The 144,179-nt window shown below is 43.1% G+C and overlaps 9 protein-coding genes across 17 annotated transcripts in view; 2 read left to right on the top strand and 7 right to left on the bottom strand.

The window, feature by feature from the left end:
* Positions 1–17,118, bottom strand: part of caskin1 (CASK interacting protein 1) — a 111,845-nt gene extending 94,727 nt beyond the window's left edge. For all 8 annotated transcript variants that reach the window (XM_070980533.1, XM_070980534.1, XM_070980538.1 and 5 more), the window contains exon 1: positions 16,201–17,118. In XM_070980533.1, the coding sequence (XP_070836634.1) occupies positions 16,201–16,294 (94 nt within the window). In that variant the 5' untranslated portion in view covers positions 16,295–17,118. The remainder of the gene's footprint in view (positions 1–16,200) is intronic.
* A 2,419-nt stretch (positions 17,119–19,537) lies between these two features.
* Positions 19,538–27,861, top strand: LOC139343124 (phosphoribosyl pyrophosphate synthase-associated protein 2). Its single transcript, XM_070980593.1, has 11 exons — positions 19,538–19,674; positions 21,103–21,263; positions 22,898–22,950; positions 24,093–24,159; positions 24,284–24,456; positions 24,552–24,667; positions 25,078–25,133; positions 25,392–25,540; positions 25,754–25,824; positions 26,115–26,261; positions 26,370–27,861. Exons 2-11 carry the CDS (start codon positions 21,181–21,183, stop codon positions 26,526–26,528), a joined length of 1,074 nt encoding a protein of 357 aa, XP_070836694.1. The 5' UTR covers positions 19,538–19,674; positions 21,103–21,180; the 3' UTR covers positions 26,529–27,861.
* A 259-nt stretch (positions 27,862–28,120) lies between these two features.
* On the bottom strand, positions 28,121–57,971 carry LOC139343118 (neurabin-2-like). The gene is made up of 15 exons (XM_070980542.1): positions 57,741–57,971; positions 50,641–51,045; positions 49,093–49,298; positions 48,671–49,015; positions 47,818–48,549; positions 40,376–40,508; positions 39,769–39,889; positions 38,198–38,302; positions 37,681–37,816; positions 35,605–35,748; positions 35,440–35,493; positions 35,116–35,247; positions 34,792–34,889; positions 34,609–34,705; positions 28,121–33,963 (listed from the first exon to the last, which is right to left on the bottom strand). The coding sequence occupies exons 2-15, from the start codon at positions 50,957–50,959 to the stop codon at positions 33,910–33,912; spliced, it is 2,676 nt and encodes an 891-aa protein (XP_070836643.1). The 5' UTR covers positions 50,960–51,045; positions 57,741–57,971; the 3' UTR covers positions 28,121–33,909.
* Positions 57,972–61,186: 3,215 nt separating this feature from the next.
* Positions 61,187–80,241, bottom strand: carhsp1 (calcium regulated heat stable protein 1). The gene is made up of 5 exons (XM_070980599.1): positions 80,087–80,241; positions 65,414–65,568; positions 64,665–64,773; positions 63,643–63,765; positions 61,187–62,013 (listed from the first exon to the last, which is right to left on the bottom strand). The coding sequence occupies exons 2-5, from the start codon at positions 65,505–65,507 to the stop codon at positions 61,851–61,853; spliced, it is 489 nt and encodes a 162-aa protein (XP_070836700.1). The 5' UTR covers positions 65,508–65,568; positions 80,087–80,241; the 3' UTR covers positions 61,187–61,850.
* Positions 80,242–83,430: 3,189 nt separating this feature from the next.
* naa60 (N-alpha-acetyltransferase 60, NatF catalytic subunit) lies at positions 83,431–91,335 on the bottom strand. The gene is made up of 7 exons (XM_070981704.1): positions 91,078–91,335; positions 89,291–89,406; positions 88,628–88,757; positions 87,585–87,681; positions 86,787–87,021; positions 86,416–86,581; positions 83,431–86,332 (listed from the first exon to the last, which is right to left on the bottom strand). The coding sequence occupies exons 2-6, from the start codon at positions 89,398–89,400 to the stop codon at positions 86,425–86,427; spliced, it is 729 nt and encodes a 242-aa protein (XP_070837805.1). The 5' UTR covers positions 89,401–89,406; positions 91,078–91,335; the 3' UTR covers positions 83,431–86,332; positions 86,416–86,424.
* A 4,236-nt stretch (positions 91,336–95,571) lies between these two features.
* On the top strand, positions 95,572–99,245 carry dnase1 (deoxyribonuclease I). Its single transcript, XM_070981702.1, has 8 exons — positions 95,572–95,709; positions 96,346–96,434; positions 96,596–96,676; positions 97,077–97,192; positions 97,611–97,723; positions 97,869–98,026; positions 98,126–98,219; positions 99,198–99,245. Exons 1-8 carry the CDS (start codon positions 95,572–95,574, stop codon positions 99,243–99,245), a joined length of 837 nt encoding a protein of 278 aa, XP_070837803.1.
* A 670-nt stretch (positions 99,246–99,915) lies between these two features.
* On the bottom strand, positions 99,916–103,822 carry LOC139343498 (enoyl-CoA delta isomerase 1, mitochondrial-like). The gene is made up of 7 exons (XM_070981194.1): positions 103,780–103,822; positions 102,971–103,094; positions 102,722–102,851; positions 102,462–102,608; positions 102,255–102,376; positions 101,991–102,169; positions 99,916–101,254 (listed from the first exon to the last, which is right to left on the bottom strand). Exons 1-7 carry the CDS (start codon positions 103,820–103,822, stop codon positions 101,088–101,090), a joined length of 912 nt encoding a protein of 303 aa, XP_070837295.1. The 3' UTR covers positions 99,916–101,087.
* Positions 103,823–103,924: 102 nt separating this feature from the next.
* Positions 103,925–130,337, bottom strand: LOC139343126 (enoyl-CoA delta isomerase 1, mitochondrial-like). 2 transcript variants are annotated; one of them, XM_070980595.1, is made up of 7 exons: positions 125,314–125,438; positions 124,465–124,590; positions 124,218–124,345; positions 123,958–124,104; positions 123,751–123,872; positions 123,487–123,665; positions 103,925–106,062 (listed from the first exon to the last, which is right to left on the bottom strand). In XM_070980595.1, the coding sequence occupies exons 1-7, from the start codon at positions 125,354–125,356 to the stop codon at positions 105,896–105,898; spliced, it is 912 nt and encodes a 303-aa protein (XP_070836696.1). In that variant the 5' UTR covers positions 125,357–125,438; the 3' UTR covers positions 103,925–105,895. The 2 variants fall into 2 exon arrangements, with proteins under 2 accessions (XP_070836696.1, XP_070836697.1); XM_070980596.1 differs by lacking the exon at positions 125,314–125,438 and adding an exon at positions 129,977–130,337 and having other exon boundaries at positions 105,063–106,062.
* A 12,928-nt stretch (positions 130,338–143,265) lies between these two features.
* Positions 143,266–144,179, bottom strand: part of LOC139343127 (enoyl-CoA delta isomerase 1, mitochondrial-like) — a 4,059-nt gene continuing 3,145 nt past the window's right edge. Inside the window, exon 7 of the mRNA XM_070980597.1 lies at positions 143,266–144,179. This exon is cut by the window's right edge and continues 448 nt beyond it. The gene's annotated coding sequence lies outside the window, so the exon portion shown is untranslated.

Genomic DNA, 144,179 nt, shown 5'->3' with positions numbered 1-144,179 from the left:
TGTATTAACGTGCCTTTTTCATTCTCCAGACACGCATGTTACTGTACAGCCAGGTGTAAATGGAGTCAGTAGAGAGGAGAGAACACATCCTTTTATTAAGCCTAGCATAGGTCCAGCTCCAAACATGCTACATCCTACATTTCCCATAATGTATCTGGATTAAAATTAGTTTGAAACAGGGTTTCTGTGCATGCAAATTCAGCCAAAGACAGAAATAATACATGAATGAGGAAGTACAACTGCACTGAACTGTACTCAAGCCACTTTCCCATTTGCTACCCACCCAGCACCATCCCCCTCTGTTGGCACTTGGCCGTGCAACCATAGCAGCGCGCAGAGGGGGCCCAGGGTTCCCCCACTAGGGTGACGGGGGTGGGGGTGAAGAGAGAGGGAGAGGAGAAAGAAGTGGAACAGAGATGTACACATAGATAAAAGTCTCAAGATCAAGAGTGATTAGGAAAAAGCGTGTGAAAGGGAATTTCTCTTCTCCAATCCCATGAGGCTTAAGCAAGAGATTTTAGATGAATGAGAGATGAGAGGAGGGGAGTTAGGTGAGGAGGAAGGAGGGAAGGAAAGGAGACAGGAGGAACAGCAGGATGAGAGTCACACTGGAAAAGGCAAATGAGGCGAGCAGAGGGAAGGAGGGCAGAATGGGGGAGGCATACAGAGAGATCGGGGGGTGGTGAAAAGCATGGATGATGGATGCAGAGATGAAAGGGATGGACGGGAGAGAGGGAGAGAGGGACATATGAGGGTATGAATGAAAGAATGGGATGAGAGGAAAGCTGAGAAGGGATGAGAGGGGACGGTGGAATGAGAGTGGAGGAAAGAGACAAAAAGAGGGATGAGAGACGCTGAGAGGGAAAGGAAAGAGGGCAAACAGAGATGGAGGGATGAGGAGAGTGGAAAGAGAGAAAGAAAAGAAGAATGTATAATAGCCAGTGGGCCAGTAGGTCCGCTGTGCTAATCCGTATTGTCAGATTAAAATGTAATCCCATGATACAACACACACACAAACACACACACACACAGCGCAGGGCTGAAGCGTCTGACTGGACCCTGCGGTACTGAGTAGGAATAACCGTCAGTGATCCAGAAATTTCCTGGCCCGCCCTGGGTTCTTGTTGCCATGGCGATGGCTCCAGGAAGGGAGAGCGAGAAAGAGAAAAGAGAGAAGGTGAGAGCAGGAAAGTGAGGAAAGATAAGATAGGATGAGAGGGGGAGGGAAGGAAAAAAAGGGAAAGAAAAGTGAGACCAGAACCAAGCAGGGCTACAGCGGGTTTGACACCAGTCACACACACACACACTCACCACACACACAAGCATGCAGAGCCAAACCCACATGTTCTGCATGTGCTGAACAGCTGCATACAACCAGACCGTCAGCCAGAACATACAAACAACGGAGCTCGTTGGCTCAGGGATGCCACTACTTCTCCTCCATTGGCCGACGTGCTGCAAAACAACTGTCTGATTGGCCAAAAATAACGCACACCTACTGTAGCAGAAGGATCAAAGGAGGTGAGTTAATTAGGTGGACTTGGACTTTTTGGGAACCCCGGCCCTCATTTCTTTGGACTTGACTCAGGTGACATCAACTGTGATCTAAGACTAACAGGACTACAGTAAGAGCCTGCTGCCATGCTAGCAGTTCTGTGAGGCATGCTAGCATGGCAAATGTTAGCATACTTGCATTTGCTAATAAGTACTAAATCCAAAGTACTGTTGGATTGGATGAAGGATGAAGAGAATGTTATTAGTTTAGCATGTACTCAGTCATAACCCATAGTGAAGGTCAGGAGATCACCACAATAATTAAATTATCTCCACTGGGCCATGAAATCTGCAGCAAAATTCACAGCAATCCAACCGAAGGTTCTCAAGATATTTCATTCTCAACCAAAAATATGAAACTCATGCTGGTGCTGCAGGTAAAGTCAGGCGAGTAGGATTTATCCTTTGAGTAACATGAATGGCTGTATGTAAATTTGTGGCAATCCATCCAACAGTTGTTGAGCTATTTCATCCTGGACCAAAGTGGTGGACCGACCAGCCGTCACATGCCATCCCTGGAGACAAGGCTAAAAACATGTATGGACAATAGATGTTCTGACATGCACTTAGAGCGAGTTAAACATGCAAATATGTGTAAAACATACTGTACAGGGAGCTATTTGCAGCCTAAGAAGCATGAGCTACGCAGACTAACACATACTCATGACCCGTAAACATGCTCCTTTCTGGGACAAAAATATAGGACAGATGTTGGACCATCACCTGGATTAAAGCTGTACTATGTCAGTATCTTGTCATCCCACCTTCATGATCTGTTTCGATTGAAAACAATACAAAGCAAAAATGAAAAGTAAAAACTGAGAAAGGGGCAGCTGTTGCTTTGGTGGAATCTTCTAGAATCCCTTCTTTCCTGTTGTCAGCTCAGGCCGTCCAGATCCTGGCCCAGTTCAACATGAGTAATCACCCTCACCGGCTCCCTGACAGCAGCACACTGCCGGCCAGACTTATTCACTGGGCGAGCACAGATGAATTGGGGGGGGGGGGGGGTGTAGCAGGAGAAGGAAGGAAACAGAGATGTAAGGAGAAAAAAGATGGAGGTAGGCAGTGCAAATGAAAAGCCCTCCAGGAATTTATGATCTGGGCAACCACACTATCAAATGCAAATGCAACCGGTCCCTGCAGCAGATGTGACTACATGCACTTTTCAAGTAGATTTTGTCATTTTGGCCTGTCACTGCTTTTTTTTCTTTTTTTTAAAGCATGATATGACCCATAAGAATTCAACACAGAGCAGAATATCACATCTGTCTCAGTCCTCTCACAGTCTAACCACACAAGGAATGAAAATAATAATTAGAGCCACCGCAAGCTCAGAATTCTAATTTCTCCAATACTTTGGAGAAATTAGTGCCATTTCTATCTATCTCTGGTGTATCTGGTGCTTAGTGCTAATTAGCAAATGTTACAATAATAACACACTAAATTAGCTGTGCAAGCAGCTCAGTGACGCTGTACTTAGCCAGACGCTAACGTCAACATGCTAAAATTCTCCCAGTGACAATGCTAACATGCTAATGTCCAGCATGTGTAACGTTTGTCACGCTATGTATGGTTAAACCATGATGAGTCTTTCTAGCAGTCTAACATCCACAATATTGAAAGGAAAAAGCCAGGTGATCAAACACGTCTGTTCACACAGAACAACAACAAAAAAAAGACATTAACAGTAAATAATATACATCCTTTTATAGAGAGATGAGTAGAGCGAGATAGTGCTGCACAGACTGTTGAAAATTAAATGGACACAGTGGAAGAAATCAATCCCACAACTTTATGATGTTAATAAGCAGAATAAGCTAAGTGTGTGTGTGTGTGTGTGTGTGTGTGTGTGTGTGTGTGTGTGTGTGTGTGTGTCTAATGGATCACATGTCTGAGCATGAGGTCTGTGGTCACAAACAAGCAGAGATGTTTCAGCTCAGACACAAAAGTGTGTCACACTAAAAACACCAAGGGCATGATTCCCTCAGAAGACAGCTTCCATCATTTTATCCGCCATCGAGCTGATGTGCTCCTTTCGCTTTCTTCGTCCTCACTTTTTTCTTCTCACTGGGGAGGATGGAGGCTTCACACTCACTCAATATGCTGGAGTTTTTCCAGCTGCTCTGAGGATTGGGTTCAGATGGTCTGAAATCCTTCCAGTCACAAGTTCACTGATCATCTCTAACCGTCAGTTTTACGCATATTTTAGAAGAGTTCAAGCTTCCTGGAAAATAAATCTGACCCAGATATCTGCCTCCAAATCAGTGGGAGAGGGTTACAGTCAAAGAGACTACACAGACTGAAAGGCTGGATTATTTACGAGTTAGGTGAAGGAGAGGCCTTCATCGCCAGCTTCACATCCTGCTTCAAACATCGCTTATATATATACATATATAGTACCAACGGTAGATCTGAAAACACAACCTCTGTCTGCTGAACAGTCTTCTTCAATAAGGCTGCCATAGGTTTTGGAAGCTTTACAGTAAAAAAAAAAAAAAAGTGAAGTGTTTCTCTTCAATTTTTCTGGAAAATCTGGTCAAATTTGTGCAACATTTGGATGGAAAGCTGCCTTTCTTCAGTCTCTTGTGACATCTGCATCACTTCTTCTGTCCAACCTGCAGTCCAAACCGCAAAGATATTCAGCTTATTGTCAGCACTTGAGATCCCACGCTGGCTCCAAACCTGAGAATACTGCAAACTGAGCTTAATGGACCACCTGTCCAAGGAACTGGTACTGCTGGTCAAGTGCTTTTTCCTCCGTGCCAACTCGTTTTTTTTTTTCATGTATTTTCATTTCATCTTTATACTTTAGCAGGAAAAACAGCACAGCAATGAAAAACAATAGCAGCTGTGGGCCTGAGTCAGTTTCCAAAGTGTTCAGCAGGTTTCCTGTTAAAGTTAGACAAAAAACATTCTCCATATACAAGTGCTGAGTGACAAACTTATTTTGAAAAGTGGATAGTTAATAAAAAGCACATAAAAAAGTAAACTCAACGATTAACATCATTTTTCTAGCTAATTTTCCTAGCTAATCTATCAGCAGCAGCCGAAGCCACTATAAATGTTGCTGCAGTGACTCCACTCCAAACAGGCTTTGTTAGTGAGATCCTGCAGTGCTAATGCAGGGTGAGGGGAGTTCTACAATAACTATCAGTGCGTGAGGACGTAGGTGCTCAGTTTCCCCGTTTAAAAGGGCCTGAAGGAGGTTAATATGAGAGAGAGTGATTTCACAGCGCTGGCTTTTATGAGACGGAAAGCATCCAAGCGAAGCAGGCAGGGAGACAGTGAGGTACAGAAAATGACAACGGAGAGAAAAAAGAACTACGCCTGGGTCAAAACAGTGTTTAATGGCCTTCGCTAAGTGGGTGCTGCGAAAGCTGGATTGGATCTGGGTGAATTTCAACATGCATGAGAACTTTTGCACACGCGCATGCGCACAAACAGCACAGACTGTAAGCGCATGTATCAGAGGTCAGGTACATTATATGGAATCTTTCGCAAATGTGCAGCTGTGTGGGCAGAGATCCACCACCAAACATCTGTTCAACCACTGGATCGCACATGTACGGCAATGTATGGACACACACACACGCACGCACACACACACACACACACACACACACACACAAACAGAAGGCCAGACTCAACATCTGTCCTGCTGGACAGTCCCTTCTGGTCTCTGATTGCTGTGTCCGGGATGAGGATGCACACACACACACACACACACACACACACACACACACACACACACACACACACACACACACACGCTTTGAAAGAAGCAGTCGTGCAGATATTTTGTTAAACCAGATGGTGACGTTACTGCATACAGTCGCATTAATGGACGGCTACCTTTTAATAGAGGTCATCTCTCTGGCCTGAAACAGCCTGAAGCCGATATTTGCCTTTTAAAGGGGCAGTGTTAAGGGCTTTGCAAAATCAAAAACACAGGAGCAAATTTGGGTCTGATTTGATTTCCTTAAAGGTCAATTAACTAGTTAAAAATCTTAAAACTGCATCTAGCCCTCGTCCATCTATGAATAAGCAAATGCACTCTACTAGATACAAGACGTGTGGTGACTCCATCCTCACATCACACTTTGGTCTGAGTTGCATATCGGCCCACGGTCGGCTTCCACACTCGCCGTGATGCCACAAATGCCGCTCGTATGTACACATGTGGAAGTGAGATCTGATGTGAGCACAGAGGCCCTTTTACAGGATTGCTCTTTTTTCCCAAATTAAGCTCCAAAGGAAATCGCGTGCCAACTTTAAACCCCCCAAATACTCTCACACATATCAGAGATCTGAGGGTGTGTCAATGCACCACACATTTTCCCAAGCTGCGAGCCTGCACCCAAACTGTGTCACAGCCCTGTTTTTAGTGGCCACTCGCACAGCGAGAGCACCAGCATTCATTCACAAAGTCCCAAGGCGATGCTAAATGTATTCACTGTGGGTGTAGGGTGGAACATTTCTAGAAGGTTCTCATGCAGAGTACAGTGAAACCTTGTCCGGACCAAGTTAGCTTAAGTTTTAGGTTGAGTCTGCAGTTGAGTCTGCAAAATTGCACAATTCCCTGCCTTTATTAGCAGCTCAAACATTCACTTAAGGCAGTGAGAATACGCTCAATGTTATGAATTCAGGGCGTGAGTGGAAAAATCCAGCCAGGCAATGTAGAAGCACAGGCGCACTCTGCAGCAGCTCTTTAGGCGACACACACACACACACACACACACGCACACACACACACACACACACACACACCCCTTTGCAGGCTAACACACACCTACACACACAGGCACTGTATTAGTTACATAACAATTCTCAAATGACATGGCTTAGCTGTCTCTTCCATATCTTTGAGATTCAAGTCTCACGTCTGCAGAGGATTTTGCAGGCATATGATGCTGAATGTGTGTGTGGCTGTGTGAATGTGTGTGTGGCTGTGTGAATGTGTGTGTGGGAGTGTGTGAGCATGACAACTTTTGTCCCCTGTCTACAATGCCTGACTTCCATCTTAACAATGCTGACACACATACACACACACTGATAATATAAATTCCAAAAGAGCCCGTACTGTACCTCTCTGTGCCAGTCCTATGGTATGTGTGTGTGTGTGTGTGTGTGTGTGTGCGTGTGTATAAGCCAGTACAGTAGGTGGTTAATGCCACCTCTATAATCGGTGCTGATTGAGTACGGGAGGTCCCACCTCTGTTGCCTCTCTCATTTTGTGGGTGGTCTTTCTACCCAGACTAAACCACTTACTCCCCTTCCCCTCTCATCCTGTTAATCTGATAGATTAATCTAATAGAATAGAATAGAATAGAATAGAATAGAACACCTGGTCTTCATCATCCACAGTCATATCACACTTCATATGACATATGGCACTTGTTTAATGTCTGTCACACCTTGGTGCTGCTCCTCTCTCCTTATTATCACCTCCACGTCCTTATCTGCTTTTCCTTTCCCTTGCTCTCTTCTCTCTTTAGCGACCCACTTCTCTTCTACTTCCCACTTCCTCTGCTTTCCACCAACCGCTTTCCATTCCTGTCCTGTGCTTTCCTTTTCTTTCTTTTCCTTCTGTTCTTTTTCTATTCTTTCCCATTCTTCCCTCTCCTTTCTTTTCTTGTCCTTTCACTTTCCTATCTCTCATGTCCTTTCCTGTTCCTTTCTCTTCTTTGTCCCCCATGCTATCTTGTCCCTCCCCTTCACTTCACTTCCCTTCATTTACTTTACTTTTATAAGTTATTTTCTTTTATTCCCTTCCCTTCCCTTCCCTTCCCTTCCCTTCCCTTCCCTTCCCTTCCCTTCCCTTCCCTTCCCTTCCCTTCCCCTCCCTTTCCTTTCCTTTCCTTTCCTTTCCTTTCCTTTCCTTTCCTTTCCTTTCCTTTCCTTTCCTTTCCTCTCTCCTCACCTCTCCTGTGATCTCTTATTCTGCCTGAACTTGCCACTGACCCATTAAACTATGTGGATGTTATTTTTGGTGCAGCGCATTTTGCAGATGAGTAAGTGTGTGTGAGAGAGAGGAACAGACACACAGGCCTGATATGTGCATAACAGTCGGCAATAAAAGTGAGGTGGAAATGACGCTTCTCAGCTCTGTTTCATCACCTTGCTCCCTTGTTATTTCATCATTTTCAGCCTATCATCACCCCTCCTCCCTCTGACCTCCCCACATCTCCTCCTCTCCTGACTACGAGATATCTCGTAGAGAAAGCAGTTGCCAATCAGCTGTGCGACTTTCTAAACAATAATAGTTTATTCGAGGATTTCCAGTCAGGATTTAGAGTGCATCATAGCACAGAGACAGCACTGGTTAAAGTTACAAATGACCTTCTAATTGCATCTGATAAAGGATTTGTCTCTGTACTAGTCTTACTGGATCTTAGTGCTGCATTTGACACCATTGACCATGGCATCCTATTGCAGACACTGGAACATTTCATTGGCATTAAGGGAACTGCGCTAAGCTGGTTTAAATCCTACTTGTCAGATCGCTCTCAGTTTGTACGCGTTAATGACGACTCCTCTGTGCTCACTAAAGTCAGCTATGGAGTTCCGCAGGGTTCTGTGCTTGGACCAATTCTATTCACCTTATATATGCTTCCTTTAGGTAAGATTATCAGGAAGCACTCAATAAATTTTCATTGCTATGCAGATGATACCCAGCTATATTTATCAATGAAACCGGAAGAAACCAGTCAGTTAACTAGACTACAAGCATGTCTTCATGACATAAAGACCTGGATGACCTGCAATTTTCTGATGCTAAACTCGGACAAAACTGAAGTTATAGTAGTAGGCCCTAAACATCTTAGAAGGTCACTTTCTGATGACATAGCAGTTATGGATGGCATTGCGCTGGCCTCCAGCACCACTGTAAAGAATCTGGGAGTTATCTTTGACCAAGACATGTCCTTTCACTCCCATGTAAAACAAATTTCAAGGACTGCCTTTTTTCACCTACGTAATATCGCAAAAATCAGGCATATTTTGTCTCAAAATGATGCAGAAAAACTAGTCCATGCATTCGTAACTTCCAGGCTGGATTATTGCAATTCTTTACTATCAGGCTGCCCAAATTCGCTGCTGAATATTCTCCAGTTGCTCCAGAACGCTGCAGCACGTGTTCTGACAAAAACCAGGAAGCGAGATCATATTTCTCCAATACTCGCCACTTTGCACTGGCTCCCTGTAAAGTTTAGAATAGAGTTTAAAATTCTCCTCCTTACTTACAAAGCCATAAGTGGCCAGGCACCTTCTTATCTTAAAGAGCTCATAGTACCTTATTGCCCTACTCGAACACTGCGTTCCCAGAATGCAGGTCTACTTATGGTTCCTAAAGTCTCAAAAAGCAGAACAGGAGTCAGAGCATTTAGCTATCAAGCTCCTCTCCTGTGGAACCATCTTCCAGTCTTTGTCCGGGAGGCAGACACTGTCTCTACATTTAAGAGTAGGCTTAAAACTTTCCTTTTTGATAAAGCTTATAGTTAGGGCTGGCTCAGGCTTGTCCTGGACCAGCCCCTAGTTATGCTGCTATAGGATTAGACTGTTGGGGGACATCCAAAGATACACCGAGCTCCTCCGTCCTTCTGTCCCTCTCCATCCGCACGCTCTCATGTCCTACCACGGCGTGTTACTAACTTAGCTCCTTCCCCGGAGTCTCTGTGCTTTGTTGTCTTGCAGGTTCCCATGGACAGTGGCTGAATCTGGATTGTGGATTTCAGCTGCGTCTCCTGCCTTGGCCCTGCCTGACATCCACTGCAACTGCTACTGCTGTTATTACATCCACTGTCACTGTTACTGTGACTGCATGTCTGTCTCTCTGTCTCTGTCTCTCTCTCTCTCTCTCTCTCTCTCTGACTGCTTTTCTTTCTGTCTGTCTGTCTGTCTGTCTGTCTGTCTGTCTGTCTGTCTGTCTGTCTGTCTGTCTGTCTCACTCTCCCTCTCTTGCTCTTCCTCTCTCACCCAACCGGTCGAGGCAGATGGCCGCCCACCCAGAGTCTGGTTCTGCTCGAGGTTTCTGCCTGTTAAAAGGAAGTTTTTCCTCGCCACTGTCGCCAAGTGCTTGCTCATGGGGGAATTGTTGGGAATTGTTGGTTTCTTTGTAGATAAAAGAGCTTGGTCTGTACCAGCTCTATATGGAAAGTGTCCTGAGACAACTTCTGTTGTGATTTGGCGCTATACAAATAAAATTGAATTGAATTGAATTGAATTGAATTGAATTGAATATCGCTCCCTATTTCTTCTTCTACTCTCTTTCTCTTGGAACACCATTCCCTCTACCTCAAAGCAAAAATGATCCTCCACCTCTTTGGCTCTCTACCCCCATCTGTTCTGTAATTCAATCATGGAGGCAGTCAGCAGAGAGGTGAGCGATGATATTTTGGAGGAAAACGCAGGGAAGTCAGCCAACCAGTCCTCCACTCTCTCAATATTATTATTCCTAATTGCATTTTCAAGATAAAACTCAGAACCAGAAAAACCGTGTCTGCACTTTCTTTGTTTCTGTGCAAGTCTTAATATCTTAATATATTTAATATGAGCTGCTGTAGGTGCACTTGAGCGACTTACACTTAGAAATGAAGCACTTCATCAGCTTTCACTAATGCAAAGCAAGCAGTCGTGCCGTCCTAAATGCAGTTTATCTGAAGACAGGAGCAGATTTATTCTGAACATGGGCCAGTTTCTCTGCTCTGACAAGTGGCCGTGCTGCTGTCATTACGCTTAACAGAGAAAACACACCACGCTGGAATAAAGGCCCACACTGTGCATGACGGCTTCAAGGCCCTCTGAGATGATGTGACAGCCGCCAACACCTTGTCTCGTCTGAAGGATACGAGATACCTGAGTTTGGTTTATTATTATGCTCTGTGTTGGGGGTATTATGTGTAAGGTTACATAAGACACAGCACTTCTCATCAAAAGAGCAAAAGTGTTTTATATCTAAATGTATTCCAAAGCCATTTATTAGAACTGTAGCAGCTGCAGGCGTGCAAATTACTATGGCAACTAACGTTTTGGAAAACTTGATTTATTTCAATACACTACATTCACAGTAATAAGAGTATTTCAAAGAGCGGAATGGCAACTCCTTCATGAGGTTTTCAAAGGGAATAAAATAAAATGAACTATGATCCAGACTGGTACGTGGATTGGTAACATTAGTCGAATATCCGACAAGTGAATTACGCTGATACTGGCACCCAATACTGATACTGGACTGGATTGGTCCAAACCTGTGAAAATCAGCACAGGAACTCCTTGCAGACTACATGTAGCATTGTACATTCATCATAAATGGGTGATCTTGGAGGAGGTTTAAATAGTTTAACATTACTAGACTCTGTGTTAAAGTAGACCTTAATCAAATGAAAAGTAATACTGCTAATTATATTAATATTCTGATAATAATATTGGCATCAAATCAAAGAAATATTGAAATTAAAATTACCAATTGTATACAACCAGTTATAGAATTCCAGCGTATCCAGTCATTATAATCTATGATGGTTTATACTGGATTATTGATCATGTTTTGAAGTAATTTTTTTTTGGCATTCCCAATAAGAAAAGTATGCTTACAGCTTATTCTGAATGTATTTTGTATTCTGTCTGCACATTTACTCAAGTACTGTATTTAAGTTTACAGTACATGTATTTGAGTATTTCCATTTGATGCTGTTTTATTTTTTAAAAATTTTGGATTAATATGATGTGATTTCCTGTTCTATGTAATTTATAACAGTACAGCAGCGCAAAGAGCTACCATTCTGGCCACTATGGCCCATATAATTCAATACAGTGTGCTATATAAGTGCACCAGTTAAAGAAAAATGCAAAACACCAGCGTCTTCACAGTGTGTGTCTCTCACTGGAGCATATAGTCACAGACAGAGACAGAGTACAGTTATCCAATATGAAGACTGACAAAATGTGAAGCTTCCTCTCTGCCTGCCTGCCTGCTCCTTTGTGAATGTGCACTGGTGTGGATGCAATCATCTGCTCTACTCCTCTGCCAGCCTCGCACATCAACACAGAAAGAAGGGGGGAGAGAGGGAGAGAGACGGGGGGGTGGGGGGTGGTATCTCCAATGGTCTGTGAGCATTAGCATCTCTCCAGGCTTCAAAGAAAGAAAGGGAAGGAGGCAGATAGCGATGGAAACATGTGTCAGTCATTCACGGCAGTAAACAGAGAGAGGGGAGGCGGGCGTTGTGGCAGAGGTTGAATCCTAATCATTTCACTGATGCAACAGACACAGGCAAATGCCAATCCTCAGCACACACACACACACACACACACACACACACACACACACACACACACACACACACACACACACACACACACACACACACAGCCTTTAGTGACACACAATAAACAACCATCAATACAGATTACACCACCTGCTTTGACACACAAACACTGAAACAGCCCATTAGCAAACACAGACTTCAGGTCACACTCAAGGTCTGCTCCATGCACACACACACACACACACACACACACACACACACACACACACACACACACACACACACACACACACACAGACACACACACACTCATGACCTCGTCTAGTGCCATGTGCAGAGCGGACATTGACAGCAAACTGATGATGACTCCCCAGATGGTGCCAGATGTGTGTGTGTGTGTGTGTGTGTGTGTGTGTGTGTGTGTGTGTGTGTGTGTGTGTGTGTGTGTGTGTGTGTGTGTGTGTGTGTGTGTGTGTGTGTGTGTGATGCAGGTGACTGTGCAGACTGTATGTCTGGCCTGAGTGGGAGTAAATGAGTTGCAGCAGGGCAAAGTCTTTGCCAGACCCATTACACACACGTACACGCACACACACACACACGCACACCAAACCACCTCTTTACCTTCTCCTTCACGCATGTATGTACCTCTCCACACACACAATTCAACTGCACATCCACTCATTACCACCACACACACATTTCTCTCCTTACAGAGCACACACACACAGCTGTCCTGTGAGCTTTGTGTTTCATGCTAGATGACAAACAGGTCTGTGTTAACATCAGCCTAGCGTTACACTTCCTTGCTGTTTGTCTAGGACTCTCAGCTCTGCTCTGTCATTACTGCCTTGCTGCTTCTATCTGCACTGCTTGTTTTTTTTGCTGGCAACCCCCCCTCAAAAAAAAATGTAGCTTTTCACATCCACAAATGAAATATCACAAAGCACGGCAAACACTTTGTCTAGCACGTAGCACTTTCTGCGGCATGGTTAGCTGTCAATTATGCAAATGATACAATTGGCTGTGATGTGGGAGAGGCAGGGCTTTGCAGCAGACTGACAGGATTTGAAAGGGAGAGGGAGAGAGAGATGCTACAACAGAGGCGAGCGGGGACAGACCCCGATGCTGCATTGAAACACCCTCCGTCAGGCTCAATGGCGCTTCAAACCACGCTTTAAGTACAAGTTTATAGAAGGGCAAACGTCAAGATGGAACCATAAAATGCTGTAGTCTGCCAGCGACGTGACGATGATGACAGGTGATAAAGTGTTTACTGAGCAGCGATGGCAGCCTGGGTCATTATTAGATGTCAGATGAATGATTGACCGTCCAAAGCGCACACTGCTCGGTTAAATAGGAGGAACAGCTGACAATGCATTACAGTCAGCCTGCCATTGACACGTTTGTGAAGTTACCTTAGAGCTGAAATCACAACCTTTGACATGGTGTCACTCTCACGCCACAGCAAAGGTGGCAGATTTGGATTTTCTGACATTTGCTTCATTCATTTATCAGTTTCATTTCTCCGAACTTTGTCTCCTTTTTCCCAATAATTATGACCCTGTGTTGTCACTTTTGGACGTTGTAGCTGTCGCATCAAATTGCATCATATAGGGTGTTCATGTCAAGCCCTTTTGCAAGGATGGATGAAGTACTCAGGTCCATTACAAGGAAAATTCTCCATTTAAAATTCCCCTTGTGTTAAAGAACAGAGGCTTTAAGCAGCTATAAAGTACAAAGGCAACTTTTCTCATTCTGCAGAACAATGGTTGATCACATTATTGATCGTTAACACCGCCGCATCAGTATGTAGGCGGCATTTGATGGTTGTAGCCAGTCGAGGGTGGGGCTAGTTTTAACAACTTTCTAAAGGACCCCCTCCAAAAGGTCACACGATGAATCTGAGGGGGTTTGAGTTCATTAATGGAGCAGAAAAAAAGAAGTTCCCTTGTCTTTTAAGTTGATGCACTGTGGCAACAACACCAATGAAGTCTTAAAATTTGCCATCAAGTTGAATCAACACATCTTCACACAGATGACTGTGCTGCAGGGGTCTGAACTCTAATGCATCCAAATGAATTACAATCATTTATGTTATTTTGTACCAGTGTGTGTACCGCTCTTCAGTCGAGCCCAAAGGTTTTGTTTTGACTCGACTGTTTCTAATTAGACACAGTAATGATTCCTCCAGGGATTCGCTCATTGCAGCAGCAGTATATCACATGGTATGCAACAATAGCAATGCATAGATTAATATAAACAGAGGACGCCTTCTTAGTGCCAATAAGCTGCATGTATTGTCAGGATAGAGTCTGCAGAATGTTTTGCTTTAGTTGCCATGTGCATGTACTGCAATCCACTGGCTCTAACTGCCCAACAAAACGTGTTTGAGGGTTACCTGTTCTCCGTATCTGATGTACTAAACAATAGTCTGAGAGGGGCTTCCAGCTGGAGTGCACTTCACTGTAGCCCCAAGCTTATTTTGTGATGTGCTCTTGTACATTATGTACTTCACTGAGTTCAACACACACTATTTTGGGCACTACCTGAACATGCTGGACCCTACCAACTCTTTTTCTTAGTCAAGGGATGTCTGTATTTTGCACCAGACCGTCTGCACACTGCCTTTAATCCAAGGGGTTTCCTGTATGCGCTCTGCTCCGCCGTGGGCTGCCGGCATGGAGTGCACCCCACTGGTTCCTACAAACTGCTCTGAGGCCATGTGCTATACTTCACTGAGACCTGCAGAGTGAGCTTTGCCATCTATGCCTAGCAGCGCACAAGTTAGCTTGTTACAACACGAGCCCAAATCCAAGGTGAAGTTTTCTAATGCGCTTGAATCTTTCTCCCACATTATGCCAGCTTAAATAGCCAATTTAACCTATAAATGCATTAACGCACACGCCAGGGCAATAGCTTAGGCATAAGATACATCAAATCCATTTTCTCCAACAGATGTTAAATGATTTATTCATTCTTCTTCTCCACTCCTATTGTGGAAAAACAGAATTACAGGAGAAGAATAGAGCATTTCGCCTGCACCAGGACACGCATATTGAACTTACATTAAATGTTTTATGGGTACATGAAAGATTCAATTAACAGCCCATAACAGGTGCCACAGAGGTCTAATTAGCCAGAATCACTGAAAACAACTGTGTGTGTGTGTGTGTGTGTGTGTGTGTGTGCTTTGTTAAAGGATTGTTAAAATGAGTAATTCAAACAGGAGAATTTTAAAGGAATAGGAATAAGAATAATGGTCTGATATTGCTCTGTAATTAAAACTGAAATCATGAAGTCAACACACACAAAAAGGCCATAATTGAGGACCATTATTTGTCATCGACACCGGCTCCATTTATTCAAATGCGGCCCACCTGCTGCTTGGAGCCTTTCCAGTGTCACCAGGTCAGATGCTGCAAACCTGACTGAATTACTCACCGTGTCTGAGCTTAAATAGTCAAAATCCTATCTGTACAAATTGGACTTTCTGAAGTCGCACCCCTATAGCATCTAACCCTGCCTGTAGATAACTATATCGGCCAGTTATTTATCACTGGAAGTATCAGCATGGCAGCTTGCAGCCTCTCCACAGTGATCTATCTGCAGCGCTCTCTGGCTTCTCTGTGTATTGCCCACACATTAGAGTGGGCTGCAGAAGCGAAACATGGTTGGATGTTGTAGAGCTACATGGCCTGCAGAAAATAAACAATTAGAAGAGTCACGCAGAATGGAATAGAACAGAAGTCCGCGTTTACTCCTCACTCCACACACACACACACACACACAAGGTTTAACCACCCATGTATCTGAAGCCCTGCATGTGTTTGCCATTGAGGGTGATGTTGAAACTTAACCATCACAAGGCCACTGGTATCATCTCTCACTTGTGAGGCAGGGTCACACAGATTGTCCTAAAACACCCCTCTCTCTCTCTCTCTCTCTCTCTCTCTCTCTCTCTCCCCCTGCTGCAGTGCACTCAGGCAGGGGTCTCTAGATGGGCTGTCAGTCTCCAATCACACCACTAATCTTCTCTGATACACCCTGATGCAAAAAAAAACCCTCCTCTCTATCTCTCCTCCTCTCTCCATCTCGCTCACACACACATACACACACACACACACACACACACACACACACACACACACACACACACACACACACACACACACACACACACACACACACACAGACATCACCAGGCCTAATAGTAGCAAACAGCCAGCAATGGTATGTGAGAAATAGCTGTCTAACTATTGGTCGCACAAAACCATCAATGGGTAGGTTTTCAATGGAATACAGAGCTGTGTTATTATTTTTTAGATACTGTTTGCAATACAACTGAATAGAATAGAATAGAATAGAATAGAATAGAATGTCTTACTTGCTTTGCCCGGCCGGGGCCTTTGCAGCAGCTTCTGCACGGTGAGCAGGTCCTCGGTCTTCACCGCCTGCAGCAGTTCCTGGTCCTTCCCCATCTTCCGCGCTGAGCCGCTCTACTCCCGCAGCATCCTCCGACACAGCGGCGCTTCAGCCCAGCCTCACCACGCCGAGGGTGCGTCTCTCCGCGGCCACGAACAGCCTCCCTCCTCCAGCCCCCCCACCCCCCCGGTCCCTGACAAGATGAGACCCCCTAAAGCTCTGGCATATGATGGGGTGAGAGAGGCAGAGGGAGAGAGGGAGAGGTAGACTTGGAGGGATGGAGGGATGCTCTCGGGTTCCCCTCCCCGTTAAGTGCAGCGCCACTGAACGGGGACGGGACCGGGGGCTATTGGGCCGTTTTAGAATCCAGTAACAGCGCGCTGGCGTCGCGTGCGTGGTATTTTGACGGTGGAGATGAATGGTCTCGTTTCCACGGTTTGCTCGCTCTCCTCATCTATGATGCGGCTGGAGGATCGCTGTTCCTTGCAGCTGCGCTCCACAACAACAATTGACCGAACGGAAGATCCTCGCTGAGGGAAGGAGATGTCAAACGGACTGATATAGCGAGTCGCCTCGCGGGCTCACTCGTAGAGACTGCGCGTAAATTATTGTGCGTTTAGAAGTCGGGTGCGCGCGGCGTCCGTTTCTCCCGCGGTAGTGCCGCTCTCGTGCTCTGCGTCGTAAACACAATCCAGGGCTGCTGCTGCTGCTGCTGCTGCTGCAGCCATCGCTCCGCGTGCGCTCAGGCTCTGTATTTGGTAATGATTTTCTCCGCGTGGGGGCAGGGGTAGTGAGGGGGCCACGTACACGCGCCCGCGCGCTCTACAGCTGGCCCAGCTCGTACCGCTAAATGGCTCGTGCTGCAACTTGGGGGCGGACCAGGAGCGCGGTGCTCTCCCGCCTCCCTTTTCATCTCTCTCTGGCTCTGTTTCTATGGCCCTCTCTCTTTGCTCTACAGAGAAGCTGCAGAGATTTATTCAGCTGCCAAGGAAGGCACAGACAAAGTGAATAAACAATGTGTTTATCTCTTTGCTTCTTTTTGGTTTCATATAGTTTTATTAGTCTATATTAGCGATACTTGCATCATAGCTTTCCTCCCAAATGATGTAAGTTAGATGTAACCCATTACAGTCTTATCCGAGACAAGCGTCACATTTTTATACAGCATACCTGCCCCAGTGTAAAAGGCCTCCTGAGCAGGGGTGTAGCCAGGAATTCTAGCTCCCACCCCTCTATTTTCCCTATGGCAAAGCAATGGGCAGTAATACTACATCATGTTACACCAATATTACAATGCTAACACGTTGTTGTTGAGCAAGTATAGACTTTACCATGTTCATCATCAAAGTTTAGCATGCTAACGTTTGCTAATTAACGCTGAGTACAGGTGGGGCTGATGGGAATGTCAATAGTGAAATTGTGTGTGGGGGGGGGGAATTCATTCTGAAGGGCACATAAATGTGTGTCCCAAATTTCATTGCAATATTTGAAAGAAGTCGTCGACCCAGAAACCAACATTGCCATACCTAATCCATGAAGTTAGAATGGCTAAAAGACGTTCAAATGAGCCTTCCTAAATTGGTTTCAGTCTGCAACCTCACCACTAGATGCCACTGAAGGATTCAGTCTCTATCCAAACCTGCATAGCCTGCATAACCGTATAAATACAACCTACATTAAATGCACATATGCTGTGGTCATGAAGACGGTCAGAGAGAGAGAAGAGCACATATCAGTGAATTTGACCCTGACTTCTAATTGCAACATCTAACTTGTCTTCTTTCTCTGTCCAACCTCCTCCAGATTTGAAACTCCTCTCTTCATTGTGTGTGTGTGTGTGTGTGTGTGTGTGTGTGTGTGTGTGTGTGAGAGAGAGAGAGAGAGAGAGAGAGAGAGAGAGAGAGAGAGTGTGAGTGTGTGTGGGCAGTGTGCAGTGCTTGGATGCTGCTCTCTGCCTCCTCCACATATCCAGTGAGTTATGTAAGAACACTGAAGAGTAGCCCATATGGTAGTGAGAGAGTATTTATAAATCTGTCTCTGTTAATGCAAAAGCATCTCACTACCCTGGAGCTGTGTGAACACTAACGCTCAGTGTATGAATGCTTGATTTTAAAGAGTTTACCTGCATCACCTCTCCTCCTGTTTCTACGTGTCTTTCTTTGGGCTTTGTTAGACAGACACAGTTGGTTTGAGACAGGAGTCAATATATGTCCCAGGGAGGAAACTGCAAATTAATGAGCCACTTAGCTGTATCTATTACACTCAAAGAGAGTCCTGCTCTCTTTGTCTTTCAGTCTGTGCATATGAGAAGTGCTCACGTGTCTTTTTAATGGATGGTAGTAGTAGTGGTGGTGATATAAGAAAACAAATTTGTGATATTTCAGTAAACAATTTGCCCATTAAATGCAATATTTTCATCACAAAATGAGATTTATCTACAGCACCTCTTTGCATTTCCAACCAGAAGGATCTCTTTCTGCAGTGACTCATCCTGACTGCATGTTTGTATATAATTGACAAGGGATTACAATAGCTGTTCTTCTTTGGTATATAGTGTGTGTGTGGGGGGGGGGGGGGGGGGGGGGGGGGGGGGGGTATTGGATTTTTTTTTTTTTTTTTTTTGTAACACATGAAAGCATATTTATTTGAAACTTGAAGTAGTGATGTAGGGGCGTTGTGTGAAGCATGTAGAAAAACACACTGCCCTCAAGTGGCCTGTCAGGAGGGATACATGTCTCCGGATGGCTTTCAGTGTGAAGTCATGTTGTTCAATCATAAAGTCACTTGACCAGTTATGTACAAAGACACGTGTCTTTTTCTGACCATTGACTGAACCAGTGGCTCAAATATGCGTCTACGATTGCCGATACCGAGTTGTAGGTAAATAGCTTATTACAGTCAGGACATCAGCATGAAAACACAAGAAGACAAGGAAAAGAAAAAAGTAATAAACCTAATAAACATTTTGTTGCATAACACTGCTTCCAATATTTTGGTACCTTTTCATCTTAGAAACGCAAGGTTGAGTTCATTGTTTTCGGAAATAGCATACCTTAGCGTAATTGTTCGTTTTGTTGTTAATTTGAAATTAGATTTAGTGACTGAATTCGGTCAAACTATGCATACACAAAACATAGAAAAAATAGCGTTTGCCTTTTAAAACTGAGTGACGATCTTGGACCTCACTGAATCACTACTGACGATCATGAATTACTTCTAAATCTATTGTTTACGGATTTGCAATGAGCACATGAATGCATCTTGAAAGCAGCCCGTTCCCATTTCCTGGCTCGTGGTTCGTCGAGCTTGTACGTCCATCAAAACTGTCCATCGCAGAAGCAGACGGAGTGAGGGGAAACAGGTTGAAAAGGGCTGGAGGCTTGAACAATCAAATACTGTTGGTTGCAGATTGTAACCGGACCTAACACACAAGCTGGTGAGGAGTTTTGTTGTGTTTTGTTTAATTCAGCAGTCGTTATCCTATTTTGACTTGATTTCCGATGCATGAAAAATCAATTCGCGCATTCAAGAGCTATGCCACGGCAAGATAATTCCTTGCGAGCTATCGCGTTAGTACTTGCGTTAACGTTAGCTAACGCTATCTCACGATGTTACAGGCAGGTATTTAATATCAGCAGATATTGATTCAACCGAACTCTAAATGCTTTTATATAATAGTCATTTCAAACAGTATTTGAGCACACAGTTTAACTTCTTAACACACACTCTCTCGAGTAATATACAGTATCGTAAACGGCAGAATCCTGTGTTATCCTGCTAGCTTAGCAACATGAAGAAGCTAATGTCGTGACTGTGTTGACAGTAGGGACAAATGATATGTAACGTTACTTCCCATTAAACGCACCAGGTATCCCATTAAACGTAATTGAACCCCTAAAAGAAAGTCGAAATGCTCAAACAATATAGCATCACTTATTTTAAGCCGCACATTTTCTGGTTGCACATGGTTGCATATGGCATCTGGTTGCAGCCCAGCCTTTGTGTTTGCTCTGTATTACTGTTTCACAAACATCCTCAAGTGTGTGTGCAGACAGACTTACTAAAAGCTTTTCCTCCTGTAGACCCTCCAGACCGTAGGCTACATATAGTATGCTGCCAGACACACAAGACACAAACACAGCCTTATAAAGGAAGAAAGACTGTGCAATCAGTCAATGTGTAGAGCAGCACAGAGAGAAGCAGCAGGTGTAAAAAGTAAAGTGTGTGAAAGATAAAAAAAAGTTGGATGCTGCAAGGACAGATGGCCCTTCACGGTTAAATTTTACTATGGTGGGTTTGAGTGGGAGTACACAGTATTTATCATTCACCTCGCAATAGGAAATGTGTCCTAGGTATTGCATGTCCTGCACATTTGCTCCCACTGACAGACTCAGCTGAATTTTCTGAGTTTTCTTAAAAGATGATCCCCTCTTCTCCAGGATTTAGTAGTGGCGCACAATGCATAAGTTTGGAAATAGAGAACCCCATAGCTTGTACATTTTTGTTTTAATGTACGCCTCATTAAAAAGGAGAAGATGTGGCTGCAGTAGCGTGCGTAATGCTGTCATTCAGTCTAAAATGAGAATTCCTCCTTGCTGTTTGCAGGAAGTTCATAGATAACTGTCACATTTTGTCACAGGGCTCTTTTCTCCTGATCGAATTCTCAGATGGAGCTTGTTTTAAAGCGCTTTGCCACAGTTCGTGTGTCACTGTAACTTCAGCACCACTTTAAACAGAGTTTCTCATACAGTAGATCACCATCAGAATGCCAATTTATAATGTAAAGTTCTCATTCTCTGCTTGAGTAACAAGAGTTGCCACATTGATTTTAAAGGAAGAAATTGCTGCCCTCTGTCCAATGCAGGAAGGTCTCAGCGCAGCGTGGGTGCCCAGGGATCCACTGCCTGAGTGTGGGGAGAGCAGCGGCCGAGACCCCAGAGACATGAACCACACCAAGGGCGGCCTGGTCATCTTCACCGCCAACTCGCACCCCTCCAGCCGTGAGCTGGGCAAGAGGATTGCAGAGTGAGTACAGGAGGCATGGATGACGTGTTACACACACACACACACACACACACACACACACACATATAATTGAGCACAGGAATCCAGGCAGAACTGGTTATTTTGGAGCAAACAACCCGCGGGTCCTTGAGGAACAGGTCTGCCACCTTCGTTGTCTTTTGCAATTGTTGACTTATGCTTCCTGACAGCTTAGTGTGGACGTCCATCTGAATTGCTGGTTGTGCATGTGTCAACCCATGTGTTTACACAATGGTTAACTCGAGCTCGCACTAAGAAATGTGGCGAAGCTTCACAAAAGACAGTAAGGAGTTATCTCATTCACAGTGATAAAGTATTTCCTGCAGCTTTGGTCTTATCTTGGTGATGCAGAACCCCCCCCCCCCACCATCATACTCATACTGCTCCAGTACTTGTGTCTACAACTCCTGTAAAAAAAAGAAAACATTCATTGTGTGCATGCCAGAACAGAGGATGTTGATTTCTCTTTATTTTATCCAGAAAGAACTAAAATATATTTTCACCCACCCACTCAAACGCAGAAACGTTTGACCTACCCCAACCGGGTGACTCAGAAGATCATTACCATAAAACATAAAAAGAAAAAGATGAAAATATAAACAATGCAAACATGTTACAGAAATATACAAAATAAGTGTGTTAAATAACAATAGTAATGTAACAAAGTGATATTAATACTTACTTTACATGCTAATGCTCAGATTATTAGATCGAGTTCAGGGAGCTGAAGTATCTGTGGAGCCTCTCAAGGTATATTTTTTCTAAATATAGAAAAGTCATCAATTCCTTGAGACAAAGAGAGGCAGAAGAAGGATTTGGACTCTCTGGAAGGAGAAGAATACGTCTTTGAGCAATAAGTGACCCAGTGGCAGTTTGACACTGAGGTGAAATAAGGTTTTCATCCTTGAACAGTCCTGTCGTAGAATCTGCCTGCAGCTGAAAGAATATGAGTTCAGTCATATTTCCTCACTGAACTTACTTTCCTCACAAGTTATGTGTTAAAACATTCAGAAACTGCAGAGTGTACTTGAAATGCGTACCATGCACTCCTGGACTCCACAGGGATGTTTGAGTCTGTGCATGTTTAGGAAACAAGTGGAGTGTTTACATTTCATACTGTGTGTGTGTGTGTGTGTGTGTGTGTGTGTGTGTGTGTGTGTGTGTGTGTGTGTGTGTGTGTGTGTGTGTGTGTGTGTGTGTGTGTGTGTGTGTGAGAGAGAGAGGAGCAGGGAGTAAAACACAGCATGCTAACAGTTTACAGCAAAACATTTACAGCCTGCAGAGTAAGCAGGTGCGATGGCCTGAGGAGAAGCAGTGTAGCAAAAAAATGGATGTCTTATTTATATTTTTCCCTTTTTAAATGTGTGTTTTTTCTTGTTTTTGAGAAAAAAAATGTCCTTTTTAGCATTCATTCTCTCTGCATGAACATAACTAACTGTAACTCTCCTGTCAGGCCAATCGATGTCTTTGAAATGCCTTTGAAAAACTAACCTAAAGCTCTGTGTGTGTGTCTCTCTCTCTCTCTCTCTCTCTCTCTCTCTCTCTCTCTCTCTCTCTCTCTCTCTCTCTCTCTCTCTGTCTGTCTCTCTCTCTCTCTCTCTCTCTCTCTCTCTCAGGCGGTTAGGGGTGGAGCTCGGCAAGGTGCAGGTGTACCAGGAAGCTAATAGAGGTAAGACACAAGCACCTACGAACAGCGTCAAAAGAAATCACATCTCTAAAAAGGTTCAAAATCAAAAGTTTGAAATCATCCAGTGGAGAGGCTTTCAAGTTTAAAGTCCTGTTATAATCCATTCCATTTATATGGTGGTTTATACAGTCAGAAAAAAGACGAGTAAACAACAAAAACATTGTGAAGCACTTTGGGTAAAAGTGCTTTATAAATGTAGGCATTTATCATAACTCTTGGTCATTACAGTACAGGTCTATGTAATTAATCCCTTTCTAATGATTATGACACTAATAATTAGAATTTGTCCAAAAAAAACTCCCGATGCCATCTTGAATCAGTGTCATGCATGTCATCAATGCCTGTCACCAATGCCTGTCACAGTCAATTAGCAGTTGAATGAAAGTGTAGCTGCACTATGGGCTTCTAGACTGATGTTGGCAGAGGGCTATGAAGACACATAGAGAAGAGCTCACAGATAAATGATTACACTGCTGTCTCACCGTGCATGTCCCCAGGTTCATTGTTAAATTGTGTGAAAGTGTGGAGCTGTAATTGTTTCTTTCTGAAAAATGCTTCACCACTGCTGTGGTATTTGTGCAACAAGGTGTCTCATTAGCTCATGAGTTTTACTTGCTTGCATGTGTGGGACACAAACTACCCACATCCAAGTTTTTCAAACTGGCTGTTATCTCTTCCACCATGTGTGTTCAGTGGGCTTGATTTTGTTGCAGTATATCTGGTCAACACAGTTTGTCTGCCAGCAGTTCTCAGGAAGACTTGACAAACAGTTGCTGCTTTATCACACGATGCTGATGCAAGGTAGACAAAACAAAGAGCAAATATTCAGCGTGGTGGATGAAACATCTCAAGCAGTTTTCATTACAGGCAAGATCTGTGGTGTACTTTGAAAGAAAAACTGTCTGGAAAGTAGAAATCAGTCTAAAAACGTCCATATTTTGTAGGCATAATCATGTTACTTTGGTTGGGGGTGGGGGTGCACAAAGACTCCAGATAGCTCTCTAATGCTCTAATGAAGCTGACAGGCTTTTGCAGGCTTTCCTATGAGGTACGTGTGTGTGTGTGTGTGTGTGTGAACGTGTGTTTGTGTGCATGCTTTATTGCTGGCCTGTTTGTTTCCACAGAAACGCGGGTACAGATCCAAGAGTCAGTGCGAGGCAAAGATGTCTTCGTCATCCAGACGGTGTCCAAGTAAGAACGATCACACACAAAGCTGAAAATGATGAAACCTGACCTGAAACGTCCCACGTTTGATCATCACCGCCCCCCCTCCTCTTCCTCTTCGCCTTTTCTCTCCCTCCCTCGGCTGTATCAGAGATGTGAACACCACCATAATGGAGATGCTGATCATGGTGTACGCGTGCAGGACGTCCTGTGCCCGAAGCATCACGGGCGTGCTCCCCTACTTCCCCTACAGCAAGCAGTGCAAGATGAGGAAGAGGGGCTCCATCGTCTCCAAGCTCATCGCCTCTATGATGTGTAAAGCTGGTAAGTACAAAACAGAGCGAGGCAGAGTGAATCAGTAAAATGAGAACATGGTCTCCACAACTGTCGTAACTGTCAAACTGACCGTGTTTGTGCAGGTCTCACGCACCTGATCACCATGGACCTCCATCAGAAAGAGATTCAAGGATTCTTCAACATCCCAGTGGACAATCTGAGAGCCTCCCCCTTCCTGCTGCAGTACATACAAGAAGAGGTAGAAACTCATGACTTGCATATTACAGGACCTCCATGTTTACGACAGTACATCACCTTTGTCCCTTCTTTTAAACTGACTGTTCACCAAGCCCCACCCCCTTAGTTACTGTTGGTTTCTTATTTCAGATAGAAATATTGGGCTGTTGTTTAGTTTTAATTTAACACTTCTTGGGCTTACATGCTACAAGACAAACGGAAAGCTAAGTGAGGTGAAGAGTTTGCTTCCCCAAATCTAATGAAGAGAGGATAGACTCTCCTAAAGCTAACTGAATGTGTGAAATCCAAAGCTCGACAGGCCTGTCATTCCCAGTCACAGCTGCTAAGTTATATTTAATCATTGCGGGGGAGGGTCGATTATACGCAGATCTCACTATTTAATGTGTGTCTTTATTTTCCATGAACCTTCAGATCCCTGACTACAGAAATGCTGTGATTGTGGCCAAATCTCCAGCCTCTGCCAAAAGGTACTCTCTCCTCACTCGCTGTTTCTGAAGTCACCTTCAGCTGAGCTGAGCTGCAGAGCTGTCTCTCATTACATTGTATAGTGTTAAACATGTTAATCATGAACCTCTGCTACTCTCACTCTCACCACTCCCCCCCGGGGGAGTGAAGGGACAATTTCATTTATGTATCAGCATGCATTGCTGTGTGCCACAGCCTGATGCTACCACCAGGTGGAGCTAAAGTGTTTAGTATCTGAATTTTCCTGTCTGGGTGTGCAGGGCTCAGTCATTTGCTGAGCGGCTGCGTCTGGGCATAGCAGTGATCCACGGTGAAGCTCAGGACGCAGAGTCGGACCAGGTAGATGGACGACACTCCCCACCCACCGTCAAGACCACCGGAGCCATTCACCCCAGCATGGAGATACCATGTAAAGCAAGCACACACACGTAACACCGTTAAATCCTGTAACAGATTATACTGCATATCAGTCGATATACAGATACTCACACACAGATTTTTGCTCTGTCACTGCAAATAACACATGACCACAGAGAAGTGTTGACTCTCAATAATGTGCACTGTGCAGCAGTTCTCACAGTTTCTCTCTGTGTGGCCTTTTGCTTCTGTTGTCGTTTCTCAGTGTTGATTCCTAAAGAGAAGCCTCCCATCACTGTGGTTGGAGACGTCGGAGGACGCATCGCCATCATAGTGGTGAGAACATGCCTGCCTTTAACTTCAACAAAAAAATAATCGCTAGTCCATTCCCCTTGGAAAGTACAACGCTCTGCATCTACTTTAGTCATCCTGACAGCTGTCATGATGCATTGACGTTTCAACTGCTACGTGCATGTTGCATTCAGGGACCACTCTGAAGGACGTTATTTTCTTTTAGCGCTGAAAAAAGTCATTGTGGGTCATGTACAGCCTGGACCGCGTAGAGGGCGCTAAGCCACTGGTACAAGCTGACTGCTGACGGCTGATTAGGTCTCTGTGTCCCGTAGGATGACATCATCGATGACGTCGACAGCTTCGTGGCAGCAGCGGAGACGCTGAAGGAAAGAGGAGCTTACAAGATCTTCGTCATGGCAACACACGGCATCCTCTCCAGCGATGCCCCCAGGTTCATAGAGGAGTCGGCCATTGATGAGGTGAGTGCGTCCTTTGATATCTTTTCTTCTGACGTCATGCTTGACTCCCGTCTTCCTCTGGTCACGGTCCTCCCACTCACCCCCCCCCCCCCCCCTTCTCTCCCCCAGGTGGTGGTGACCAACACAATCCCCCACGAGCTCCAGAAGCTCCAGTGTCCAAAGATCAAAACGGTCGACATCAGCATGATCCTGTCAGAGGCCATCCGCCGCATCCACAACGGAGAGTCCATGTCCTACCTGTTCCGCAACATAGGAGTGGATGACTGAACAACCTGTCACACACACACACACACACACACACACACACACACACACACACACACACACACTGGAACACACGTACCATTTGCCTTTTCAGATCTTGTCAGAAACGTAGGGCTGAATGTCTAACACTGAAATTGCTACAGACACAAAAGAATCCATTTCCTACATGTACCCTAACACACAAATAGAGATGCTAACCCTTTGAGTGCAGCTTAACATAGACGATGACTGAACACACCCTAGTCTTGTACCGTAGCTGTGACTGAACACACACACTGATCGGTGTCCTGAATGGGCTGCTGCTCAGCTCTCCAATGGCTGCCCCCCCCCCCACCTCAGTTTTTTTATGTACTACTCTCATCTCTTTCTGAGTCCCTTCTTTTGTCACATCCCCGTCTTGTCTGCATTTACCTCCATAGAAATTCATGTCGATGTTATATCATAGCGCTGAATGTCTCTAGCAGTACAATCTCCTTGACTAATAGCATCAGAAAGAGAGTCAGTGCCTTCTACAGGACATACAACACACAGGCCTTCACTAGTCCGATACACAGCTGTGTCTCAGCTAACAGAGCTAATCCATTATGGCCCTTGTAATTAATCCAGGAGTAGCCAGCTAACAAACTTGTGCAGAGTAGCAGAGTGCATGTTTAACCCTCTGTCAGATTTATTTATGTAGTGTGTGAATGTGCTGCTAATGTAGTTAGCTTAGACTCCTAGCAGCTAGCCATATGTCTGCGTGCTTGCCAGAGCACTTCATCTGGTGTCAAATCTACTAATTGCTAAACTGAACTGGAATTAATACAGGAAATATTTTCTCAGTCTGGTTAATTGGATGTTAGAAGCATTGTACGGCAGTGCACTTGTGAAATATGTTCTCATGAGTCATCCATATAGCATTGTGTGCCATCATGTCAGTGCCTGCTCATATTTTGTATCAGTTCGTGCTGCAAATGAGCAGTTCTCTTCCAGCCGGAGAGCTCTGGGTAGAAAGCAACTCACCAATAAACATTTTCCTCGAGCAGCCAGTTCCACGTTTGGCACTCCAGTTTTACTCTCTGGTAAGAAGTGGAAGGTTGTTCTCGGTCATTTGGTAAATGGGTAAACGAGCTCTTGATCCTGAGGTCATTATGAAAGTGACTGATTCAACACTTTCTACCTGAGTTACACAAAAAAAAGAGGTCCAAACTGCAGCTAAAGCTGGGAAAATAAATCGAAACTTTTTCTCATGAGCGAAACTTGACTGAAGCAGGTCTTTGTCACTTTACCAGATGTGTTCCAAAAATGTTTTGTATTTATTTTCAGCACTTAATAAATATGACTTAAGACGGTAACAAATGCTTTGTTTTGTGGCGTATTTTTACATTAATGTCTGTACTCAGATCTTCTTCCACTGCATGTAGCTGTCGTTAAACAGAGAGTGGATCCGAGATACACATCTTACTTGAAGACAGCAGGTTGAGATCAGTGTTCTGCACCTCTTCCTCCTCCAGTGCTCTCTAAATATAGGGACAGATAGCTCGGCTGGGGTAGTAAACACACTCACACACACAGGAAGAGAACAGTAAAGTGCAGTTAAATCAAGTTTCCCCTAATTTTTCTTCAACATGTTTCATGTTTCTTTATTAATGCTGACAGACAGGTATTGGTTCAGACAAACATGGTGGCATCAACTAAAGAACAGAACCAGGCAGAGAAGGAAATCTGTTTCAGACCCGAGACACACTCAAAGGTCAGCTCACACACCATCAGATTGTCCTGCTCACACTGTTTGGCCGTTCAGCTGGCATACCACATGACACCTCTCTCTAATTTCACCAGTGTACTTGAAGAGGTCAAGCCAGAGGTTAATATCATAAGAAAAAGATTGCTCCAAAATGCGATGGAATTAGGGTACTGAAGTCCAGTATATAATAGAACAAAGCAGATGGAAACAAAAAATTTAAAAACTACATTTCTTGAGTGCCTCTGTTTGCCTCTTTAAACCTTTTGCCATTTTTTTTCCTTTTTTCTCCAGTTTCTCAAAAGTTGTTCTGTTAACACAAGCTCATACTTGATGTACGCAACAGACATCTGCTCTGGCTGTTCAGTGTTTAAAGATCCGTTACCAGTGGTTGCAGCGCAGAATTTGAAGGTTGTCCAGTTAGTTTTAAGCCAACCATTAAAATGGTTATCACATCAACAAGGCCGAAAGCCAAGGTCAGGCAGGTCAGACCGGCCTGAGACACTCACCCTGAGCACACTGCTGGGATCTGTCCCAGTCTTCAGTCTGCATCCACCAAAACATCAGCAAGTAACCAGCATAGTCATGTCCTTGAGGTCTGACAAGCCTATTGAATACATTGCACTTTTGAATGCAAAGCTGGTTTTAAACTACTCTCACTATCAGTGCTCTTAACCCTAAAGCAAGGCACTAAACCCTGTCACCTGCTGCAGCAGAGCTGCTCAGAGGCCACCAGTGGGAATGGTTTTGTCGGTCAGCTCCCAGAATGTGAAGTGGGGGGAAAGAGTTTTGGTTTGATTACTATTTAAAACATGAGGCGCGATGACAAAACAATGCGAAAGTGTCACGGAGAAAGGCATCAGTCTGTCTATAATCTGGAACAAGAGTTAAATGCTGTCATGCTACAATCTGTCAGTCTCGTCTGTGCTGTACTCACTGGCAAACGCTCTTTAAACACTGGTAATGCGCTTATTTTGTTTTATTTTAATGTGATGGGCGGTGACAGTCAGCTACAGCTAACACACATCTGAAGGCTTTAAAGGCAAAAGCAGCATGTTAACTAATACGAACATGTCATAACAAGGCAAAGTGATCACTTCGTGCGTTTAGACTTTAAACCCAAAGTGACCGGGACTTGATCTGGTGATAAAACAGCATTTGTACAGCTCACACTGGTTTGACGTAAGAGATGAAACCGTAATAAAAATACTTAAGAAATAAAAATACTCAAGTGAGTTGCTTATGGCTGATTTTCATTCCTTTAGAAATCTTGAGGACCCTTGTTCCTGTCCAATAGGACTACAATGTAAATATACTGCAAGTTCTGAACAACCTACTTGGTGTCTTTAAAAAACATATCTTACATGAAAACATCAACCTTATACTGTGAGTTTGGTGCCGCTCCCCCTTGTCCAATTCAAACTTCTGCTGCTTGAATAGCATAACACATTTCACCATACATCCAGGGCAGAGAGAAAGATAAGAGCAGAAAACAAACAAATGTCCTTTTTCAGTTGTCTAAAAGTTCTCATATTCCTTTTTGTGACTAAATAATGCTGAGCAGCAGCCAAACTTTACTCCCATGAGTCACTGAAACTCTAATACAAATGATTCCCTGTAGGTCAGAGGTCAAAGTCAGGAGCTGGTACAAATTCAGATGCCTCAGCTCAAACACACATTAGCCAGGGTGTGTGAAGTATACGGGGACACGAACACTCAGTGCAAAACAAGTTGACAGCCAATACCTTATTTTAACAGTGTGTCTGTGACTGACTGATCCAGAAACAGCTGCTCCGTCACACTGTGCGTCACCGTGACGTGCTTCCATGAGCAATTAGCAATGCGTGCTACATTCATGACAAGCCACATATTTGTGATTTGTGTAAGTCGTGTTTGCAAGATGAAAAAAAAAGTTCAGTAATATTCTTTAATATTAAGATGACCAAGCGTCTCCACATTCGTGGCTCTATTAGTGCTGTTTTTAGACAGTTCCTGGAGTTAAATGCTAATGGTAACATGCTAACATGCTCACAATGACAATGCCAACATGCTGATTGTTAGCAGGTACAATGCTGACCGTGTTCACAGTTTTTGGTTTAGCTTGTTAGCATGCTAACATTTGCTAATTGGCACAAAATCCCAAATTGTTGTAACGCTAGAGGGAAAGTCATCGGATCGTCAGTTATTAGGATCCATCCTCTGGGAAGCATGAATGTTTGCAGAAAATGTGAGCCGATACTTCCAATAGTTAAATCTGATCTGAGCTGCTAGCGTGGCTAAAAAACATCAAACGTCCTTTAATTCATTGCTTAATGTTCTTTAGGTTTTGTGAATTTTTGATGATCAGCGTCTCCAACCTTGACTCCACACGGACCTTTTCACTCCATGACCATACAGCGCTGAGTGACTTTGGCAAAAACATTACAGTCAAACATGGTGGCCTGATAGTTGCCTTGTTTTCGGACTCAGTGTTTCCAGTTAATGCAACCCAATCAGAGCTTGCCAGCAAGCTGTATAATCTTGACAATCACACACATGAACTCATGATAATCACCACGATGAACAACAACATCAGAGCAGCAAAACACACAACTAGCCCCTTAAAAACTTTGTAGAACATACATGTGTGTGAACGCTGTCCTGCTGAGCACCATTTTGCCATCCACATGCACAAACATCAACCCTTCATCAGCCACTGGACAGCAGTCAAATCTGAACAGTTCAATACAGAATCATATTGTATAAACAGAGACTGTTACTGTAACCACAGTGTCACAAGTTCAAGGTTCAATAACAGACAATTTGCCCATTCTCTTTGACAAATGTCTGCATTTGTTATTTCCACGGGCAAATTAAGACAATTCTGCAAAACTCTTCAGGGACTATCTGCAGTAACTGACTGAGTTCTAATCTCTGGTCGAACACATTTTCAAGATTTGATCCAAAGTGTTTCAAGTGCTCTTCATAACTTTCTTTCTGCTGATTATTGCAATTGCAACTTATCTGATTTATCTGGCCAAGGATGAAACTTTGGAAAATTAAACATGAACCTCATTCCTGAAGATGATCTGACCTATATTGACAACTTTTGTATTCAACCCATGTTTGGACTACGTCAGGCATGTATCACTAACTTAAGTTCATTTTCTAAGCTCATAATACTGACACTGGGACCTTCTACTCTTCCCCTACTGCAACATGTGGAGTGTGTTTACATGCACACAGTTTTCTGAATAACACTGGAGCTCATATCCATGCAAAGGTCTCATTTCACAAACATTTCTCTGGGGCCAAACTGTCCTGGTATGTTAGCAAAGCTTCATTAGCAGATTAGAACAGACAAATATTCACCAAAATATCAATAAAAATAGAACTGGGACGGTCATACAGTACATGAGAATTGCATTTTATACTTTTGGGAAGTCGGTAGGCTAAATTAGCATGGTAGCTACAGCAGAATCAGAAAGGCTAGCCAGTTAACCTACAAAACTAGCTGTTAGAGCTAGCAGGCTGATATGGAGGCAAAGAAAGGCCAGAATAATGTGAATTAAAATAAAACTGACAGGGTCGTTTTGAAATTTAACCACTACTGAATATTTAATGTACTTTCTGTGGTTTGTACAATTTCAAAGCTTCCAGAAAACACAGAAAATCAGCTCAGCAGACCTGAGGCCTCACAGGTTGGTTCCTACTGGTCACTTGATTAACTGAAGTATTTTGAATTTAGAAACCAGAAAAAAGACGGAAGTTCAAACCACATAGAGTAAGACAGCGATATTTCAATTTCAGTATTACGTATTCAGTAGTAGTTAAATGATTCTGGCTGTTCTTTGCTTTTTTTCGTATCTGGTATTATAATCTCAGAAATGATTCAGAAATGTAAAAAATATGATTGAGATAATTTGGGAACTCTGTTACCATTTAAAAGTTTATCCCCCAGAGAACATTTACAGTTTCTTTCACAACTGTAAAATGACCAAGATGTGTACCTCTTGATTGACCATATGTAAACATCCTTAATAGAAGTACTTGTTTTGGTTACCCATTTATCAAAAAAAGCCTAATTTCTAATATACTGTTAACAGCTTTTTGAAACTTTTTTTAATTGTTGGCACCTCAACTAGTGAGATGATTTCTAGAGCAGTTCTGCCTCTGAGAAGTGTTTGAGGGACTGACGCTACAAAGTGCACCTACATGTCAGCTGCTTCCCAGCACAGGATTTAACTGAATATCCTCAGTTTCCCGTGCAGCCTGAGCTCATGACACTATGCAGGGAGTGCAAGTGAACACGAAACAGCCTCAGAATGTATTCAAATGAGCATAAACTGTTTCTGTGACCCTGTGACTCTGAGACTTCTGAAAACACTGTGCCAACTGAAGAATATCAGACTTGACCATCCTGAATGACAGGATAGTGGGTGTGCATGTAAACCCACAGATACTGTAGTAAACACCAACAAATATACACCATTAGAAGCTCTATAAGCACATAATAGACTATTCACACCCTGTTCGCCATTGATGCTGACAGAAAAGAGATGAAACAGACTGAATTTGGAATACGGAACTATTTCACCCTCCACAGCAAGATGTCGCTGTTCACTGATTACACTGCCTTACTCCCGGATATCAGACCCACTTCATTTCTTAAGCCATTTAAACACTTTTAAATACATGTATGGAATATATACAAACAGTATACCACCACAGTTCAGACCTCGCTTCTGCCTGATTCCTTCCATCGCTTGCTGAGAGTTAGGCTAGAAAAGAGAAACCAAAGGCTGGGGTGGGCATTCTGTTCTGTTTTTTCACAGTTCTTGTCTGATGGGAAATTTGTCGGCCATCTTGTTTTACAGTTTTTATACCTAACTATCAGCAGGTGGTGGCTATTTCCTTTTCAAAGTTTTTTTTGTTTTGTTTTTCTTGTGTGTCACTACCAAGGTTCCACTTCAGAATATGTGTCGAGTCCTCAGGTGAAAAATGAGCTGTCCGTTCCTCCTGGTAGTTTTTGATTGGAATGATCAATGCCACACGACAGGAAACACGTTAGTCCTCTTCGTAAGACTCCAGTCCACTCCCAAACAAAGAAAACAATGAATGGTTCAACAACCACCTGGGTCAAAAGTAGTATAACGACAATCAAATGACGTTTGCCCCCTCTTGTTGGCTCTGTTTTGTTCAGCATTCATGCCCTCTGTCACTCCATAAAGCACTTTGTGACAAGCCGGTTTAATAAGAGCGCCTTTTTAAAATAAAGTGGATTAAATAAAGATTCCTGGTGTTGTTGAAGAGAGGAGAAGCCAATGCAGATCACCCACAAATAAGAGTGCAGGTTGTTGAATGTGGTTTCCGTGTTGATTGCCAAGCCATTTGCCAGGAAGACACACAAGGAGGATTCTGGGTATTACAGAAGGTGCATTCTGGGATTGGTTACAGATGAGTTCTAAGCTGTTGGCAGATGTCAGATGAGAGGTTACTTCTTTCCTTTTTGTATGTCACCCTCCTCCTCCTCTTCTCTTTTACAATTGTCATCCCTGTTATTCTTTTTACTACCTCTCCGTGCAGTAAATGGTTGATTGGAATAAAATACAGCCCAGGTCAGAATGAAGGCAGAGCTCCTCCTCTTCCAGTCACAAACAGGAGGTAGGAAGTAGCAGCAATCTACGAGGGTTTGGGGGTCTTCAGGGCATCCACTTTGGTCTCCAGGTCTGTGATCTGAGGACACAACAACACAAACTGTCATCACAATGATCCATACAATAACCATCAGCAGTTAAACACCACCGCACTGCCATTCTTGAGCTTCTCAGATTCTTTTTAGGTTTTTTAAAAAGCAGTCTCTTGTTTCTGGGAAGACCTCTGTAAGATTACCACAAACAGTCTCTATCACATTATGTTTTTCATCACGACCACACATCTACCTGCACTGTAATTAAAAATGCAGAGCTCCAGGCAACACTTTGGCCAGACTCATTAAAAAAGAAGATGACGCACGCTGTCGTTGCCCCAGTTACACAGTGTTTTGAATGTAGACACTGGGGGAGGACTGGCAGGAACACATGGTCCTCATGGAGCTGTTAGCAGAGAGTTCTACTTGACCTATGATTTTTCATGGGACTGCATGAACCTTTCAATGAGTCAGTCTCAGAAACGCCTGTGAATCTGCACTGAACGGAGGGTTTGCAATGTGTAAAAATATGTGCAATGGATGAAAATAAGAGGACCGAAAGTGGGCCAAGGGTGGAGCCTTGGGGAACACCGCAGGTCAGCGATGCCTCTCCAGAGGAACAGCTGACAGAGCAAGACAGAACCCATCACCTGAGAGCAGTTCAGTTCAGTTCAGGTGAATCTTTCACGAACCTTTTCCTGCAGATTGTCCGCCTCCTCTTTGTGTGTCGCCTCACTCTCTTCATGTGCTCGACGCTGAGCCGTCTCCTTCTTCAGGTACTCGATCTCCCTACAAAGCACACATGCACATTACATAAGGTTTGTGTGTCTTTTGCTCCTTCTCTCAAACCTTTAAATGTTTCCCTCCTTTCTTACTTCTGCTGGTACTCTTTAATCAGTCTCTTGGCTTTGCTGTATTTCCTCTCTAGTGTTTGGTACTGAGCCTGGGTTTCCTTCAGGTGTTCATCCACTGCCTGGAAACACACACACACACACACACACACACACACACACACACACACAGACACAGACACACACACACACACACACACACACACACACACACACACACACACACACACACCCACAGATTATAAACTCATTAGACGATTGAGCTGTTTATTGATGAGGAGAAACACTTTGTCCAAGTCATGACTGATAGCTGCCTTCTTCCTTAATGTTTATTCTCTCATAAATTACCTTGCACAAGGACTGTGCCTCCATCCAATAGCCTTCCAGTTTCTCCATCCTCTCTTTACTGTCCCGGATGTTTTGCTCCAACTGAGCACACTCCATCCGCCAACGTAACTTATCCTGCTCCGCATGAGCCAGCTGGAGGTAAGGAGTGGGAGTGTGGCAGGAGGAGGTGGTATGTGGGAGGGAGAGCCAGCGTTAAGTCATCATTCAGCCAGCAAAGGAACTGATGTTATGCTAGTGTATATTCTCCACTGCAGTATAACCAGGATATTACAGTGTATTTTATTTCTGTGTGTCAAGAAGAGACTGTAAGTGAAGGGGTCTCACCTTCCTCTTCAACAGCTGGATCTCTGCCTGGGTTACTGCATGTTTGATCTGGAGCTACAGACAGAGAGAGATGGACAGAGTATGAAAACAACAATGAAATAACACAAAAAGAATACACAAAAACACAATTCTGTTTGGGATTCAAGCAGTCAAAATAACACATACCTCTTTGAATTTGTGGGCCAGCTTCTCAGGGTCCAGCTCCATAGGAGACAACATGTCCTGGTTCTCGGCCAGGTCGAAAACCTCAATGGAGTTTGGAAACACTGGACTCATCTCCTCCTCCTCATCTGTTGCATACTCACCTGTCTGCAAGTAAACAATGGGGAAAAACGGAGCCAGCAGCCCATTAGCTTAGCTTGGCCTAGCCTAAAGACTGGAAACAGCTGGCCTTGCACAGTCCAAAGGTTAACAAAGGCCACCTACCAGCACCTCTAAAGATCATTAATTTCCATATTTTTGTTTAATCTGTACAAAAACTGGAATCTAGATGACAAGCTGTGGTTTTAAGGGGGGTTATAGCCGCTTAGTGAACTTTAGAGGTGCTTGTAGGTGGATTTTGTTATGTTTGGTCACTTTCCTGTCTTTGAACTAAGCTAAGCTAACCAGCTGCTACTGTTGTTTCATATTTACTGAACAGACAAGAGAGCAGTATCGAGAAAGGAAATGAGCAATTCCTGAGACAATCCATTTAAAATGCTACTTGTAGATCACAGTGATAAAGAGTTTGCTTCTTTCTCTCCTCACAAGTTGCTGTATAATTCCATTTGGAGCAATGTGTGTCATATAAAATGGTGGAAAAGGCAACCAGCCTGGAGCAGAGCACATCAGGATGAAATTAGAAATTAAGTGAATTAAGGAACAATAAGTGTCATGGTTCAGACTCAAGCCTCTGAAATCAAATGCAGCCCTGGCCTGTAACTGTTTTCTACTAAAAGGATTCACACAATCAATAACCTGCTGATCATTTGTCTTCTGCTCCTCTTCCGCTGTACAAAGTAAGTTAGCTTCACATTAACCGACAACCACCATGTATTTCCAGGGTGAGAGCAACATTACTGCTGTCAAAAATGCATTAAACAAAATGTAGCATTGCTATAGCATATATCTTTGTGTTGTTTTAAACATCTCAGCTTCACGATATCTCACCATGGACACACTCTTGACATCTTCAATGGTAGCTGAAGCCCTGGTGATGAGGACTGATGGCAGCTTTCAGTCATCAGTTTAATCGCACAAACTGCCTAATTTACTGTTTAGTTATGCAGTAATTACAGGGAGAATTTACATTCAGCCCTTTGCCACAGTGTTATGGAGAATGGAGCGTGGCACTGGAATAATTCAATATGTCTTGAATAGCTGATTGTGATTTGTTTTTATTGACACAAAGTTTTTAAACACTTCAGTTATTGCTGGAGTCTGTTACCTTCTCTGACCACAAGGTGGAGAAACTGGACTGGATTTGAATCTACAGGCCACGTGGTGGCACACAGACCGACATTTTGTCACACACACACACACACACACACACACACACACACACACACACACACACACACACACACACACACACACACACACACACACACACACACACACACACACACACAGTCTATTTCCAGGACATTACACTGACTTTCATTCATTTCCTGCAGATTTACCGTAACCATAACCACTACTTGCCTAACCCTAACCCTTACCTTAACCTTAACCTCAAACTAACCTCACCTTAACCTTAACCCCAGTCTTTCTTCAGCCTGAAATTTGATGATTTACATTATGGGGAGCTGCATATTGCTGCCAAAAGGACGGCAACATGGGTCCCCTCAATGTGACTGAGTGTCCAGGTTTATGTCTCCACAAGTAATACACGTGCAACACACACATGCATGCACGCACCACCATGTAAGACTCCTTTTCTTTCTTCATCTGTTCATCTTAATCTTGTTATCTCTCTCTTTTGATTTCCGGCAACTAACAAAGCCTCGTAAGCTGACAGTGCAACATTAACTGAAGATGTTCTGAGTTAATAAATGTGGATTCAGAACACCAGCTTCAGCACGCACACTGGGGTACCTGGGGAGGCAGTGTGAGCGATCAGATCACTGTATTTGTTAAACTTTGGTCTTCCTGTACTCTGTAGCCTGCGTGTGCTGAATGCAAATGTTTCCACATTTTGAGATGTTCCAAAAGACAAGGCTGTAGCTTCCTATATATGTGTGTGTCAGTCAAAGCACGTACCTCTTCATCATCATCCATGTACTGTTTGTATCTCTGCTCCATCATCTCTCTCTGCCACCTCTCCTGCTCCAGAGTCTGCTGGATCAGCTGAGCCACTTCACTCTGCTCTCCTGGTTTCTCCCGACCAATCACAAACCTGGAAAGCATTCAAATTCTGTCAGCTGAATTAATGACCTCAGAAACATGCAATCAGACCTCTGAGGAATTCAAGCACACGCCAACTGCAAACCTGAAAATGTCCCACATGCACATACGAAAACATTCAAATGCACGAAACAAATTCAAGTTCACACTCTAACAACTGCAAACACCCTGTAAAATCCACCCATCACAAACCTGAGAATTGTATGCCATGCCAACCATAAACCTGAAATACATGTCATTTGTATCACAAATGTGCCAAAAAATACTGACTATGTTCTGAGTGTGTGTTTGCAGGTCAGAGAGATTATGTATGTGTGTGTGTGTGTGTGTATGTGTGTGTGTGTGTGTGTGTGTGTGTGTGTGTCTGTCAGACCTGACGGTGCCGCTGGTGTTACGGAGAACAGAGGCAGCGAGGCTCTGAGTGACGCCAACCAGGCTGGTTCCATCAACCTCCACGATCAGATCATTCACCTGGATCCTGCGGGCACGCACACACGCACACACACACACGCACACACACACACACACACACACACACACACACACACACACACACACACACACACACACACACAAACAGAACTTACTGCATGTGTGAAAACAGACAGAGACAGAGGACAATGGCCACCCCATGGCCTTTATTTCATCCTCACTGCACATCATTTCAGTGTTTTTTCCTCATTCTCCCCTGCTCTGTTATATTATTGCTCATTTCATTTCTTACTCTATTATATCATCTTTGCATTATTTATAGACAAATCCAGTGGATGATTTGTGTGTTGCACTCTCCAGCACAGCCGCCATCACTGCTGAGGCAGAGCGAATTTTACCACACATTAAACCGACAATAAAAGCAGAGATGTTTGGGCTGTTTGCCCCCTCCAACAGATGAAAGCAGTCTGTGTCAATGTAGATGTTTTTCAGTCTCTAAATACTAATCTGAAATGGCTGTGACACAGGCTTTGGGAAAAAATAAGAATAACGTACCCCCGCTTCTGTCAGTGCAGTGTGGAGTAAGCTAATTAAACATAGCAGAATTATGATTTAACTCATCAGACTCCATGTTTCCCTGCTTTCCTTCGTCCTTTGTCAGCAAGCTGCTGTTAATGCAAATGAAATGTGTGGAAACAATAATAACAGATTTAGGATTTAGCAGAGGCTCGTGGCTAGTAGGTTCCATTTTTCCCAAAGTCTCAGTTTGTTGATGGAGCAGCTGATGACAGCACAGGATGATCAAAATGCGACTTAACGTCTGTTAAAACCAGACTAAATGCTGTTGAAAATGTAATGTTTTGTTACTTTAAGGGGATCTGATGACTATTTTTCCAACATTTAACTGGTTCAACAGGATCTACTGGAGAGTTTTCATGGCCGAAGTGAAAGTGAAAGCCTTTGTATACACTATAGTGCTACGCGTGGGTTTGTAAGTGTGATTTCGCTGCAGTTATGGTATCTGGTGCAACACTTCTGCCTACAACTGGAGTCCATGAACTACATGGACTACATGTAGTACTGGACTACATTTTTCTGTGTATTTTTCATTCAACTGCATTTCACTGCGTTGTCCTGCGATGCATAATAATAATATCCCCCCCCCAAAAAAATTGGATTTATCCACAGTTGAAAATAGTCCACTATAAATCCACTATTTGTTCCTGTTGGAGCAACATTTGGTAAAAACCACAGTGGCCAGCTGTCTCAGGTTAAAACATGTGCATTGCTACATACTACATAGTTATATCACTGTAGTTGCATAGGAACAGATCTGAGAGCTGCTGACACAGTGGGGAAATACTGACGGTCTGACTTCAACATTGGTGGTTTTGGTCTTTCACAAGATTTGTTGAAAAGGAACAGATAACAGAGAATGAGCGTCTCTACTTAGAATCATGGGTGAGACACACTGATAAAGACAGACGCATAAAGGGCATGTGGACAGGGTACCTGCCGTCTCTCTGCGCAGCTCCACCCTCGGTCACCGTCTTAACAAAGATCCCCAGTTTCTCCAGACCCATATCAGCTCCTGCTCCCATCCCGATGATACTGATACCCAGACCATCACTGTCTGAGACACACACACACACACAGACAGAGACATAATGTAAGTATTATCAAAATAATGACGTTTCTTACTGAACTGTATCTTTATAGATATGGTGGCCGAAATTAAAAACACGTTACAGCCATAAAGTTACACCAACTTATCCGAAGTATGAGGTGACAAAGCAATAGAACATATTTATCCGTCTTCAATGCTTTTATGTCAGTATTACAGCTATAATACTGTGCTGAGAGCAGCCGTCATGGATGGTTGCTGGTTCCAATCCATTACCTCTAGAATTACTAGGTGCTAATTAGGCTAATCTGCGCTAAATTTAATCCCATAAGGGGATAATGGAGATGCTAGCAGACAGCGTATGTCCACCACCCTGCCAGTTATGTGCACGTGTGTGAGTGTGTGTAGTTACATAAGAGGATTGACTGAGTGACTCTCAATGATTGTAAAGGTGTGCGTGTGTGTGTGTGTGCGCGCACGTGCGTGTGTTTGTACCTTTCTCCAGCTCCACAGGAAATAGATCCAGCTTCTCAACTCTTTTCTCCAGCTCGTACTCGGCTGAGGCTGCCATGGGGTCAACGTCATCATTGCGGCGATCGTAGTCTTCATTAGAGTAGGTGGTGAAGACCTACACAAAGGGGAAAGGTCAAAGGTCAAAATATAACCATACATTTAACAACTACTTTAAAAAGGTATAAAAGCATTTCAAGCATCCTAAAAGGTTGGTAAAAGGTCGCTTGAAAAGCATTTAGCAAAAAGGGATTTTTGTGTTCATGCAGTAACGGCCATATTTACAGTCTATTTTTATAGAATGAGGTGGACAAAATATCAGAAACACAAGCACAATGCGATAGAATTTAAATTCTCACTTTCAACAACAACAGCATGAGAACATTCATTAAGGGAGGATTTATTTGGATTAGTTTCAGCTAAGTGTATCTAACAAACTGGCAGCTGAGGGTATGTAAATCTCACATGGGGAAATATCTGTGAGTTTATTTATACTGTTAATGAAACATTTTTTTTGTGTGCGTATGTACATCATCCACAACAAATTTCTATTTGGACGCTTTGTGTCCACGTTTGAAATGACATGCCCCTGTTATAATTAACGATAATAATCCATCTGATTCTAACCACTACACCTTTGAAAGAGTGGAATTGGACTTTAAAGTCTTCGCCCAGCCTATCTGCACCTGTGCTCACTCTGATTCCACCACCCTTAACACTAATGTAGGGAATACAGGAAACACACATAGATATCATTTTACAGAAATCTGCATCATTTTCCTTTCATATAGGAAAAAACCCCTCCCCCTCTTTAAAAGGTCAGCAGCATCTGTCTCCCCGGTGACCATACCCATTATCACGTGGTGTCGTTTCCGTGGCAACCACAAGCATGTGCCCAGCTTGAGTTTGGCACTGGCACTGACCCGCTCTCTCTCTGTGCCTGTCTGGCAGATATGCTAATTAGTGTGTGAGAGACAACATACAGAGAGACAAGCCAGAGGCTTTTATGTGTGGGAGGTGCTGGTTACAGTATTATTTACATTCCCCTGAATGTACAAGACTGAGGCACACACACACACACACACACACACACACACACACACACACACACACACACACACACACACACACACACACACACACACACACACTCTGACACAAACAGGGTCAGAGGGCGTGATTGTTAAACTGTTTCCTGTCGTCACATTTCCTTCCTGTTGAGTAACTTTAAAGCAGCGTGTGCCCATGAAGCTTCAGAGCGTTCCCTGTACACGTGACAAACACACAGTCTGTATTGCCACATAAGTACACAACAATACACAAAGAAACAACAGCAAACTGGTGGAACAACAACATGTCATGTGCAACACGCCTACTGACAAGAACCGCCTCACTAAAACCTGTGCAGCAATAATGTGTTTGACATGAACAACAGGAGCAGCAACAATATAAATGATCCCAAAATTAACCAACAGCCTAGCAAACACACACACATACACACACAAAAATATCTCAAAACCTCAGCATTTAACCAGCATGTGAGCTCTTAAAATGTACGACTTCAACTGAGCTGCAGTTGAGGGATTTAAAGTGACCTATTGGAAAAAAAAAAGAACAACGATCAAAATCAAATCAGCAGAGGCTGAGACACAGTGACTTTTAGCCCTTTAGCTCTCTCTCAAAAAACTCTAAATCCTACAAATCCCACAATGCAGTCTGATAGAATCTTTCCTTTTCCCCTCCCGCTGGTGAATGCCTATGTCTTTCAAACTGCACAGCTTCAGTCTGTAACACAGACTTCTTGTTATAAAGTCAGTCTGAGATAACCCTGATCCTTCTCAGACGTGACAAAGCTCCTGCAGGGCCACATCTGTCAAATCTTAAACCACCATTTTCACAGCCAAAGTAGCATTCAACATGACATTTTCTTTGGAAAATGAAGGGAGTGCCTCTTTAAGCTTTTATTAGGTATGTTATCAGCATATATCGCATTATATAATGTATAACATAGAAATCCAAGATATTGCCATATATTAATCTTGAGTCTCAATAGACTAAGTTATTATTTTGAAGGTGTATATAGTATTTGGCACCTTTAATATATCATTACAATAATAATATGCTTTTTAGTTTGGTAGTGTGGGTCAGCTCATGGGATGCTCTGGAGCAAATGCTCTCTTGAATGACAGCCTCCACATAATCTTACCAATCGCAAGCCACCTGCTACTACACTGGATGAAAGCCAAGCCACAGAGAAGTCCCGCAGGAAGCAGGGTAGACCTTCAACACAACGCTGCGCGCTCTCTCTGCCTTTGTGCTGCTTTGTTTGATGCCGTGGGTCGCGTCTTAACCGAAGGCCGCTTTAAATTACACCCACTAAACATGGCAAAGAAAAGTCAGTTGAGATTCAGTCACATCACTTGTTGAAATTCGGGAGATGTGCGTAATGGGGAAGACCAAAAAACACATGAAATAAACACTACGAAGCTAAAACAGGAGCAAAAAAACACACTGATCTCATCACTCACTGCTAATCCATGTTGGCTGAGGAGTGTGCTACGCCACTGTAGTTCTGAACTGCATACACACACACACACACACACACACACACACACACACACATACACACAAACACATATATGCAAGATACATATATATAATGAATAATAACACATTTAACGATAGCTCAATGTTTTGGTTGTTGTCGACTGTTGCTTTTACACTTTGGTTTTACGCTAGGCTAGGCTAAGCTAAGCTAACCAGCTGCTGGCTCCATCTAAATATTTACCAAAGAGACGTGACAGTGGCGTGGACAGAAGAAAGTCAATAACCCTGTTTCCCAAAATGCCAACATTGAATAATGTGTAGAGCTTAAACGAACACTTGATGAATCAAATTAGTCAGTCGACACAAATATAACTGGAAACTATTTTGTTAATCAATCAAGTGTTTAGTTCCAGTTTCTCAAATATGAGGGCTTGCTGCTTCTGATTCTCAAACTGTAATAGCCTGAACAACGTTGCGTCTTGGACTTCTGGTTGGATGAAACAAGCTATTTGATGACATCACCTTGAACTTTCGGAAATTGTGCTGGGTGTGTATCATGATTTCCTGACACTTCAGAGAGCTGCTCGTGCTGGAGATGAAGAGAGGCTGAAAGCCCTCCAAACCTCTCTCCAAACATGGCGTTTATGCTTTCAATCAGGATCAGGAGCATCCCTTCACTTGACTTTTGGCTCAGATCAGATGTCTTCTCTGATAAGAATCACAAAGTGGAGCTTTGTTTGGCAATCAGTTTTCCCAACCTTTGTGTGTGTCTATGTGTGTGTGTGTGTGTGTACACATGTGCATTTTCAAGGAAAACAAACACACCCTGCCACATTCCAGCTGACTTACAGAGGTAGCTGTGTATACGACTGCACAGACTGTCAGTAAAAGTGAAACAGCAACCTGACTGCTCCAACAGCTTTCCTACACGCTGGGATTAATCATCTACTATCCATTACCATGACACTTTGCTCATGCTCTAGCACAATAGGCCATCATCCAGAACTTTGAAACAAGTTTCTCAACAGTGTATAATTGCACGGCATGTCTGTTGGAAGATCAAATGTGGAGGTAACTTTACAAAATGACATGGTGTGGAGGTAGGTGGAGTTTTACAAGAAGAGGTCTGAACTCTCCTGGCTCACTTTTACTTGATGAAGTAACTCATGATGAGAGAATTACCAACCAGTTTTGAAAATGAACAACACCGAACATGTCCGGGCAGTGAGTCTCTTGGCTGCCTTTATTCCCTGCAGCATAGCACCTCTCTGAACGTGTGAGAAAAGTTACTGGGTCAAATCCCAGCAAAGCAGGACAGCCATTATGTCGCCTTCTGTTGTAGGGCTTCATTCACACCACATGCTGTTAAACATTATGGAGGCCAGGGTGGAAATCTGTCCTCCATAAAATATGAATTTGCAGTCATGTGCAGAGTAACTACAGTCTATAGTCCGATTCTGCTGGTTTTGACTAAACTGAGGAGTCACTGGTGTTCCTGTACTGCACTCACAGAAAATACCTGAATAAGTACTTCAAGGTCCGTGTATTTCATGTCCCTGCTGTACCAACAAGGGTACAAGTGGTGTGTCTGGCAGTGGGAGCAGACAGGATGCTGATGCCCACAGTCAGGAACCACTCAGGAATATCGTGGTTCAAGCTGCTACCCCTTTGTCCCCTTTGGTTGAAGTGTCCTTCTGAACCACATAAATAACATGTACTCTGCTCTGCGTATTACTAGCTGCATCCTTGCCACTGCTGTTATTCTTAAAAATGTAATTGTGAGAATATCTGCCAAGGTATCGTTCAAAAGGATGTAATATTCAGTAACTGTCCATGCGTTCATTTCTTTTAGTGACTTCAAAGAGCTGATTTAAAAATTCTGCACCAGTTGTTGTATAAATAATTTACTTACTATATAGTTAGTTTATAATGTACATTACACTAACTGCTTTGTTGTCAATTCATTCATTAATAAGTTAGTATGGCATTCGTAGTGTGATATTCAGAATTAGCGCTCTGAATTATGCTAGCATTACTTTTCATGCTAATGTTGCTTTTTATGCTAACATTACTTGTGTGAGGTGGGTTTGAGCTTTAACTCATGCTACGTGATGTGTTTTTTGGGGGAGGAGGGACATAATCAGATCATGTCTCAATTCCTTCAAGAACTACGCTAACCCAGTTGACGTCTGTGCTGATGACTAACTTCATGTATTCTGGGTTAGCGCCATCACCGCTACTGGCCTCCAGCTCTCGTGTTAACTAGCTAGAGCGAGCAGGCAAGTGGCTTGTAGACCAGAAATGTTCAAAAAAGTAAGGATGAGAGTCACATATAAAGTACCTGTAAACAAGATTTTTTCTGGAACAAGTTGTTTAATTTCTAAATCCTGAGAATTTCCATATATTTGATACAGTTTTCTACCTCCACACTTGTACACATCCCCATTTGTCTCGAAGAAGGAAACCTGTCTATAATTTTCTTGCTTAAATTATGAAAACTGACTTTCTCACATCACATTTCATAAGCTGGAACTCAGTGTAGTCTTATGCTGATTGTGTTTAGGTAAAAGCGCAGCTGTGAAATGAATCTTTTTAGCTGTTGTACATTGTGAACAGTGGCAGAACCCTCTAAAGAGATGAGAGGTGCCTTTGTGGAGCTAGTTCCAAAGCAGTAACCAGCAAACAGCTGAGTCATTATGACTGAAATGTCCAGCAGCCAATTCTTATACTTTATCTCCAATAAATACATTGTCTGTATCATTCATTAAAGTTGCAATTAAACATGTTTCAGGGTTTTTTTTTATAGCCTACAATTTTTTACAGGTGTCTGTTGTGTACCTATGTCAGGCCACATATATGACTTCATATGATGCCAACATCAGATGGAATGAGGACTGTGCAGCAGTGATCAGAAAACATCAGATTGGGACAACTGAGATGATTTGGGATTGTGTGTTTGCATGATGTTACACTCATCGGTTTTCCGAATCTGCGAACAGGTGGTTTGCACATCAGTGGCAGACGCGGGTCAGACAGGATTCGCTCGGCAGCTAAGTGTAGCAGTTACCTTCACAGTAAACCAGGCTGCCTCAGGCCACAACCCTACTTTTAGCTGCACTGTGGCTAAAGAGGTCAGTGGTTAAATGTTTGAAGGTCCAAGGAAATGTAAAGAATTCCTTTTTGATCTGACGCCCAGCCTGAAATAAAACACGTTCCTCCTCCTGATCCTCTACCGCCTGCATAAGTGGACATGACCGAGCAGGAAAAGTGATCCTCAGTCGACTATTATGTAGCCTTTGTCCTGCCTAACGATGTTCATCTCTGCCTAAACATCCTGCGTTTCACTACAAAGACTGCCCTATCTTATTTCCTGCTCTTATCTGTGCAGTTTCATGTTATTCTCAATGGTATGTCATATGTGTCTCTAATGTGTCTCTCTCACAGACAAGGTATGTTGTTTTAATGTGACAGCTACATCATGGCACGTTGAGACATGTTTCACAGTCCATGGAGCTCTACCAGCTGGCTGTCGCATGGGGGGGTGGGGGGTGGGGGTGGGCTGGAGGAGAAGCAAGCAGTCCAGTATAGAAAAGTGCTTCTTTTACATCAAGATCTACATTCAAGCACACAGTTTGAGCAAGAGTCAGCAGGAAATCCTGTGGTGAAATCAAAGAGATAAAATTCCCCTCTGTGTGTGTTAAAGGAGGAGGAAGTCAGTCAGCGTCTTCAATCATTTCTATACTCTCTGCATTTCTTCTTTTAGTTTCCATGGTTCCGTACACACACACACACACACACACACACACACACACACACACACACACACACACACACACACACACACACACACACACACACACATCTTTATGAGGGCCTTCACTGAATCCATTCCGTTTCATTTTTCTCTTGTTTCGTTATTTAATCACCAGATAGCAACCACTCAGCCCTTGGAACATTTATCAAACAACTAAAACCAGAATTTTAAGGTCTGTCATTAAGCCTGCAATAACTGATTTGACCTGGCAACAACATACTATCAGTGGTGGAAAGTACTGACACACATTTACTGAAGTACTGTACTTAAGTCCAATTTTGAGACACTTGTCCTTTACAAGAGTATTTTCATTCTGCTACTACTACTACTACTACTACTACTACTACTACTATTTTATTCTTCTATTCACAACATTTCAGAGACAAATATTGAACTTTTTACACCACAACATTCATTTGATAACTTCAGTTACTAGTTACTTTGCAGATTCAGATTATTAGTACAAAATATGAAATCAACAATTAAATTAGGATGCATTATTTAGGATGCATTAGGATGCATTTAGCTACCGAGCATTATATAAAGTTATTACAATTAGACCTTTAACAGCTGCAACATTGATGTGGGTTTTTTTTTTGTTTTTTTAACAGTGACATGCTCCACTGCGCTCACAAGCTGATTGTTACTTGGTGCTTGGCAGGTTGTACACAAACAGAAAGGCTGTGGGCTGAAAACCAAAACAATGAGCTGAACGATGCTGCAACGCTGCCAAGACCTGAGGTGAATGGTGAAGATATAGATATTTAATCTGTTGTCAATTTAAACATATCAACTGTTATGGTTACAATAATTTTTTTTAAATATTATTTCACTGTATTGCTCTTCACAGGTTTACTACTGCTGGACCTTCAGTCTAGTTTAAAGGAAGTGGCAACCACTATGATTGAATGTTGAAGCCAAAGAAGTGTCTCAGGGAGTTCCTCTTAAGGCTGCTCAGTGCTGGCTCCAATAAAACTGACAGCACTGACATCAACTGGGATACTTCCAAATCTACAAATGCAACATTTGTAGCTCAGAGCTTTTCATCCAACAAAAACTCACTTACCTTGATCGGCCCAGTGCTGAATCGAATCTTCCTGCTGGGTGGCACAGGCTCCTCTTCCTCAGGGAGGCCCGGGATCTCGGAGCAGCTGGTCTCTGGCTGATATGCCTCCTCATCTTCCTCATCCTCTTCATCGTCTAGCTGGCTGCCTCCAGAGTCCTCCTCCCCAAGCCCGCTGTATGCACTGATATCTACCAGATCCCCCTCCGAATAATCGTCCTTCCTCGAGCCATCATCATCATTCTCCTCATCCTCCTTCTCCTCCTTTTCCTCACCTCTCTCCTCAGAGTCTTCTCCTTTCTCCTCTGAGGAGGGAGAGGAACCTGGAGACTCTTTTTCTCCATTTTCCAGAGAGGCATGAACCTCGGCCTGCACCAGCCTGGCTCCGGCCTCAGATCCTGTGGAGCCGTCCTGCTCATCAGCTTGTGGTCCCTGATCAGGGGCCACTGTACTTGAGCCCCTGGCTTCAGTTTCTGTTGGCTGGACCACCGACTCCTGTTTGACCTCCGAAGAGGAAGATGAGGATGTGACAGCCACTGAAGATGATGAGGAGTAGGAGGAGTTGGAGAGCTGGTCTCCTGACTGTACAAACCCGTCCTTCTCCTCACTGGGCATCACTCCTGCTATGCTCCTTTGTTGAGAACCTGTTGCCTCCGGTAGTACTGCTGCCTGGGTGTTCACAGTTGCTGCTGCCACCTCTGCATGGTCCTCCTTCCCTGGAGGTATCACCTTCACCTGAAACAGGGAACAAGGACAAGGAGAGCTCATCTAATCATGTAATCATGCACTTTCCTTCAACCAGCTTAGTTACTTATACCGCAGTTTTTGTTTTTTTATTTAACCAAATTCTTCTCACCTTCTTTCCACCTGCTTCCGCTCTGGCTGGAGGTTTTGGCTTTGGAGCTAGGGCAGGACCTGACCGACGCTGGGGGAGGTAGAGATTGTTTTGTGATTCGCCCTTCTCGAACACGGCACTGAGCTGGCTGACGGTGGGGCTGATGGCCTCACCGGGCCCGATTGTTGCTGCAGCAGCAGGAACTGTAGTGGGAGCTGGAGCTGGAGTGGGAGCAGGGGGGTCGTCCAGCCGGTCCAAAGCCTCCGTAGATCCGTTAAAGCGGGCCACAACATCTAGACGGCCGTCCTGGAAGCCAGAAGCCCGCTCTTTCTTCAGCAAGATCCGGTTGGTGGCAGCTTGCTTCTCCTGGAGCAGACAATAGTCAGTCAGTCAGAGTCTTGAATCAGAATCAGACACACAATTAAAACAAAGAGCTTTCTGACCTGTAGAGTCCGCTGTTCGAAGATCCTCCTGGTCTCCTGGAGCTTGGACAGGCCCACAGAACCCCCACCCTCCCCACCTGGTTTTGAGTCGAAACGGTTGACCCTCTCTGAGACTGTGGCCCCAAGTTTGAGCAGAGCACTGTGGTCCACATTCTCGTTCAGGCTGGATGCCCTCGGCAGGGACAGTTTCACAGCCTGGTCTTTACCTGCCAATGACAGGAAAGTTAATTAGACCGACAGTTAAGAGCAAAAAAGAAAGAGGGAAAGAGAAGAATTCCAGTTTCACACAACATAGGTCTTATTGTTCCCAGAGCAGCAATTACTTCAGTGAGACTAACTGTATCATAGCTAATAGAGATAATTGCCAAAAATACGAGAATAAAGCCCAAGTAGTAGTAAACCAGATTGTTTCTGTTAGTAAATGACAGCTTTGTGTATTTTTTTAATAGCATACAATATCACAGTATTAATTTTATCAAAAGCCGAGAACTGAGGTATGGCTCTTATGTGGGTTTCTTTATGCTAATTTGGAAACAGCTGAAACAGTAATTACAAATCAGCTTTCTTTACTTCAACCAGGGTTAGGGGTTAATTAAAGAGGTTTTAAAAGAAAAAAGAAAAAAAAAAACTCTCTAGCTTCATTTACTTTGACCTGAGAAAACCACAAAGGTTAATTAATTATTACCAAAAGAAAACTGGTCCTTAGCGAGTATTAACTGTTGTTCATTCATTGCACAACATTTTGCACAAGATATTTTTCATATTTGCCACTCCATTGTCAGCAAATGAAACAGAAAAGTGTTGAAGATAGCATCAGCTATACGCTAACGTTAGCTTGCTAACAAACGCTAACATTAGCTTGCTAACATTAGCTACTACTGTCTCTGGATACTTTTTAATGTGACTAATTAAAAAAGAACACTGTAGAGTTGTCATTATTATACATTTGATAACTACATGATCTTTTGAAAAGGCTCAGGCTAAAACTAATGAGTCTCAAGCAAAAAAAAAGCATCCTCACCAGTAGATAATCCATGTAGAACATATGGAAATACAGAAACAGCATTGTTCTTCAGGTGTAGAGCATGTGGACCAATAAAACGGTACGTTGACAAGAGTAGCGCACAGACACTGTCTGGACTAATGTTTGGCTGGGTTAGCTGTGTGAAAATTTTCCCAAATCCAACACAGCAGAACAGAGTTCTGAACACATAACCTGCTGTAACCCCTTAGCCAATGATACATTAACCTGGAAGTGCCAGGTAAGCTTTTTAGCCACACATGCTAACATTGCAGCTTACAATACATTGTTCGGTCAACTCCTTACAATGAGTTTCTGGTTTTGGAAAGGCTAAAAAAAAGACAACAACCACAACAAACTCTTGAATATCGCTCTTATTACAGCCCATGCACACCACTTCAACACTACCATGGTTAAAGTTGAATATCAGGAATCATAATGCATAATGTAAGTTGTGGGTGGCCAAATGGGTACAAGAGATGTAATTATTATTATTATTCCAACATCTGACTACTGAGATGAATTACCAATCATTTTGGCTCCTTCCTCGTCATCACCAGGAGACTGCATCTGCATGAACATGTTCTTGATGCGGTGAACATTTGATCCGTATTTCCGGCCCCTCCCGGTTGGGCGGGGCAGAGGAGCGGGCTTTGAGGCAGGGTCAGAGCCTCCGTTGGCGGCATTGTTGAGGTGGTCAGTGGCCTTCTTGAGGGCTGCCAGCCCTGCTTGGTAGGCATTGCGGTGGGGCGAGGGACTCCTCAGGTTTGAGCTTCCGCTTCCCCCACTGCTGCCACCAGAGGTCCCATTGCCCCCCGTGGCCGACGGGGGCTCAGTCTTCATCATGTTTGGTAAATCAGATGCCCCCTGGTGAACAGCAGGTTAGAAGGGATGAGGACGGCAGCATCCTGGAGCTGTTTGACATTCACCTCCTGAACACAGACAAACAGACAGATCGATCAGTTTTATTTGTGATGAATCATTTTCTATGACATCAATCAATGATAACAGACACCCAAGATGAGTCACCATGACCCACAGCATGGTCATCAAGCTTTTTCCTTAAACTGATGTGCAACCACAAAACCCAAAGTATTCTATTTTTGATGATATGAAATAGAAATAAACACCTACATTTTAGTTTCTGTAAACCTGGAAACAGCAAGCCTTTGCTTTTACTGCTGAAATGATTGATCGACTAATCAATGCTCTGTGTTCTCTGTTTTATATTAATGTAGGGTCTGGACTGTTGCTTGGACCAAACAAGGAAACATCACCTGCACTTGGAATTTGTGGTGGCCATTTCACTGTTTTCTGGCAAAACAACTAAATGAGTAACGATGTCATTGTCAGAATAATAGTCAGGAAAATAATTTTCATTGTTAATAACTGTTTCTGCTTGATCACAAAAGTAAACAGATCAATCTAGACTAGATTAGAGAAGAGTGGAAAAATGAGAGAAGAGAAACCAGCTGTATCTGGGCAGAGGTCACGGTAACACAAGCCAGAGCTCGAAACAATGACTTGTTCAAACCAGTGAGGTTTTTCTCTACGGCTCTCTGTTCTGCTGCAGGTCCATGCAGCTAAACATCACATGCAACACTACTCATTTCACTTTTTTGAGTATGGTCCCAAATACGTTCCTTGGCAGGGGAGGGGCTGTAACGAACGATTATTATTTAGTCTATGAATAGTAAGTCAGAAGTTCCAGGAGACGAAGGTGATGTCTTCAAATGTCTAGCTTTGCCCAACCGAAAGCCCAGAACCCAAAGATGTTCCATTTACAGTTATATGAAACAGAGAAAAGCAGCAAATCCTCACATTCAAGAAGCTAGAAAAAGTGAATATTTAGCATTTTTGCTTGATAAATCAATTGTCACATTTGTTGCTAATTCATTTTCAACCGACCGACTGATGAATTAATTGCTCTGTTTTTAAACTATTAACTTTAAAACTGACAATTTTGCAAAATAAATAAATAAAAATAAATTATGAATAAGAAATCTAATAATTTTGGGGCCATTCACATCTTCATTTCATTTAGAAATCTCACAGCAGAGTTGTGGTTTTTTCATGGTCTCTGCCTCAAAGCTGTGAACCACCAGGCTCCACCAAATGATGATGTCATCAGGGTTGTCTTGGTTTGGTTTGAGACTTTTTTTCAATTTCTTTCCATTACAGCCCTGACAAAAGACCCTAATAAGCAGCTTTATTAGAAATGTAGGATCCAGTGTTGTTAGACTTAAAGTCAGTTCATCTCTGCCTCTGCAGAGAGTCGACATTGATCATTTTTTCAAAAAAATCGTTCTCTTGTCCCAACTTTATGGACACCAAATTGCGCAAGTACAACTGTCAGAAAGTCCTTCATCAAAAATGCTGAATATCACAAATGTGAATATCAGCTGATTCTCATAGTCTCCTATGATTGTACACTGAATACTTTTGGATTTGGACTGCTGGTTGAATGAAATTAGCAGTCTGAATAGGTTAAGCCGGGCTTTAGGAAACTGTCGTAGGCAGTCTTCCCCATTTTATATTGATTAATCAAACAAGAAAATAACTGTCAGATAATCTATAATGAACATAATCAGGAGGAAAACCTTGTTGGGATTAGACTTTGATTACAAATAATAGTGTATTAGCAGAAAATGACCAAATCGATTGCCCAACGTTACATCAAATAGCACAACTGCTTCACTGTGTATTTTAGTAACACCCACATGGTGCTCCAGGAGCTGTCAAAATAATCCAATTAAAACAATGACGCACTGTGACCTCACGTGTCTTTATGCTGCTGCTCTGAATGCCAAACTTATTTTGAGACAAAGTCAGCTCATGAATACAGAACACTGCCCTGGTCCCCAGATATCCAACTGTTTGCTCATGATCGCAAACTCATTTACTGGCTGATTGCATTTTGCAGTTTGGGCTGTCAGATGTTTCATCAAGCTTGATTGCAAGTTCTGCATCTTATGACAACAGCAATGAGACCAGACTTGTGAAATGCACACAATGACTAAATTGGTTCCCTGGACCTCATAAAGCTATGATAATGAAAATAAAAATAAGAATTTTCAAACACTTCTAACTTAAAACAAATTTTAGCAGGTCATTACAAAAATGTAGCCGCAAAGCTTATGACTACACAAGACTCAGGTATCTAGAGTATTGAGAAAATGTTGGCTTCAACATGATAATCTGATAGTTCAATGACTTCGGCGGCTTTCAGCTTCCATCTTTCGGAACATGCCTGTGCTCTAATTAGCTCAATCTTAACTTAAAATTCTCAAATTACTTTGTGTTCTTCGCTAGCTGCCTGACTTTGGATGGTTTAAGGTCCTGCTAGCAGTTTTGTGACTAGCCTCCAAAACTCAAGAAAGCAAACTTAGCAGACAAACACTTGAGGAAATAAGCTTATTTGTGGGGGTTTTTGGGTTAGCTGAGAAGATACCACTCAGTATGGTACTATAAATATGAAGCTACAGCTACCAGGTAGTTAGCTTAGCTTAGCAAAACCAATGGAAACAGGGAAACAACTGGCCTGACACTGTCCAAATGTAAAAATTCTCTAGTTCATCTATAAAAACATTACAGTTAATGTAACTGTTTGATTTGTACAAAAACCGAGGTGCAAAATTGGCATATTGTGGTTTTATGAAAGGACAAGACCCCGGGACATATCATTTATTAATTAACAGTCTTTAGAGCTAGCTAACTGTTCCCCTGTTTCCAGTCTATGTGCTAGCTACATATTTAGCATCCAGATATGGTGGTGGTATCTATCTTCTCATTTATCTCTTAACAAGAAAACAAATACCTCACAAAATGTTTATTCCTCTAATGGTAATAATGGTAATGTAACCAAGGTAATGTGTTTTACAGTCTGGGATAACCACACAGATGTGAATACATAGTAGGTGTGGATGATTAGCATGAGCAGCAATAGCCTACGCAGCCAAACTAACAAAAACAAGCACCACTTGCAGAAACACAAACTTCATCATCAAGAAACTCACTTAGTGATTCAGCCCCACATCCAACAGCTGATCTCTGGCAAGCACAACGCCACAGCAAGGAGGCCTGAGCACTTTATCAATAAAACAAGGATCTCCCACTTTAAAGATCAGAAGAAAAAGAAATGGGTTTTGCAACTCAGACGATTACTTAATCAAATGTGGAGCGAGCCAGAGACACATTTTTCCAACAGACTCAGACAGTGGGATCCGTGTGAAAAATCACAGCTGAGGTGTGAAGATTCATACTGACTGTTTAAGTTATTGTCACAATGATACATCGTGCACTTCCTTTGACTCAAACACTCCTCAAAACAAACACAATGTGAAGTAGTTTGATAGAGCACAGCCTTGTAATTTGTTTCTTTGAGTCCAAACATGCCAAATACTCAAGTCAAATTTTCCACCACGGTTTAGACCAAAGAGACTCAAATTAGGGTGCCCCACAACAGCTTTGTGTGATGTGATCATCAGACCCGGCGCCAGGATGAAGTGATGGAGGGGACTGTTAAAAACTGTGAGGGGGTCCTTTTAACACAAAATGAAATTCATTGATTTAACCTTGCAACAGCCTCGGGAAGGCCAGACAGCAGCAGCTCAAGGCTACCAATTCAAGGTGTTTTGTTTTTAAGAACTGAGCTGATTAACGTGACCAAAAGTTATGAGATTCATCCTGAGGGGATCATGAATATCTGTATCAAATCTGATGGCAGTTACCCCAAATGTGGTTAAGACATTGTATGTTAAAGCTATAAATGTCAAACTCATGCTGCTGTGAGAGGATAGAGTCAGGGGTCAAAGGTGACCAAAAGTCCATCCAGCAGAAAGCTGTCATATAAGACAAAGCAAACGCTCACAATTACTGATTCACTGATTATCTAAATAGTAGGGGCTTAATGTTCTGGCAGTCGTCTTAACATTTCAGCTTTAACTTAAACCCTCACTTTCAACTACTCTTAAGAACTACTCTAAGGCTTGACAAGCAAATCTCCACTCATTCATCCCAGTCGCTGCTCGTGCAAACACTGAGCGGCAATGTGCTGCAACATGCATCCGAAGCTAAAGAGGACAGAACATGCTGGATCATGCTGCTGTTTGTGTGGCAGTTTACATCCTTTCCCATGGCAACGCTAACAAACTGGATGCTGATTGGACGTTGTCTTGTTACAGAGTGAAACCCTTTAGGGAGATAAAGCGACCCACAGTGACTCCAGACGGCACAGCTGACCATGACGCCACTAAAACACACACACACACACACACACACACACACACACACACACACACACACACACACACACACACACACACACACCACTATGAACACAGTATGTCTTGTGACACTGTCTTGCCAAATAGTAGATTCTTGCACACTGATCATGTGAACTTAAGTGAGCAAATCCAATGTAAAGCAGATAATCTTGACAAATGCCTCTAGAAACACACACACACGCACGCACCCACACGCGCACACACACAAACAAAGCTTATACTGCTCCCGGCCTTTTTCCTGTTGGTGGCTCCTAGTCTAACTGATAACAACACGCCTTTCACACACACCTGAAAAGCATAACAAAGACAAGCAAAAACATCACTCCATCTCAACGTGACGGACCATTCACGGCTTCTTTGTTGCTGTTCCTACCAGTTAAGAAAAAATAGCTCAGCACAGCATGAGCATCAGCCCACATTTAATTTACGCTCCCTGTCTTTCTTTGCCTCCTGCTACCTCTAATCCTTTGCGGTTTGGGGTTGCTTCCTGTCATTGGGTTCTTTTGGTTGTCCTGTTTGAGATTGGGGACATCTTCAAGCATCTTGGAGCCATTATTAGCTGAGTGGCATTATTCTCATCTGGCCACAGAAACCCTAAACAGTACCAAAAACTACTGTGCAGTGCACATTTAAAGGATAATCAAGAGCAGAATACACTACGCTGTGATCCCAGTCGTGAGCATCCCTGTCTTTGATTTGCCTCTGCTCCTCTGGTCCGCCTCTCACACTACAATCACTTCTGTCCATACTGATTTATCTATCTTGCAACCAGATTCCAATGTATTGTGTTTACCCAGAGCTACCGTACCCCTCCTACGCATGTTACACACACGCTGTCTCAGTCAGGTCAATATCATCTAAAATAAAAGCATCACGGCGCAAGTACTGCCTGCCTGCACCAATAATCCTCAGCATATGGAGGTAAATGACTATTGACTTATGAATTTCCCCTTGGAGATAAATACAGTATCCATCTATCTACTTATATCCTATTGATGGGAGGTCCCTGAGCAGCCCCTCCCTTCACTAAATACAGGCTACACCACACAAACAGCACAGCCTGTGTTTTTCTAAATGACATGTGTGAAGTGTTTGGCTCGTATGGCAAAGATGACCTTGTCTCATCCTATACTGTACCACTGAGGACTGGCGCTCTGTGCAGCCGCTCACATCTGTCTCTGTTTGTTTGTGTGTGTGTGCGTGTATTATTCAATGTGGTCAACACAGCCTATGAGGCAGAGCCAGACACTGCAGCCACTGCTGTAGATGCTTCTGCACTGAGATGGTAATATGCTGCCCGTTCAGACATGAGTAATAAGTCTTTAAGTCTCCATGCCTGCACAGCATCTCTGTATCTCTGCGTGTCTATGTGCGTCACGCACAGTGTCCAACAGAAGGCACATTATGGCAACTACAATGACTCCATCTATTCACACACAATCCCTGCATCTGTAGAGGAGACTCCCAGGCCTGGCCTAGTGCAACGGTTCAATCTGGCACACACACACACTGCGTGCTCCTGCTGTTGCTGCTGGCTACAGAGAGGCTTTGTTGGCATACCCGACATATGCTGCTGCTCCGGACTTCCTTCCAAAAATGTAGCCTTTATTGTGGCGTTGCTTTGGGAGCAAACACGAATCCTTGCCAAGTTAAATCTAGCCGCTCCTGCGAATCACCACGAACCACTTGTTAATTCGGCGTGCGTGTAACGCACAGAACAGCATTTACTACACTTAAAAGGTCAACTATTATTTGTGGTTCGAGAGTTCTCCCCTTTCCTCCCTATCCGTCAAAATACTCCAGAGCGGAAGGCTGCGTGCACTGTGCTCGCGCTTTAAGACTGGGTTTTAATTTGAATTAAACAGTGTTTAATAAATTACTCGTGCGCCGAAGTCGTCAGAAGACCGCGGTATATTCAGACAAATCTTAGCTCACATCCTTACAGGTGTTCACTTCAGCAGGTAAGCACGGGAAATAAAATCAGCAGGATTTGTAAGGGAGTTCGGCGTGAGCTTCTCTCTACGAAGCGTGAAGGCGGTTGTGGTATTCCGGATGTTTTTTTTCCAGCCTTGATCTACCCCGTCGTTAAAATACAGCACACAGAAACTCTATCGGTGATCAGTTACAGATGCGTCTGTGTTAAAACGTGTCACCGGCTGGGTTTCGAGCCGCAGGCGGACGGACGGGAGGCCCTGCTGGGTGTCTGTCTGCTGCGCTGCGTCGCTTCCTTCCTGCAGCCTCTCCTCTTTCATAGCCAAACGGCAGATTTTAACGCGGCCTCAACCACATTAACGCGGGGACGGTCTCGCGCTCTGTACGGCGCTCCGCTCCTTCAATCATACCTTATGTTCCAGTGTGTCGGAAGCAGCCCGGTGCCCGTTAGGATCCGTAGTGGAGACGGTCCATTGTCCTGCTGCTGCTGAGCGCTGAGAGCAAACAGACTGAGCGCCTGCCTCCCCTCTGCTCCTCCCTCTCCTCCCTCTCCTCCTCCCTATCATCACTTTCCTCCATCCCTCACTCTCTCCTCCGCACCCCTGCTCCTGCGTCCTTTCCCTCATCCTTCCCTGTCCTCTCCCACTTTATACCCTCTCATTTCCTCCCACCTCTCTCCTTTTTTCCTTCATTCCCTCTCCTCCACAGCCTTCTCCATCATCTCCTCCTCCTTCTTATTCCTCCTCATCTTCATCCCTCTTTGTCATCAGGTGTGTTAGAGGTTGTTCTCAGGATCATTTTAACCATTTTTGCCTCTTTGATTAATCCACTGACACACTGTAGGATGTCCTTTACTGGCATTAAGGAATTTGAACAACAAGCAACAGCCAGCTGGCCTCATGCACCCAGCATGCTATGACTCACTGTTTGAACTGACTGGTTTCTTATTTTGGAGGCTGGTTGACTTTTACAAGCTGTTTGGCAGCTCACTGCAAGAAGTCCATTTACATCATGGAGATGCAGCGACCTCTACTGGCCAAATCAGCATCAATACAATGCACAGCTACACCACTGCTGCCCATGGCCGTCAGTACAGTGGAGTGAGAAGAACAGAGATGTGGAAAAGCTGAATTACAAAGAAGAATAAACTGAAAACTGTCGAGTAACTCAAAGAGTTAGTGTACTTCATTTTAATTCAGACTGGCCCAGTTGTGGACGAACTATTCGTATCCCCCTCGACATCTCTCTCAAACATACAGGTTCTATATTCACATCAGGTAAATCTCAAAAGGAATCGTGAGATGAAACTCAGACGCCTGAAACATGAAAAGGGACCCAACCAGATACAGTTTGTTTTGTTTTTTGTTTTTTTTTGTAAGAAGTCACAAAGGTCATGAACCACTCTCGTAATCTAAGTAGAGTAACCAGTAACTACAACTGTCAGATAAATGTAGTGGAGTAATGGTAGAAAGTCGTAGTCACTGGAAATAGTAAAGAGTAAATGTACTTAGTTAGCAGTGGTGGAATATTTCTACAGCATGTACATTTACTCAAGTACTGTAATACAGTTTTTGGGTGTTTGTACTTTTACGGGAGTTTTCCCATTTAAAGATATTTTATACTTCTACTTCAGCGCCTTTCAGAGGGAAATATTGGACTTTTCACTCCACTGCATTTATGTGACAGCTTCAGTTGTTCGTTACAGATTGATGCTTTTCTTAAAGAACACATGATAGACCTTTTTGGTTTGAGACATGAGGTGTTTGCAGTTCCACCAGAGACATTTCCCTCTAAGCTTCTCTGATGGTTTACCCCATAAAGGTCAAATCATCCAGTATTTCACAACAAAAGCAAAGATGTAAGAGAGGTCCAAAAGAAAATACATTTTTTTTTATCTCATAGCAGTCCCTCAGATTCATCTTGAGGCCCTGAGGTCAGATAATATAGAGTTATGGTTGAGGTGGAGTTAAAACTAGCTCCATCTCGACCAGTAACAACTGCAATATGCTGCTTAAGCAGCAATAATAAACACGATATATGTAGAATATCAGTCACAGGGGACAGTTTTCTGTAGACTTACTCACTCTTACTTTTGATACTTTCAGTAAATAACTAATTAACTGATAATGCCTCTGTACTTTTACTTACATATGAATTTGAACGTGGGACTTATATTTGTGATGGGGCAATTTCACATGATGTTGTTGGTATTTTTACTTAAATAAAAGATCTTAATACTTCTTCCACCGTCTCAGTGCCTTGGTCTGTGGACAGGCCTAAACATTGAACATCTTGCTTTATATTTTGCTTTTGATTTGAGGTTGGGCTTTTTAAAACGCTCACATAAACTGTGTTTATTCTTTGCTTTTCTCACACATTTAATTCACCTGAGTTTTTAAGGTCAGTAGAAGCAGATATAACCGAGTTTTACCTTAAACACAGGAAAAATGTAATTATCTCTTTTATTTTGAGATGTTTTCACTGGAAAAGGTAGCATCGTGTGTTGTAATATTGTGTCTGCCTTGACGCTATGACGTGTGAAGTGTTCGCTGCCCTCCAGTGGTCACTGTTAGGAACTGCACCACCAGGTGACATTTACGGAATACAGTGCTTTAATATCGATAAAATCTTTATCAAAATATAAAATTCACATCTCTTTATCAGTGTAATACAATTACCGACAGTCCCGTGACTGCTGCTATTAATGATATTCATTCAGAGTTGTGTATGGTGTGAAGTGTAACCTGCTATGGTCTTGACACTATGGCATTTATATTTCCTGTGATATTTCAAAGTAAAGTAACTGTAGAAATTAAGGGGGGGAACAAGAACAGAACATAATTGTTCTCTAATGCAGTTATAGAATACAGATGTTATTGTTCTTGAGAGCATCAATAATGGTATTATGAGTCATGTTGGTATTTAGGCAATTGCTAATTACTTTCTGTACATTTTAATCAAATATAAACCCCTGCACCAGGCAGAGCTTTCCAAGAACAGACCCCAAACAGATCTGTTAAATGTAACAGGGTCAACCCTCTCTAATTTCCTTTTCAAAATTTGAAATTTCACTATGCATTTTCACTTTGTCACTTCAACATTCATCTTCTTTTTACTTCTATTATGCGCCAATTGTCCCGAGTACAAAAATATACAACTGATTTATTTTCCATTTATATTTTAATTTTGAGTCAAATCATCCTCCACAGTGGAAATGATGGATGTTTGTGAGCAGAGGATACAGTGTGACGAGAGCTGTGGATCCAGCTGTAGTGGACAAATGTGGACAGAGGAGGGCAGCAGATGGAGGTTTATCTGTGCTGGTGATGACACATCCACTGCATCAAACACACACACACACACACACACACACACGCGCGCGCGCGCACACACACACACACACACACACACGCACACACGCACACACGCCACACACACACACACACACACACACACACACACACACACACACACACACACACACACACACACACACACACACACACAATTCAGCCAAGCAAAACCCTTCAAATGATCAGTTATGGAACAAGGTGCATACAATCAGATTCCCTGTAATTGACTTTTTTTAATCAATGCTCGTGTCAGCACTCTGGGCTGGTCTGTGTGCAGCTGCTGAGTAGCTATGACACATCACTTTTGGAGGCTCTCTATTGGCTGATTCCATGCGTAGACATGATTGTAGACCTTAATCTACAACACACAGGAGGCAAAACAGTCAGTACGGACGAATCACACTTAAAAAGTTCATCACTGGAGTTTTTCACAATGATGACTGAACTCCGGTCACAGTTTATCCAAATAATGACGAAATGAAAACACAGAATCCACCAACATGCACCTGTTGAAAATGCTTTAATCCACTCGTACAGTCACCCTGATCAAATACAGATGATACATTGGTATAAGTAGGCACAAACAGAGCTGGCAGTTCTCTGTGTAGAAGTAGGCACACACAGTATTACTGGAAAATAACCCCATGATGCTGGACAGCTCAACGTGGAGCGCTCACACAGCAGAGCGCCGCCCTCCTGCACCCGTTTAACACTGCACACGAGCAAGAAGTGCAGATGAAATGAATTTCCCTCATCCAATCAAGTACAACGTCAAACAATGCACAAATGAAGCTTCCGCGTCAGGAGCCTACGAGTCTAAGCGAGAAACCTAATGTTAGAAGTCTGTCTATGATCTCTTCCACTGTAATCAGCAATCACACCAACTGTATGAGGAAGCCTCCCACATTTCAACAGAAGTAAACTATGAGATCACTGAGACGTCCTCCGATTTAACCCTAACCTGTCACCTCAGGACATCCGCCATGTCTCCTCTGACGTGTCCTGACTGTTAAACAAGGAGAATAAGAACATCACCTGACTTTCCCTCTGCTCACTGCGCCCAATAACATCCCTCATTCAATCCTCCCTATTCGATCATCCGATACTCCCTTCTTACCCCCTCCCGCTTTCCCACCCGCCTTGGCCCGCCCCCGCTGGGGTCAGCGCTCAGCTGCTGACGACGTGTCCCGACCAGGTCTCATGTTTGGTTCCCGGTTTGAGATGGGTTATGGTCACCTCCACTGCCTGGACCTTCTCGTGTTTGGGAGGGATGGAGCAGATTTTGTAGCTCACCTCGTCGCCTTCCACCGGCACATACTCGCCCTCGATGCTGGAGGAGACGGAAAGAAAGATGGAGATTCATGAGTTACATAATACAACAGCAGAATACTACTCTACACACAGACATCTGCACCCACTCAGTTTAGTTTCAGGATGAGAAAAATTACGGCGGCGTCACCACAGCTGGAAAAACAAAGGAAATGGTTCTATTTTCCAGCCAATAGCAGCAATGCAAGTTAAAGCAGCTGAGCTTTGCACGGCAAAATCTGTACGTCAGACATCTTTCTCATGGTTTAACTGCTAATATTTTCACTGAGCTCCAGTACTGATGGTGAAGCGGTGGAGGCACAGAGCCAAGCATCAGATTTTCCTGAAACTAAATGACCTGCGATCTTTGAAAACAGCACACACTGAGTCCTCAAAGATCACTCCAACCATCTGGAGGAAAACATTTTTCTGTTGGCTCGATAAAAACCCGTTTAACCTGTTTCTGTAGATGCGACTGTGAGGTAAGACACGCACACAAAACATTAACAAACTGTATGAAAATATAAAATACAGGGGAGAGGCATGAATATATGCAAACAGAATATTTTTGACTCGCACGCACACACATGCACGCACACACAGAGAGCTTCCTTTAGCCAATTGGAGAGGAACAAGGACTCAAACAGGAAGAGAGAAACAGAGTCTGTCCACTATTTTATTACATTCTGTCTTACTGTATCCACTGTGTTGCTGTGTTTTATGTGTTTGTCAGTGTTTAAGTGTATGTGTGTGTGCATGCATACACTGCTGACGTCATTGCGCTTTAAGCCTGTGGGTGATAACAAAGGCACTATGGTGAAGGTCATCAGATATTCTGCTGTCCTCCTACACACATCCACAGCTCCTGTCATTCCTCTGTGTGTGTGTGTGTGTGTGTGTGTGTGTGTGTGTGTGTGTGTGTGTGTGTGTGTGTGTGTGTGTGTGTTTCCCTCTATTTCCTACACAGACACGGACATAGTTTGATGTCAGTGATTAAATCAAAGCAGCCCTCTCCAGGCCTCTTTACTCTTTACTTAACTTTTTTCTCCACTGTGCCAAACCCTCCTGAAATACCATTTAAACCATCCCAAAGTAACAACTGGCCTTCCAATTAGAAAACGATTTCTACTAAAAAGTGACGCAGTGCATAAATAAAACACTGTGGAAATGATTACAATGAATGAATTAAAATGAGTTTGTATTTTTACATTTGTTACGCATACATATTTATTCAAATCACATTCACTCAAGTTATGAATCAGCAGTATCTTATTATAACATCTGTAAACATTTCATCAGCTCCATTTCCTTTCCACATTTGTAACAACTGTGTGTGTGTGTGCGCGCGCGCATGTGTGTGCCTGAGAAGGCCACTTGTCCGCCGTGCTATAATGTGAGGAGTTTCTCTGACCTTTAACAAACTCACACACACACACACACACACACACACACACATCCCTCTCTCTGAGAGGCTTGCCTGTAACTGACAGCTGCAACAAGTACTCTGCTTTCAGATGTCGCCGTCATGGCTCTTCTTCTCACTGTGTGTGTGTGCGTGCACGTGTGTGTGTGTTTGTGTGTGTGCTCTCACTCTTGAATTGAACTGTTTCCGACCTTGCCAGGAAACTTCCACACACACACACTCACTTACTCTGAGATGTGGACAAAGATGTCTTTGCCCCCGTCGGATGGCGTGATGAAGCCATGGCCTTTAGAGCGGGAGAAACATTTACACACGCCGGTAAACATCGGACCCTCTGATGCACGAGCCGTCCTGTACACACACACACACACACACACACACACACACACACACACACAGATACAGAGCAGCGTTAGCGTTAAGCCGGAGCACAAATTAAAGTCCAATATTCAGCAAAACAGTGAGCTAAAAGAGGCTAAAAAGCTGCTGAGTCCAGTGAGCATTCTGTGTGTTTATCACCATGAGAGACCCTTTCACATCACATATGGTCATTTGATCCATTGTTACTATAAGCCTATTAATCAGTGCAGCCTTAGAGAAGAGCGCCGTGTGTGTGGGCGGAGAGGACTGGAGTGTGTCAAGTTGTTTTAACAAAGAGGACAGTTGTCCAGCACAGTTAGTTCTTTTTCTAATTCAGCAACAATGCAACTTAGCCAACAGGGTACAAATGCAGAGATATTAACTCATGATTGGATGTTTCATGTCTGCATTATGTGACATGCAGGCTTGCACCGCCATTCATCTTCTGCAATCAGTGCATGTACGCATGGCTTTTAATGAGTGCAGTCGAAATGGTAGCTGCTCTGAACGCACACAGCTTTTTCAGCATGATGGATGATTCCTTGCTCACTCCTGTCTTGAGCGTATAGTCACTGTAAGTGTGTGTGTGGATTGACCTTGTTTACACTTTGGATTTCTGCTTGTAGGCAGCAGAAACTGCTCCAAAAAGAAAGTGTCCTGCGCTGGTTGGCCGTTCCTACACGGCTGCCTTTAACTACACTGAAGAGTTAGCATGACACCTTCTACCATTAACTACTGAATTCATTAAGCTGCACTTACTATGCTGGAGACATAGCAGCCACTACGACACTCGCTTCACTGGCTCATTAGGCTGTTTCATCTCGTGTGATTCAACAGTGTGTGTGTGTGTGTGTGTGTGTGTGTGTGTGTGTGTGTGTGTGTGTCCTCACGCTGAGCAGGTCCTGTTTCTGCGTGTGGGCAGAGGGCTGGGGATGAGGTAGCCTCTCATGGGGGATGGCGAGCGGTCTCTGTGTCTGCAGGCTGGAGGCTGCAGAGTCTCTGATGGGACAAAGTGTGTGTGTGTTACATCATGATGAATAACACACAGCAGGACGGTGTGTCGCTGTGTCGGCTCTATACTTCAATACTTTCATTTAACAATATCAGACCAAATCACCAGTACAGTGACCAATCTGCTGACTGCTGTAAGATATACCATGACTGGCTTTTGTATATAGTAATAAATCTAGAGAACAATGTAAATAAAGGACAAGCTGAAGAAGGAGCCTGGATGCTTTGATTAGGAAGTTACTCTCATTATTTTGAATTTGCATCGTGGACTTGTTTGTTCAGGTTAAACTGGTGGCAGAAGACACCCACAGGTGGATGCGAATGGATGTTGCTGGGCAAGTTACTTTCAAAATGTAATATACACTACATATTACTGGTTACTGTCATTTCACAGTAATAAGTTAGCTTAAACAATAAAACAATCTGTATAATGCATCACTGACTATAACACTGGTTCAATCTCAGTCTTATTTGCTAAGACTTTAGCCTCCAGATCCACAGATAATATTGTTTTCACGGACACAGCAGTAAGCTGATCTTTATGTGGAGTTTAAGCTCTAAGACAGGTTCCGACACAGAGCTGTGCGTTTCCTCAACAGTCTCTGATCAATTCAAAATCTGTATTTACCTGCTGACAATGGAGAATGTGGGGATCTTGCAGAGGTTAGCGGAGGAGTCACTGGTCGTGACCCTTGGATGGGTGTGGCCTCAGAGGACATCATGGAAGAGGTGGAGTCAAAGGGTGGGGAGGAAGGAGAGGGCACAGCAGAGGGCGTTAAACACCTGGAGAGGAGGACAGAGGGAGAGATACAGAGTCTTTGAGTTGACTGCATTCCCTGCTTACAGGTGAGTCGAGTCATTCTGGAGAAAGACTGTTGATACATGTCAGCACGGTCCTCCAGCATCCGTTGTGTGTGTGCTCTGAAAAGTCATCTGGTTTTTGCACTCAGCACCTGGCTGGTAAGCGAGAAACAAGCTGCTCAGACTGAGCCACACAACACTGCTTCATCCAATTAGGAACAGGTGTAATGGCACCGTGAAGGAGGAGAGATGGTGCTACCATCATCTTTGTCCAGAATGACTCACCACTCCTTCAATACTTTGTAAAAAAAACACGTTTTTTTCAGTGTCTTTAAAAGCATCACCCCTGAAAAACAACCCCCTCCCCCATTAAAAAAAACCCCCACTGAATCAATGACCTGCTAGTGGCATTGTCAGAACCCGTGTTACCATGGCAACACCAATTTGAGGACAGGCCACCGCCGCCGCCAATGCGACTTGAGAGAGAAGGAGAACAGTCCCCTCATTCACCTCGGCCCAGGACTTACATCACCAGTTATTACATCGCAAGCTGTGTCCACCAATCAGGGGAGCGAGGAGAAGAAAACTTCCATTGATTTCAACTTTCCATTACTGTCCAAAGAGAGCTGGGGCTGGTAGACAAATATAATAAAAGGAAACAATGGCAGAGGCACCAGGAGCGGGTCAGTATTTCTCACTATTTCTGATGACAGAAGAGGAGGAAGCAGATTTTCCATTCTGCAGGTTCCCAAAAACAGACGGATTACATCCATGGTTCGAACAATGATAGTTACTCTAACTAATGATTAACTGATGAGTCCAGAGCTGCTTGGCGCAAACACATTTTAATCATTGAATCCTTCTTAGACACAAAAACAATTAGCTCTTGATGCATGAAGTGAAGATGTTTTTTTCCATCTACCTCCATCATCCAAAGTTTACTTCGTTAGCCTGCTGACATTAGTACTTATTAGCAAAGGTTAGCATGCTAACATGATAAAGTAAGATGAACTTAGTAAACACATACCTGCTAAATACCAGCAGGTTAGCATGACACCGTGAGCATGTTAGCATGCTAAGCTAAGCATTTAGCTAAATGCATCACTGTGCTTAAGAACAGCCTCACAAAGCTGCTGTAATGACTGTAAAGCCTTATTTTAAATCTTTTAACGATGCCAGCTGCATACAATTAGCTTCCTTTGCGCTAACTGTGAGAGCCTTTGTTAGTGTTTGTTTTGATGGATTACAGTAACTAGCTCTGTGGAAGCCGGTTTTTATCCTGGACGAGCTCTGATATCTGCTCATCCTGAGCAGGTTCTCTTGCGTCTGGTGCTTGTGGGTGAGAGTAATGCGGGTACCTATCCAGGAAGGTTTGCTCAGCGTTCACGACATGCAGACGGCTACACACACGTTGGCAACCAGAGAACAGGCTGAATGCGTCTTACAGTTTCGAAGCGCAGAGAGCAGAGCGTCTGATCTGTCTCAACTCAATAGATGAGAGGTTAATGTGATCACAGCCTCTCTGGACAGCGAGCTTCCTGGAGGAGGGCAGGGTTATGACAGACGACCCCTGCACACACATTCTCCCATACACACTGCACACACCCACACATATGTCTTCAATCATTTATTTTCACTGTGATATAGGCTCAATGAGGACACATCCACTCAAACGAGATCCCTTTTTTGATTTGTCGTGCAGCCAAAATTACTGAAGAGATCAACATAAAACAGGAAATAGCAAACAGTGACGGGCGTGGGGAGAGAGGGCTTTCAGAAGGAGCGCAGAGGGAGGAGGAGAATGAAACGGAAAAATGGCAGATAAGCATAAGATAGTGCCTGAGGGAGGCTTGGAAAGCATGATAAGGTGAGTACAGATTTAGCCTGGGATGTCTTACTCTCTGCTGCACGCCACTCAAACCCTGTGGAGTGTGAGGCCTGTCTCACATGTTTTTTTATTTCAGCTGATGTGACAGTGCTACACACGGCATGCTTATAGTAATGCAGCACCAATAATGTGAGAGCAGCAAGAATATCATAAATGGTTTTTTGTTTAAATCAACTGTGAGCGTAGCATTGTTTCAAGCATGAGTGTGAGAGGACAGACGTGATGACAGGCCTGTGTGTGTTTGTGCAAGCTGGCACCTGAAATGCATCCACAGTCTTGAATCCTGTGGATTCAAGACTGTCCCCCCCCCCCCCCCCCCACACACACACACCTGTTTAAGAAACTCATACAGAAGGACTTCAAACCACAATTGCTCTGTTGACGTAAGAGCTGCTGTGTAATTTTCCTCTTGGTAGAAACATTACAGTCTTCGCCCACAAGACTTTCAGTGTACACCTATTTAGGCCTCCACTCAGAGGTACTTCAAAGTATTTGGACATTTGTGGATCATTCATTCAGAATGAGACACAGGGTTTATCACCATGTGAGCAGACACTGTGGACTTCTGAAGGACATTAATCCACAAGAACAAGAAAGACACGTTACATTGAAGGTTGATTTGATCAGAAATCTTTGGAAAGCAGGACAGTAAACATTAGTATATTCAGGTATTTTGGAGCATGTGGACAAATATCTTTGTATCTATGAGTGCAATATGTAAGTAGGTGTGTGTATAATAGATATGCAACAGTGTACATGTATTCATATCTGTGTGTATATGCATGTGTTGGTATCTCTGTTCCTTTTATGTCTGTACATTTTTGAGTTTCATTTATACAGAAAAATCAGTCAAATACAAAATATAAAAGAACATCAGAATTTTGGGCTGCACAGGCCTAAACTGGATGTGTGCATATAACATTTGTTTAATCAATTAATCATTAATTAATTTGAATTATTCTATTATATTGCAATAAAAATCTAATTATTATTGTGTTAACATGAGTTCTGTTTGAACTGAATTATTCCATCATATTCTCACAGAAAGCCAAAATATACTATTATGTTTGCATGCAGTATTTTTTAGTATTGCGTATGCATGTTGTATGTGACAACTTTGACATTTTATATGTTTTGTGCGTTTTAAGTCATTAGGATTCATCTTCTGGTCTCAGTGTCTGTACAAACTTTGACAGCAGCCCATCGAATGGCTGCTGAGATATTTCAGTCTGGATCAAAGTGGACTCGGCCAAAAACAAACACAAACATTGCATAAATGTTGACAGAATATTAAACAGTTCCCACTGGATTTCACAATATCACACCAACACCGCTGTGCTACTTACTCACACTCTCTCTCTCTCTCTCACACACACTCACACACACACACACACACACACACACACACACACACACACACACACACACACACACACACACACACACACACACACACACACACACACACACACACTGTAACTTCCTTCATAACAGAATCAGTCATTATGACTGGATTCTTGATAATATGCTTTGTGCGGCTGGCAGGCTACCAGAAGGCACCAAAGCTTCACACTGAGATTTAAGACATTTCCTCATTCATGTTCATCAAATGCCTCTGTCTTAAATGTTTATTTCATATCCGAATATCAGTTAAACATTGAGAAAAATTGATTGTGGGCTGCAAAATGTTTAGAGAAAAAAGTCTGAGATTAAAAGATTATAGAAAAAAGTCAAAAGTAATGAGCACTTCTATAACAGTGGGTCAGCAGCTTTGGCAACTGGCTGCTTTTGAACTCTTTCTATATAAACACGGCATTGACTCTCTCTCTCTTTCACACACACACACACACACACACACACACACACACACACACACACACACACACACACACACACACACACACACACACACACACACACACACAATATCCAAGCTCTTTGTCATTCTCTCTCACACATTGGACTGGACTAAACCTGTGTCCTATGGAATTTTCCATTATAGCGCTCTCTGACCACCAATTCACGCTGAGACCCTGCTGATACAGCAAATACCAGCCCAGAGGGGCACGCACACGCACACACACACACACACACACACACACACCCACACACACACACACACACACAATTAATCATGTGTATCTGCCAATAAACATGCATGCATTAGCTCTCAGGACAACACACACACAATGCACACGCGCACGCACACAGAGTTTTGCTGAGACAAACACTAGCCATGTGATGAGGTTATTGTACTGGATGAGCACACGTTTCATGAATCCACGCACACTCAGCTCACAGGTTTAGAGTTTCAGCCTGGCACTCTCTATAAGACCATTCATCTAAAGCTGCATTCACAGAGAAAGGAGCGGAGTTTGCTCAGGGACAGTCCTTGAAGCCTTTGTATGTGTCCGTACTTTGTATTATGTGCTTATGAAAAGCAGTAATGCCACAGCAACAGCACCACGGCCTACTGTCTGGATGTAAAATCTACACTTTCTGCTTGAAACAGACAGATCTGTGTTGCATGTAGCAGTTAAAGCTTTTTTGGCCCATCAGCTGATTCCACAGTAAACAGCAAACACGTTCACTTCCTTTTCTTTCATGTTCATGTCCTGAAACGTCTCAGCAAATGTGTGAAGGAGTTTTCTTAGACACACTAGCTCACCTTTTACTACAAAAAAACAAACAAACAAAAAGACAACACTCTACTTTATTGACAGTCGCCATGATGCGCTGGCGTGACACCAACCTCTAGGCGTGCTGTGTACAGGGACAACTTGGAAGAACGTGTTAGTCTACTATTTCGTGTTATTTCCGTTATCACTGGAAAAAAAATGTAAGAGCTTTTTTGCATTTATGAATTGCCTCGCAGGCCGGATCAAATGGTTTCACAAGCCGTATGCAGACCGGAGTGCCCCCACTTTAAAGGAACAGTTCAACTTCTTCTGAAAAGAGCTTATTTGCTATTTTAAGGCAACTTTAAGTATAAAAATGACAAGTTGCAGTTTTACAGGCAGTCAAGTACCAGACTGTTTGTTGGTCGAGAGCAGTAACTTCCTTTGGACAGAGCTAGCCTAGCTATTTCCCCATGCCTTCAGCTGCACCTGAAAATGCTAATTAAAGGTGAAATGCTAGTAAACGCTCAACAGGTCATGCAACATTGCTGAGACTATTAGAGTGCATGCATGCAAGCATGAGGGCACACCAACACAGACTGGAAACACTGTCTGAATTGTAATAATGAAGATACAAAAGCAGGTTGACTAAAGCAGGAGGGGGCCGAACAGGATGACAGAGTGAGGAACTGAAACTTAAACACAGTCATCAAAAGCGCTCTCTTTTCCTGCAGCCTTCTTCATTCTGCATCCTCTGCCTCTCGCAGCAGCTCTCTCACACGTTGGCTCACTTCCTTGTTCACCCCCGGGGAAAACAGACAGGAGATGAAATGTCAACAAGGACAAGATGACACGAAAGCAAGCTGAGGACAGAAAGCTGAATATGGACTCACACAGACTTCACAGAGTGAGACGCAGCTCTCCTGTAGTTACACGCTGGAGAAGATTTGTAGTGGACGAGCACATTTTTACTGTGGGCGACAACTTTGTGCAGGTAATACAAGACAAAGATAAAGCAGTCTTTGCTTCTGAACTGTAGGTTAAATCATTTTACCTTAAGGTTTACTGAGAAGCTGCACTTTGATTTGAGAAGCAGTTTAAGGAACCTTTCTACATATTAGCACTTAATGCTTCTTCTCTTTCTGGGTTAGATGACAAAATTGATATCAGTCTGAGGTCTGTAAGTATGAAACTAATGCCAGCAGCTGGCTAGCTTAGCTTAGCTTAGCTACCTGCCTCAATTTCACCTGATGTCAAAAAGTAAAATCTGTCAAAAATAGTTGGATTTTTCCCATTTTATTTATAACTGCAATTATATCTTATTTAAATGTCATTTCTCTACATGATGTTTTTCATCCACATGTCAAGAAAAAATTTGGTCAAGAAAATACTGAATACTGCTCATTTTTTTTGGAACTATATAATTTCCTGTGTGAAACAGCTCTGCTTTCTTCCCATGAATGCTAACGTTATCTTTCATACCAAGTACTGGTCCAGTGTCTGAAAGTCAGCGCGTCCCTTTAAACTACCTCTTAGTTAGGGAAGGTGAGACTTCTCCATGTGCTGTTTCCACACAGTCATTAAAAATAAATACATTAATCTGCTGCAATGGAGAAGATGAAGATATAAAGATTATTTTCGTTAATGATTCATCTGATCCTTCGATCTAGAAACGTCAATAAGTGGGCTCTGGTTAGGCGACTGAAGATTTGAAGGCTCTGCACTGAGCAGCTTTAGACACATTATACATCCAGTGCTGAGACATGGAGGCAGAAAGCATTAACCTCAATCAGAGACAGAAACTGTGTGTTTGCAAGTCAGTGTGGGCGTGTGTGTGCACAGTCCTCTGCGTGCAAGGCCAAATCTGATATGTGTGTGACAAGAGATGGTCCCGATCCTACAATTTGATGACTCATCCTCTGATGTGCGTCAATGCAGCATCTCTCATATTTCAATCATGCACATATTCATGACGGCTGAATGTACAGTGAGATTCACACCAGCAGACTCCTTCCTGGACTGGTCTTCATGAGGAGGCCTGCTGTCATGTCCATTTGCATGTTCCAGCCCAAATAACTGGGCTCCTGTTCCTCCAAATGCAATTCAGTACTATCATGACACTTGGGCGCCAATCTGATGTTGATTCTACAAGAATTACGACCCCCTATTACAATTTATTGCAATTTTTTGTTGCTTTATTATTACTAGACCGTGGGAAAAAGTTGAATCATAAACTTCTAAAATTGTTTTTTGAAGTAAATTGCTCCATTTATCTGTTCTTGCTCAAGCTAGTGCCATAAGAAAACAAACGTGTTATTCAGGAAGAAACGCAAGATGTTAAATCAAGATTTCCAGGCCTTTATGTGCCCTTTCCATGTGCTCTAAGTCTACGGATGAAGGTGAGTCATTTCATCCATAAAAATCAAAAGAGTTAGTTCATTTGACCAGATGATTTATTCATGTGGGAGCTTCTTCGAGGAGTCAAAGCACGGCCTTTGATCAAAATTTTTTTTTTTTAACCTCACCTTTTGTTATGAACCTTTGAGTTCATGGAAATGAAACTCCTTTCACTCAGCTAGAAACAAAGCAGAATAATGAATGTTTGCTCAAAAAGAAATGTGCACTTCAGCCAGCTTTTCATCTCTAAGACGAAATTAATCCTGTGTGTCAGTTGACAGTTCCACCCTCTCCTCAGGGTGTCACACATAAACCTGATGACCGCCTCTTCCTGATCCAGCAGGAAAAAGGAAGCAGCCAGGTTTCCTCCTGTGCAACCACCAAACAGGGGAATGCTTTAGCTGTTACAAGGTGTGATTTGGTCATTTTGGGGCTCTCTAAAAGTCCTTATGTGTAGAGTTTTATATGATCTTTCAAGCTCTTCTGACTGCACAAGTCAAGAAAAGTGAGACACTGCCTATTCCTATGAAGGCTGCTCAGTGGAGCATGAAGGAAAAAAGAAGGATGGGAGTCCACTTCACTATTCCTCACGCGATGGGGATGAGACAGGGAAAAGAATCAACGGGTGGGACCAGAATCCAAATAACAAGAGGCTACGTCAGGTTTTCTATGTAAATATGCTGTTCTGGTGTGAATAAATGCTGCCATTTAAAACACTGTCGTTAATTAATGGCCCTGCTTTTCTACTGTTCCCTTTTTCTTTCCTCCTGGACTTCTGCTTGTGAAATTCAAGAAATTCTTCTAATGAGAAGTGATATCTAGTCAGATTAATGCGCCCTGAGAAACGTGCTTTGTAATCAGTGTCACAGCAGAGGTTCAGTTCAATAAATCTACTAAATGGAGGACGTTTGGGTGTCTCTGCGTTAGCCATCACTCGGCTATTAGAGGGATGCTTCTATCATGATATCTCACTGCATTAGATGGTGAGACTGAGGCTGAGATGAGCTGTTACTGAGCCATTACGGCACTGTGCACGCTACCATTAGACAAAAAGGACACTCTGAGGCAATGAGACCACTGACATTTCTTACTGAACGCGTTTTCCCATAAGCTGCCACATACACTTCAGTTTACCTTATGAAAACATGTTTTGCAAGCCAAGCTCCACTTCAACAAACATGAGGTGTGCTGTTTGCCATTGGTTTATATCACTGTAAACTGGATATCTTTGGCTTTTAGACTGTGGGAAAGAAAAAATATAATGGGCACGTTTCACCGTTTTCTAAAATGCACCTGCGTTCGTTTGTGAGGCAGCAGAGGTGCCGCAAATGATCAGAACAATGGTAGTACAGCATGGTATCATAAACATACTGCTGTATGGGAAGAAAGGCTACACGGAGAGAGAGAGAGAGAGAGAGATGATCCCTTCATCCATTACTCAATGCTGTGCTTGTTACAGCATCAACAGCAGAGCCGCCCAGCAGGGCCTGGATCCAGCTGACGAGTTAAAGATGACAATGGCTCCTCTCTTCTCCTCAGTATTGTTGTGGCCAAAAATAAGAGAAAATGTTTACTGGATGCTCCTAATTGGACTTTGAATGGGCTACAAACAGGCTTGTACCACTTTTAAGTTCATGACCAAAAATAATTCATGAAGTCAGAAAGTGTCATTTTAACCTTTTTCTTTAAAAACTTGCTGAAACTTTCTGAATTTACAAAAAAAAAAACCTCATGCTGTTATTTATTGTCCTACAGTGGTGATCAGTTTTGAAATCATCGCCTTTTCCCTGCATGGACTCAAGCCCGGGTCGGGTGACCTGAGCTGATGGGAGTCATGGACTGTTGTAAGGGAGTACATTAGCTAACATCAGCTGCCATAAGCGACTGGTCATTCCAGGCCAAGTAAGGCTGCAGCACCAAGAGTTAAAGATCCCCCAGAAGTCTCTGAAGTTGGTTCAGAGCAGATGACCGGGGAACAGAAAACATACCCCTTTAGAGAAATGATGTGGAGCGATCACACAAAACATAATTGGTCTTACTGAATAATACTTCTGAAACAATAAATCGAATTCAGAATTCAGGGTTGCTTTAGCTTATTGACTTGAACATTTGACGGGATGTGACATCACTCTGATGTTTGTGAAATGTGACATGTTCCCAGGATTCTGGTATATCTGGTACTGTGTTGATAAGATTTGTTGGACGACAAAGTGGGCAGAGTGCTGGACAGAGAAAAAGCAGACCCTGGCGAGACTGACAGCTAAAGAACAACAGCGGTCAAGCTCGAGGAGAGACGAACAGGAGAGGAGATAAAGTTTTGCTCTCTTGGGAGTTTTCAGGGAGACATGACTGCAGCACAACCTCAACACAAGAAAGACTGTCAGTGCCTTTATGAGATTATGTATTATAGTACTCTAAATAGTGTGTACAACTACATAAAGGTATCCTCATGTGCATATTCTATACTGTGTGTGCTGCAGAAAGAAAAGCAGGATGGTCAACAAAGACAGCGAGCCCCACACAGCCCACATGACCAACAATGAAACCTGATCTTGTGTGTGTCCTGCCCTGTCCTGTGCGGTACCATCACCCTGCACAATTCCACTTTACTCCATGCAGATATGTTTACACACTGCCCTGCAGAATACCTCTTTCCCACAGTGTAATACGACACCTTGAATGGTTATAAACCTCTGAGTTACAAGTGATTTATCAAGTATTTTTCCAATTAATGTCAGGAAACAAAGCCCAGTCTCACCTCTTCCAACAGTTCAAAACCCAAAGATATTCAATTGACAATGACATTAAAGGAGAAAAGCAGTAAATCCTCACATTAGAGAAGCTGAAAAATGCCTTTAGTCCTTTCCAATGCTGTAGTAAGGATGACTGAAAGCAGGTCATCTGCTCTCCCTCCACGTGGGAGACAAGATATTAAGACAGCTTAATGACATCTTGCGATGAAAGACCTCTCGACTGCTTCCACAGTCTGCTTATCTTTGAAGATGCCAAATGTTGTACAGGCATTGTGGCTCGACCTTTGACAAAATCACCCCCTCTGGCCAAAGTCAACATGAGGGATCCAGACCAAACACAGCCCTGCAGTAAAACACGCTGGTGGGGACGTGTTGTTTGAGGTACTCGTTTTCATCGTATGAAATACGATGCAGGAAGTCTAATTGGAGTGACAGATTAATGTGTTTCAAGGCTTATCAGACACCAAAAAACAACAGAGGTTTATCATACTCAAAGACAAGACTTTAGTGCGACAATCACGCGATAAACAGTAGAAATGCTCTGTTCATGTTACACAGTAATCCACTGAGAATATGCACTTGGATCGTTCCATTTCTAACAAGCACTGATGCAATGAGGTACAAAACCAGCAGCACATTAATGAGTGTGAGGAGAGGAAGTCATCGGATTATGACTTGACACTGTGCATCCCATCATCCAAATGAATTACATGCAACTAGAGCCACAAGAAAAATCAACTACAATAATAAGATTTGATTTCAGTTGACAGCTAATAGCTATGTCTCAACATTTCTTCAATAGATGCAAATTTTCACTCTGATCTCTCACCGCTTCAGGCTGAAACATAGCATGTCACTACTAGACTCGGTTGGTTAAAAAATAAGAGACGGCATGGAGGAGAAATCTGATTACAGACCAGCTGATTTTCTGTTCTGGTTTCCCCATATAAGCTGGTCTCTTGTGTCCATGCAAAGGTAGCGTATAGCTAAGGTATAGTCAGCCATGACAGTTGATGTTGCTTGTGCTAACACGTAGAGCCACTGAAAAAGAAGTCAATAATGTCACTGAGGCTGCAGTAAAGCGGTTATTTATTCACATGCAAAGCTTGATGACTGTCACTGAGCAGCACTGGTTTAGCAAAGGATGACCCCGTTCAACGGTGTCCCTTCACACATACGTTTCTCAGAGAATAACCTTGAGTGATGTGGAGATAAGCACAGAAAAAAACCTCCAGAAGCCATTCCAGTGGGCGAGTGGAATCTGCCCCTTAGGCAAACAACAAGTAATAAACACAAGAGCGCGCACACGTGCACACACACACACACACACACACACACACACACACACACACACACACACACACACACACACACAGAGGTGAATGAATGCAGATGCAGCCACAGCAGCATAACTCGCTCCTGTTAAATCCTGTTTTATCTTCCTGCTTCATTTACATGTTGTATCAGCTGCTGCCATTCACATTGTGTCTCCTTTACTGTGGAGTGGTTTCACCTTCTGCACAAACGCACACGCTCTGCCATCGAACAGCAACGTGCTTTTGTCAATTGCTTTTACTGCAAATACCGAGTCTATTAACCGTCAGAAAACTAAGTGGCAAGTAGTTTGATAATCACTTAGGTTATTTTTCAAGCAGGACTGGCTTCTCCAATGTGAGAATTCTGATGCTTGTCTCTGTTTTATCTAACTGAGACTATTTCTGCAGAGCAGGACGAAGGACTGACAGAGAGCTTCATCACATGATGCAACGACAGTCACCTGAAGCTCAGTATCAGCAGAACCAATGAGCTGTGGTGGACTACAGTGCTTCAAATATGGATGTTGGTGCCAAGAAGCTACGAACTCTTAAAAGTAGATGCTTCACACACATCTTCAAGCAGCAGAGAGAGCACAGTTTGAAGGTGGACACACAAGATTAGTGTCACCGATTCAGTATCTGACAAATGTGAACTATGGTCACAGCCTCCCGCTCTGTTCCTGAGTTATGGTGCTGAATAAAGGCCAGAACATTATGACGTCACGGTGAAGTTGACCTTTTGGATATAAAATATAAAATATCATCACGTCATCATTTTCTCCTATGAAACATTAGCGTGAAATTGTGTCATAATTTGCGTATGAATTCTCAAACTGTGGCCAAAGACGCCCTTCGTGATGTCACAGTGACCTTTGACCATCAAAATCTAATCAGTTCATCTTTGAATCCAACTGGATGTTTGTGCTAAATTTGAAGACATTGTCTCAAGGTGCACCTGAGACATCCTGAGAAGGAGATGGACAGGCAGACAACCCAAAAACAGCCTCACTCTTCTTCTGCGTTATTAAATCTCTTTTCCTACCTGTCCACTTGTTTATGCTCAAACTTCTTTTCATATTCAGCCATCTACTACCTGCCACCCACTCCCCTCTCTGTCCCTCTCTCATTGTCATTGCTTTATTGCCTCCAGCCAGCACCCACAGGGGACTATTACAGCAGATCATATTGCACAACAACATACAGGGCCTCCACAACAAGCTCCGTCTCCTGACTTCATGGCTGTAAAAGACATGGCCATAAAAACCACAGTGAGTCTTTAAAGAGGCATAACAGTACAGTTAACAGCACGTTGGCCATTCTGAAAGCAATCATTTATGACAGAGTAGACAATTGCATGCCTTTGGCCTTGTAATAATACCAAGACCTTGCAGTGTCATGGCTAAGTGGTCAGGCTAGATGATACAGTGGCATGTAGTACACACGCATCCTGACATCAGATGCATTTACTGCATACAAGAACATGTGAGATACGTATATGTAACGCACCTCTTAAGGTGGTGAAAACCTCAAGTACATTGTGTACAACAGTCATGGCAACAGGCATGTCTATCAAGTACATTTACATGAGGCTTACCAGCCATGAGGCTTCAGAATAGTTTCCTCCTTGATAGTTTTCCAGAGTTAGAAAATCCTCTCTGTAAGTATTACAAACAGTAGTGCAGTGTTTTGGCATCTGATAAGTCTTCTAAACGCATTAATCTGTTACTCAAACTGGACTTCCTGGATCGTTTCTCATCATCTCACTGGTACCATAAACAAAACGCCCCCACCAATGCAGCCCCCTGCCTTGTTTTAATGCTGGCCTGTTTTCAGTCCGAACCTCCACTCAGTCCTCCGCTGGAGCTTGGAGTGTGTTCACCTGACTTCATGGCTGTAAAAGACATGGCCATAATGTGTGTCCAATGTATGTTCACATTGGAAAAGTGGCAAAATAAAGTATACTGAAAACACTTAAACACAGACTAAAACACTCGGTTCTTGTGTGGGCTGGTGATATACAATTTTCTCCCACAATGCAAGGCTCAAAGGAAATGGGAAGCTGCTCGCGGCTAGAAGAAATTTAAACTAAATGTGGATGGTGGTGAAACAGCTCCAGGAACACCTCAGAAATGAACTATCGCAAATTTGGGAAAACATTTTGTTGTCACCATGTAAAGCTTAATTGCTGATTATCTAGTTTATTATGTGCTGAAATTCTATAAAGATTACTACATACTGTATTCAGTTAGGACAGTCCTGCTACCCAAGTCACGTGACCTTGTGAGGGAGCTGAATTGCATGAAATATACGACCAACTCTACAGTTTACTCAGTTTGTCTGAAGGCCATCTTCCCTCTAACTAACAGGCCCTGAACAAGCTAAAACATGCAATGATATACATGCGCGTGTTCAGCCAGTGCAGTAAAACTGTCGCGAGAGGAACAGAAGTTCAGAACAGTAAATCTGTCTTTGTGCAAATCTGTGTGCAGATCTGAGGAGGGTGGGGTGGGGTGGGGGGGCACCTCAACCTTTCAGAGCCAGCCACATCCTGACTAAAACTGTGCCATGATAGCCAGCAGTCACCAGCTTTCATTAGAGATCTGGAACTTTTTTTGTCTTTACCAGAGACACACCAACGACCAAGCTCACACACATCCCATGCCCATCACATCAGCTGCTTTTCTGTTTCAACCAACAACAGGCCTGAACCAGGGCTCAAAAACAAGGGCTTAACCTCCACCTCTGCTCTCCTGTGTGATTAATGTGCACACACACACACACACACACACACACACACACACACACACACACACACACACACACACACACACATACACAAACAAACACTCATCCTATAATGACCTGCTGAAAGATGCTGGCAACATCCCGCAGCTCTGAAGCTCCCACAGAAGCTCATCTTCCAGCACTTCATTAAGTCAGAATGAGAGGTCTGTGCTGAGAGAAAACATTTTCAAGTCTCTGAATGAATACACACACACACACACACACACACACACACACACACACACACACACACACACCATCGGCTCAGATTTGCATGGAGAGGTAATTGGATGACAGACTGAGAGTATATATACACACACACACACACACACACACACACACACACACACACACACACACACACACACATCCTCTTTCTTCCTGAGGTTGGCTGGCGTCCCCTTGCTTGTTTGCCCCCACCTCCCAAGGAAATGAACGCCCCAGGAAAACACAATCCGTAATGGAAAGGAGAGTGTGGGAATCAGAGGACCTGAACGCCGCTTAGTTGGAAAGAGAGATGAGATGACAACGTCGACAGCAACCCCGTTTTCCACTTTGACCACAAAACATAATCATTAATGTCATATAAACTAACTCTTTAGTTAATAGCACTTACCCTAAAACTTGACAACCATGTTATGATAGAATTTGACTAAGCTAACTGCTGGGAGAGTTTGCCGTGTGGCGTTCACGGAGGAAAAACTGTCAGTTTGTTGTTTTTGAGCGTTTGAATGCATCACTCACCTTGTCTCCTTCACGACTTCTCGACAGACGGATGTTCTTGAGCCGAACAAAATGTGTCCAAAAAGACAAAAACAACAAACTTTGTGGGGACTTAACCACGGTTTGCTGGTCCCTCCACTGCACAGGACGTACTTGGTATGAGGTTCAGTGGGCAAAAGTCACGACAGCGTAAATACTTTCTCTCCCTCTCTTTCTTTCTCTCTCGCTCTGTTTTTGAGAGGGCGTGACTGGTTGTAGAGTGACGCCACCAATAATCGCTTTACCGTAACAGACGATACAGCGCGACCAGCAAAAAGCGCAGTGTACCGTAAACTGAACTACAAAGCGCAAAGTGAACAGTTTGAACGTTGGCAGTTGAATTGCTATTGGAGGTGATGTCCACTTGTACTAGGAAAAGAAATGATGACATGATAGCGATCATAAAAAAATAAAAAGTTAATACAAAGTTAGCCAATTTTTTGCCATTCATTAGCATTAAATTCGACACACAGAGCTAAGCATAGCATATCTTTTTGTGGAAAAATAAATCCCGTGATGTTTAAAAACGCTGTTCTAACCATCTGGCGGAAAAATTATCCACCCCCTGCATACTAAATAAGGTTTGTTTTAAAAATAATTTATCCAGTTTCCTAAGTTTCATGCCTGTTTCCTTGTCCAAAAAAAGATGGTAGCCAGAAATGACAGTCAAGCTGTAATAAATAAAAGATTAAAAAATATTTCAAACATCACTATATTGATATAGTTGTGGGGGGAAAAAAAGATTACTTGAAAATTTTGGTTGAATATATTTTCATTTTGCACGGGCAGGCAGTTACTGTAAGATGTATCTATTTCCTAATGATTTAAACTATGACTCTTGCATGAAACTTAAACCCTGTGAACACAATTGACAATCACAGAAAAACATGGCTTAAAAACATGTTAAACTGGAGAGTTATGAGAAATAACCTGGAAAATAAGCTGGTTGAAGCTGAATGACAAGGTTCACATAGAGCACCTCATCACATTCAATAGAGGGAGACATAACCTGCATTTTTCTTGAAGCTGCAAGAAATTGTAAATGTGTACTACCTAACAAACTCTGCTTCTATGGACCACCGTGTGCACTGTGATGCTGATGAAACACATCACCCAACTCAAATACTGCAACTGTGTCACATGTAATAACCAGAAATCCTTTTTTAATTGCTCTCTTTTATCACCATTGACTACTGATCCCTTTTGTGTAAACCAGGAGGGGATCAAAGAGAGCAGACCCTCTGCTCTCTTTGATCCCCTCTGCTGCAGAGGTTGGAGCAGAGCATACAAACTGGCCTTGCCTTTGGAAGGAGACAGTGAGAGTGTTCGTTCAGATTTAACAAAAGGTGAGGCCGAGGTGTTTGCCCTTCAGATGTACAGAGAAAAAAAAATGATGGAAAATGATTTTAAAGAGAAGTGACCTACCCCTTGTAACTACACTGGAGGGTCATAAAGGAGGGTCATGTGAGGCTGAATCCCCCAAAGCAGCATGAGCTATAAAACTGATCTGGCATTCAGTGTTTTAATATGTGTTAAAAAGCAACATATGAGCACCGAGAGAGCTCTAAAGAGACCATATTAAATATTGAAACAAACTAGAAGATTCCTGGCTTGCACAGTTGTTTCTATTTCAGCATGGTGGCTGTAACCTGGTAAGAAAATGGACAGTTTCTGTGCAGCGGTAAAGCAGTTAAAACACTGAAAAGCCACATGTAAAAGACTATTGTAAATATTTCATATTCTTGAACACCTTGCAATGATTGGTTGGTCCACTATTTTGGTCCAGACTGAAATATCCCTCCAACTATTGGATGGATTACCAGGAAATTTCATATAGACATTCATGCTTTCCAGCACCTTTCCTTCATTCTCAGTGTTTCTGTTGTTAATCCCTCCTTTGTGTTTCTTGTTGTTCCCATTCTCTCTCTGTGTTTGTGTGTGACTGTCTGGGCATGGCACCTCATTCTCCCACCTGCTGCCAATCAACCTGCACATCTGCAACCTGCCTGCTCATCAGGCTCCTGCAGTGTACACTATATACCCTGCTCTACACTCGTGTTGGACCGATCATTCAGTTTGTCAGCGTGGTACTAAGCTCTTCGCCCAGTGTCTGACAGTCTGCCCTCCAGCCAACTACTTACCTCTCTCTGCCTGCCCTTGTCACGTAATTCTAGACAGCTCTCCAAACCTCCATCTCAACAACTTTTCAATAAATCCGCATTTGAACTATTGCAAGCCATGTGTCTAAGTCCTGCTTTTTGGATCCAAGAGTAGTTTAACATTACAGAATCCCCCTCAATTAGCTGATCCCCTGACTTTTCCTATAGTGCCACCATGAAGTGCAAATCTATGGTTTGGTATGAAATGTCTCTACAATGGGTGGATTGCCATGAAATTTGGTGCATACTGTACTCTCAAATGTTCCTCTTAGCGCCATCATTGTCCAATACTTTATCACAAAATATCTGTGAAACCAATGGCATTCCCCTCAGCCTCAGCTTTACTTTGTGTTTAGTGCTAATTAGGCTAAGATGGATAGCATAGTAGACATATCGACTAAACATCATGTTAGCATGCTGATATTAGCATTTAGCTCAAAGCACTAGCTCCTGTGCTTATGGATGGCACTTCACAGACATGCTTGCATGACTGGAGGCTCTTTGCTTTCTTTCCTAAAATATGGACAGCAAAGAAAATTCAGCCCATTATTATTTGCACTTTTTTTTTTTTGCATTTAATAATTTGTGCCAATCAGGAAGATTACATCTGACTTAATTTTTTTGTCAGTGGCTCCAAAATCCTCATTAGCACAAAGCATGAGGTAGTTAAATCCCTCACTGCACACACATTTTCCAGACATTTGGTAGTAAAAGTCCGCGGCTGAGAACGTACAGCGTGTAGAATGGAATTATCTGATCACCTTTTCCTCGTCTCCTTCGCCAAACATTGAGCCCGAGGGAGAATTTCAGTGGTGTGGCGTGAAACATGCTGACTGAAATCAGTACAGTTAGATGATGGTTAGCAACGCTTTTGTCTGACACAAAGTGTAAAATTGGTTAATAAATCTATGATGTTTCATTAATTCAGTGATGACTGTGCATTAATGATGTCTTGGATGCTTATGATTGTTGGTCAGTAACAATGGCTACTGCAGTCATGTACTACAAATGATGATGGTGATGATGATGAATCTCTTGGCCTGTAAGACAAATTGGTACAGGAAAATGTAAATCCAGTCTGAGCTCTTCATGAATAAAAACAGCTCAGAAAGTCTTAAAGGGCTGTCATCAATGTGTAACTGCTTTGGAAACAAATACCCCACTCTAATGTACAGGTTGGATAATGGACTCTTCCCACATGATAAGACATTTTAATTTTGTGGTTGCACACGTACAAAACATACACAGATTTACCACAAAGTAGAGACCTTCTTTTTATTTCTGTGTAATAGATGATCAATTTTAGAAGTAAATGTGGATCTTTGGGGAATCCAATATTTCAGATTGAAGCATAAACCTACGTCTGGCTGGCGGTCTGTTTTGTCTTCTCAGGGCTGCTAAACATCACAAGTTGACTGCTGCATACAGTTTATGATGAGCGACATTACAAAAGGCTCAAAGGTTTGAACCCCATTGGAGAAACAAGTCCTGAATCCTCCTTCAGTCGCAAACACACTCCTCTTCTTGCCCCCAACAGCAGCTCAATAACAAAATGTACAATATTGAGAAGAAGACCCAGGCAGGTAGTGTACAGGAACATGACCCCGCTGTAGAATCATCACACAAAAACTTTCCTCTTTTTTCTTTTTAAAACCAATTAATGAAACCACATCATGTGCAGAAAAGCTCCTGGAGCAAGCAAAGCCACTTTATATGCACTCAATATTAAAAATGAATGAGGCTGAATGAGAAAATCAACCAATTTTCTTCTGTTCCATTACGCTCTTGAGATGCACAGTTTTGGCAGGATGCTAATGCTGCTATTGCACTTGTGTGGCACCAGAAGTTTTAGGTAGTCGGTAGACAATTGATGCTTTTTTTGCAATGTATTTAAAGGGGAACTCCACTTTACACATCAAGATGATGTCATCGGGGTTATATCTTGGAGATTAGAAGAGAAAGTCCCAACACTGGGAGTCTATCAGACACTTAACAGTCAGGGTGAGGCTAACAAAGATGCTATCAAGTTGCATGAGTCATACTTGGTACTAAAAGTGAGGATATCTGAGCCTCTGCTGGTTTTGATCTCTCAAGTCCCACCAAATTAATGGAAGTGCAATAGTGAATAGTAAATCACTGGAGTGCCCCTTTAAGAGAAACGATTGAAATCATGGCATAGAGTGAAGGACAGCGAGGCTCATGTTTCTGACACACAGTGTTTGAACAATGTGAAACGCTCATACAGCAGGGGTGCTCGCACTGACTCAGTCTGTACAATCAATCAAATGAACCAGGTTTATTGCATACACAATGTTTGAAATTGATTTTTGAGCTAGCTGTCCAGGGCGAGTAAACTGAGAAATGTTCACCTTGTAACAATGAATGCACATTTTCACAAAGTTACCCTTACCCTCACCTTTTTCAGTGCTGTCATGTATAAAATCTGAGATTTGCTCACAGATGCATCGACACTGACACACTGGATCAGGCTTGTGATTCGTTATGAAGTGTAACAGAATGCAATCAAACTGAGAAACTACAGTATGACTCACTGACAAAATGACCAGTCGACATGTTGGGTGAACTCAATCATTTGTCTTCCACTAACAGATCAGACCAACACTTTGCACTTACTGGGTGCTAAATTATGACCATGTGTGCGTACATACACACAGAGACACACACATGCATGAATGCAGGAAGGTGTATGACGTGTGTGTGTGTGTGTGTGTGTGTGTGTGTGTGTGTGTGTGTGTGTGTGTGTGTGTGTGTGTGTGTGTGTGTGTGTGTTTGGGAGCATGACTTCCTTTTTCTTTTTTCTTATACAGGCCAACATAAAAATCTAATCTGGGCCATATTTTAAAATCTGGACAAACAAATAGACATTTCTCTACATTAGCAGCAATTTTACAGCCATAGAGCAGACAGACAGCTGCAGCCATTTAAAAACTCTAAAATAAGGACCCCGAGCACCTCCCCTTCCCCCTGGATGAATTATACATGGGAAACACTTGGAAACAGTGTAGAAAGGCCATGTTGCTTAGAGTTCTGATCATATTTTTATGTAAGACAAACAGCACTGCATAATGTGTGAGGTGTCCGGAAGCTTTGTGTTGCAGTAAGTACTGAGTAACACACTGATGTCACAAGCATAATTACTGCAGACAGAAAATCAGACATCCTTTCTGAATGCTACTAAATATATCAGCCATCTACATTGTCTCAAGGTTTCCAGTGCACAATTAGCTTAATTCTACCCTATTAGCCTATTAACAGCTAGATTCACAGTCCAATTAAATTCAACTTGTTTTTGAGTCTCTATTTTACAAACTGGAATTGACTCTGGATTCATTCTATAGTCGAAAACAGGACAGGATGGGTTATCTACCGACAGCATAAAATAGACATACATATTGAGGGAAATTCATATATTAGCATAGTATATATAATATACAAACAGTATACATAGTCTCTGTGACAGTGATGGACAGGATGAAGAGAAAAATAGGCAGGGCTGAACCTTTAGTCTCTGTAGGGTTCCCCATGTGTGTGAGCTTGTGTATGTGTGTTTCACACCAAAACTATGACCTGTGTTGTTGCCGTCCTCCGCTTTGCTCTGCTGCTTGGGTAGAAAGCGGGTCTGATACTGCCTGACTTTGGTATGACTGGTTAAACACAGGTTACTATAGTAAGTATGGGACAGTGAAGTACTGTATACATGGGATCTTATATTAACTGAATAATTCAAAGAAATCCCATGGTTTTACCAGCTCACACCATCCGTCAGTGTAAAAACCAACACTGCACTTTGAGTGACGTTGCAGTGAAAAAACCCTGTTGAGCGGTGAGCGCAGAACTACAGCTGCAAACCTGAATCTTGGGTGAGCGGTGCCAGATGTATATCGGATCTGGAATGATATTCTAGTATGTGAACGGTCAAACGCAGGTCGAACATGAGTCCTGCGTCAAACACAAGGGGGTGGAAAGCCGTACGAGATGGAGAATGTGAGTGTGCGTGTACATCTCAGTGTGTACAGGGGAAGACTGATGAGAAGAGGAAGATGCACTCCTAAAAAAAAGAGAGGGGAAAAAAAATCAGACATCCAGAAAAAGTGAGAAAAGGATGTTCCTGTGACCACAGCTCCCACCCACCATGTTGTGTCACATTGTTCTGCTGTACTGTATGCCGGTCTTGGAGGCGATGTTGGACCAGGGCAGCAGAGAGCGCAGCAGGGACTGGGCCTGTCGGTACAGCCTCTGAGGGATGGAGCAGGGGCTCAAGCTGGCCAGGGTTGAACCGATGTGCTGGATGTAGTCAGTGCGGCAGGAAGTTAAGGAGAAAAATACCACATTTATGTTTGGTTTATCTGAAAATACAAAGATCTCCTCTAATCAAGATGCTGTAGTTTGTACTTATTGGAGCAAGTAAGTTTCTGGTTTAAGACTGAAATATAGACACAAACTCTCCAATAAACAATAGTGAGTAAGTGTCTTTTTGTTTTCCTGCTTCCAACAAAGGATATAATATTGTCCAGGGTGGATGACCCCCATTGATGTAGAGCACGTATGTGAATCCATCTTTGAGGACGCCTCGTATGGAGTAGTAGTAGGGCAGGTAGTGGTGCTGCCTGAAGTCCCTGTTCTCATAGAAGTGGATGGCAGTGTTGTTGGTGGTGAGGACGTGTAGGTAGATGGCCTTACAATGGTCCTGGGCTGTCGTTGAGATGTGCTCCTTCAAACTGTCCAGCAGTAGGGAGCCTGGATGGTGGAGAGGGGAGAGAGAGCTCAGTGAGCGAGAGGGAGAAGCGGTGTCCTCGGTCATGGTTAGATTTATTTATCTCCTCTGCGCTGCATCGAATGTAGTGATTCAACTGTAATAACATCAATGACACAAATACCATCGGAAAATTTTTAGGAGCATATTTTTTCTATGATTATATGACTCTGGAATATGTCTGTGTGCTCACATTTGACTGAGTTATGACTCAGAGAAAGCGTGTGATACTTGACACACCATGTGGTAATGGTGGGCTCAGCACTTTAAAGTACCTTAATTGCTTCTGTGATCTGCGTGTCACAGCCACTGCTGCAGCAACTGCTGTGTTGATAAGTGGTCCGAACTACAATGACATCAGCATGCATTGTCCCTTTCACCTCACACAGTATCTTTTCCTCACCGTCCTCCCACTGATGCACCCTTCCACCAGGGAATGGACGTGAGCAAAGCGATGTCTTTCAAAGTGACAAAGCCACATTTGTGTGTGTGTGTGTGTGTGTGTGTGTGTGTGTGTGTGACAGCTACTGCAGAGGGGGAGCAATACCTATGCCATGTTTCCTGAACTCCTTGACCACTCCCAGGCTGAGGATGTAGGCTACCTGTGTGTCCACAGGGAAACTGGAGGCCAGGATGTCTCCATCCTAACACAGACACACACGCAGAGATAAAGATGGAGAGAAAATTATGGATTAAGTCACACCAACCTCTATAAACACAAAATAGATTATATTACCATCCATAATGAATTTGGAATAAGAATGACATTTGATTCAGTATTGTATTAAGAAATATCACTTAAAATCATCTTTCAGTTTGGTGATTTGAAGTCGACACTGTACATTGTTGTGGAATAATCATTCATCGTGATTGTAGAGCAGTGCATCTACAGCAGACATGCAGCTGGGGGCGCTGTGGGTAGTAGTAATGTGTGATGTTAACACTGTGCAATGTGGGGTACTAAAGCAGCAGATGTTCAACAAGAGAAAGAGACGGAAAGAAACATGGCTGTCCGTCCCAGCGCTCTACTTCAACAAACAGTGTGGAAATACTTAGAGACATAGATTCTACTTGGACAACTATTTTCTACGTTATGCTGCGTTAAATCTACATGATTTAAGGAATTTATAGAAGGAAAGACCAGCAGGAAAGCGGTTGTGTTGTTACTACACTCAAACTCCAGCTAAGATAAGCCTGCTGGGTGTTTAGTCCAACCAGATCGCAGCTCATTTGTAAACAAGTGACACTGAACATGGTCTGTATGCTCCCTCTGGGACTCAGCCATTACATCGTCTTCATCTTTGTCTAGGCAAATTACCAACTGGAAAATCTCAAGTGCTGCACTAATATGCCTCCAGGCATGCTGTCGTCTATTCAAATCATGGCGGCTACTGTTGCTAAAATCGTATAGCTCCACCTCCACTATGTTCCACTTAAGACATTTTGAAAAACGCCACTGAGTGACTGGATAAACTGACCTAACAACACACTCAAGGAGACCATCTCCACACAATACAAGTGCAAAGAAGACACTTTATAAGAGCCTCGTGTTTCATGCAAGTGACTGTATAACAGCGCTGAGCGTCGTACCTCTTTGTGAACTTTGGTCCGGCCTTTGATCTCAGCCACAATCATTCCCACAATGCCTCCTCTGAAGGTGGCGGCGAGGGAGAAGAACTTTTTGTTGGAGGTGATATCCTGATACCATGAGTCTGGGTACCTGCAGGCAAACAAGATTAGCAATGCACCAGTTAAATCATTCTGCATATATGTGTGTCTCCCCTATACTCAACTATTGCACAAGCCTGGGGGGTTGAACTCAAAATCACAGATTCCATACAGGATAGAGATGTACAATCTTTTCTTGGGGGTTCACTGATTTGCTCCCAACCTGGCCGAGCACATGGGTTGGGTGCCTGTGGTCTGTGGTGCCTTGCAAGCCCATGCAGGTTAGTTCATAACACAATAACAAAAACTTATTTCACTCATCCCTGTGAACTACCAAACACGTTTCCAGTGGCTGCTGACTGTGAATGCACTACAGTGGATCCATGTTTGTGCAGTGAATGAGAGGTGCATCAATGCATATCAGAAAAATTGTTTGATAGCCTCTTTACATCTTTGCCCATTCACATCACGTTCAATGACAGATTTGAAAGGGTACAAATGTAATTCTCAAATTCACATTTGAATGCACTGTATATAAAATGCTTCAAACCCTGACTGCTGCCACACACTGAGCATGATCCTTACTCGATTGGGAACCAATCGCCACAGAGCAGCTTGACATTCTCTATGTCATCGTGGCAGAGGAAGCGGAGCTGGACTTCACTGAGAGCTGTGGGAGGCACCACGTCACTCATTCACACCTGAAGGGACCAACAGAGAGCACAGACAGGTTTGGTGAGTCACAGTGCCAGTAATGCCTACTTAAACCAACAACGAACAAAACATTGGTTTTCAAAAACAGTGGCAGAGCGACAGTAAGTCCTAATTTCAGTGAGGAGCGGTCATTGTCACTCACACCCAACAGAATCGAATGTAGATAAAACTTCAGACTTTTATTAAATCTTGTGCACAGTACATACGGGTTGGATACGATGAGGGCTTTGCAGCACCACCAAGAATTTCATTTACAGCCAATTTAACAACCAAAGCTGGAGCTAATGGTGTCTAAAGAATCAGGAGTCACACCTGATGACAAACCTCATGAACAAAACTTTAAACACATCAAAATAGGGTTGACTAGTTCAGATGACTGAGAAAAAACATGACATAGAAAAGCACCTTGCATCCATTATTGTGTGGGATGATGGAGGCTGGTCACTGTGTTTCTGTTTTCAGACTTCTTTTGTTTTAGAACATAAAATTGAACTGAATTCAAGTTTTTGGTTGTTTTTTTTTAAAAAAGGTAAATAAATGATCAAACCCAGCAGAACCACTTTCATAGCTGTGTAATTATTAATTATTATTAATTATTAAAAGGCCAAATCATAAATAAATAAAAACAACAAAAACAGACCTGGAAACTGAATGCCGAAATGATTGAAGGAAAATTAACTGGTCACTCTCTTAATAAAAGATTAATCATTTCTTATGCAAACTGCAAAAGTTCACTGGTTCTAGGCTGTCAAGTGTGAATACTTGCTGGTTTTCATGGTCTTCTATGATGGTGAACTAAGTATGTTTGAGATTTGGACTGCTGGGCAGACAAAACATCTCATTAGGTCACCTCAGGTCACAGGGAACTGTGCTGAGCAATTTAACTTTATAATAATCGCTAGTTGCAGCCTCAATAAAACTGAGTATCTTGCACATATGTTTTCGATTAACAGATGAATTGTTTGGTCCATAAAACTTCAAAAACGTCAAATAGCAAAATTCACTATAATACAGGACAAGGACAGGAAAGAATTCTCACATTTGACGTACAGAAAAAAACATTTATGGCCTGAAATTCTATTTATGCAACAGTTTCACTGAATAGATGAAGTAAACTACTGAAAAGTGCTTGCTGTAAAGAACAGACAGCCTCAGGAGCGACGGATCTCCTATTTACGCTATTAGCTACACAACAATGAATGAAAGTCTACCGGCATCATATTAAACACAGCTAACGTTACACGTTTTTAGAGATGCAGAGACTACACGGTGTCCGTCTTGTGTTGATGACTGACTGACAACTCATTACATGACAATTTCATTGTTTTTCGACCAAATGAACTTTTATACAGCAACAACACAAGTCATTAATTGACCCATGTGATTGTTAAACGTTGACAGATATATCTGTTTGTACTCTCTATGGTCGGTGTTGTTGGACCATGCTACTGCTTGTAAATATATTACTATAAAACCCAATTCTCTCAGCAGGTTCTACTAATATTGCAATACACTACTAATACGGTCAAAAGATAACAGACAAAAACGTGGTGAAGTAGGCTCCTCCAAGTATAACAGCTGGTTGCTGCTAATTAGCATACAGGCTAACCTTAGCTGCCGCTAGCTAACGTTCTGTTGCTAAGCCGCATAACAGTTACCTTGTTTCAACGCTCAGACCGGAGGAAAGTCAAGGAGAAATGTGTTCCTTTAGTACCAATCGATCCAGTCACTACTCCGGACACAGCATGACAAAACACCAGTCTATTCCCGACTCACAACACCGTTTCATTACTGTGCCAATGCTACACAGGCAGCTAAGTTAGCCAGAGCTCTCTCTGTTCGTTAACAGCTGGATGTTTTCTTCCTGTTTGTAGCTGCTAACGCAATGTCGTCACGCTAAAGCGTCTTCTTCTAATGATAAGTCGGCTGGTATCAAATATATTACTGCTTTATCGCCACCTACTGGACTGAGGTGTGGACTAGAAAGAAAAACGAACCAGCTTTGTCACCGTGGTGCCACTCACTTCAGCAATTGTTTAGGACATTTTCCACAAAAAACTTAATAACTGTACCTCATTACAATCATTTTAAATTCCATCGAGGTTCTCCTTCTCCATCATTGTGAAATCCAGAATCTGTGAATATACTGCGAATATACAAATATCTGTTTCTGAAAATGGCCTTTAATGCTCAACATTCGAAAATATCTTTTGAAATGTATGTTTTTTATTTTTTCCTGTGTGCATCATCAACAGCAAAGTGGTGGATCAGACCTCCCCAACAAATGACAATGACAATGGTACGTGATGTGATTCATAGTACAGGAAAGCACAAGAAACATTGCTGCAGCAATAAATTCTGTGTATTTTTTCTGACTTCTTCATAATCTTTTTTTAAACTACTTCTTTTGAACTGGCAACCATGTATAGATATTTCCAACCTGAGATGAGGGATTGCAGGTAGGCAAAGCTTTACTAACAGATTCCCAAGCTACAATGGTTGGGAGCCAGTGACATAAAGTACTGAGCTGTATTTCAGCTAGAATATTAAAATACTGAAAAAACAGCCAAAAACTCCTTGACTGCACTGTAACTGATTTAAAGTGTCATAGAGTTCCATCAGAAGTCTATGCATTTAATTTTGTGAAAATATAATTTGGACCTTCCTCGATGACGTCTTTATGTTTTGAAACTCACATTTGAATTGGTTCACGGCTGCGTTATTGATGGAGTTGATGAGAACAAAGCCCAACTCCCACACAAACAGCACACGTCACAAAGTGATATTACTGCAGATACCCATGGTGTGACAAAAAGATTTAATATGTGAGACAGTGAGGTTGTAGCAGAGTAGGATTTTTAAAGAATAACACAAAAAAAGGAGGAGAAAATGGAACAAAGAGTTTTATAAACTGCAAATGCTGAACTTATGGTCATGCCAATAAAGCAATTTAAATTAATTGAAAAACAATGATAAGATTCAATAAGATTACAAAAAATTGAATTTAATCAGAATATTGAAGAGTCACTGCGTGTGCTCACTGCTTCTTGTTTCCTTCACACACTGGCTTACCTGCACATGCCCTGCAGAGTGTTTGCTTATCCCTCTGCACCACAAAGTGCACAAAGCTGCTGTGGGTTTAAAGAAGACTCATCAGCTGTATTCACATGCAAAAGAAGAACAATAATGTAAATCATCAGTATTTAATTCAAGGACATTTAATGTGATTCTAAAGGACTCGGAAGCAGGAACATCTGGCTGTAGATGTTTTGTGTGTTAAAGGTGTTTTTGACATTTTATGATTCTTTGATTTGTTCTTTGTTTTTCGTCTTAAATTGTTTTTATTTTATGTCTGCAACTGTCTGATTATTCTGCCTGTCTTGGCCAGGGCACTCTTGAAAAGGAGCTTTTTAATCCCAGGGAGAGTTACTCCTAAAAACAAAAAGAAAAACATATATATGTTCAATCAACATGTATGCAGTTTTGTTACTTACTGCTTCTGTCCAAATCTGCTGCATCTGCCCTTTATATATCACAAAAGACATGAGTTGAAAATGAAAAGTAAAGTAGAATTTTCCACTTTCTAAATCCATTGTCATCATTGTTTGCGACAAAGCGATGTTACATTTTAGTTTGAAAACCATCTAAGCGGGGCTCAAGTTTGCATCCGACATGATCTGGAATGAACTCTCTTTATCTTGTATTCATGCCAGCTGTTGCCTTCTCATTGGTACTGCAAACACTGCAGGTAAAAATAACCTCGATTAATCAGATTCATTAAGCATGCGATTGTGCTTTGATCAAACGTATGTAAGAATAAGTAACCAATGTTAGCATCATCACACAGTGGAATGTTTTAAGGCGCATGTTTGAAAGTGAATTCCTGTTATATTTTTGGAGATGTGATGTGTTTGTTATTTTTAAAGCATTACAGATGTTTCTCTACCTGCAAATATTGTCATTTTACATTGTTTTTATTTCAAAAAGTGAGTTATTTCTGATACAAATCGGATACAAATCTCAATACATCATAGCAATGCAAACGCCACACTGTAAACGCAACGTAGTATACTGTTATCATTTTAGTTTGTTATCACTTGCTGTCTGTGGTCAGTGGATAAAAGTGCATATTTGCATTGCAAAGTTGCACTTGAAGTTGTTCCTGACTTCTGGCTCTGAATGGATCTGCTGTTGCCACTGTGGCAGCTCTATGTCCAGATCTGGCAGCTTTTCAGTTCTCAGTGGTAGCTTTCATCTCGTTATCAGAATCAGCTTTATTTGCCAAGAACATGTACACACACACACACACACACACACACACACACACACACACACACACACACACACACACACACACACACACACACACACACACACACACACACTCAAGGTGCACCTTTTTACATGCATGCATATATGGTGATATAAATCATACTGATGTTTTGGCTAAAGGTGCATCACAACACAAATTACAGAGCACTGATGTGAATGAAGACGGGGGCGTGAAGCATTTGCTTCCTAATGAGAACTGTGGTCCAAAAGTGGTTTAAACAAGCCATCGCCGTCTCCCCCTGAGGGGAATCCCTGCTGCCAAATTAAGTTTGCTTCTATTACACTCAAGAGTCATGTCATACCCAGAGTTTTCTGACATGATTCTGTCAGGAACGGAATGGAACTGGTTTGAAGTTGCTCTCAATGATGCACACAGTTCCAGTAGAACCAGAGATACAGCTGAAGGACAAGGACAACAAAACTGAATAAAGAAAGGTAAACGAAACAGAGAACCGTCATATACATACAAGAAGGTGAAAAAAGGGTATATATACACCCACATTATATGCATATAAACAGTATATACAGCATGCAGGATGTATTTTTGACAGCGACAGATGATATGTGTTGAAAACAGTGTGCAATAAACAGTGAAGATATGATCTAGAATTTGTAGACGGGTGGATGTTTCAGTCCAGTTTCAGGATTATTGGCTCACTAAACGGTTCATCAGTGTGGAAAGAAACTGCTCTCTGTCTGGTTGTTCTGCTCTGTGGCGCCCCCTAGAGGTTGAGCAACATATTTCCTCTGTGAAAACAAAGTGACTGACGCCAACTCCTCTGTCCAGCTGGTGCAGATGGGCACAGTGCAGCCCCTCCATGACGCTTCAGCTTCCAGCCCACACATGACAGTGTAGATATTTTCCATATACAGGGTGCCAGGAGGATACAGGGTTAACAAACTTACCTGGGAATAAATTACACTTGAAAATACTCAGTGCATATTATATAACTACACAAATCAAAAACCAACACCCCCGTCACAACACTCCCCCCTTCACCCCTCCCCAGCCTGACCCAGTCACATGCACTCACAGCAGGTAAATAAAAACCGCACAAGAGGCACCGTCTGCGGTTCTGCTCAGAAGTTGTAGTGGATTCACACAAGTAAGCCTCTGTGCTCTGCTGACAACAGGCCTCCTCCTTCCCCACACAGCCTCACAGAAACAGGTAGATATGCACCTCCGACTCTCACAGCTCAGCACAGCAAAGCTTCCACCGTGAGGCATGATGGATACCTTTGTTGGATGCATTACTCAGTATAACAATGTTAAAACCTATTTGTTGTTTAGAGTTATGTTTTTTGCAGGTTGTGTAACACAGTACACAGTAACTTAAGGCAAATATGGTACTTTATGTTACACTAACGCAAGATATGGTTGCACTCTGGCTGACTAACACACAGCAGCAGCAGCGTGGTTTACCCTAAGAAAAAGTCACCACACCAGAACTGCTGCTTTCAGCTTCCAGACTTTACAACCTTTAACCACTTCCACACCAGTGTCACCAGAGCAACAGGATAATATATTCTATGACTGCAGTCTTATTATACCCAGCGTCCCAACATGAATTCGGCCTCTGCAAAAAGCAGCACATCAAACACTATGTTGCCGACTTGCAGTTAGATAAACTGGAGTAGGGACCATGTGATCATGTGTCCAGGTGTCACGTCTGTCTCCCACTCCCACGGTAAGGCTAGGTAATAAAGGCGAAGCTTTCAGGGTCCCGTGACGTTAAGTATGACTGCACTTTAATCTATTGCATGATTTGGATTTCTAAAAAGAAGTCTTTTTTTTTTATATCTGACCTCTTTGGCCCAGGATGCGTTTGGTGTGTGCTCTGGGGCTCTTTTCGGCCCTTCTGCATCTCTCTACCTCCCTGCTTCTGGGAGCCTTCAACATCAAGTCGTTTGGAGACACGAAAGCCTCCAATCCGGAGGTGATGAACATCATCAGCAAGGTCTGAAACCGCATTATGCGTCCACTCTTCCTTTATTCTTGGATGGTATCTCATCACAAATACCCACATGTGAAATATATGTAAAATACCTCAAAGTTCAGCCTGCATCTGGCCTGCCCTCCATTGTCATAATATGGGAGCATGTTAAGAAGATAAGAAAGTCATTACATTTAGTTTGCATACTGTAAAGTTGGAGGATTCTCAAGATACAGATTTTAAAGAGAAAAAGAAAAAAAGAAGCTGTATATGTTAAGATATTATCCATTTCAGTCCCTAGTACTGCAAGGGTATGGATCCTACATTTCCCATAATGCAATCATTAGCATTTCATCATGTCTTTAAACACTGGTAAATGCCCATGGCCCTCAGTTTGTAATGCAGGGTTTTGTGTTATAAACTTGTTTTGTCCAATTCAAGCTCATACAACCCTGATGACATCACTATGACATCATTGGGGTTATTTTCACCTCCAGTTACAGAAAAAAACGTATACAACCAACCAAGCTTTGTTGGTTCACCTATTGTTTGAATTAGGAGAACCATATTTTAAAGAACTAGAAATCAAAAATATAAAAAAGTCCCTTTGTCAGCAGCACTTTAAGAGGAAATGTGGCATTTTGTGTTTCTGTTTTTCAGATTATCCACCGCTATGACATCATTCTGATCCAGGAGGTCAGAGACAGCGATCTGTCTGCAACCACAAAACTCATGGAGCACGTCAACAAGTTAGACCAGCTACACACCCTCCACAGAGCACGCACAGTGTTATTGCACAGAATGTGTATGGTTTGTAGTCTGGAGTGAGGTGAAGAGCTCTTAAACTCACATTATGGTGTATGAGAAACAAAATGATGCTCTTCATCTCTGTTTGTGTGTGTTTCCCCAGAGGTTCTCCTCAGTACAAGTACATCGTCAGTGAGCCTCTGGGTCGCAGCACCTACAAGGAGAGATATCTCTTCCTCTACAGGTACACAGACAGGCAAGAAACAAAGCCATCGCAGCAGTAAAATTATCTTGTGTATAAATCATCTGACCCCACATCAGTGAACAGGAACAGGAATATTTCTGTTTTAATGTGTTATTTACTTCAGCTCTGCAGTGTCTATGTCTCACCAAATTGTATTTTTGGGTTTGCAAAATGCTCAAAAATGTGCTTTTAAAATTTCAGCAGAAAATGTTGGTGAATACAAAATACATACGGATGACTTTTGGAAATGCTCCAGTCGTGCTGTGAATAGCTGATGAGACAGAGCTGATGAGCCTCACCCACGAAAGTTTACTAAAGTTTTAGAGGCTGAACTACTGTGAATCTTAAGGAGCAACTGCACGCTTTCAGAAGGACAAAGCACAGTGTCTTTCCTCTCCAGGGAGCAGATGGTGTCCGTGGCTAAAAGTTACACCTACGATGACGGCTGTGAGTCCTGTGGCACAGACACCTTCAGCAGGGAGCCCTTTGTCGTCATATTCTCCTCTCAATACACTGGTAGGCTCTGGTAGAGACCTGCTGCTATTTCACCATCTGACACCAGTGATGTAGATTTTCCCATTTGTCAGGTGATCAACTGATAGCTAAACCTGTGTGGGATGAGATCCTGAGGTCCTGTCGTCCTCCAGTAGATTAATGTGAAAACAGGCTCCAAGAGTCAAACTGTACACATACATCATTGTGCACTTTGAAGCTCAAACAACCAAGTGCAGGAGCAATAAACAAATCATATTTTTGAATGGAGGGGGACTTTGAACTTACCTCAGTTGAGCTCTGTTTACAACCATAGAGATTTATATCAGGCAACAGGGTGGTTAGCTCTGTCCTGCCAAATTCAAAAGGCGGTAAGACTCTTGTCCCTCCTCCTTCAAGCATGTCTCTCTTCACCCACTCCTTCCTCTTTCTTGTCTCCTAGCCGTGAAGAACTTTGCTCTGGTCCCCCAGCACACCTCTCCAGAATCCGCTGTGAAGGAAGTGGGCGCTCTCTATGATGTGGTGACTGATGTCCGCAACCGCTGGAACATCAACGTGAATGATTTCACCAAACACCCGCACACAAAATCAATCATTTAGTGGCATTGTGTAAAAAAAAAGGTGGAGCGTACAGGCTGATTAATGTGGTTAAATATGAGATGGGGGTGAGAGTGGTTGAACCATTACAGTCTCCCTGCAGGACATAGTGCTGCTGGGCGACTTCAACGCAGGCTGCAGTTATGTAAAAGGCTCCGACTGGCAGAAGATCCGCCTCTTCACCGACAAGAGCTTCCACTGGCTGATCCCTGATGGGGCAGATTCTACAGTGTCAGCCACCACTAACTGCCCTTACGACAGGTAGACACACACACACACACACACACACACACACACACACACACACACACACACACACACACACACACACTGACTCTTACTTCCTGCCTGTGCTTGCAGGATCGTGGTCACCACTGACATGATGAGGGGAGTGGTGAAGGGCAGTGCTGAGGTCTACAACTTCATGACGGAGCTGAATCTCAGCCAGACTGAGGTAAAAACTTTTGCTCCTCCTCCTCACGGGGACACTGTTGGTGAAACATTGCTTTTCATGTGGTGTTCAGTTACATTTTAAAGGATTGGTTTGACATTTTAGGGAATATGCTTCTGCTTTCTGGTGGTGAGTTAGATGAGAAGATTGATGCCACTATTGTGCCCGTTCAGCCAATAGGAAGCTACGCCTGTTAGCTTAGCTTAGCATAAAGACTGGAAATGAGGGGAAACACGTGGCCTGGCTCTGTCCAGAGGTATCAGCACCTCTAAAGCTCACAAACTAACATGTTTGTTTAAATTAAACAGGACAACCCTCACTTTACAGAGGGTTACATGCAGGACTACTTCAGCAATGATGCTAATTATAGAAGATGTTAAATAAGGAGAGCCACCAGTATATTGTATGTACAGTCCAGTGTGAGGCCAAAGTGTGGGACTGATCCTATGATCCACCAGAAGATAACTGTCAGTGTCAGATTTTGCCTTGCCTAGAGGTGAACAGTACTCATGCATGAAGGTACAGGGGGTGATGGTGACAGGGGCAAAGGATAACACAGCAAAAAGAGGGCAAAGTCAATGTATGGAGGGGGTTATGCTGGATGACCACTTTCACACAGGTTACTGAGGTACATGTGAAACCAAAAGCCAGCCTTTACTTTTTTTTGAAACCTACATAAATTAACTTGCAACACATACATAATATCAAATACATGCAACATTGCACCTACTTTAACCCAAACCATGATCCATGATCCTAAACCTAACCAAGCAGTCTTGGTGCTTAAAGCAACACAAGCTGCAACCGTCACCTGAAAGTTTTCCCAGCGAGCTTTACTTTGAAAGACTAAATGGGCATTGCCCATTTATAATTGCTAACTTGACCATGTTGATGTTTCACGTCTAGGACGGGCAAAACGTGACGCTGACACAGTTGACCGCCTGGCAGATAAATTCCGTGACACTGTTTGCTCTTTCTCAGGCACTGGCCGTCAGTGACCATTTCCCTGTGGAGGTGAAGCTAAGCTAGACTCCTGCTGTCTGAATCCTGGCTCCCACCACTCTTCTTCAGGCCTCTGGGCTAAATCTGAATTCTAACTACTCACTGTGGGAACTGTGGCCAACCGTGTGGTGACGAATTACACAACCAAAATAAAGAAATATTCCACATTATTTCACTGCAAACTTGCTTCTTGGAACCAAAAAACACGAGTCAAGTCTTTTACTTGAACAATTACAATTAGTCATTTGGCAGACACTTTTACCCAAGGCAACGTACATATGAATTCACACACCGATGGCACAGCATCGGGGGAAGTTTTGGGTTTCAGTATCTTGCCCAAGGATACTTCGGCATGTGGACTGCCGAGGCCAGGGATCGAACCACCAACCTCCTGATCGGTCGACAACCACTCTACCTCCTGAGCCACAGCCACACCTAAATAAAAGGAGCCTTAATGAAAAAAAAAGCTCCTTGTTAAGATTTACTAATAGATCAATTTTTAATTTGGAAACCACTGAAGAAAGCCACAGTTTTTACCTAGACAAACTGATAGTACTGCTAGCCAACTTTTAGAGCTTCTGGGTATCCAAAAGTGAGACTTTTTTTCTCAATGAGACCATGAGGTTCACTTAAAGACTCCTGAGACAAAATACTGTCAAAAAATGAAAGTATGAATGAGAACAATGCCAAAATTTTTACATTTCAATTCATTCTTTAATCAATCCATGGACCACATTAATAACTCATTTACTTCTGAATTCCTGGCTAAAATGCAGTTAGAAAAATCAAACGTGGATAAATCTGTTAGAGAGGACAAAGGCGTCACTCACTGTGGGCTGTTCAAATGCAGGTACAGTAAGGCTAGGCACTTAAATGATGAAGACCTGTCTGTGATGATAACTGGCCATTCTCCAAACCCCTCCCCCAAAAGAGCAATTGACCTATCATGGCTTAGCAACCTAAACTCAGCACAGCAGGTACGTCAAGCTTTGGATTGGATTGTGTCTTTCTTTTGCTTTCCCCAAACCAACAACACATGAACAAACGTGGAAAGAATGGATTTAATAGGGAGGCTTATCTGCCTTTAAATGTTAGCATCTCCGGCTAACTAGCTTACTAACTGCAGCAGTAAGCTAACGATACTAACATTAATGACAAGATTAGATAATACATTATTTTGTGGGGTCACAGGTTACAATAATGAAAAAAAAACCTGCTCAGGAGTGGAACGTACTAATATGCTAATAGAGTGTAGGCTAACAGGCTACTGGTCTTTGTTAGTTTGCGGAAGTTTACATTCAAGACACTGTGTTAAATACTGTTACTTTTGCTGAACATGGTGGGCATTCCTCAACCTCAAATCAAGTTAATTGACCATCATGTGCACATTAATGACCCATTTATGCGGTTCTCATTTCAAAATCAGTCAGTTTCAATGAACAGTTTTGGCATTAGCATTAGCTGACATTAGCCATCCACAGCTGATATCATCTGCTTGCAACATTTGTCATTTTAAGCCAACAGATTCCACTGTTCTTGACCAGAAATGAGCATGTGTGTCTGTTTACTTCTGTGCCTACTTGGAGACACATTGTTTAAAAAATTTTCTGTGAATTTTAATGTGCTACAGTTGTAGTAAACTGTGTACATGCCGTCCGAGAAAGGAAGCTTGACAGGCTTTGCAACAGTCGGGGTCAGGGCCTAGTGTACGGTCAATTTAAACAGTAACAGTCTTACAGTTAACAGCTGTATTCAAAGACACTGAAGGCAGATGTGTTTTCAACTAGTGTCATGAAGTCCCTCTGTGTGTGTGTGTGTGTGTGTGTGTGTGTGTGTGTGTGTATCATTCTATATGTTTCCCGCTGCCCTCTAGCTCTTTCTTTTCTTGAGCATCTCCAGATACATGCCAAGAGACTTCTGAATGGACTCTTTGGTGATGAAGTTGACAAAGCGGTGGATGTCAGCCTCTCTGTTGGACACCAGCTTGTCGATGGTTGGCTTCCTCATCATGGACTTGGTCATCTGTCTGGCGTGGTCTGTAAAGTGAACAGATGCACAGTGAGCTCACCCACGGACCTCCAGTGGCCTTTAAAACTAATTCTGGATGGTTCTCAGTGACCTGACTTAAGCTTAAAACAATTTTATAGACAATAATATGCTATGAATTTACTGCCTGCTTTTCAAGCAGCGGCACAACTAACAGTGTGTCTGTGTGTCTTTTGATTCTATTATCTTTACCATTTTGTATCTTTACTGATCAGGATGTACATGATTTGACTTGTGTACTTCGTTGAGCAAACTGTCACTTTCCCTGGAGCTGACAGCAGCGTGCTGGCCACACTATGGGAGGTAACTCCAGAGTTGTTGGAGAATCACTAAGCCTGTCTATTAGACACAAGGTTTATTTTTCTTTGCCAACACAAGAGTATCTTCATTTGCTTCCTGGGTTCCTGAAGAGGAGTTTTTGCTGAGCTAAAGACTCACTCTTCAGCAGTTTTGTAAGGAGCACTGACTTGGTGGAGGACATTTTCTAGTTCAGTATCCAGTTATCATTCTGGATTTTCTGTGTGTTTCGTCTGTTCACACTGATAAAGATTCTTAAAAATAACATTGAGTGTTATTTTGTTATCGCCAGTCGTTCTAGACTTCTCACACTGAACAAAAATCAGATGTGATTTACATTCTTAATGTATCCTTTTCAATGTGATCATGTTATGGTATGCTATAACCTAAACCTCCTATTCTTAAAGAGCTATATAGTGTGTTTTGTACCTGGAATACCCAACCATTTGGTCATTGTCTGTGTGGCTGTGGTGAGGACCTGGTCTTCAGGTACCAGCTGGTCCACCAGTCCTACTTTCAGGGCGTCTGAAGGCTTGTAGAGCAGCCCCAACTCCAGAGCGATCTCTGTGGCTCGGTGGCCCATTGTGTTAATCATGGTGTCCCTACACCTGCAGACAGAAACAGTAATTGAATACTACGATCATCATGAACAAAACCACAACGACGGTCACAGGCGTTGTCATAACTCCTCACCAAAATGGCGCTACAATGCCGAGCTGTGTCTCATTAAGGCCGATCGTGTAACGAGGGTTGTCTGCCATTATCCTGTAGTCACACATCATAGACATCAGACAGCCACCTGCTGGACTGGAACCCTGTGGAAGCAGTGACGAGGTGGGCTAAGGAGTCATCTGCAAGACGTTTGAGCCTCTTATTTCTGTGTTTGCGTTTTATCCGTACATTGATCGCAGCTATGGTGACCATGTTGGAGCTGTAGAGCTTCAGCCACATCTCCTGAATAGCTTTCCAGAGCTCTCCACATTGCTCTGGACTCTTCCTGTATAATTCTGTGATATCTAGCCCGGCCGAGAACACCTTGGGCTGGCCCTGGATTGAAGCAACACACACACGCACATTAGAGGCATTTTTATAGTGCAATTCAACTTATAATAATATAAATATAAAGCCAACAGACACATCTTAATGATGAGGAGACGCACCGAGGTGATGATGAGGCCTCGGCAGCTCTTATCCATCTCCAGCTTTTCCACAGCGATGCTGATCTCTGTGAGGAAATCTAAGCTGAGGCTGTTGACCGGTGGACTCTGCATGCGCATCACTGCCACACCTACACAGAGACAGACATGATGATCTTTCAGCTGAATGCTCCAGCGTCTGGATTAAAGAACCCTGCGATATAATGGGTTCCAGGAGAGAGAGTGATGGTGACGATGGCTAAATCTTTATCCGTGCTTTGGTCAAAATCCACTTTGAGCTTAGGCGAGGTGGAATTGTTCCTCTGCGGAGCGACGAGGACGGGAGACACACACACTGTGCCATGACTGCTGCAGGAGGACCACTGGGAAAGAAGACCTGCACACACGCACACACATAAAGTAAATGTTTCACTCAGGGACCTCGGGTTAATTACTTTACTTTTGATTGAGCTCAACTGTATCATATCTCTGGCACTATCAATATACCACCCTCCAAACACACACACACACACACACACATACACACACAGTTACAACCACTCCGTTCTGTTTTGAACACTTTTGTTCATTTGGGCAGCATCTAACCATTATTTTCATTGTCACTACAATTAGATGACTTAAACCACTGATCAACTGGAGTTGCACATTAATTTTAAGTTGGATCGACTAATCCTCTAATCAATGCAGCGCTCGTCTTTTAAACAGCATAGGTCATTTCAGTGTGATTTATCTTTAACGCCGCATCAGTCAGAGGAAATCATTCATTTTGTGAACTTAGTCTGTAACTAACATCACGTTAGCCATAACCTGACCTGCTGAGACAATGACAGGTGACTGTAGGTGCACAAGCTCGTATGAATTTACAGGCTTTTTGTATGATGTTTGAGGTAAAGAGCATCGCTGTCCTGTGACCTTTGCTCCAGTCTCTGCAGAACGCAGTTAACACGGCTAACACGGCTAACAGGCGAGGTGGCAGGTGTTATATTGAAGAGACTTATATTGAAAAACGACGCAAACAATCAAATCGCCTCTTCACAATGTCCCTACATAGACAGACATACCTGACAAGCCGTACTTGTTCCTCAGTAAAACTCTCAAAGCCATTTTGACTTGCTCAGCAGACTGGCCGTTTCTCAATATGCGTTCTTCTATGTACTTGTTTTCTTGTGATTTGAGAAACGTCATCGCGCTGAGTCCATTTTTTTTAAAATAAACTTTATTTAAATTTCAAAGATTTCAAGACCTTTCAATAGATAACATACAGATATTTCAATACAACAATAAAATTCCTTCTCAGAGGTCATTGTAATTTTTTTTCTTTTTTAGTTAAAACAAATCTGATAAGCAGTGAACATTTTAGACTGAGCGTAAACAAGTGTAACATAAACAGATAACTAGGAAAGGGTTAAAAAAAAAGAAAAAAGATTTCAATTATCACTTTCTGGGGTCAGATTGAAAGACAAAGCAGATAACACACTGTAAAGGCATTCAGCAATCTTAGATCCAACTTCTTTCAAAGAGTCCAAAAAGATAGCAAGCTCCTTCAACAGAACATGGTGAGGTGTGACAGACATGAATTTACATTTATGTATGAAGTATTTTGCAAGTATAATGATATTGTTTAATAGAAATTCAGTTTTTGTGTCCTCCAAGACAACACCAAATTGAGTATTTTCATAACTTAGGGGTGACAAAGACAAGTTATTTCCAAGAACCATTGATAAAGATCTTTCCAAAACCTACAGTATGTTACATGAGAAGAAAAGGTGTTCCTGAGTTTCAATGTTATTTTCACAGAATGTACATTCATTAACATCAACATTAAATCTAAGGCGCAATAGTTCTTTACATGGATAAATCTCATTCATTGTCTTAAAGTGCACTTCTTTAGCTTTCGGTGGAATAGAAAATTTCAAAGAGTTACATCTAATTCTCTTAGCGGTGGGTGCAGCAGTAGTGTATCTTTCTAATATGGATCTTTTTTTTAAGGACCATGGGAAACATTCTTTGGAAAGTAATGATCTTAGAAATTGATTTTTGCTACATTAATCAGCTGAAAAAAGACAGTCTTGAATGAATAAAGGGTACATTCGAGGTATTGTTGATTCATGAAATAAATATCCTGTGATTGTAGCTAGGGGCTGCAGCAGGTAGTCGCGTGCCTCACAGCAAGATGGTCGCTGGTTGGATTCCCGGGTCGGGCCTTTCTGTGTGAATTTTGCATGTTCTTCCCGTGCATGTGTGGGTTCTCTCCAGGCACTCTGGCTTCCTCCCACAGACCAAAAACATGCTCATTAGGTTGAAAAAAAATGAAAGTATGAATGAGAACAATGCCAAAATTTTTACATTTCAATTCATTCTTTAATCAATCCATGGACCACATTAATAACTCATTTACTTCTGAATTCCTGGCTAAAATGCAGTTAGAAAAATCAAACGTGGATAAATCTGTTAAAGAGGACAAAGGCGTCACCCACTGTGGGCTGTTCAAATGCACCCAAGCTTACTGTCATTCAATGTTATGGCTCTTGAAGGTACAGTAAGGCTAGGCACTTAAATGATGAAGACCTGTCTGTGATGATAACTGGCCATTCTCCAAACCCCTCCCCAAAAGAGCAATTGACCTATCATGGCTTAGCAACCTAAAGTCAGCACAGCAGGTATGTCAAGCTTTGGATTGGATTGTGTCTTTCTTTTGCTTTCCCCAAACCAACAACACATGAACAAACGTGGAAAGAATGGATTTAATAGGGAGGCTTATCTGCCTTTAAATGTTAGCATCTCCGGCTAACTAGCTTACTAACTGCAGCAGTAAGCTAACAATACTAACATTAATGACAAGATTAGATAATACATTATTTTGTGGGGTCACAGGTTACAATAATGAAAAAAAAACCTGCTCAGGAGTGGAACATACTAATATGCTAATAGAGTGTAGGCTAACAGGCTACTGGTCTTTGTTAGTTTGCAGAAGTTTACATTCAAGACACTGTGTTACATACTGTGACTTTTGCAGAACGTGGTGGGCATTCCTCAACCTCAAATCAAGTCAATTTACCATCAAAGACACTGAAGGCAGATGTGTTTTCAACTACTGTCATTAAGTCCCTCTGTGTGTGTGTGTGTGTGTGTGTGTGTGTGTGTGTGTGTGTATCATTCTATGTTTCCCGCTGCCCTCTAGCTCTTTCTTTTCTTGAGCATCTCCAGATACATGCCGAGAGACTTCTGAATGGACTCTTTGGTGATGAAGTTGACAAAGCGGTGGATGTCAGCCTCTCTGTTGGACACCAGCTTGTCGATGGTTGGCTTCCTCATCATGGACTTGGTCATCTGTCTGGCGTGGTCTGTAAAGTGAACAGATGCACAGTGAGCTCACCCACAGACCTCCAGTGGCCTTTAAAACTAATTCTGGATGGTTCTCAGTGACCTGACTTAAGCTTAAAACAATTTTATAGACAATAATATGCTATGAATTTACTGCCTGCTTTTCAAGCAGCGGCACAACTAACAGTGTGTCTGTGTGTCTTTTGATTCTATTATCTTTACCATTTTGTATCTTTACTGATCAGGATATACATGATTTGACTTGTGTACTTCGTTGAGCAAACTGTCACTTTCCCTGGAGCTGACAGCAGCGTGCTGGCCACACTATGGGAGGTAACTCCAGAGTTGTTGGAGAATCACTAAGCCTGTCTATTAGACACAAGGTTTATTTTTCTTTGCCAACACAAGAGTATCTTCATTTGCTTCCTGGGTTCCTGAAGAGGAGTTTTTGCTGAGCTAAAGACTGCGGCGATCTGCCTGGAGGTGTGGCTGTGCACACTGCACCTGATGGCAGCGGACAGCAGAGCAAACGTGTTGGCAGGCGCGTGCTGTGCGCGCACCTCCATGCCACACCTCAACAGGTGAGAGCAATTGAGGTAATCAGCAGCACACGCCAGGAACTTGGGCAGTATCAGTGGCAAACCAAACATTTGGCTCGAAAGCAGCAGCAGCGGCAAATAATCCAAGACAAAGAAAGAACCCGCAGACGAAAACGGCTCAGCAGCAGCAGCAGGAAAACAAGGACAAAGAAGGAACGAGAAACGCATGGGAAAAGGACTGGAAAATAAAGAGGCTACTGGTAAGCTCATACATCTCACTGGACTCTTAAGTGTGTTTTTTGACCGCGCTGCTGAAGACACGTTTGAATTGTCGGACACTGCTGCTGAGGACATGTGTAAATTGTACTGCCTGCTTGTTTAAGTTAGTATTATTATTATTTGTGTGAGTAAAAGGAAAAAATGCAGCTTAAGTGCAATTTGTGTTATTTTTGATTACCTGTTTATTTGAATTCATGACAAGAAAGCTAAAAAACTGTTAAAACTGTTAAAAAATAACAAAGTAAAATCTGTTTAATTTGTGTAAAATCCATATAAAATAATTTGGTAAAATGAGTTAATTTAAAACATTGTTTAAAAATGTAGGGCTAAATTTCTGTTTACTTAAAATCTGATTAAGTTCGTGTTTAATTAATGATTTTATTGATATAAAACATGCTTACTTTACTCAGTTGTAAAATATATGTATTTATATTTGTTTGTTTTTTAAAGGTTTTTCACCTTGCCTCCTCTTCACTGTTTAAATAAAAATAAAGAAGAAAACGAGTGAAATCCTGACGCACATCCAGTCCTTCCTTTTCAAGTGAAGAAAAACCGTCCACAACGTCGAGGAACCACATGAGGCAGTGACCAGAGAATACTCCACCTGCGGCCACAACCAAGAGGACACTCCATCTGGGGGCCCGGAGGATAAAGCCTGCTGTCCATCAGCCAAAGGAAACAAAATGGCCGAATCGAAAGCACTCGACAACCTGAAGGTAGAGAGGACCACAGTTAAAAGACTTTTCTCCCGTCTCACCAATAACATTACAAGGACCCACATGGAGATGTCTGTGGAGTTAAAGGAGAACTTCAAGAAGCTAGAGGGCTCCAGAGTTATGGAGGCAAATGAGGAAGTGAAGGCCGCTTATGTGGTAGAGTGCAACGTAGCTACTGCAGAGGAGCTGAGTGACCCACTGAGAGCCGACATAGAGAAGACGGAGAGAGAATGTGAGCAGAAGACCAAGGAAATTAAACTCCTGATCCGAGAGACACTCTGGGCCACATATGGAGAAAAAGAACTGTCCCTGGCTCTACAAGTCGCAGAGGCTGAGTGTGAGAACGTCTCCTCCACTCAGCCAGATGCAACTCTTGAGGCATATGAGTTTATGCTGAGCCACTTAGAGATGTTGGTGCACAAGGCAAAAGAAGCACACCAAAACTGGAACCGCTGGGCTCCGCCCGCTGAGCAAAAAGACTTTGATTGCAGATTAAGAGAGCTCGAGGTGCAATTCCCTAAGATGGTGTCACGGAAGGCCTTCTTCATAAAAGCAACAAGTATAAAGAAAGACACTGAGCAAGAACCCACCTCAGTCCGCAGCTTGGCCCCAGTAGCGGCGATAAAACTGAAAGCCACAGCCCTACCAAAGTTTGCCGGCAATCAGCGAGACTACTACAGTTGGAGAAAAGAATGGGAGGCTCTGCAGAAGCAAGGTGAACCGACTGGCGCCAGAGAGGTAAAGAAATTCCAACTCCTTGACAGCCTCGATGAGAAAGTGGCCAGAGATTTGCACCTGTCAACTTACAGCTCAGCAGATGAGATCTTCAGAGTCCTGGAGAACCGGTTTGGGAACCAAGCCACCATTGCACTCGAGATCGTCGAGGAGCTACAAGCAACTCCACCAGTCAGGAGTGACCACCACCCAAGGAAAATCGTAGAGCTCATCCGAACTGTGGAAAAGGCCCTCTATGATTTAAATGAACTGAACAATGCAGATGCCATAAAGAACCCACTAGTGATTAAATCCATTGAGAGCAAGCTCCCGGAAACCCTGAAGAAAGACTGGCTCACCTATGCTGCTGATTATGGGAACAATGTCACCCACCAGAACCGCTTCGACAAGCTCATCACGTTCTTAAAATCACAAGAACTGATATATGAACAACTAGATCAGCTGAGAGATTCCGTTGAACCCACCAAGGAGAAGACAAAGTTCCTAAAATACGCCAGAACAAAGACAACAAAGTCCAGCAATGTAACAGTTGGCTGCATCGTCTGCGGTGACCCAAAGCACAGAAGGAAACTGTTTTTCTGCAGAAAGTTCAGGATCAGCCTAAAGCCATCAGAGAAAAGGGATGCAGCACAACAGCTCGGTGCCTGCAAGAGATGCCTCCAGATCCACAATGGTGACATCTGCAGAAATGCTATGTACCTATGCAGGAATCCAGAGTGCAAGGACCATCACCATTATCTTCTCTGTCCAGCTGCCAGACCGCCGTCCCAAAGAGCACCTAAACCTGGTCCAGGGGGAGCTGAGGGCAAAAGATACACTGAAGCCCAAGAAGAGTTTCTCTCCAAACTTTCACCTGAGCTGGCACTGCAGTGTCGAGACGTCTTCTGCAACATCACGTCCAGGGCATACAACTCGACTGCAGCTGAGAGAGGCCTTCTGGAGGAGAACGGCTTAAAAGAGTACCAAGTGATCCTGATGCTCCTTAACGTTTCTGCCAATGATGGACAAAACATCGGGACCCTCATCGACCTGGCATCAGACACAAACTATATAACACATAGAGCTACAAGCAAGTTGAACCTCAGAAGTGAAGTTGTGACACTGGTGGTTCATGGCGTTGGAGGGATGAAGGTGTCTGTTGCAACGAAGCGCTACCTCCTCAAGATACGTGTCATCACACTGAGAGGGATGCTCAAGTCACATCAACTGATCTGCTATGGACCTGACAAAATTGCAGAGATTCACAGACATGTTCCAGCCATCAAGTTACAGAAGATCTTCCCAGATGTTCCCCTCAAAGACCTCACAAGACCCAGAGAAAAAGAACTTCTGATCAGCCACAAAGAAGGCCAGCTGGTACCCCAGAAAGTTCGTTCCATCGGTGACCTGGTGCTCTGGGATGGCCCACTTGGCAAGACTGTTGGAGGGACGCACCCAGACCTCTTCGAAGAAGTCACCTTAATGGCCCATACGTCAAAAACACACTTTGCAAGATCCATGAGAACGGCGGCAGTCAAATACAGTGAACTCACCTGCAGAGATCCAGTCTCCTGCCAGTCTCTCCACTATCCCTGTACCCAGTCTCCCACTTCCACCACTTCAGAGACTTTCTGAAGTGGTGGAAGTGGGAAAGTATCGGAGCCGCCTGTGAGCCGAGATGTGGAGGATGTCGCTGTGGGAACTGCCAACCTGGAGGGAAAGACATGACACTGGCTGAAGAAAGAGAGATGGAGATGGTTAGAAATGGATTGACGTATGTGAAGGGAGATCACCACAGTCCTGAACCACATTGGCACGCCAAATATCCATGGACAGAAGATCCAGCATCTCTACCCAACAACAAGCGAGCAGTTGAATCTACATTCCTCAGAACTGAGAAGCAGCTGGCGAAGGAACCAGAATGGAAGGCAGCCTACGCATCACAAGTCCATGAAATGGTTGATCGCAAAGCTGCAGTGAAACTGTCTAAAGAAGTCCTGCAGAGCTGGACCGGGCCAGTGTGGTACATAAGTCACCTGATCGCACCAAATCCACATTCAGTCTCCACCCCAGTGAGACTAGTATGGAACAGCAGCCAGAAGTACAGAGGCCTGAGTTTGAACGACATACTTATTAGAGGTCCTGATGTCCTAAACCCAATAAGAGCTGTCCTGCTAAGGTTCTGAGCTGGTGTCTTTGCTGCCCTTGGTGACATCCGCAAAATGTACAACTCCGTCTGGTTGGAGGAGAGAGAGGTCCACCTACACAGATTCCTGTGGCGTGACAGCGAGGAAGCTGAGATGGAAGAGTTCGCCATAACAAGGGTCAACATCGGAGACAAACCAGCTGGTTGCATAGCCCAAGTCGCCACGCGAGAGACAGCCAACTTACCTTCATTCAGCCACTTTAAAGAAGAGAGACGTGTGCTGGAGGAAGATACCTATGTTGATGATATTCTGACGTCTCACAACAACCTCGACCACCTGAAACTCCTCACATCCAACATCGAGCAGATCCTTAAAGTTGGAGGATTCTTCATGAAGCCCTGGGTCTACTCTGCTCAAAGTGGGAGGAAAGAGCCGAGAGATGGGAAGATGGAGTCTAGGACCATGATCCTACAAAACCAGCTCACTGAAGAGGATAACAAAGCCCTTGGCCTTGGTTACACCACTGAAGATGACAAACTACATGTCATGGTTGCAGTTAACTTCTCCAAGAAGAAGAAAAAAATGCGCTTTGGTCAAGACTTGCTGAGAGAAGAAGTAAGAGGACAAACCCCTGATCCACTCACCAGAAGAGAACTGTTAAGCCAAGTCTCTGGTCTCTATGATCCACTCGGCTTTGTGGCACCTGCAAAGCAAAAGGGAGCCATCCTAATCCAGAGAGCTTTTCAGGAAGCAAAGGCAACATACTGCATGGAAGACACCTGGGATGCTGCCTTGTCGAAAGAGCTCAGAGAAGACGCCATAAAGCTCCTCGAAGAGTATGCTGACCTGAGCCAACTCAGATTCACCAGACCCTTGACACCACCAGATCCATGTGCAAGGCCAAGTGGCATCACTTTCTCTGACGGCAGTGAACAAGCATACGGCGCTGTTATACCTACGCTGGAACTGCAGCCATGGTGTCGACGTGAGGCTTGTCGAGTCCAAGGCAAAGCTGACTCCTCTCGACCACAAGGGTGACCCTGTGAAGGCAGAGATGTGCGGAGCCGTCTTTGCAGCCCGGTTGAAGAACTACTTCCAGAAACACTGCCGAATTGAAGTCGAGAGGTGGTACCATCTCGTTGACAGCCAGACTGTCTTGGGCGCGATACAGCGTGAGAGTTATGGCTACCAAACGTTCTTCGCAAACAGAGTTGGCGAGATCCAGAACAGCACAGACGTCAGAGATTGGTGGTGGATTCCAGGGCCAATGAACATTTCAGATATTAACACCAGAGGGGCCAGTCCTGATGACCTAACTGAGGAGTCCGAGTGGCAGTCGGGTCCAAAGTTCCTTCGACTTCCTGAAAGTGAGTGGCCGAAGAAATCAGCCAAAGATGTCGCTGCACAAGGAAGAGACAATATCACAAAAATGCAGAAGAAAGCTTTTGTGGCAGTACTCACCCGAAATCAACTGAAAGTTCAAGATCCAGTCAGAGTCCAGAAAACAGAGCCCAAGTCCAGGAGACCACCTGCAGCAGCAGCAGTCCAAAAGCTATTGGACGAAAGGCGCTTCAGCAAGCTAAGACAGTTGGTCGGGGCAATGGCCTGGACTTGGAGAGCAGCAAAGAAGTTCCTGCGTGTCAAGATTGGAGAAGAAGAAAAGTGGGAGGCAGTACCTGCATGTGGTGTCATGACAGTCAAAGAAAGAGAAGATGTGTTCCGAGACTTATGCTTGGCAGCTCAAGAAGGCGTACACTTTTCAAGCACAACAACAGACAGGCTGGTTGTCTACAAGGACCGGACAAGTGGACTTTTGATGTGTGGTGGCAGGATCCAGACTTTCAGAGAGGACCGTGGAGCCGTTCCCCTGCTACCTTTTCAGGCCTGGATCTCCACTCTCCTAGCCCGAGAAGCACACAGTGAGGGGCATGACGGAGTTGCAGGAACTGTTCACGTCTGTTGACCTGTTCAGACCATACCAGGTGAAGGATGACGTCAAGAGGAGAGTAAGCAGGAAAGTGTGGGGCGTCCTTTTCTGCTGTATGTCAAGCCGAGCCATCCATGTCGAGCTGGCAAGCACGCTAACAACAGAAAGCTTTCTACTTGCTTAACAGAGGTTCACTTCTTGTAGTATAATTTTTCTATTGATACGTGAAGAATTAATATGTGAAGAATCGATATGTGAAGAATCAAGTGTAACACTGTAAGCTAATGGTAAACAATAGTAGCAGCTCTATGAAGTTTGATATGATAAGAGTAGCTCTGTGCAAGCCTGATATGATAGTAAAAAATAATTGCTGTTTGCTTAAGTGAAGGAAGAGCACATGAAAGGCCAAGATGCCAGTGCAAAGATAAGAAGGGAGGTTGCTGTGCAGCGACGATAATGAGCTGCAAGACACCATGCAGCCAACATTGCGAGGGCAGGACACCTGGACCATAAATCTTTGGTGCTTTCCATGGCCTTGCAGGTGTTTTAGCCGGTTCTGACCAGTTTCAGACCAGGATGATTGTGACCTAATATAACCCTGCGTGTCCTTACATAACCTTACTGTATTTAATCCATGTTTAACATTTGTTATAATCATGAAAGAACTAAATGGTCTTATAATCACAACTATGATTTACTGTGTGTTAACGAATAATGGTTTGGGATGATTTAATATACTTTGCTATATTTTTAAAGCATTTTCTATGTGATGTGTCCTTATGCTTACATGCAATCATGATAATAAAATGTAATTTGATGTTATTTTTAAAAAACAGAGCCCATGACAATCAAAAACTAATGGTGTATAATTGGAGGAATAGAGAGGAGAAAAGAGGAGATAGCAGCCAAAAAGTACCTAATGGTGTAAAAAAATAGAAGAGCCTAGAAAAAAGAAAAGATGCCCCAAGGGCGGGGAATACCTTCAGCAGAACTGTATAAAAGATAGAGCACTGACCATTGTAGGTCAGAGACTTCTTCAGATGTACACCCTGTGTGTTTCTGGATTTCTCTCCCTTTGCTGCCGCGGCAATAAAGTGTTTGCATCTCGGACCCTGACTCCTGCAGATCCTTTTGAGCACTTTTTCTCAGACAGCTGAATTTGACTATTTCTGGACTGTTGTGGGTTGCACATCTGGCCTTCAAATTCCACAACATACCAGTGGCGAGCCAGCCAGGAGCCCCACCCCAGGTGCAGCAGACGCCTGTGCCTGTGCCGCCGCCTGCCCTCCAGCAGCCACCACAACAGGCTCCTCCTCCACCTCCGGTTAATGTTTATGTGAATCAGCCTCCACCAAATAGAACACCGCCCTTCAGAGGTCAGCCAGGGCAAAGAGGAGGCATGTATCGTCAAGGAAGAGGAAGAGGATTTGCCTCCCAAATGCCTAGGCGTGCCCAATCACAAACTCAACTAAATGTTGCATCGGACGAATGTTGGGGATGTGGCCAGAAAGGCCATCGTCGCAGTGACTGCCCTGTTAACCCTTGGGTAGGGCCAGCCAAAGAGTGGCAACAATAGGGGGGCCCGGAGGAGCCAGAGAGGAAGTACATGACACCGGTTGTATCCACCCAACCGCAAGACGAGCCAACTGTCGACGTCATAATACGAAATCAAAGATATGATTTCATGGTGGATACAGGAGCCACCTACTCTTGTATTGGTAGTGAAGGCTCCTCTCTTCCATTCTCAGGCCTGTCCATCAAGACCATAGGCTTCTCTGGGACAGCACAAATAACTCCTTTAACGCAACCGGTGCACATGGTAATCTGCAACAAAACAATAACGGCCCCTTTGCTATATTCTGAAAATACCCCCATCAACCTTTTGGGACGAGACATTCTGTGCCCACTGAAGGCTACTATTACCTGCACACACAAGGGGCTTGAGCTGGAGCTCATGAAAGAACCCACCTTCCATATGATGGCTGCTCTGGAACTATCAGAAATACTGGGCTATGACAAACCTCAAACCTATATACAGCCCATGGTATATTGGATTCAATGGCCAGCTAAATCAGAATTGGTGCACCAGTGGAACGCATGGAAGGACCTAGTGCATAAAGAGTTTCCCTCTGCACATGACCCACAGCTGCCATTACATTGCACTCTAATGTTTGATGAAAGACAGCAACATGCTGATTACAAAGAGTGCTGGACAGAACTGATCACAGGCAGAATATTTTCCATGGTGTGTCAAGACCTGTATGTTGGCCCACAAGGAGCAGCTGCAGCAGTATTATTACCACCAGAATTGCATCAATGGTTTCAGGTGCTAAATTCTGTTCCACATGTCACTCTTATGATAGCTGGGGGACGGGAGTCACACCACCTGGGACCAATGATGAAAGATGTTCTGCGGGTGACGGACTGGAGGCCCACTCAGAACCCACAAATACAGTCTTCCTTCAATGGACAATATTTGAAAATCTCCATACGGACTTATGATGAAGGGACAGGAGTTCAAGTATTACTGAGCCAAAGGATCCCAGCGCTGATGCCACTTTCAGAAGAACACAAAGCACTGCTCAGTCAAGTTCCACCCAGATTGTGGTCACAAAGTAAAACAGATATAGGGTTAGTGAAGTCAGCACAACCGGTTCAGATCAAAGTTAAAAAGGGAATCGTCTTTCCGTACAAAAGGCAATATCCGCTGAAAGACCACCAAGTAGCCGGAATACAACCTATTATTAAGGGCCTGATAGCAGCAGGAGTATTAAAACCAACCAAAAGTCCGTGTAACACGCCAATCCTTCCTCTTAAAAAACCAAATTCTAATGATTATCGCTTAGTGCACGATCTACGCCCTATAAATGCCATAGTTGAGGCAGAAGTACCTGTAGTACCAGACCCACATACTATTCTTTCTAATATCCCACATGACGCTTGCTGGTATACGGTTATTGACCTCTGCTCAGCGTTTTTTAGTGTACCACTGCACCAAGACTCACAATATCTTTTTGCTTTTACCTTTGAAGGACAGCAATACACTTATACACGTCTCGCACAGGGCTATGTTGAGAGCCCATCTATATTCAACAGAGTGTTGGCTAATGATCTTCAACATTTGGAGCTTACAAGCACTATGTTACAATACATGGATGATTTGTTAATTTGCAGCACTTCTAAAAAACAGTGCCTCAGGGATTCAGTTTCCGTTCTGATGGCGTTGGAAAAAGGGGGGCATAAGGTAAGCAAAGATAAATTGCAGTTCTGCCAATCACAAGTTGAATACCTGGGCAGACAACTTTGTGGTAACAAACGAACCATTGCACCCTCACAAATTGAGGCGGTGACAAAAGCTCCCAAACCGCAAACGGTGGGACAAATGCTCTCTTTCTTGGGGATGGCCGGTTTCAGTCGACCATGGATCTGTGATTATGCTATCAAAACAGCTCCACTGCGCGGTTTAATTCGCGCTGCAGGCCAAACAAATGGCTCAGCTGAACTACAGTGGACTCCAGAAGCTGAGGGAGCCTTTGAGTCCCTTAAACAGGACATGCAGCAAGCCCCAGCACTTGGCAATCCTAACTATGCTAATGTGTTTCATCTCTATGTTGCAGAAAAAGCAGGATATGCATGTGCGGTACTGATGCAAGAAACTCCTACTGGTAAGCAGCCACTAGCCTATTATAGCACCAAGCTAGATAATATTGAAACAGGTCTGCCTCCCTGTTACCAGGGACTAGCAGCAGCTGCTTTCGCCTTCCAGAAAGCATCAGCCATTACAATGGGACATCCAACCATTTTGTACACGTCACATCAATTACATGCGTTAATAACAAGTCCCAGATTTGTCTTAACACAGGCTCGAAGGACAGGCTATGAGGTAATCCTCTCAGCCCCAGAACTCACTATTCAACGTTGCAACACAATAAATCCTGCCACAAGGATGGTGACACCTGCAGACGGGACACCACATGACTGTGTTGAAAAGACAGATGTGTTCTTGAAGCCACGCCAAGATTTGTATAATCAACCAATACCAGCAGAGCTTACCTTTTTTGTAGATGGTTCCTGTTTTAGAGATGCTGCAGGGAATCATGCTGGTTATGCTATCATACAGTTGCATCCTGATGATACATTTACTGAGGTACAAACTATGAAATGTGCTCAACCTTGTTCTGCTCAACTTGCAGAAATTAAAGCTTTGACTGCAGCATGCCGCCTAGCGGCTGGAAAAACTTTGAATGTCTACACAGATTCACAGTACGCATATGCAGTTTGCCACATTCATGGCATAATCTGGAAGCAGAGAGGCTTCCTCAGAGCAGATGGAACACCAGTAACTCATGGGCAAGCCATCTCAGATCTTTTGGAAGCAATACATTATCCTAAAGCCCTTGCTATTATAAAATGTGCAGCTCATCAAACCACAAACACTCTAATAGCTAAAGGCAATAATTTAGCAGATGAAGCTGCCAAGCGTGTAGCCACATCTACCTGTATGGGACCCATTTTGTTAGCAGGAGACTGTGAGCCTCTCACAACCTTGACATCTCTGATAGCAGCACAAGCAGCAGCAGGCCCTTATGAACATTCTGTATGGCGAAAAAGAGGAGCATTCAAGAACAGTGAGACAGGTCACACACCAGGTCTATGGCGTGGCCCACGTGGCCATTTTGTTCTCCCTTCTTCCCTTACTAAGGTTGCTATTCTTGATGCGCATGGTCAAGACCATTGCGCAAGGGGGGAGGTACTGAGACGACTTCAGCCTGTATGGTGGTCTCCGTTTTTGGCGGCTATGGTTGACAGAACACTACAGGAGTGTGAGGTATGTGCACAATATAACATCAGAAAATCGTTCACAGCGCCACTTGCACACATTCCACCACCAGAGGGACCTTTTCGACATTTAATGATGGATTACATTGACATGACACAACGAGTAAAAGGGTTCAGATACATTCTGGTCGTTGTGGACAGGTTTAGTAGATGGGTAGAGGCGGTTCCAACTAAAGGCCCGGATGCTAGAGCAGCAGCAAAGTTTTTGTGCAAGGACGTTTTTCCGAGATTTGGTTTTCCTGACACCATCAGTTCAGACAATGGGGCTGCATTTGTAGCAGAAACAATGAAGGTGGCTTTAAAAATGCTGGGCATCAAGCAGAAGTTTGGATGTGTGTATCATCCACAGTCACAGGGGGCAGTGGAAAGAGCGAATGGAACATTGAAAGCCAAGCTTGCAAAAATTATAGCAGACAGCCAATACAAGCTTAATTGGGTGGATGCATTGCCTCTAACCTTGATGTCTATGCGCACACAAGCTAACCGACTAACACATCTAACGCCGCATGAGGCCCTAACAGGAAGACCGATGCCAGTGCCCTTCTACAGAGGTCCCTATGAGGGGCCGCCACTTGAGCAGTGTGAAAGAGAACTAACCTGTTATTTGCGACACTTAACACAAATACATAAAGCTGTGTTTCAACAGATAAAAGCTGTCTCGGAGGAGAGGAACGCCGACATCCCAGAGCCACTGAGAAAGATTGTGCCTGGTGACTGGGTCTACGTGAAGGTGTTCAAACGAAAGTGGAACGAAGCCAGACGAGAGGGGCCCTTTAAGGTTATCCTATCTACCCCAACTGCTCTAAAAGTCGAGGGTAAGAGAGTTTGGTTTCATTTAAATCACTGCTGCAGAGCCAGAGATCCGACGCAAGCGCAAAGGGACGGCACAGCCGCCCTGCAGGGACCAGGAAGGCAGGAAGACAGGGACGGCGGCGCCGCCCTAAGACAACCAGAGAGGGACAGCCGCGCTTCCCCTCAGAGGGAAAGGCGAACACCAGAGCCGCAAGGAGATGGCAGATCCGGTTCTCAGTATATCTTAATCTGACAATGGAAAGAAAGAAATCTAGAAAACGGAGGGGTAAACCAAAACCGAAAGAAATACGAAAGTATCATGAGGATTTACAGGATATATTAGACGTATTGCCTTTGGGACCAGTGTTGGTAACCCAATCAAAAACGCATGTGCAGTATTTGGGCACCTCGGTGCATTCCAAAGATTTTCCTTTGCCACCACTTCCCCAGGACATCCGAATACGAGCTATAACAGCTACGGCATGAACAGAAAAGAGTTATGATCTTCCTTTGGGCACCACGGCAAAATGTACCCGACTTACTTTAAAATATGATTTTGATCTAGTAACTCCCGAAACGCCTGACCGATTACCACTCACCACAAAGAATATTGTAAATATAGTTTCCCTGTATTGTGGTCCACTTATACTCTTTAGTACTCATATGTTTTTACAAAAGCACAAGAGAAAGGGGGTGAGGAAACTATCGAAACTTTTTAATCGACACTATGTATGCGCAGGTGATGGCCTTTTCAAACGTGGTCCACATTTATTTGCATGTAAGGGCCAACGTTCCTTTAAAGTAGGAGAAAAACTTTACCTTGTGGACAAAACAGAGAGAGCTATTCTAGCAAAGGAAGAGGATTATTATAGATACCATCTAGAGTAAGGTTTATGTGTCCACTAACCTCTCCATATCGCTCTACAAAGACAGAGATGTCTGACCATCCGAGTACCAACTGGCAGCGTGATCTGCAGAGTCCAAGTGGTCCCTTCCATCCTCCTCCACCCTATCCATTTCCTGGGCGGATGCAGACGGCAGTTGGCGATCCAGTGCAGGTGCCACATGCTTCACACCTGGCTGTTCCTGCTTCGCCGGCTACCTCTACCCCTCGAGGAGGCAATTGGATGGCTCCACCTCGTGGTTCCCGAGCCCCGCTGATGTCAATGGACGGAGCAGAATCTGCGTCTGGCCCTCAGGTTGCTGAAGGGCCAACCACCGATCAGTCACACCCTGCTGAGCATGCTTATGCTAGTACATCTGCTGCAGTCACACCCCAAAACCCACCAACTTCTCTATTGTCTTTGCTCCTGGAGCCTCAAACTAGCAATGTTCCTGCTGGAGGTGAGGCCACACCTACACAAGGGGTCACGCCTGTCCACATTGTGGCCCCCACTCCAAACCATCTCCTTGATCCGGCTACACTCCTCATGGATATGGAGCACTTCAGACCATACCTGGAGAATAAAACACCCCAAAAATGTGCTTTCCTCATGCAACAGCGCCGTAACGCTCTCACTCAGCGATCACGGCAGCGCATGCGTCTTGATGCCGCGCTGTATCGCTATGAGAAGGAACAATGGGAAAGGGAGAAAGCGCTTTTTGTAGCAGAAAAGGATGCCTGGATACAGGAGAGGAATGCCCTGTCCCGAGAAAAGCATGCGGCAGTTCTTGAAAGAAATGCCGCCCTACAGGCAAAGGATGCTTTCCTGAGAAAATATCATGTTGAACGACAAGCTTTTTACAAGCTCCGGGAGGCTTATGACCAGCAACAAGCTTATATTGTTCTCCGCGATGCCAAAATACGCAGACAAGAAGAGCGTATTGAAGAGCTAGGGGAACGGCTCGAGGCCTTGAGATCAAGGCACCTGATTATATCCACCCAAGCCCCACCTGCCTCTCCCATTCCACCTCTAATCACCTCCCCTGTCCCATCCAGCCCGGATTCCCATCCATTTTCTCCAACCTCCCCTTCCCCTGATCCACCAGGTGCTGATAGCCCCTAAATCGTGTGGATTGAGAGACTTTTCCATGCTTCTAATCATGTCAATCCTGCTGAAAATCACTAGTGTCTGTACTGAAGTTATAAACCACTGAAATGATTGTCTATGATGCTGTTCACTAAGAAGGGAAATACGCAGAAGTGATTTAAGTCTTTCTCTGAAGTTTAATCATCTCATGTTTCTTTGCATTTATTATAATATATGATATATTGGTTTGCTATGTTATATGAGTTTGAAGTTATCAAAAGTGCCTTACTACTGCATGTTACGACTGGAAACTTAATACTACTGAGTATATGTATTTATGCCTCACTGTCTTTGGGAACGGTTTGCTGTGTCTTCCTTCTTATGACGAATTGCTCACTTATGAGGAATTGCTGTTCATTAAGTCGTTTAGGGATCCCTACTAATACTAGTTTGGTTGAGCCGGCTCTGTGACTTTACAGTCACAAAGGGGGGAGATGTAGTATAATTTTTCTATTGATACGTGAAGAATTAATATGTGAAGAATCGATATGTGAAGAATCAAGTGTAACACTGTAAGCTAATGGTAAACAATAGTAGCAGCTCTATGAAGTTTGATATGATAAGAGTAGCTCTGTGCAAGCCTGATATGATAGTAAAAAATAATTGCTGTTTGCTTAAGTGAAGGAAGAGCACATGAAAGGCCAAGATGCCAGTGCAAAGATAAGAAGGGAGGTTGCTGTGCAGCGACGATAATGAGCTGCAAGACACCATGCAGCCAACATTGCGAGGGCAGGACACCTGGACCATAAATCTTTGGTGCTTTCCATGGCCTTGCAGGTGTTTTAGCCGGTTCTGACCAGTTTCAGACCAGGATGATTGTGACCTAATATAACCCTGCGTGTCCTTACATAACCTTACTGTATTTAATCCATGTTTAACATTTGTTATAATCATGAAAGAACTAAATGGTCTTATAATCACAACTATGATTTACTGTGTGTTAACGAATAATGGTTTGGGATGATTTAATATACTTTGCTATATTTTTAAAGCATTTTCTATGTGATGTGTCCTTATGCTTACATGCAATCATGATAATAAAATGTAATTTGATGTTATTTTTAAAAAACAGAGCCCATGACAATCAAAAACTAATGGTGTATAATTGGAGGAATAGAGAGGAGAAAAGAGGAGATAGCAGCCAAAAAGTACCTAATGGTGTAAAAAAATAGAAGAGCCTAGAAAAAAGAAAAGATGCCCCAAGGGCGGGGAATACCTTCAGCAGAACTGTATAAAAGATAGAGCACTGACCATTGTAGGTCAGAGACTTCTTCAGATGTACACCCTGTGTGTTTCTGGATTTCTCTCCCTTTGCTGCCGCGGCAATAAAGTGTTTGCATCTCGGACCCTGACTCCTGCAGATCCTTTTGAGCACTTTTTCTCAGACAGCTGAATTTGACTATTTCTGGACTGTTGTGGGTTGCACATCTGGCCTTCAAATTCCACAACATTCTGTCCGAGGCCATCCCCAGTAGATCTGGTCTGATCCAGGTACAAACTTCAATGGAGCAAAATCTGTCCTGGAAAAGATATACACCTACCTGAGACACCAAAACAAAGAATTGCTTGAAGAATATGCTGCCAAAAATGGGACCTGCTGGACATGGAGGATTCTCCCAGCCGATTCACCTCACCGAAATGGCGCTGCCGAAGCTGCTGTCAAGGTCACCAAAAGAGCTCTCCAAAGTCTTGGTGGAGGAGAAGGCCTTACATTCAGCGAATTCCTGACGGTGCTCAAATTGGCTGCCGAACTTGCAAATGAGAGGCCTATCGATGCTAGAGTCCAGAGCCGTGAAGACCGTGTCCACTACATCACTCCGAACACCCTGTTGCTTGGCCGAGCCACACGGAGTGGAGATTTCAAGACATTCGACTACGCCATCTACCCCTTCAAAAGGCTGCAAGAGATGCAAGCTCAGGTTAGCAACTTTTGGAAGTCTTGGAGCCAACTTGCAGGTCCAAACCTGTTTATCCGTAGCAAGTGGCATACGACTGAAAGAAATGTCGCCGTTGGAGACATAGTTTGGCTCTGCGACCAAAATGCTCTAAGGAGGCAGTTCAAGCTAGGGAGAGTCGTCAGTGTGAACGCAGATTCCAAAGGCGTTGTCCCAGATGTTCACGTGAAAGTCTCTCCTAGTGGGTGTGTTCTGGTGAGGACCACGAAACCTGTCGCCAAAGAGTCTGGGTCGAAGGACTTCCAGGGTACTGTGCTGCACCGGGATGTCCGGCGCCTCGTTGTCCTCATCCCAGCAGAGGATCAATCCAAGGCAGAGCACCTCACCTGAGGGGTACGATCTTTTCGGGTCGTACCACGCAAAGATCGAGTGGGAGGTGCAACACCAGGCACAACACCAGGCACAGGTAATCAGCAGCACACGCCAGGAACTTGGGCAGTATCAGTGGCAAACCAAACATTTGGCTCGAAAGCAGCAGCAGCGGCAAATAATCCAAGACAAAGAAAGAACCCGCAGACGAAAACGGCTCAGCAGCAGCAGCAGGAAAACAAGGACAAAGAAGGAACCTACGGACGAGAAACGCATGGGAAAGGGACTGGAAAATAAAGAGGCTACCGGTAAGCTCATACATCTCACTGGACTCTTAAGTGTGTTTTTTGACTGCGCTGCTGAAGACACGTTTGAATTGTCGGACACTGCTGCTGAGGACATGTGTAAATTGTACTGCCTGCTTTTTTAAGTTAGTATTATTATTATTTGTGTGAGCAAAAGGAAAAAATGCAGCTTAAGTGCAATTTGTGTTATTTTTGATTACCTGTTTATTTGAATTCATGACAAGAAAGCTAAAAAACTGTTAAAACTGTTAAAAAAATAACAAAGTAAAATCTGTTTAATTTGTGTAAAATCCATATATAATTATTTGGGTAAAAAGAGTTAATTTAAAACATTGTTTAAAAATGTAGGGCTAAATTTCTGTTTACTTAAAACCTGATCAAGTTTGTGTTTAATTAATGATTATATTGATATAAAACATGCTTACTTTACTCAGTTGTAAAATATATGTATTTATATTTGTTTGTTTTTTAAAGATTTTTCACCTTGCCTCCTCTTCACTGTTTAAATAAAAATAAAGAAGAAAACGAGTGAAATCCTGTCGCATATCCAGTCCTTCCTTTTCAAGTGTGGGAAGCCATAGCGTTAAAGACACTTGACACTCACTCTTTAGCAGTTTTGTAAGGAGCACTGACTTGGTGGAGGACATTTTCTAGTTCAGTATCTAGTTATCATTCTGGATTTTCTGTGTGTTTCGCCTGTTCACACTGATAAAGATTCTTAAAAACAACATTGAGTGTTATTTTGTTATCACTAGTCGTTCTAGTCTTCTCACACTCAACAAAAATCAGATGTGATTTACGTTTTTAATGTATCCTTTTCAATGTGATCATGTTATGGTATGCTATAACCTAAACCTCCTATTCTTAAAGAGCTATATAGTGTGTTTTGTACCTGGAATACCCAACCACTTGGTCATTGTCTGTGTGGCTGTGGTGAGGACCTGGTCTTCAGGTACCAGCTGGTCCACCAGTCCTACTTTCAGGGCGTCTGAAGGCTGGTAGAGCAGCCCCAACTCCAGAGCGATCTCTGTGGTTCGGTGGCCCACTGTGTTAAGCATGGTGTCCTTAAACCTGCAGACAGAAGCAGTAATTGAATACTACGATCATCATGAACAAAACCACAATGACGGTCACAGGCGTTGTCATAACTCCTCACCAAAATGGCGCTACAATGCCGAGCTGTGTCTCATTAAGGCCGATCATGTAACGAGGGTTGTCTGCCATTATCCTGTAGTCACACATCATAGACATCAGACAGCCACCTGCTGGACTGGAACCCTGTGGAAGCAGTGACGAGGTGGGCTAAGGAGTCATCTGCAAGACGTTTGAGCCTCTTATTTCTGTGTTTGCGTTTTATCCGTACATTGATCGCAGCTATGGTGACCATGTTGGAGCTGTAGAGCTTCAGCCACATCTCCTGAACAGCTTTCCAGAACTCTCCACAGTGCTCTGGACTCTTCCTGTACATCTCCGTGATGTCCAGCCCGGCCGAGAACACCTTGGGCTGGCCCTGGATTGCAGCAACACACACACGCAGATTAGAGGCATTTTTATAGTGCAATTCAACTTATAATAATATAAATATAAAGCCAACAGACACATCTTAATGATGAGGAGACGCACCGAGGTGATGATGAGGCCTCGGCAGCTCTTATCCATCTCCAGCTTTTCCACAGCGATGCTGATCTCTGTGAGGAAATCTAAGCTGAGGCTGTTGACCGGTGGACTCTGCATGCGCATCACTGCCACACCTACACAGAGACAGACATGATGATCTTTCAGCTGAATGCTCCAGCGTCTGGATTAAAGAACCCTGCGATATAATGGGTTCCAGGAGAGAGAGTGATGGTGACGATGGCTAAATCTTTACCCGTGCTTTGGTCAAAATCCACTTTGAGCTTAGGCGAGGTGGAATTGTTCCTCTGCGGAGCGACGAGGACGGGAGACACACACACTGTGCCATGACTGCTGCAGGAGGACCACTGGGAAAGAAGACCTGCACACACGCACACACATAAAGTAAATGTTTCACTCAGGGACCTCGGGTTAATTACTTTACTTTTGATTGAGCTCAACTGTATCATATCTCTGGCACTATCAATATACCACCCTCCAAACACACACACACACACACACACACACATACACACACACACACACACACACACACACACACACACACACACAGTTACAACCACTCCGTTCTGTTTTGAACACTTTTGTTCATTTGGGCAGCATCTAACCATTATTTTCATTGTCACTACAATTAGATGACTTAAACCACTGATCAACTGGAGTTGCACATTAATTTTAAGTTGGATCGACTAATCCTCTAATCAATGCAGCGCTCGTCTTTTAAACAGCATAGGTCATTTCAGTGTGATTTATCTTTAACGCCGCATCAGTCAGAGGAAATCATTCATTTTGTGAACTCAGTCTGTAACTAACATCACGTTAGCCATAACCTGACCTGCTGAGACAATGACAGGTGACTGTAGGTGCACAAGCTCGTATGAATTTACAGGCTTTTTGTATGATGTTTGAGGTAAAGAGCATCGCTGTCCTGTGACCTTTGCTCCAGTCTCTGCAGAACGCAGTTAACACGGCTAACAAGGCTAACAGGCGAGGTGGCAGGTGTTATATTGAAGAGACTTATATTGAAAAACGACGCAAACAATCAAATCGCCTCTTCACAATGTCCCTACATAGACAGACATACCTGACAAGCCGTACTTGTTCCTCAGTAAAACTCTCAAAGCCATTTTGACTTGCTCAGCAGACTGGCCGTTTCTCAATATGCGTTCTTCTATGTACTTCTTGTGATTAGAGAAACGTCATCGCTCTAAGTCCAATTCTTTTTTTTTTTTTTAATTTTTTTAATAAACTTTATTTAAATTTCAAAGATTTCAAGACCTTTCAATAGATAACATACAGATATTTCAATACAACAATAAAATTCCTTCTCAGAGGTCATTGTAATTTTTTTTTCTTTTTTAGTTAAAACAAATCTGATAAGCAGTGAACATTTTAGACTGAGCGTAAACAAGCGTAACATAAACAGATAACTAGGAAACCATAACCAGATAACAAAGGAAAGCCATAAAATTAAAGGGTTAAAAAAAAAAGAAAAAAAGATTTCAATTATCACTTTCTGGGGTCAGATTGAAAGACAAAGCAGATAACACACTGTAAAGGCATTCAGCAATCTTAGATCCAACTTCTTTCAAAGAGTCCAAAAAGATAGCAAGCTCCTTCAACAGAACATGGTGAGGTGTGACAGACATGAATTTACATTTATGTATAAAGTATTTTGCAAGTATAATGATATTGTTTAATAGAAATTCAGTTTTTGTGTCCTCCAAGACAACACCAAATTGAATATTTTCATAACTTAGGGGTGACAAAGACAAGTTATTTCCAAGAACCATTGATAAAGATCTTTCCAAAACCTATGTTACATGAGAGGAAAAGGTGTTCCTGAGTTTCAATGTTATTTTCACAGAATGTACATTCATTAACATCAACATTAAATCTAAGGCGCAATAGTTCTTTACATGGATAAATCTCATTCATTGTCTTAAAGTGCACTTCTTTAGCTTTCGGTGGAATAGAAAATTTCAAAGAGTTACATCTAATTCTCTTAGCGGTGGGTGCAGCAGTAGTGTATCTTTCTAATATGGATCTTTTTTTTAAGGGCCATGGGAAACATTCTTTGGAAAGTAATGATCTTAGAAATTGATTTTTGCTACATTAATCAGCTGAAAAAAAGACAGTCTTGAATGAATAAAGGGTACATTCGAGTTATTGTTGATTCATGAAATAAATATCCTGTGATTGTAGCTAGGGGCTGCAGCAGGTAGTCGTGTGCCTCACAGCAAGAAGGTCTCTGGTTCGATTCCCGGGTCGGGCCTTTCTGTGTGAAGTTTGTATGTTCTTCCCGTGCATGCGTGGGTTCTCTCCGGGCACTCTGGCTTCCTCCCACAGACCAAAAACATGCTCAGTAGGTTGATTGGTGACTCTAAATTGCCCCTAGGTGTGAGTGTGAGTGTGAATGGTTGTGTGTGACACAGACACACAATTTGTGCGATTGTGTGTCTGTGCAATCGGCTGGCGACCGGTCCAGGGTGTACCCCACCTCCCACCCATCGACAGCCGAGATAGGCTCCGGCCCCCCTGCGACCCTGAAAGGGATAAGCGGCATAGAAAATGGATGGATGGATGGATGATTGTAGCTATAAGAGCTTGAGGCATTGCTTTAATCACATCACTAAATAATTCTCTGGTACAGTTTAAGTTGTACTTGTTCCTGAATTCTGTAAATTCCAATATATTGCCTCTGTCATCCATTAAATGTAGGATAGACCAGATTCCCTGGTCTGACCATTCTTTGAAGTAAAAGGACATCTTTTTTTATCAAAATATATCTATTATTCCATATTGGAGTATTGTGGGGGGAGAAATTATGCTTGAATATTAATTTCCAATAATGGAGGACCTGTTGGTGAAATTTGGAAAGTTTGACTGGCAGTTTACTTATTTCAAAATCACACTTCAATAAAAATTCCTCACCCCCAAAATCCAGAAACAACTTTGTAGGAAGATTAAACCAAAAATTTTCAAACTGTTTGATAAAACTCTGCAGCCACTTCAGCTTTAGTGAACCATTCATGGGATCGAAATCAATTGCATTCAAATCTCCTTCTTCCAAAGATTTAACGACATCATTTTTCCTAATATAATGACGTCTATTTTTCCAAGTAAAATTAAAATTGTTTTGATTAATAATCTTAATTATATGATCAGGGACATTCAAAGAGTACGCTGGGTAAATCAATCTCGACAGACCTTCCATTTTTGAAAGCAAAATTCTTCCGAAAATAGATAGGTCCCTTTGTAACCATGTATTCAAAATTGTTTTGCTTTTTTTCAGAATGTTCTCAAAGTTAGCCCTATCTCTATCTTTCAAATCCTTAGACACTGTAATTCCTAAATATTTGACTTCTTTTTTGATTGGAATGCCTTCAATAGATGTTAGAGGTTGGTCATGAATCTCCATCAATTCACATTTATTTAAATTCAACTTAAGACCAGAAGCTTCTAAGAAGGAGGAAATAATTTTTAGAGCTTTCGGTATTTGAGCGGCATTTTTTAGAAATAAAGTTGTATCGTCCGCTAGTTGGCTTACAACTAAGGGACAACCCATAACATTTAGCTGCTTGACATCCTCACTATTTTTCAACATAATAGCTAAAATCTCCGCCGCCATAATAAAGAGTAGAGGAGAGGCAGGGCAACCTTGACGGATACCCCTCCTCACCTCAAATCTACTGCAGGTGCCAAATGGTAATGATACTGAACTATTTATGTCATTATAAAGCATATTGATGATCTCTCTGAAGCCATCACCAAAACCGAAGTGTTGCAAAGTGTCCAAAATAAAAGGGTGTTCCACTCTATCAAATGCCTTGCAAAAATCTAAAAATAAAATGAAACCATCATCCTCAATTCTGTCACTATAATCAAGTAAATCCAACACTAGCCTGATATTGTTATAGATGGAGGGCTCTTTAAGGAAGCCAGATTGTGTTTCACTGATAATTTGTGCCATACCTTCTTTTAATCTGTTAGCAATAACATGGGCAAACAATTTATAATCGACATTAAGTAGTGTAATAGGTCTTAGATTCTCCAAGTATTTTTTATCCTTGCCAGGTTTGGGGATAAGGGTTATTAATCCTTGCTTCATTGTGGGCATTAGGGACTTGTTCGTGAAGCATTCACATATAGCAAAAAATAACAGTTCTTTTATTTCATTCCAAAAAAATTTATAAAAATTTGACGATAACCCATCTTGTCCAGGTGCTTTCCTTAAACTAAGTTTTTTGATTGCATTATCCAATTCATACATTTCAATTTCAGCATCACATAGCTCCTTGAAATCAGTACTGATTTTGGGGATGTGATGTTTAATACTTTGGAAAAGGGCATCAGATTTCTCTTTAGAATGAGACGAGGAATATAAATCTTTATAAAATCTATGGACTTCATTAGACAGCTGTTTAGGGTCCGTGCATTCGACATCATTTATCATAAGCACATTAATTGCATTTCTTTCTTGTCTTCTTTTTTCTAAGCCACAGAAGTACGCAGTATTTTTCTCCCCCCCTTCTAACCATTTGCCCCTGGATCTTACATAAGCCCCTCGTGCTTTCCTCAAGTATATTTCATCTAGTTTCGATTGGAGGTTTATAAATATATTTTTGTCTGACGCTGACATAGATGTCTTTTTACAGCAGTTATCAATATCTTGTACTAGCTTAAGTTCCTGTTCCCTGAGAGCTTTGCTTCTTTTTTTTTTCCCCCAAATTTGATTGAGATTTGTCTGACCCTGTACTTAAAAAACTCCCACCTATTACAATAGTTACCTATTGTTGAATCAAATTTTATCTCCAATATCAAACTTTTAATTAAATTACAATATTCATCACATTTCAGATGGTCACCATTAAATTTCCAGTGTGTTTTTCTTTTGTTATTGTGTAGTGAAGGTTGTAGCACAAGAGATAAGAGGCAATGATCAGTTAGGGGTGCACTTGACATTGATACATCTGAAACAAAATCTACTAGTTCAAGTGTTGATAACCATAAGTCAGTTTGAGATCTGGCATTTCCATCTGGTTTTATCCATGAAAATTTACTGATATTCATATTCCTACCTCTCCATATGTCAATAAGTGCATGAGTATTACAGAAATCAAGTAGAGTTGTATTATAATGATTATTGCTGAATTTAGATGGACATCTATCAAGCCAGTCATCAGGTGCTAAATTAAAATCTCCTCCGAACAAGATCAGGTTTGTGCTGTAAACATTTCTGTATTCAGTGACAATATCAGAGACTTCTGATAACATAAGCTTATTTAGATTGAGGGTACTATAACCATAAATGTTAATTAGAATAACAAACGAACCTTCAATGTTTAAAACAACTGCCAAGCAATGACCATTTTCATCAGCTTTATGTGTAATTACGTTTCCAGGACATCTATTAAAACAAATGGCAACACCTGCAGATTTGTTGGAACCATGACTGAACAGCACCTTGTCTCCCCACTGACTCGTCCAGAAGGTGGTGTCAGAGGCACATGAATGCATTTCTTGCAGGAAGACACAATGAGCTTTTTGTCCTTTGCAGCATAAAAAAATAGCTTTTCTTGTTACATTGTCCTTGAGACCCCTTGTATTCAGTGAAATAAAAGATAAATTGGCTTTCAAAACGTTCATTCACTGGTTAACCCCGCAGCAAACAACAATCAAACAGTTCTAAAGAAAAGAGTGAAAAAGAGGTTGTTGCCTTCCTCTGTAAACATTCCCCCACGTACCTTTTCAGTTATGTATGTGTCCAATAGAATGACACATCTTTCAAACAACAATCAAATCATTCTTGGATACGGCGACCATTAATGAAAGCAAATGGGCCTCTGAAATAAGCCTTCTCGCCCGCCTTCTTTGCCTGGCTGATCCGTGGCCACAGTGCTGCTCTTGCCAGCCTGTCCTCCTGTGTGAGATCCTCCACAAACTTCACTCCGGCTTCCTGGCACACTCTTGAGTCCTTTGTCAGCTTCCAAAATGCACGATGCTGCCTCTGTGTGAATTGAATGATGATGTAGCGTGTTCTGTTCTCAGTTCTCTGTCCAATCCGATGCACTGTGTCAACGATATCATCCATTTTCTGCTCCCACTGTGGTGCTATTTTACTGAGGAGGCGGATGACTTCACCTCTCGTATCTTCACTGATTTTTTTCCGGCATTCCTTTAATCCTTAAGTTCCACCTGCGTTTGTATTGGTCTTGTTCTCTGGACCTCCCCTTCAGAGCCACACATTCTGTCCGCAGGCTATTCAGCTCTTTCTCCATCACCGATACCTTAGTTTTACAGTCCTTCACCTCCATAGTGATGAACTCAGATGCCTTAGTGAGGCTAGCTATCACGGCACAGTTCTGCTTCATCTGTACGCTAAGGTCTTCTAACTTCTTTTCTTGCAGGTCAAATCTCGTAGCCAGCGTGTTAATAGCGGCTAGAATGGTAGAATTTGTCACTTCATCGTCAGTAACTTTCACTACCTTGCAGGTATGTTCTCCTTTTGATGGTGTTGATGGGGCTGACTGACATATTTCATCCAGACCCCACTTTTGGCCGGAGCAATCGGTCTCCATCTCCACAAGATCCTGTCGAGCATAGTCGTGTTCACCCCCTTGCTCGTTATTTTTCAGACAAGACTGGCTCATTTTGTTGTGTATTTTGAGGAAAAGTACTTAATTAACGTCTAGAATAGTCTTACGGTGGGGATAAGAAGGTAAAACACTTGTTTGAGGAAGTTTAAGTAGGAGTAGCTCACTAACACGACCGCTCAATCTGCCATCTTCCTGCCTGTCCAGTACTGTTCCAATTCAAAAGTCTGCATCTGGACAAGTACAGTCAAATACCCGGATGTGTTCTTGCCCCTCCCATTTTATTGAGGATGCATCGGATGTTTTTTTTTTTTTTTTTTTTTTATTGGTACAAAGTTGCACATCTATACAAATAACAGATGTTCAGATCAGGGAAATAAGATAACACACATTAACTAAGAATACACGGAAAGAGCTAAGAAAACCAGACACCTGTAAAAAGAGAAAACAAATGACACAAAAAAAACAACAAAAAAAAAACCCAAAACAGCAGGGAAACATGCATCGGATGGTGACTTGTGCAGACTTGGGGCAACCACGTATCCCAGAATGCATTTCGTAGCAACGATGGCGGTGGAGACTCACAACTATAAGTTACAAGTTTCGAAATACTGCTGTTTTAGTTGCACGGAATGTGGTTTTAAGATTATTTTATGTGAGAAAGTGGATGTTAAAACTTAAAATCCGTGGTCGATTCATCATGATAGCGCGTAGTTTAAAATTTGCTCCAAAGTTTTCGTCCCAACTGCCAAGTTCGTAAGTCCGAACTTGGCGTACTTGGTATTGTGACCGTTTCGTCACTACTACTACTACTACTACTACTACCATATCTATGACTACTACTACTACTACTACTACTTCCTCTTCTTCTTCTTCTTCTTCTTCTTCTTCTTCTTCTTCGTCTGTTTTTATTGGCGGTTGGCAAACCAGCTTCTAGGTGCATTACCTAGAATGGTAATGCACCTAGAAGTGGCCTCAGGTATGATGGCGGTGTGCGAGTCCTGCCTCCCCACCCTCTCAAAACTGAGGGAGAGCATCTCCGGTCTGCGGGCCGATCTCAAAGAGAAAGATAAAATCCTCCTGGATTTCTCCACTGTCGCCACGACGCAGGCGAAACATATCGCCTACCTGAGGCGATCCGGCGCTGGTGACCGGAACATGGTGGCCACAAACAACACCACCCTGCCGTGGACGGGCTCGATCACCACCGGTACTCCGGCACCAGCACAGGCCGAGTCCCGCTGGCACCGACAGGGAGCCAAGCTTAAAACATCGGCACCTTCCACTTCTTGCCCTTGCCCCGATGAGTTGCACTGCTTCACCGGGGAGGACGGGGTGAAGGGCCCGGTGAGCTCAACCCCACTCAGGCCGAGGGAGCCCTGGTCGGTGGTGCACCGGGGCGCTGGAGCTCGGCCATCTCCTCCTCCACCGCCTCCGGATCTGCCACTGGACAACAGGTTCGACATCCTAAGCCTGCAGGATTTCCCTCCCGTCGGTGCCTGGCCCAGCTCGCCTCCAGGACCTGTGCAGCCAACTGGCCGTGGCTCTCACCAGCCCAAGACCCGGGATCCGCCAGTCCAACATGGCCGCTCCCCTCCGGCTCGGCCCGGAGCACCCGCGTCGCGACGCCAGCAGGTTCCACCTCGCCACAGCCGCACCCCCAGGGAGCCAGTGGGGCAACGCACCTTCCCCTCGGTGCTGGTGGTGGGGACCTCCATGGTCAGGCACGTGGCGGTGCTCGGCGGCCGGACCTTCTGCCACCCTGGAGCCCGCGTCACCGAGGTTGCATCCGCCGCTCTCCAACTGTGTGCGGAACACAGCCCAGCCTCCACAGTGGTCTTGGAAGCAGGCATCAACGACCTTAGAAACCAACAGTCGGAGGTCCTAAAAAAGGATTTCATGTCGCTGATCGACCGCCTGCTGGACACTGGGAAGCGACTAATTATCTCCGGCCCGTTTCCCCCACCACGTTATGGTGACGTCATCACCAGCCGGCTTCGCCAGCTGCACCTGTGGCTGAAGGGTTACTGCCTGACGAGAGACATCCCGTATGTGGACAATTTTATAGCGTTTTTAAACAGGCCTTGCCTTTTTAAACGGGACAACCTACACCCCAACCAGGAGGGCTCACGGCTTTTATCAGTCAACATTGACCTCACTGTCCGGTCCTGCACTTCAGCCACCTCCTGACTAACTGGTATGACTCATGCACACAAGCAATCTGCTCCACACTCACCCTCACCCACTACATGTTTCACCCACACCATGCACACCTTCCCGGCAGTAACCCCCTCTTCTCCACCGAAACCTCAGGACATTCACATTATTACATCAATCACTTCACACAGACATTCAAAGCCCAGGACTGCTTTTAGACCCAGCACTGTTTTTAACATTCCTTTAAAACACCATGATGAGTGCACATTCAGCACAGCTATCAAATTGGCTGTGCTGAATGTGCGCTCTCTTTTAAACAAATCTTTTATCATAAATGACTTAATTTTAGACAAAAACCTAGATGGTATTCTCCTTACAGAGACATGTCTCGGCACTGATGCACCTGTTGTTCTCACTGAGGCTTCCCCACCAAGTTTTAACTTTTTATTCTCTACTAGGGGTGGCAAAAGGGAGGCGGCACTGCATCTATCACTAGAACTTCAATGTCTGCAAATGCAGTTCCTTTTAACAGTTTTACATCATTTGAGCACCATGCCTTTGTTTTTAGCCGTCCTCCTATTCTTTGCATAACGGTCTATAGACCACCCCAGTATTCATCCTCTTTTATCAGTGAATTCTCTGAGTTCTTATCAATCATTCATACCACCTACAACAGGATTTTAATAGCTGGTGATTTTAATCTACACATTGACAACAACTCGGACCCAGTATCCAGACAATTTTTAAACCTCTTAAACTGTATGGATTTTAAACAGCACGTTACACAGCCGACCCACAACAGGGGGCACACCCTGGACCTGATCATAACTTATGGCCTGTCTGTGGGGGTGTCCTCTGTTGTGGATCTGGCTGTGTCCGATCACTCGTGTGTTTTTTAACATCGCCAGTTTTATTCAGAAACGGAAACGCTACCTAACTCCTGAAGTGGCTGCAAATTTTATCCAGATTTTACAGAGCACTCCTGCAGAGATTTTACCAGCACCCTGTGATTTTATCGTTGACAATTTTAACAGTAATCTGAAGTCAACGCTGGACTCAGTGGCTCCGCTCTTAACAAAAACAATTAAGAAAAAACCTACACCTCCGTGGATAAATGAAGATATTAGGCATCTGAAAAGAAACTGCAGGAGTGCTGAGAGGAAATGGAGAAAATCAAAGCTGACAGTCCACCATGAAATTTTTCGTCATCACCTCAAAACTTACAATAACACCATTAAACAGGCAAGAATTTCTCACTTCAAAAAACTAATCTCTGACCATAAAAATAATCCCAAATTTCTCTTCTCCACAATTGATCTTTTAATAAACAGTAATTTTAACAGATCTCATAAGACAATAACAAATACCTTGTGTGAAGACTTTGCAGACCACTTCAGGCACAAAATTGATAACATCAGATCCAGTCTTTTATCGCAACAGGTTTTAACTACCAATATGTCTGGATCACAGGTTTTACCTGAGGAAACACTGGAGAGTTTTGCCCTGGTTGATGCAAGGACACTTGGTCGAGTTTTCTCCCAGGTAAACCCCACAACCTGCCTTTTAGACCCAATTCCCACACCGTTTTTTACAACGCTCTATGGGTCCTTTGAGGAACAGCTGTTATACATGGTGAATTGCTCTCTTCAGACGGGTGTCTTCCCCGCCTTCTTTAAAACGGCAGTGGTGAAGCCCCTTCTGAAGAAGAGCAATTTAGATCCCAATATTCTTAATAACTATCGACCTGTATCCAACTTACCTTTTTTAAGTAAAATTTTAGAAAAACTGGTTTTTAACCAAGTAAATGATTTTTTAAACAAAAAGAACATCTTAGAAAGGTATCAGTCTGGTTTTAGGATGAACCACAGTACCGAGACAGCCCTATTAAAGATTTTAAATGATATCAGGTGCAACTTAGATAAACACAAGCTCACAGTCTTGGTACTACTGGATCTAACTGCCGCCTTCAATACAGTAGACCATCACATTTTATTGAACAGACTGAGGCACCTGGTCGGCCTCTCCGGTACTGCTTTTAACTGGTTCGTCTCATACCTCACTGACCGACACTTCTTTGTAAGTTGGGATGCATGTTCCTCAGGTACCCATGAGATCAAGTGTGGGGTTCCCCAGGGGTCAATTTTAGGTCCAACTCTTTTTAATCTGTACATGCTACCCCTCGGGGACGTCATCAGGAGGCATGGCATCAGCTTCCATAGTTATGCTGATGATACGCAACTGTACATTGCCGTGTCTCCTGATGACACAGGGCCTATTGATGCCCTTTTTAACTGTATTTTAGACATCAAGTCATGGATGGCAGAAAATTTCCTTCAGCTCAATCAGGACAAAACAGAGGTCTTAGTCATTGGTCCTGAAGGCCAGAGAGAGAAACTTTTACCAAAACTAAAAGATCTTAAACCGACACATTCTGTAAAAAATCTGGGCGTGATTTTTGACTCTGAGCTTACTTTTATTCCACACATCAAAAACATAACAAAGATAGGTTTTTACCATCTTAAGAATATAGCCAGAGTCCGCCCGTTTCTCTCTCAGGCCAGCACGGAGGTGCTGATGCATGCTTTTATCTCTTGTCGCTTAGATTATTGTAATGCCCTGCTCTCTGGTCTTCCCAAAAAGAGTACTTCAAATTTTCAACTACTACAGAACTCGGCCGCTCGCGTGCTGATGAGGGCCAGAGGGCGGGAGCACATTACACCAGTTTTAAAATCGCTGCATTGGCTCCCCGTGCGTTTCAGGATAGATTTTAAGGTTCTTTTATTAGTTTTCAAATGTCTTAACGGTCTCGGGCCTTCTTATTTATCTGACCTTCTTTTACCTTATCAACCCTCGCGGACCCTGAGGTCCTCCGGCTCCGGCCTCTTAACCATACCAAAAGTAAGAACTAAAACACATGGGGAGGCGGCTTTTAGTCATTATGGCCCCCGACTGTGGAACAGCCTGCCGGAGAACCTCAGGGCCGCAGAGACCGTTGATGTTTTTAAAAAGAGGCTCAAGACTCATTTCTTTAACCAGGCTTTTAATTGATATGTCTGATTTTTCTCATTCCTTTAATCAGGCTTCTTATCTTATCATATTTTAGTTGTATGTTCTTACGACATGACTATTTACTATTTATTTCATTTACTCAGTTTATTACTAGTTTATCTATAGCTTTCATTTATAGTTTATTTACTATTTATTCCTTTTATTCCTTTACTCATCTCATTTCACTCAATGTTCATGTTTTATATATTGTATTATTTTACTCTATCTTATCTACTCTACTTATTGTCTTATGAACTTTTCTTCTTTTAAATGTTTATTTATTTATTTATTTTTTCAACTTATTTATTTATTTATTTTTTAATTCCAGTGTTTCCTCGGCGGGTCATCCACACTGAGAGATGTGTCTGATCTGTTGCAGGGGGGGCTGTCCTCGGGCCCTCTTGGCCCGGCTGGTTGGGGGACTCCCTACCTTGGTGTAGGGCCCACCGGTCTGTGAGGCTCGGGTGGGCCCGGGTGCGGGTGCCCCCTGTGCTCACAGTCCCTGATGTCTCTCGGTGTGGACGACCCGAAAGGTGGCCTTTTCCTCAGTCATTAGTGCTGTGCCATGTCTCGTTACCCCTGCCATCGTCTGCAGTAAGAATGTGTGTGTGTGTGTGTGTGTGTGTGTGTGTGTGTGTGTGTGTGTGTGTGTGTGTGTGTATGTATGTGCGCATGTGTGCGTGTGTGTATGCATATAGTTGAGGGTGGGTGCTTGTACATACGGAGGGTGGGAGGGATGGGTTTTTATTGTTGCTTTATTTTGATTCCTATTGTTTTTAAATCCTGTGAAGCACTTTGTGTTACATTTTATTATGTATGAAAAGTGCTATATAAATAAAGTTTGATTTGATTTGATTTGATTTGATTACCGCCAACTACCAGACTGGAGTGTGGAGCATTAGATTGGCAGGATTAAAAAAAAAACTAAGTTAAATAAATATATATATATTAAACATATATCCATATATTCTTCCTGATGTATTGCCAAGTAAATTCCTTAGCGTAAGAGTGTGTCCTTCCTCTCCTAGTACTGATACCAGCTCCCTTCTCTCCTCTTCATATTTATTGCAGTGTATGAGAACATGTTCAACAGTTTCTGGTTTATTGCAGTGTTCGCACAGACCAGTGGGGTGCTTGCCTATTCTATGAAGTGAATGATTTAGCCCCGTATCCTATCCTGAGTCGGGTCATGACTTTCCCTTCCCTTGGGCTCCCGCCTCGTCCTCTGCCAGCATCTACATATCCTTGAATACTGTGTAAATGTCTACCTGTGTCATGTAGGTCCCAGTGTTCTTGCCAGGAGTTGCGTATGTGATCCTCTATGATGGTTTTAACCTCTGTTTTACTTAGTGGTATGAGTATGTCAATTAATTTATGTTTTATTGTTTGTTTGGCCAATGTATCCACTATCTCGTAACCCTGTACCCCTACATGAGCGGGAACCCAAAGGAAGGAAACAGCCAGCCATCTATTGCATAATCTCAGTAGGACATTCAAGATAGAGTAGATAATATCCTGCCTGCATGCTGACCCCCCAGACCCAATACTGGTGATTGCCGATAGGCTGTCCGAAGCAGCCACAACCTCTGGTTATTTGCTTCTACCCACTTTAATGCCAACATTATGCCTAGTAATTCGACTGTGAATAGATTCAAGATTCAAGATTCAAGAAGCTTTATTTATCCCGAGGGAAATTGCTGTGCAGCAGTTGCGATACAAAGTGAAGAAGTAGTACGAGTAAGAGGATAGATAAAACACATAACTAAATGCAACAAAGTGCAGGCACAATTAGAATAATATAACATGAATAAGGTGAAGAATAACGGAATAACTAAACACACTAAATGCAACACTGAATACAGTTAACGGTAACGACGGTAGTTGCATGAATTGAAATATAAATTGAAATATGAAAATTGAAATATAAAGTACAGTCTAAACATGTAGCAGCGTAGCCACAGTAGAATAAAATTAAGTGATGAAGTGATGTGATGAGCAAGAATTAAAGTGAGTGAGTGATTGTTTAAAGTGATGACAGTGATAAAATATGGCAGTAGATAAAAATAAGAAATAAAAATAAAAATACAGCAGCAATAAGACAGAATGTCATTATTCTTAATAATGAACCCAGTCTCAGAATAAAGTGACAGTGAAGATAATGATAAGGTGACAGGTGACACAGAGTCTCTACATTGGCTCAGGACACAGAGTCTCTACAGTCCCTCTCGCGGCCAGAGGTAGATGAGTTGAACAGTCTGATGGCCATAGGAAGGAAAGACTTCCTCTGGCGTTCAGTGTTACATCGGGGGGGAATGAGTCTGTTGCTGAAGGTGCTTCTGCTCGAAGTTAGCACCTTGTGGAGAGGGTGAGCATTGTTATCCAGGATACTATGCAGTTTACACAGCATCCTCCTCTCAGACACCACCGCCAAGGAGTCCAATTGTACCCCCAGGACAGAGCCAGCCTTCCTTATGATCCTGCTGATCCTGTTGGTGTCTGCTGCCCTCAGCCTGCTGCCCCAGCACACAACACTATAGAAGATGGCACTGGCTACCACCGACTGGTAGAACATCCTCAGCATGATGTTACACACGTTGAATGACCGGAGCCTCCTCAGGAAATAGAGTAGACTCTGGCCCTTCTTGTAGACAGCCTCAGGGTTCTTGGCCCAGTCCAGTTTATTGTCCAGGTGTACTCCGAGGTATTTGTAATCCTGCACAACATCCACAGGCACACCGTTGATGGAAATGGGTGTGGGGGCCGATTTCCTCCTGCGGAAATCCACCACCAGCTCCTTTGTCTTGGTGGTGTTGAGATGCAGATGGTTAGTCTTGCACCACTCGACGAAGGAGTCCACAACGCTCCTGTACTCCTCCTCCTTCCCCTCACTGACACAGCCAACAATTGCAGAATTGTCCGAAAACTTCTGCAGGTGGCAGGACTCAGAGAGGAACTGAAAGTCCGAGGTGTACAGGGTGAACAGAAAGGGCGAAAGAACAGTTCCCTGCAGTCTGACATACTGCGGTCGATCTGTCAAATAGTTTGTAATCCAGGAAACCAGGGGAGGGTCCACCAGCATCGCCTCCAGCTTTCTCCCCAGCAGGGCAGACCGGATGGTGTTGAATGCACTGGAGAAGTCAAAGAACAAGATTGTCACAGTGCCTCCCAGTCTGTCCAGGTGGGCGCCAGCGCGATGGAGCAGGAAGATGATTGCGTCCTCCACTCCTAGTTTTGGCTGGTAAGCAAACTGACGAGGGTCCAGTGATGAGCTGACCAGGGGCCGAAGAAGTGACAGGACGAGCCTCTCCAAGGATTTCATTAAGTGGGACGTCAGCGCCACCGGTCTGTAGTCGTTGGAGGTGCTGGGACATGCCTTCTTCGGTACTGGAACCAGGCAGGATGTCTTCCACAGCACAGGGACCCTCTGTAGACTCAGGCTCAGGCTGAAGATGTACTGCAGGACTCCACTCAGCTGGGCTGCACATGTTTTGAGGACCCTCGGGCTGACACCGTCGGGACCTGCTGCCTTGCCTGGGCGGAGTCTGCGCAACTCCTTCCTCACCTGCTCTGTAGTGAAGGTCTGTGCGCTGTGTGTGTTGTTGAGGGTGTTAGTGGGGGTGGGGGGAATACGGAAATATGGTCCGTTGTTCTCTTTTTAATTGCAATGTCATACTGAGGAATGTACACGGCTGTGCCTGTACGTCCGGTTTCTGGGTCTTTTGACCCACCTGTAAATATGAATAGTTTACCTTGATGCTGATCTATACATTCCTGTACTATTGCTGCTATTGGCACATGTTGAGGTTTTTCTTTTAACTTTTTCTGCAGACTCACATCTATTTGTGGCAGAATGATTTTCCAAGGGGGCACATCCGATATTGGGACAGTGGGGCATATTTGTAACTTGTGCAGTCTGGCATTTTGCGCCTTAGCATTTGTGACCCACCCAAAACTGAAAAAAACTTGACTTATTATGCTCCCAACAGTCCTGCAGAATAGACTTTGCAGGGTGTGACCTGCCGTGTCCTTGTAGGTTAATCCAGTATGCCAACATGAGTTTAACCCTTCTCATCCACAGAGGCATTTGCCCCATCTCTACCTGCATTGCCACCACTGGAGATGATTTAAACGCACTGCTGCATATTCGCAAAGCCCGAGCCTGTTCAGCATCGAGTTTTCTGAGGTGTGTTTCTGCTGCAGACATGTAAGCAATGCACCCATAATCTAACACTGCTCTCATAAGAGCCCAGTAAATATTTAGTAGGGATGTCCTACTAGCTCCCCAGTCTCGCCCTGTTAAACATCGCAGGATGTTGTTGATCTTTTTGCATTTGTATTTTACTTTGTTAATATGTTGACTCCAGGTGAGCCTCTCATCAAACAGCATCCCCAGAAATTTAACTACACTGACTTGTTGCATTATTTGTCCATAGAGCTTCATGGTAACTGGTTTGTGACTTTTGGCAAAACATACAATTTGTGATTTTTCAATTGATAACTTAAATCCCCATTTATTTGTCCATTCCTCCACTTTTTGTATTGCGGCTTGCATTTTCCTTCTTAAATATTGTAGGTTGCGACCCCTGACCCAAAGTGCCCCGTCATCAGCGTAGAGTGATTTAGAAATATTTTGCTCTACTTGCTCAAAAATCCCATCAATCATTATATTGAACAGCAGTGGGCTACAAACACTACCCTGTGGAGTTCCATTCTCTACTGGGTATACGTTGAACCAACTCTAACCTCAATTGTTCTTCCAAATAAAAATTCTATCACCCAATTGTATGTACTGCCACCTATACCTAATTTATCTAACTTGATAAGCAGACCCTCTTTCCACAACATATCATATGCTTTTTCAACATCAAAAAATACAGCTAGTACCATTTCTTTATTTGTTTGAGCTTTCCTTATTTCTGCTTCCAGACATAATATTGAGTCCATTGTGTTTCTGCCCTTACGAAACCCACTTTGGTGTCTTGATATCTGCTCCCTACTCTCTAAATAGTGGGTTAACCTTCTCGTTACCATCCGTTCCATGGTCTTTCCTAACTGTGATGTTAATGCAATTGGCCTATAGCTGGACGGGTTTGATGGGTCTTTACCTGGTTTTAATATTGGGATGATGACTGACTGCCTCCATGCTGATGGGATTTTACCTGTATTCCATACTTTATTGTACAAGTCTAGAACTAATTCCAGAGCACTGTCCTTCATGTGGGTTAGCATACTGTAACATATGCCCACTTTTCCTGGTGTAGTTTGCCGTACCTGCGAAATGGCTCTTAACTCAAACAGAGTAAATGGCAGATTGAGGTCTTCTCCTGATGGAGCCCTCTTATCTTTAATTCCTTTAATTCTCTAGTCAGCTTAGCCTGTGGTGGTAAATTACCTGAGCTGTGAATCTTTACGTATGTTTTAGCTAGCAATTCGGCTTTTTCTGTATTACTGACTGCCTTTATGTTATTGTCGGGTAACACTGATATTTCTAAGTTTTTCTTAATGCCACTCATCTTCCTAATCATTCCCCACATGTCCGCTAATTGTGTTTCCCTCCCAATTTTATTGCAGTATTGCCTCCAGTATGTACATTTTGTTGATCTAATAACTCTTCGAACTGTTGCCTGTGCTCTTTTGTATTGTATTAGTGTTTCCAGGGTATGATGAGCCCTCACCTGTCTGAATGCTCTATTTCTCATTTTGACTGCTTTACTACACTGTTCATTCCACCGCGGTAAATTCTTTTGCCTGTTGCCTCCTGTGCTTTTTGGTATCATTTTCTCGGCTGTCTGCATCATGGCTGTAACCAGTTTTCAATTAAGTTCCTCAATATCTGTTATGTTTTCTCCTTTCAATACATTACAACTAGCTTCACTTAATGTTTTGTTTGTTTAATGTTTTTTTTAAACCTACATAAGTTAACTTGCAACACGTACATAATATGGTAGCAGGTAGTCGCGTGCCTCACAGCAAGAGGGTTGCAGGTTCGATTCCCGGGTCGGGCCTTTCTGTGTGAAGTTTGCATGTTCTTCCCGTGCATGCGTGGGTTCTCTCCGGGTACTCCGGCTTCCTCCCACAGACCAAAAACATGCTCATTAGGTTGATTGGTGACTCTAAATTGCCCCTAGGTGTGAGTGTGAGTTTGAATGTTGTGTGCATGTGCCCTGCGATCGGCTGGCGACTGGTCCAGGGTGTACCCCGCCTCTCGCCTGTTGACAGCCGAGATAGGCTCCAGCCCCCCCGCGACCCCAAAAGGGATAAGCGGCATAGAAAATGGATGGATGGATGGACGTACATAATATCAAATACATGCAACATTGTACCTACTTTAACCCAAACCATGATCCATGATCCTAAACCTAACCAAGCAGTCTTGGTGCTTACCTGAAAGTTTTCCCAGCGAGCTTTACTTTGAAAGACTAAATGGGCATTGCCCATTTATAATTGCTAACTTGACCAGCACCATGTTTCACGTCTAGGACAGGCAAAACGTGACGCTGACACAGTTGACCGCCTGGCAGATAAATTCCGACTCCTACTACAGTGAAGTGACACTGTTCGCTCTTTCTCAGGCACTGGCCGTCAGTGACCATTTGGCCTCCGGGCTAAATCTGAATTCTAACTACTCACTGTGGGAACTGTGGCCAACCATGTGGTGACGAATTACACGACCAAAATAAAGAAATATTCCACATTATTTCACTGCAAACTTGCTTCTTGGAACCAAAAAACACGAGTCAAGTCTTTTACTTGAACAATTATAATTAGTCATTTGGCAGACACTTTTACCCAAGGCAATGTACATATGAATTCACACACCGATGGCACAGCATCAGGGGAAGTTTTGGGTTTCAGTATCTTGCCTAAGGATACTTCGGCATGTGGACTGCCGAGGCCGGGGATCGAACCACCAACCTCCTGATTGGTCGACAACCACTCTACCTCCTGAGCCACAGCCACACCTAAATAAAAGGAGCCTTAATGAAAAAAAAAAGCTCCTTGTTAAGATTTACTAATAGATCAATTTTTAATTTGGAAACCACTGAAGAAAGCCACAGTTTTTACCTAGACAGTAATTCTCAAACCGATAGTACTGCTAGCCAACTTTTAGAGCTTCTGGGTATCCAAAAGTGAGACTTTTTTTCTCAATGAGACCATGAGGTTCACTTAAAGACTCCTGAGACAAAGTACTGTCAAAAAATGAAAGTATGAATGAGAACAATGCCAAAATTTTTACATTTCAATTCATACTTTAATCAATCCATGGACCATATTAATAACCCATTTACTTCTGAATTCCTGGCTAAAATGCAGTTAGAAAAATCAAACGTGGATAAATCTGTTAGAGAGGACAAAGGCGTCACCCACTGTGGGCTGTTCAAATGCAGGTACAGTAAGGCTAGGCACTTAAATGATGAAGACCTGTCTGTGATGATAACTGGCCATTCTCCAAACCCCTCCCCCAAAAGGGCAAATGACCTATCATGGCTTAGCAACCTAGACTTGGCATGGCAGGTACGTCAAGCTTAGGATTGGATTGTGTCTTTCTTTTGCTTTCCCCAAACCAACAACACATGAACAAACATGGAAAGAACGGATTTAATAGGGAGGCTTATCTGCTGTAAATGTTAGCATCTCCAGCTAACTAGCTTACTAACTGCAGCAGTAAGCCAAAGATACTAACATTAATGACAAGCCGAGGAGCATGTCATCAGATAATACATTATTTTGTGGGGTCACAGGTTACAATAATAATAATAATAATAATAATAATAAAAACCTGCTCAGGAGTGGAACATGTACCAATGTGCTAAAATATCAGAGTTTAACAGGCTACTGGTCTTTGTTAGTTTGCAGAAGTTTACATTCAAGACACTGTGTTAAATACTGTTACTTTTGCTGAACATGGTGGGCATTCCTCATCCTCAAATCAAGTGAATTCACCATCATGTGCACATTAATGACCCATTTATGCGGTTCTCATTTCAAAATGAGTCTGTTTCAATGAACAGTTTTGGCGTTAGCATTAGCTTACATTAGCCATCCACAGCTGATACCATCTGCTCGCAACACTTGTCATTTTAAGCCAACAGATTCCACTGTTCTTGACCAGAAATGAGCATGTGTGTCTGTTTACTTCTGTGCCTAC

The sequence above is a fragment of the Chaetodon trifascialis genome, chromosome 15, assembly GCF_039877785.1.
Source record: "Chaetodon trifascialis isolate fChaTrf1 chromosome 15, fChaTrf1.hap1, whole genome shotgun sequence".
NCBI lineage: Eukaryota > Metazoa > Chordata > Actinopteri > Chaetodontiformes > Chaetodontidae > Chaetodon > Chaetodon trifascialis.
Note: the sequence above shows the minus strand (reverse complement) of the source record. Positions and strands in the feature narration are given on the sequence as shown.

What these genes read in the sequence shown, in the direction of transcription:
- LOC139343124 (XM_070980593.1), top strand. Translation starts at nt 21,181, where the DNA reads ATGAACCACACCAAGGGCGGCCTGGTCATCTTCACCGCCAACTCGCAC. An exon ending in GTACCAGGAAGCTAATAGAG is followed by an intron (nt 22,951 to 24,092) that starts GTAAGACACAAG and finishes TTGTTTCCACAG; the next exon opens with AAACGCGGGTACAGATCCAA. An exon ending in GACGCATCGCCATCATAGTG is followed by an intron (nt 25,825 to 26,114) that starts GTGAGAACATGC and finishes TGTGTCCCGTAG; the next exon opens with GATGACATCATCGATGACGT.
- LOC139343118 (XM_070980542.1), bottom strand. Translation starts at nt 50,959, where the DNA reads ATGATGAAGACTGAGCCCCCGTCGGCCACGGGGGGCAATGGGACCTCT. An exon ending in GCTGCGCAGAGAGACGGCAG is followed by an intron (nt 38,303 to 39,768) that starts GTACCCTGTCCA and finishes GCGTGCCCGCAG; the next exon opens with GATCCAGGTGAATGATCTGA. An exon ending in TGGCCCACAAATTCAAAGAG is followed by an intron (nt 35,494 to 35,604) that starts GTATGTGTTATT and finishes CTCTGTCTGTAG; the next exon opens with CTCCAGATCAAACATGCAGT.
- carhsp1 (XM_070980599.1), bottom strand. Translation starts at nt 65,507, where the DNA reads ATGATGTCCTCTGAGGCCACACCCATCCAAGGGTCACGACCAGTGACT. An exon ending in ACATTCTCCATTGTCAGCAG is followed by an intron (nt 64,774 to 65,413) that starts GTAAATACAGAT and finishes TTGTCCCATCAG; the next exon opens with AGACTCTGCAGCCTCCAGCC. An exon ending in ATCTTTGTCCACATCTCAGA is followed by an intron (nt 62,014 to 63,642) that starts GTAAGTGAGTGT and finishes CGTCTCCTCCAG; the next exon opens with CATCGAGGGCGAGTATGTGC.
- naa60 (XM_070981704.1), bottom strand. Translation starts at nt 89,400, where the DNA reads ATGAGTGACGTGGTGCCTCCCACAGCTCTCAGTGAAGTCCAGCTCCGC. An exon ending in GGCGATTGGTTCCCAATCGA is followed by an intron (nt 88,758 to 89,290) that starts GTAAGGATCATG and finishes GTTTGCCTGCAG; the next exon opens with GTACCCAGACTCATGGTATC. An exon ending in CATCCACCCTGGACAATATT is followed by an intron (nt 86,582 to 86,786) that starts ATATCCTTTGTT and finishes TTCCTGCCGCAC; the next exon opens with TGACTACATCCAGCACATCG.
- dnase1 (XM_070981702.1), top strand. Translation starts at nt 95,572, where the DNA reads ATGCGTTTGGTGTGTGCTCTGGGGCTCTTTTCGGCCCTTCTGCATCTC. An exon ending in TGATGAACATCATCAGCAAG is followed by an intron (nt 95,710 to 96,345) that starts GTCTGAAACCGC and finishes TCTGTTTTTCAG; the next exon opens with ATTATCCACCGCTATGACAT. An exon ending in AGATATCTCTTCCTCTACAG is followed by an intron (nt 96,677 to 97,076) that starts GTACACAGACAG and finishes TTTCCTCTCCAG; the next exon opens with GGAGCAGATGGTGTCCGTGG.
- LOC139343498 (XM_070981194.1), bottom strand. Translation starts at nt 103,822, where the DNA reads ATGGCTTTGAGAGTTTTACTGAGGAACAAGTACGGCTTGTCAG. An exon ending in GAACAAGTACGGCTTGTCAG is followed by an intron (nt 103,095 to 103,779) that starts GTATGTCTGTCT and finishes GCGTGTGTGCAG; the next exon opens with GTCTTCTTTCCCAGTGGTCC. An exon ending in CAAATGGTTGGGTATTCCAG is followed by an intron (nt 101,255 to 101,990) that starts GTACAAAACACA and finishes TTCACTTTACAG; the next exon opens with ACCACGCCAGACAGATGACC.
- LOC139343126 (XM_070980595.1), bottom strand. Translation starts at nt 125,356, where the DNA reads ATGGCTTTGAGAGTTTTACTGAGGAACAAGTACGGCTTGTCAG. An exon ending in GAACAAGTACGGCTTGTCAG is followed by an intron (nt 124,591 to 125,313) that starts GTATGTCTGTCT and finishes GCGTGTGTGCAG; the next exon opens with GTCTTCTTTCCCAGTGGTCC. An exon ending in GGATTTTGACCAAAGCACGG is followed by an intron (nt 124,346 to 124,464) that starts GTAAAGATTTAG and finishes GTCTCTGTGTAG; the next exon opens with GTGTGGCAGTGATGCGCATG.